The sequence below is a fragment of the Cottoperca gobio genome, chromosome 11, assembly GCF_900634415.1.
Source record: "Cottoperca gobio chromosome 11, fCotGob3.1, whole genome shotgun sequence".
NCBI lineage: Eukaryota > Metazoa > Chordata > Actinopteri > Perciformes > Bovichtidae > Cottoperca > Cottoperca gobio.
This window is the reverse complement of record NC_041365.1, coordinates 16116965-16234898: the sequence shown is the minus strand read 5'-3', so window position 1 is coordinate 16234898 and position 117934 is coordinate 16116965. Positions and strand designations below refer to the sequence as shown.

The following is a 117934-nucleotide window of genomic DNA, read 5'->3' as shown; positions in this document are numbered from 1 at the left end:
TTGTTCTTCATTAAAGAAAAGAGGTCAAGTTTACACAATCTACAACTCATGATTAACAAACGCCACCATTCCCCAGTCACATGATCATCACCTGCCAGCATGCATGCTCCTCATTCACCTCAGTCACCTGTCTGATAGCACTAGTCCTCTGCCAGATGAACTATTGTCCCACAGACTGCTGCAGACCTTGTTTGTTAACATTGACCATGTTCTGCTTCAAACAGATCCGTTTACTAAGGATTGTAATTCGATTTTTGTTTTTTGTTTTTTTTTACATTTAAATATACAGAGTCTAAAAATTACTGGAATCAATTTATAAAATATTCACCAAGGGTAGAAATAATACAGAGGACATGACCTCAGTGGTAGTGTTGTTTTACAGTCCAGTCGCATTGGAATAGAAACACACGAGGTGGGGGCTGCACAGCAAAAATCAGTCCCCCCGGAGGGGAATTAAAAAGCCTTGCTGAGACTCTTTACTACACGCAGCCAGATCACTGCATCATCACTGGCCGATCACATCAAAAGAAATGACACAGGACACAAGGGCGATGCCATTAGTGAGCGATTGTCCCCCAAACCAAAAAAAGATCAACAGGCATCATTGTCGGGTTGAATTACCTACAATGGTTGTTCTTTTCCTCCACCTTTCCCAACCCGCGGGAGACAACTCAAACTTCACTTTGAAAAACCGCTCGTTCTGTGATAAAACTCCCACAAGGTGAATATTTAATGCCACCAGATTTGTAGATTCTGCGTGTACGGTCGATGTTCACAATGCCTACATCCTCCAGTGCGACTTGTCCTTTTAATTGTTATTAAGCTTCATACTTCCTGTGCAAACAGCGGCCCTCTGTGGGCACCGGTGTGGGAAACACAGGATGAAGCACAGCCCCCCTTTGCCTCATTCCCAGATTCTTTAGCAACAAGTTGATATTCTTGAAAAATCCCCTATTTTTCCTTTCTGGCAAGGGAGTTAGAGATGAGAGGTTGTATTTTGCCACTCTCATGTCTGTTGGGAATTTGAAGCTACAACCACAGCCACTTAGCTTGCATGGAAGACTGGAACAGCTAGTCCTGTCTCTGTCTAAAGACAGGGGTGTCAAACTATCGGCGCGTGGGCCATGCGGCCGGGTACATTTTATTGGCCCGCAGCAAATTCTAAAAGTCTAATGGAATAAGGACCCGTATGACTTGCGCTTGAATGTTTTTGATTCTTAGTTCTAACACAGAAACACAGTTTTGAATCCCTTGTCATCTAACTTAAAACATCAGTGGTCAGAGTAAAGCTTGGGCTTAGATGTTTAACTGATTGCATGATGATAGAGCACAGATGCGAAGACACCGCAAGCTGTTCATTGTTTGCGGGGGATTTGACGATACTTTTGCGTATTCCGGATAGGTACGTTGGGTTTTAGGAGTCTACAAGGACACAACATAATTCAAGCACGAGGACTTTATCCACAGAGAATGTCAAGCTTTTCTGTGATGTCGATGCTGAACGGGACGTGCTCCACAGTTCTGATGTGTCGCTGGGACGTCGCGGCTCCTTGTTGCAGGGGTTTATTCCCTTGAGATCAGAAATCAATTTTGTTTTTGAAAGAGAAGGACCGACCTCTCATGAGTGAGAGACCCTCCATGTTTGGCAGACCTGTTTAGTTGATCTACTGTCATTATCTAACACGTAACACGAGCCGACCTGTGCGCATGAAAAGCATTTCTGTGTGAAGCTCCGTCCTCTTTGGACACAATTGATTAACGCACAACTTCATGTTGCGCCACTTTCCCCAACGCGTCCGAATCAAATGTGCTTTTCACAAGGCCAACTTTCTGAATAACAAGAGGAAATATGTGTCTGGATCACGTCCCTCTCATCTCATGTCAGTCTCATCACAGAATTCATCAGCCTTACAAAGATTTTTCTAATCGTGATTGAGAAAGAAATCGAGCTGATTAATGGCAGAAGAAGTTTAGAGTGGTCCTGAACTATAAAATTCTGATATATAATAATTTATAGGATAATTCCCTAAGAATCAACATCAGCTTCTCTCCCTCCCCGACTTCTACAGAGACTGGATGGACGCCCACCACAAAGAATGATGGGTCGTTCGGCCAATCAATGTCAGCAAACATGTCTGTTAACCAAAAGCAGATTGAGAACCAAAATGAGCGACAGATCTCTGTGATGTCCTTCATATCCAACCACCAAACTTCTCCTGACACTCAGACATCCGTACAGCCAAAGATCGAGCATCAATGCTCCACTGAGGCATCGCTGTTCACACTTATAGAGAGTTAATACATATATTACACAGTATTCATTTTAATAAGCTACAATTTTTCAATAATTCAGTCAATTAAAGTTGACAAACTTTTCTAACTAACGTTGTTGATGGTTAACAAGCCCAATACTTAATTATTTTGAACAAGCTTGAGATATATCCATCCCTTTAAGACTCCCATCATGAACACATATCGGTCTTCAAAAATATTGTTTTTACGAAGGAGACGTGTCAGATTATTTCTTAACTGTGAGTGTTTAATTTCCTGGTATCTTTATTAGCAATTAAACAGAGACCAATGTGTGCCTTTCTCACAATAACGAGAGATAAACTGATGAACTGATTCAAAAACAATATTTCAAACTAATGTACAGGCCTAGTTTCAGGAATGGGCATTATATTGAAGTCCAAACATTATAGCATCATTGTTAATCATAATTAAAAAAAAATTAAAACACAATTCAATAGTCACTACAAATAACTGCTTGTGTTAGACAACAAGTATTAGCACCTAAAACACTCCAAACTATTCCTCAACAGTTCCTCTTCATTTCCTTTCAATCAGCAGAAGTAGTAAAGAAAGCGAGAAAGAAGGAAATGACGAAATAGAGAGAGATTGACTAGATGTCTCAAACCTTCACAAGTCTGAAAGTTTATAGTTGTCATCAAAGCAACACTTTTAACAGAGTTCTAAAAGGTGACCTTTTAAAGACGAAAAGATTTTACATGACAAAACTCAAGATGTATCGTCTTCTTACAGTGAATCTGTAAAGTGATGCAGAGCGCGTCAGATAAATGTATAAAAGTAACAATATTTTCAGTTCATGTGGTATCAACCTAAACCAATCTCCAGACAACCTCCAGAAAGAAACTGTCCGTTGGTGAAGCCCCGAGAGAAAACAGGGAAGTTTTGATTAATCTTTGTTTTGTGGTTTCATTTCCAATTCAGGATGAACCTCAAACTATACTATATAATACCATGGGGTTGTATTTATATTTGGAAAGGTATTCATCTGAATTTCAAAACGTGAAACACACACTAAACCTAAGAGTACAGATAAACTAAGAAACGTTAAAATGGTGATTTTGTGAGTTTTAAACCTTTCACAATACAGTTTTTTTGGAAGTTGTGAATCGTCAAACTTAGAAACAAAATAATCTCCATTTCTTTACATGAATCCATCACAACCTTCTTAGTCTTTGCTCTTCTTTCATAATCAGGATGCTTCCTTGAGTTGCTGAGGCTGGACATGTTTGAACACCTTTTAAATGAGGTTGCAGTGCAAATCAGCAAGACAACGCCACTTTCAAAACTCGGCACATGCCCTCCTTACTGTAATTTATTCCCGTTAAAGAAATGTGGGGGGACGAGTGGCCAATTTGGCGAACAGAGCGTGGGGGCCGAGTCTTGTGGTCAATATAAAATCAAAAAAGCAGTTATTGACTTTGTGAGCCCTTTGCCGTTTGAGGGAAACCTGGAACGGGCCGATTTGTGGCGATCTCTCCTGATTGGAGGCGGCGAGAGGAAATGCAGTGTGACCCTAACAGGTAAGAGGAAGTGTTGATGGACTGAATTAAACAAGGGGGGGGGGGAGGGGGGCTGGGGGTGGTAGGTGGGTTGTGGGGCATGCACTTAATGTTTCCATTGACAATGACGGAAAAAGGCCCGACTATGGCATCACACACCACAACCACACACACCACACACACACACACAGAGTCTATACACTCTGCATGTTATTCACAGGAACATTCGTCGTAGCGCACGGGCGCACTTTCTCCATCATATTTAGGAAAACATCACAAACATTTGCTTTAAACTGAAGCTTGAAGTATGATGAAAGTGAAAGAGCCATCCAATGAAGAAACATTAACCAATTCTCTGTACAAAGTTTCCCAGAGCAGTTTTGATTAAGACTAAAAATTGAATCATCAGTCGCCTGGATTGAAAGAAAAAATAAAATAAGATTTAACATATTTCAGCTACTGTTGGACTCAGGGTACAAAAGCTTGTCGTTTCCACATTATGGCTTTAGTAAGCATTTTGAGGATGTTGGTTACTTCAAGAGGAAATATTTTACATGTATAGATGTAATAGCGGCAGCATGTCACTTTGTTAAAACTGAGGATCTGGATTTTTGACTGCACACCGAAAAAAAAACTGCAGCGTGAAAACAAAGAAGAGTAAATGGCAGGGAGTTGTTAATGGAAAAAACAAGCAGAGTGTCGGACTGAAGCACAAATAATGTTCAAATGAGGATTGTTCACTCAAAGTTTATGTATTTTGCAAAGAAGGCCCTCGAAGTGACAACAGAATAGCCACACAGTAAGAATCTTAAAACCAGCATGAGGAGTGCACAGGTGTCACACTACAAAGGTCAAAAACAAAGCATACACTTGACATAGAATCAAAATAACAGTTTGTGGAGGTGCAACGTCCTGTTGTGTGAATAGCTGAGAGATGTATCTTTGTTAGCACAAAGTCATTTATGATACCCCGGTTTTGGACTGTTGGGAGAAACGAAGTTGAATTCCGGAATCGTGATGCGCCTGCTGCCCGGTCCTGCTGGACACAGCGGGAACTTTTTGAACATTTTCGCTGGAATTATCCGAAACTTTCTCTTTTTTTCAGCACAACATTTTCTTGTCCAATGTTTGTATTTGTACCTATTGCTTTTCATTACTGTACACAGACATCTATTGCATTGCTGTCGTCCTGGGAGGGATCCCTCCTCAGTTGCTCTCCTGAGTTTCTTCCCATTTTTCCCCCTTTAATTATGGGATTTCTTTTAGGAAGTGTTTCCTTGTGCGATGAGAGGGTAAATAAGGAAGAGGGTGTTGTATCCTGTGACAGTCTTAAAGCACATGGAACAATGTATAAATTGTTGTGATATTGGGCTTATCAAATACAGTGATTTGTACATTTGATGATTTGAATTTAAAATCATTAATACATCACATGATATTCAATTAATCAGGAATAATGACGGGTTAAAGTAGCAGCCCAAGAATAGACTGTTCTAAAGCTTGTACCATTTTTGTCGGTCGAATAAAAACAGTATGAGCCGCAAAGTCTCCCTTAATGGTCTCCTTCCTTAACCACATACTACCTACTGCATAACTGTGTATGGACACATTTCCACTCATTTCCATTAAATATGTATTTCCATCCAGTAAAAATCATTGATTGATTGAGGTTGAATGGTTTGTTGAACCGGAACCCAACATGTTTTGAAAACAAAACGCATTCATTTCACTGTTATAACATGTCAAGCGATACACATGTGTACAATGTGAAGGACTGGACCTAACTCAAGGCAACAACAATTGTAATATCGCTCTCATTTGATAAAGTTTGTCTGTATTTAAGTTTTCATTATGATGACATATCTGAAGGTCCGTTTCATTTTGCAGAGTTAGGAGGCATTTCATTTCTCCTTTCTTTCTTCTTTTCTCTTGTCTGAGTTTACCATTGTTACGGTACCAGTAAGGTGGACCAAGTGGGCAGAACACTGACAAGAGGCAGGTGAAGTGAGGAGGTTAATTAACTGGAAGCAGAGAAGAGAGGATGTGAGAGGGAAGTTGGTGGTGGCAGAGGTTGGAGTAGGGATTCACAAACCAGAATGTAGTAATCAATCATAATTCCAGGGAGACAATTCCACAATTCTTGATACCCAACTTGATAACATTGGTACCACGGACTTCAACACTACGCTCCATATTATTGTGTAGAACAAAAAGCGAAAAAAATATTTGATACTGTCTCACAACTCCAGGCTGTTAGGGCAAGTGGTTCCCAAACTTTCTGGGCCAAGGTACACCAAAGACCAAGCCAAAATCTATACCAGCACACCTGTTATATCCGGCCAAAAATCCCTCTATCAACACAAAGTCACTGTTTATCACTCTGTCACGACTTTATGTTACTAGGCTAGCCTTGTAAACCAGATTTCTTTTTTAATGATTGTTTTATTTATATTTAGGCCAACCATATAAGAGCCTATTGTTTCTATATGTGAATAGTGTGTTGTAGGACAAAGTACCGAGTGAAATACAGATGTTTCCCTGCGCTGGGCGCCCCCCCCCCCTGAAATCAAGACGTTCTTTTTTGTTTTAGTATATATATATTAATAGTTCACAACTCCCTTTTCACATGAAAAGGGCGCTTTATTAAAATCAATTAAACGCTTATGTTATTTATCTCAGTTTATGTGCAACGTTTCAGTTTTGTTTGCGTATTTAACAATTCTCTCCTAACGACTACTGCTTGTGCACGGGGCGAGCAACCTTTCCGAACCCACACACACACCACACAACACACACCACACGCGTGCGTGCACACACACTTACAGTCAGAGTCAGTGGCGGAGAGAAAAGGTAAGGGAGAAATTTAAAAATCTACCCACGCAACGGACCTGATCGCCCAGGCAGCACCCCGCAGACGCACGTATTAGAGTAGAACCTGGGGGGAGGAGGGAAACATGAAGTAATAAAATCCATTCATAACTTCTGTACAGTTAAATGACAATAGGCCTAATTGTTTGCAGAAATCCCGCGGCACATGGGATTTGTTCTACGGCACACCTTTAGGAACCACCTGATTAGGGATGACACATTGTCCTTGATAGAGAAAGTGAAAGTGTTTTCTTGAAATAGAAATGGTACACCAAATAAAATCTCTCCACATGGTGATTTTCTGTCCTTTGGTGATGCAATAGGATGGCAGTTTAGAAGTATGTCTTTCAACAGAGACTTTAACTGCAACTACCCAACTATACCCAAAACTATACAAGATGAAGCCCACCAATTGCAAACCGCATCAATTCTCATTTCGTATCAATCAACACAAAAAAAGAATGCACTTTGCATGGGAGGTTCATTGGTGGGGGTCTGCCATAATATTAAATCATGAGTCAAGTCAAATCCATTTATTTATAATCATATCATGATAATCAGACCTTCACTTTTTCTCTCAGCTGTAATCATGTTGACCAGCGTGTGATGAAAGCATGTTTTGATCAGTAAGTCCACATTCATATCTGGATTGGGGAGGCACAGGCATGGGAGAGGGTCAGCATTTCTGCTAACAAAACGTCAGAACAACCTCCCTACCCACGCTTTGCTTCATCTATGAACAGGTTTACGTCGAGGTCCTTCACTCGTCAGGCCTTGATTAAGTTTGTAATGACACCTTTCTGGGAGTGAGCGGCCATTGGAGCGGGCAGAGCAGCAGATTTCTGACCTCAAATCAGAAATTTAAGCATTAACAAGAATTACAGATCAAAATTTTTTATTAAGTCCTTTCATCTAGCTTCTCTTTTTACGTGTGATTTTGTCAGTTGTTTATCTCGTTTCTTTAATTAACAGGATTTAAAGTGAACTTTGATCAATATCATTGAAACCATGTCCTTGTTGTCAAACCTCGGTAATCCCTCAAACTGTCAGTTGTATATGTCCACGGTAAAAACTTGACAGCAAAGTGGATTTTAGAAGCGGCCTGGAGCACACGCTGGGATCTCCAGCCAAAAATGCAAACGTGTGTAGGGTCTTGTTTTGAAATATTTTTTGTTACTTGTGCCAACCATCATAAGAATACAAAGTTGCCTTTAACAAGCCATAGCAGTTGTTTTATGGGGGGGTTATAAAGGTATAGGCCATATTCTGTCTCTTTTTTACTAATTTAATCGTATACATTATGGTAGCTACATCATAGATTTGAATTTCTGTAAGATACGTTTTTACACAGTTAATGTGAAATTACGGTTTGCACCTGTGTACAGAATTAAAGTTGTCTCCTTTCATTTCAAAAAGGTTTTTTCATATTTTGTGCCAAGTTTGAATGAAAGTCACTTTTTCAGATTTTCTTGTCTTCGTCTGACTTTGTATCTTAAGGTAAAATAAAGCCTCGCTCCTCTCAAAACACTGATTTAGTCATTGTTATGGTGTTAGTGACGGTATTACAAATAACCTGCAACCAATTGAAATGATACAGGTACGTGTAGTTTAGATTGTTTTTTGTTTTCCGTTTGTGTTCCCCTTGAAAATCAAATATCTTCCTAGAAAATCTACGACACCTTAAAAAAAAACTTGAAATTTGTTTGTAGTTTTCTCATTTATGTTAATTTTACTTTTCGTCAGTGCAAGATACCAAAATAAGACACCCAACCATCCCCCTGGGAAAACAAAAAACAAAAAAATTTTTTTCAGTACCATCTATATTTGAATTAATGACGTACTTTAACAGAAAGGGTGCCACTTAATCTTGGTTCACACTTTAGACAGTATGGGTTGTCTGGTTATAACAACAACAGCAAGTATACATATTGTTATCAGCCTAAAAAGGACTTGGCATTATGGAGGCGAAAGCCCTGGTTTCTCTTTCTGATTAGAGTGTGTTTGTGTGCGATCCGGTGAGTCTGAACAAATGAGTCATCAATTGCCCCCCCGACGGGATCAGAGCGATCTGTGGCAGGTGACCCCGGCTCCCCTCTTCACCTTTAGGTGTGATTGCTTTTAGAGCCTAAGTCTAGATTGAGGGCTTTTCCCATGAAGATTCACATCTGGTTTAATTTGTTTCAACAGTCGCTGATGCGGGTCAAGGCAATTACATAGTGTGCCTAATGGTTAGCAATCTGAAATTTAGACTCTGCATATAACCTATTTTAGTATTAGGAGCCACTGCTCCTAATACTAAAATAGGTTATATGCAGCTACTATACAGTGTCCGGGGAGCAGTGTGGGGGTCTGGTGCCCAGGAGGTGAACTGGCTCCTCTCCAGCTACCAGTCCACACTTTGTTCTTGGTCCGTTCAGGGACTTGAACCTACGACCTTCTAGTTCCCAAGCCAAGGTTTCCCCATGGACTGAGCTACTGCCTACTGAACTAACTATAAAGGCCGCTTTCTCAAAATGAGTTTTTTTCTCTTCAACATAGGGGCAATTGTTTGGTTTTGTATAGGTGCTGACAGTATTTCTGAATAATGGAGTGATATACAAAATTCCCTGTGGAAAAAAGTTTGAGTCTAATATTTCAACAAAATAAAACAAGAATTTTGAACCCGGCATTATCCAATGTTCAGATTTCTGTTACGGAAATGTATAATAAAATGAATAATTAATCAATTAATAAGATAATGCTTCATTTGTAAATTTAAACATAACATTTCATAAATGTTGTAGTATAAAAAAAGAGTTAGTTTTGGACTTGACTGACACTTATCCATTTCAATCAGTAGAAACTACAACCCCCACCTCCATCAGCAGATGACTGACAGCCGTGCTGCTACTCACCATAAACATCTGGTAAAAATGTCTCATCACACTAGAAACTGCAATGTTTTACCTTTTGTTGCTGAAACATGGTGGTTACAAAAGTGCAGAAAACATCTTTATGTTTACAATAGCTTTTGTAGTGCTAGCATGTTTTTTCTTTTAAGTTCAAAGAAAGGAATTAGATTTCACTTGTTAAAAGTCATTGGGCAATAATTCCTCTCTTCCCCATCTGAACCCTTGCATCTGTCCTTTTCTGTCTCTTGTTCCCCTCGCGGTACCCTCTCTGTCTCTATCTGAACACATGTACATGTTGTGTTTCTGCACTTTGAACAAGATCCTCTGGTCTCGTTCTCATACTTGATCTCGCTGGTCTCGTACAGATTGTGGCCCCGGGTAAAGGTTTCATGAGAGAGCAGCCGGGGCAGATCCACATTTTTTCAACATCTTAAAGACGCACATTATCCACAACACCTCGTAATGCTAAAGTTTTATAGAGATGGGAAAAGTCCTGATACCATTCCTTCTTCTTCTCTGATGCACTTCAGGAGAAGAGCTAGAAGAGGTGTGTGCGTGTGTGCGTGTGTGCGTGTGTGTGCGTGTGTGTGAGAATGAGATTATATGACAGAAAGCAGGAAAAGAACAGATTAAAGAGTCAAATTAAGGAACAAATATTAATTAATTAATTTGATGGCGCTAGATAAAAAGTTAAGTGGTTACATTCTAAAGGGTACATGAATATCTGTACCAAATATCTTGAAAAAATTAATTTAAAAGCTGTCGAGACGTTTGACTAAAAGCCGGAAATGTCAACCTCATCGTGCCGGTAGAGGGAAAGTAAGAGAATCACCAAAGTCATGAGGATTTAGACGTTTTGTTCTACAATATAAAATACGTCAGTAATATGTCAGTAAATACCCCACTCATGTGTCTTTAAAACCGTGGTTGCTAACAAGTGGCTAAATGAGATTAGTAAACGAGTCCGCTAGTGATGGTGACGTGAAGTCATGTGACCGTGGTGTAGTTCGTTTACAGCTTTTACTGCTGGCGATTGCATTTACTCTTCAAACATCAAAAAGGTGGCGTTAATATGTGGAGATTATCGCGCTGAACAAAACGTGTAAGTATCATGAACGTTTGTTTGCCACAGAGCTTATTTCCTGCAATATTTCTTGCTTTTTGTCGAGGGAACCAGTGTGATGCTAATTTCCGGGTCGGCCTATAAAAATATGTCTGCCCTGCACCACTCTATTGTAGGCTGAGGATAAACACTGTCGCTATAATGAGGTGATGCCACTGGTGGAAAGTTGAGAAAAACAAAGTGAGAGGAAGGCCATGAAATAGAAAGAAAAAACAGGGGCAGAGAAATAAGTTGTGTGTGTGTGTGTGTGTGTGTGTGAGCGCTCCCTGTTCCTGCCCCATCACTCAGGCCTTCTGGCAGCAGAACAAACCGAGCAGAGTTACTTTTTCGCGGGTGTTCCCCTCTTTCTCCTCTCCGCAGCCTTTTACTGTCACACAGGGATCAGAATGATGAGGACACGCAGAACATGCAGATGTTTGCAATAGGCTCTAATATGAACTCTCTCATACGGACGCACCTGGCTCTGATTTGTCTGAGATAGAGCATGTAGCGTGTGCACTTGACATCAGTTTTTTTATGTGTGCAGAAAGATACTTAAAGGAAAAAGAGAAGAGGAGGAGGAGGAGGAAGGGAGGGGGGAGGGGGGGGGGGGGTTTGTAAGTAAAAACAGAGGCAACTGTCGCTCACATGCCCGACACAGAATGATAATCAGGGCCCGGGCTGCTTTTGTACATGAGCAGCTTTGGTTTTGGGTGACAGCGCTGGTAGTGTTGTTTTACAGTCAGTCTGCAGTTGGAAATAGAAACCAGACGAGGTGGGCTGCACAGCCAAAATCAGTCCCCCCGGTAATTAAAAATGCCTGCTGAGAGCTCTTTACTACACGCAGCCAGATCACTGATCATCACTGGCCGATCACATCAAAAGGAAATGACACAGGACACAAGGCGAGCCATTAGTGAGTCGATTTCCCCAAAAAAGATCACAGGCAGTCATTGGTCGGTTGATTACCTACAGATTGTCTGTTCTTTCTCCACCTTTCCACCCGCAGGGAGACACACTCAAACTCACTTTGAAAAACCCTCTTTCTGTGATAAAACTCCACACAGGTGAAATATTTAATGCCACAATGATTTGATGATTGGATGCATCACCAAATCTCCCATATTTAGATTTTTTTATTTAAGCTTCATAACTTCTGTCAAACAGCGGCCTCTGTGGCCACAGGTGGGAACCACAGGATGAGAGCACAGTCCCTTTGCCTTCATTTCCCAAGATTCTTTTAGCAAAAGTTTGATATTCTTGGAAAATATCCATATTCGCTTTCTGGCAGGGAGTTAGATGAGAGGTTGGATTCCACTCTCATGTCTGTCTGGGAATTTGAAGCTACAACCAGCAGCCACTTAGCTTAGCATGAAGACTGGAAACAGCTAGCCTGTCTCTGTCTAAAGCAGGGGTGTCCAAACTACGGCGCGTGGGCCAACTGCGGCCCGGGGTCCATTTTTAATTGGCCCGCAGCAAATTCTAAAAGTCTAATGGAATAAGGCCCAGATAGAAACTTGCGCTTGAATGTTTTGTACTTCTTAGTTCTAACACAGAAACACAGTTTTGACTTGTCAGCTAACTTAAAACATCAAGTGTCAGATAAAGCTTGTGCTTTAGATGTTTACTGATTGCATGTGATGAGAGCACAGATGCGACAGACACCGCACAGCTGTTCATTTGTTTTGCGGGGATTTGAAGATAACTTTTGCGTTACGGAAGAGCTGCTTGGTCTTAGGAGTCTAAAGGACACAACATAATTCAAGCACGAGGACTTTACCACAGAGAATGTCAAGCTTTCCTGTGATGTCGATGCTGAATACGGGGACGTGCTCCACAGTTCTGATGTGCGCTGGCTGAGTCGCGGCTCCTTGCTGCAGCGGGTTTATTCCCTGAGATCAGAAATCAATCTGTTTTTGAAAGAGAAGGACCGACCTCTTCATGAGCTGAGAGACCCTCCATGTTTGGCAGACCTGTTTAGTTGATCTTACTGGTCATCTCAACACGGAACAAGAGCCGACTGTGCGCATGAAAGCATTCTGTGTGAAGCTCCGTCTCTTTGAGACACAACTACGCAACTTCAATGTTGCGCACTTCCCCACGCTGTCCGAAATCAAATGTGCTTTTCCAAAGGCCAAGCTTTCTGATAACAAGAGGAAATATGTGTCTGTGATCACGTCTCTCATCTCATGTCACGTCTCATCACAGAATTCAGTCAGCACTTCCAAGATTTTTCTATCGTTGAGAAAGAAATCGAGCTGATTAATGCAGAAGAAGTTTAAGAGGGTCTGCAACTATATAAACTTATATAATAATAATTATATAGGATAATTCCCTGAAGAATCAACATCAGCTTCTCTCCCTCCCCGACTTCTACCGGAGCTTGATGAGACGCCACGCACAAAGAATGATGAGTCTGTTCGGCTCATATATGTCAGCAAACATGTTCTGTTAACAAAAGCAGATTGAGAACCAAAATGAGCGACAGCATCTCTGTGATGTCCTTCATATCACAACCACCAAACTTCCTCCTGACCTGCAGCATCCTTCAGTCCAAAGCGCAGCATCACTGCTCCCACTGAGTGCAACGCTGTTCCCATTATAGGAGAGTTAAAACATATATTACACAGTATTCATGTTAATAAGCTACATTTTTCAATAAATTCAGTCAATTAAAGTTGACAACATTTTCTAACTAACGTTAGTTGATGTGTTAACAAGCCCAATAACTTATCTGTTTAACAAGCTTGAGATATATCCATCCCCTTTAAAGCTCACTCATGAACACATTATCTTGTCTTCAAAATATTTGTTTTTACGAAGGATTACGTGTCAGATTATTTCTTAACTGTGAGTGTTAATTTCCTGGTTACATTTTATTAGAATCAAACAGAAGACCAATGTGTGCCTCTTTCTCAACAATAACGAGGATGATACAACTGATGAACTGATTCAAAAACAATATTCAAACACTAATGTACAGGCACTAGTTCAAGGAATGGCATTTATATTGAAGTCCAAACATTATAGCATCATGTTAATCATAATTAAAAAAATAAAAATAAAATTCCAACTAGTCACTACAAATAAATGCTTGTGTTGAAGCAAACAAGTATTAGCACTAAAACACTCTCAAATATTCTCTCAAAGTTTCCTCCTTCATCCTTTCAGATCAGCAGAAGTAGTAAAGAAAGGCGAGAAAGGAAAAAGGACAGAAAGAGAGACAGATTGACTAGATTTTCTCAAACCTTCACAAAGTCTGAAAGTTTATAGTGTCATCAAAGCAACACTTTTACAGAGTTCCTGAAAAGGTGACCTTTTAAAGACAAAAGACTTTTACATGACAAAACCAAGATTGTATTCGTCCTTCTTACAGTGAATCTGTAAAGTGAATGCAGCCGTCAGATAAATGTAGTAAAAAGTACAATATTTCAGTTCATGTGGTATCAACTAAACCATCTCCATGACAACTGAGAAAACTGTCCGTTGGTGAAGGCCACGAGAGAAAACAGGAAGTTTTGATAATCTTTGTTTTTGTTGTTATTTCCAATGTCAGGAATGAACCTCAAACTATACTTATAATATCCTATAGGGGTGTATTTATATTTGGAAAAGGTATTTCATCTGATTTCAATAACGTGAACACACACGTAAACCTAAGAGTAAAGAATAAACATAAGAAACGTGTAAAAATGGTATTTTGTGATTTTTAAACCTTTCACAAATACATTTTTGGAAGTTGTGAATCGATTCAGAATCTTAGAAGAAAATAATCTCCATTCTTACATGAATCCATCACAACCTTCTTAGTCTTGCTCTTCTTCAGACATCAGGATGCTCTGAGTTGCTGAAGGCTGGACATTTTTGAACACCTTGTTAAATGAGTTGCAGGTGCAATCAGCAAGACAACGCCACTTTCAAACCTCGGCACAATGGCCCTCCTTACTGTAATTTATTCCCCTTAAAGAAATGTGGGGGCGAGTGGCATTTGGGCAGACAGAGAGTGGGGGCCGAGTCTTTGGGTCAATAAAAATCAAAAAAGCAGTTATTGACTTTGAAGCCCTTTGCCGTTTGAGGGAAACCTGAACCGGGCCGATTGTGGCGAGTCGCTCTGATTGAGGCCGGAGAGGAAATGCAGTGTGACACTAACAGGCTGAAGGAGGAAGTGTTGATGGACTGAATTAAACAAGGGGGGGGGGGGGGGGAGGGGGGCTGAGGGGGTGGTAGGTGGGTTTGTGGGGGCATGACATTAATGTTTTCCATTGACAAGACGGAAAAGCCCCGCTGCTATGCCACACACACACACACACACACACACACACACACACACACACAGAGTCATAAACTCATGCATTTATTCACAGGGAACATTCGCTCGGAGCCGGCAGCGGGGGCACTTTCCCATGCATACTTTAAGGAAAACATACACAAACATTTGCTTTAAACTGAAGCTTGAAGTCTGATTGAAAGGTGAAAGAGCCATCCAATGAACATTAACCAAACTGCTCTGGAACAGTTTCCCAGAGCAGTTTGATTTAAGACTAAAAATGAACATCAGTCGCCTGGATTGAAAGAAAATAATAAAGATTTAAACATATTTCAGGCTACTGTGACTCAGGGGTACAAAAGCTGTCTGTTTCCAATTATGGCTTTTAAGCAGTTTGAGGAAATGTGTGGTTACTTCAAGAGGAAATATTTTACATGTCATAGATGTAATAGAGGAGCATTGTACTTTGTATAAACTGCTGGATCTGGATTTTATCTGCACACAGAAAAAAAAACTGCAGCAGTGAAAACAAAGAAGGAGTAAATGTGCAGGGAGTGTTAATGGAAAAACAAGCAGATGCTGAACTGAAGCACAAATATGTTCAAATGAGGATTTTCACCTCAAAAGTTTATGTATTTTGCAAAGAAGGCCCCGAAGTGACACAGAATAGCTGCAACAGTAAGAATCTTAAAACCAGCACTGAGGAGTGCACAGGTCAAAGCTTCAAAAGGTCAAAACAAAGCATACACTTGCATAGAAATCACAATACAAGTTGTGGAGGTGCAACTACCTGTTGTGTAATAGCTGAGAGTATCTTTGATTAGCACAAAGTCATTTATGAATACACCGGTTTTGGACTGTTGGGAGAAACAAGAAGTCTGAATTCGGAATCGTGGCTGCGCCTGCTGCCCTGGTCCTGCTGGACACCGGGAAACCTTTTTGACATTTTCCTGGATTCATCCAAACTTTCTCTTTTTTCAGCACAACATAATTTCTGTCAAATGTTGTATTTGTACTATGTTGTTTATCCTGTACACACGACATCTATTGCACGTCTGTCCGTCCTGGGAGAGGGATCCCTCCTCAGTTGCTCTCCCTGAGGTTTCTTCCATTTTTCCCCCTTTAATTATGGGATTTCTTTTAGGAAGTGTTTCCTTGTGCGATGAGAGGGTCTAAGGACAGAGGGTGTTGTATCCTGTACAGTCTGTAAAGCACACTGAGACAAATGTATAATTTGTGATATTGGGCTATACAAATACAGTTGATTTGAATTTGATTTGATTTGAATTTAAATCATTAATACATCAAATGATTATTCAATTAATCAGGAAAATAATGACGGGATTAAAAGTAGCAGCCCAAGAATAGACTGTTCTAAAGCTCTGTTGACCATTTTTGATAAAAACCAGTATGAGCCGCAAAGTCTCCCTGTAGTCTCCTTCCCTTACCTACATACATACCTACTGCATAACTGTGTATGGACACATTTCCACTCATTTCCATTTAAATATGTAATTTCCATCCAGTAAAATCATTGATTGATTGAGGGTGATGGTTTCGTTGGACCGGACCACAAACATGGTTTTGAAACCCAAAACGCAATTCATTTCACTTTATTAACATGTAAGCAGATCACATGTGTTACAATGTGAAAGGACCTAGGCCTAAACTCAAGGCAACAACAATTGTAATAGCATTCATTTGATAAAGTTTTCTGTATTTTAAAGTTTCATTCATTTGGATGACATATGCTGAAGAGTCCGTTTCTCATTTTGCAGCAGTTAGGAGGCATTTCATTTCTCTTTTCTTTCTTCTTTCTCTTTTCTGAGTTTACCATTGTTACGGTACAGTAAGGTGGACCAAAGTGCAGAACACTGAAAAGAGGCAGGTGAAGTGAGGAAGGTTAATTAACTGGAAGCAGAGAAGGAAGATGGATGTGAGGGAAGTTGGTGGTGGCAGAGGTTGGAGTAGGGATGTCACAATACCAGACATGTAGTAATCAATACTAATTCCAGGGACAATTCCACAATTCTTGATACCCAACTTGATACCATGGGTACCACGTACTTCAACATACGCTCCATTATTATTGTGTAAGAACAAAAAGGGAAAAAAATATTTGATACTGTTCTCACAACCCAGGCTGTAGGGCAGTGGTTCCCAAACTTTCTGTGGCCAAGGTACACCAAAGACCAAGCCAAAATCTCCAGGCACACCTGTGTTCATATCCGGCCAAAATCCCCTCTATAACACAAAGTATCACTGTTATCACTCTGTCAACATTTATTTACTAGGCTAGCCTTGTAACAGATTTCTTTTTTTTAATGATTGTTTTATTTATATTTAGGCCAAAGCATATAAGACCTATTGTTTCTATATTGTGAAATAAGTGTGTAGGACAAAGTACCGATGAAGTACAGTGTTTCCCTGCGCTGCGCCCCCCCCCCCCCCCCTGAAATTCAAGACGTTTCTTTTTTTTATATATATATATATATATATTCACAACTCACTTTTCACATTGAACAGGTGCTCTTTTATTAAATCAATTAAACGCTTATGTTATTTATCTCAGTTATGTGCACGTTTCAGTTGCTTTGCGTATTTACATTCTCTCCTCTGCTCTGCTTCGTGAGGGGCGGAGCACCGCTTCCGAACCCACACACACACACACACACACACACACACGCGTGCGTGCACACACACTTACAGTCAGAGTCAGTGCGGAGGAAAGGTAAGGAGAGAACTTAAAAAATCTACGCCACGCACGGACCTGATCCAGCCCAGGCAGCACCCCGCAGAGCAGTATACCTAGGGGAAACACTGAAGTAAATAAAAATCATTCATAACCTTGTGTACAGTTAAATGCAATAGGCCTAATTGTTGCAAAATCCCGCGGCACACTGGGATTTGTCTCACGGCACACCATTTAGGAACCACTGATCTAGGGCATGACACACTGTCCTTTGATAGAGAAAGTGAAATGGTTTCTTGAATAGAAATGGTATCACAAATTAAAAAGTCTTCCTCACATGGTGATTCTGCTGGTCCTCTGGTGTGCAATAGGATGGCAGTTAGAAGTATGTCTTTCAACAGAGACTTAAACTGCAACTACCCAGACGTACCCAACAACTATACAGATGCAGCCCACCAATGCAACCGCTCAATTCTCATTTCTATCACATCAACCAGAAATGCACTTTGCATGGGAGGTTCATTGGTGAGGGGTCTGCCATAATATTAAATCATGAGTCAAGTCAAATCCATTTTATTTATATATCATAATCATGATAATCAGCCTTCCTCTCTTTCTCTCAGACTGTATCAGTGTGACCGCGGTGATGAAAGCATGTTTTGATCAGTAAGCCACATTTCATATCTGGATTTGGGAGGCACATGGCATGGGAGAGGTCAGCATTTCTGGGCATTAACAACAAGTCAGACAGACCTCCCACCACGCGTGCATTCATCTAATGAAGCAGGTTTACTCGAGGTCCTTCACTCTTCAGGCCTTGATAAGTTTGTCAATGACACATTTCTGGAGCGTGGAAGCGGCAGCAGCATTTCTGACCTCAAATCAGAAATTTAAGCATTAACAGAGAATTACAAGATCAAAATCTTTTTATTAAGTCTTTCATCTAGCTTCTCTTTTAAGTTGTGGATTTGTTCAGTGTTATTCTTTGCTTTAATTAACAGGATTAAAGTGAACTTTGATCAATATCATTTGAAACAATGTCTTGTTGTCAAACCTCGGTTAATCCCTCCAAACTGTCAGGTTGTATCATGTCCACCGAGTAAAAACTTGACCAAAGTGGATTTTAGAAGCGGCCTGGAGTCACACGCTTGAGGATCTGCAGCCAAAAATGCAACGTGTTAGGGTGTTTTGAAATATTCTTGTTACTGTGCCACCATAAAGAATAAAACGTTGCCCTTTAACAAGCAATAGCAGTTGTTTTAGTGGGGGGGTTATAAAGGTATAGGCCATATCTGTCTCTTTTTTACTTAATTAATTCTTATACATTACTGAGTAGCTCACATCATAGATTTAGAATTTCTGTAAAGATCTGTTTTTACACAGTTAAATGTGAAATTAAGTTTGCACCTGTGTACAGAATTAAAGTTGCTCACTTTCATTTCAAAAAGGTATTTTCTCATATTTGTGCCAAGTTTGAATGAAAGTCACTTTTTCAGATGTTTCTCTGACTTTTGTATCTTAAAGGTAAAATAAAAGCCTCGCTCCTCTGCAAAACACTGATTTAGTCATTGTATGGTGTTAGTCTGCGTATTACAAATACCTGCAAACCAATTTGAGAATGATACAGGGACGTGTATTTAGATTGTTTTTGTTTTCGTTTGTGTTCCCCTTGAAAATCAAATATCTTCCTAAAAATCTACGACACCTTAAAAAAAAACTTGAAATTTTGTTGTATTTTCTTAATTTTGTTAATAGTTTCAACTTTTCTCAGTGCAAGATACAAAATAAGACACCAAACATCTGAAAACACATTTTTTCATACACAATTCTTATATTTGAATAAATGACTGTACTTTTAAACAGAAAGGGTGCCACTTCAATCCTTGGTCACACTTTTACAGTATGGGTTGTCTGGTTATAACAACAACAGCAAGTAATTACAATATTGTTTATCCAGAAAAAGGACATTGAGCATTATGGAGGCGAAGCCCTGAGTTTTCTCTTTCTGATAGAGTGTGTTTGTGCGGCTCGGTGAGTCTGAACAAAATGATCATCATCGCCCCCCCGACTGGATCAGAGCGATCTGGTGGCAGTGACCCCGGCTCCCCTCTTTCACCTTTAGGTGTTGATTGCTTTTAGAGCCCTAAGTCTAGATTGAGGGCTTTTCCCATGAAGATTAGACGATCTGGTTTAAAGCTGTTTCAACAGGTCGCTTGTGAGGGGTCAAAGGTCAATTACATAGTAGTGCCTAATGGTAGCAAATAACGTCAATCACCTTAAACGGACCAACGGCAAGACTTGTGCCTGACTTTGGGCTGGAATGTGGAGAATCCAGGGGTTAAGCTGGTGGCATGGAGCGGCTGACCGGACATACACACACACACACACACACACACACACACACACACACACACACACGCACACACACTCACATACAGACGGTTCCTTCGGCTCTAAACTGGCCGAGCTCACTCACCATCACCTACCATGCTTTACAATTCAATCTTGCAGTGACCTCATTCAATCTGAAAAACAGCACACGTCCTATAACTGTGGAGATCATGTGATCAAGATAAACTGATCACCTCTGAGGAAGCAAAGAAAGGCCATAATGAAATCGATTTGTGTATCAAAAGTAAATGAATCTGCAACTATTTTAATTATCGATTTGAAATTGTTTTTATCACATATGAGAAGAAATTAAATATTTTTTGTGAAAATAGTTGCCACATTAATCAATAGTGAACAACAACCAATAATTGTAGTTTTATAAAGTAAGTAAGTATAAAAATTCCCCACACTGTCTTGAAAGTATTGCTAAACAGAATTGTTAGTGTCAGAAAGTTAAAAGAATTATACATAGTATCTCCCTCCCCCTGCCAATAATAATATAAAAAATAATAGTAATAATAAATACATTGTGTTTTGTGGTTTCATGAACTATAATAATAATACAATTATTATTATTATTAATAATAATAATAATAATAATAATAATAATAATAAAAATGTTAATAAAGATATGTCCACGAAATTAAAATTGCATAAATAATCACATCTTATATCTTCAATTAAATGCCTAATTGTGAAATGTAACGGAATACTTCATGTTGGACGTAGATTGCTACTAAATTTGTAGAGTAAATATTTTACATTGACAACCATGTATCTATATTTATGTGGTTTGAATTTCACTCTTTTTTTCTTTCTTTTCTTTTCACATTTAGTAATGTGTTTTTTTGTTCACTTGTAAGTCTGAAAATGTTGCTCCCTCTCTTTGCCTCCACACACCTCCTCCTCTTTGTCTTGCTCCTCTTCCTCCGTTTGTCTCCTGGGTTGCAACTGAGGTGAAACATTCGTCCCCGGCACGAAGAGCCTGAAGTCCTGTGAACGAGGACTGTGGGCACAAATGTCTGCCATTCACATGTGCAGTCCATGATTTGTTACGGCTGTCTCAGACCGACTCTGTAATTAATGACCTCGCCTGGGGCGCACAAACAAATGAGGAGGCTGTGTAACCATAACAACAGAGGTGACTCATACCCACAGCGAGCCCCTCACCTGGCCTGATGGGCTCGCTTTGCCAAATGTGTGTCAATGTTACAGAGCCAGTAACTCAGTGTGATGTCTTCATAATAGTTTTGTTTGGTTTTCATAGTGTGAACAAACTGAAATTCAATATTATAAATCTTATTATTCTAATCATAGGAGATGGTGCCCATTGATCAACCACAAACTGTAAATGAGCCATAGTTACATTCATTCATAAAAATCTGGAATTAAATGAGTAGTAAATGAGTAACCCTTTTCATCTGGCAATGTGTTGATGAAACATAAAGTCAAATGAATTCTAAATATCAATGGCTACACACATGCTGATATTTAGCAGGTTTAGTTTAGCATGCTAACACTTGCTAATCAGTACTTATGATGAGATAAGAAAGAACTTTATTTATCCTGAAGGAAATTATTTTGCTCAAAGATTAAACAATATAAGAATACAAAACAAAATAGAGTAACAAATATAAAATGTATTAGAAGTAATACTAATATCGAATGACAATAATAGTAAGATCAATTTAGTAAAATAAATTAGAAAAGTAATATTGTGCAAGATATAACACAAAGTACAGCTGAGGCTGATGGGAAAGTCATTCATTTTGCAGGTTTTTAGTCTTAAACCAAAGTATTGGACACATTTTAACCCACTGGCGGCATGAAATGTAATATCCAGGTTATTGGGAATCAAATGTCGTGCCAATCCATCGATTATCTGTCAAAATAATTCTGTCTGGTCCGTCCTTGCTGCTAGCATGGCAAAAACACAACCAAGACAACGTTTAACAAACTCCTGCAACTCACTAAAACTACTTTGTTTTGTTCTTCATTAAAGAAAAGAGGTCAAGTTTACACAATCTACAACTCATGATTAACAAACGCCACCATTCCCCAGTCACATGATCATCACCTGCCAGCATGCATGCTCCTCATTCACCTCAGTCACCTGTCTGATAGCACTAGTCCTCTGCCAGATGAACTATTGTCCCACAGACTGCTGCAGACCTTGTTTGTTAACATTGACCATGTTCTGCTTCAAACAGATCCGTTTACTAAGGATTGTAATTAGATTTTTGTTTTTTGTTTTTTTTTACATTTAAATATACAGAGTCTAAAAATTACTGGAATCAATTTATAAAATATTCACCAAGGGTAGAAATAATACAGAGGACATGACCTCAGCCTGGGCATAGGGGGCCCCCACACTAATTAATTTGCCCCATTGGCCTGGAACAGGTTAGTCTGACCATGTAGCCTACATCGTGGCTCCAGCCCTGGTTCAGAGAGTTCTTCAATTATGAATAATGTTTCTGTTTTCTTTCATTATTTACTAATTGTATCCATCCATCTGAAACCTGTTGTTGTTGTTTGCTTCAGAAATGTTTACAGGATAACTTTCCTATGATATAATAAGGATAAGGAATAATTCTCGTCCGATGCTGGTGCAAACATACGTACAGTATATCAGCACACAATGTGGCACAGTTCTCAGCGTCCCACACATTGTTTGTATCTGCAGGTTTTTGTTTCCATGCCTCCCTCGGCCTGAAAACTCTTCCACAGGGAACAGCACACTGCAATCAGGCCTGGTTTATGGCAGCCAATCTGCCATTCACTGAAGACTAAGATTGATGACGCCTGTCCTGAGTGACTGGTACTCAGAGCGAGATGCCGCCGTCCGACATCACCGCACACTCATAAACCTCAGTCCATCTGGTCGGAGACAAACAAGGAAATGTGTCCATAAATTCTTGACTTGCTTGAGACAATTTCAGTGTTGGGCAAGTGAGGAAGAAAACAACGTAGTGCTATGAATCTTGGAAACTACTGCACGTCCTCCTTCAGTCACGTTGCCCTTTTGACCCGCTGACCAGACTACTTACATTAACTAGACACAATGTATTCTCCCATGAATGCAGCGTTAACCACCACAGGCTCCCATTGACACTCAAACGGAAGTATTTTTATGACCTCCAGGCACCACTGAACAAGTTTAAAGCAGCTTAATTGCAGCGTTGACCTGATTGGCAGCTACATGAATGTGTCTTGGTGGGGAAGAGGCCACAGGCTGTTAACTGCAGAGAGGTGCTAAGAAGGAAAAAAGGTTAATGAGCTGAACGCAGCACTGCCAAGCCAGCTTTCAAGTTGGGATTCATTTCTTTATACAGACTAATAAATGTGTCTTATGAGAAAGGTACGGTGGCCCTGAGGTGCAGAACACACCAACATTGGCTGAAACACATTAACAAAATGGAAAACACAACATTTTCATAGATTTTCTTAAACACTAAAAATCATTGGGTCAACACAGCAATGGATTCATTTTACTGTCAGTGTTTGTTTTTATTTTATCGTTGGATTATTTACCTACTGTCCAAACTTTTGACTGGTACTGTATATCATAATATGAATATCTACTCTCTCCCTCTTTTATACTTACAAGTCAATATGTGAGTGTTAATAATGTGTATTCTTTGTAGTTTTGAATGTTTTAAATGTTTTGTACAACTAACAATACACTTTAAGGTAAAACTTTGGCATGTTGTGACTCTCACTGTGTCTAAATACTTCAAACTGGGTAAATAATCCAACATTAATATAAAAAATAACACTAACACAGGATCAAAACAAACCTTTGGTACCGGGTAAAGTTAATCAAGTATAGGGTCGGTGCTATATTAATCCAAAATGGGTCCATTTTCATCAAACTCCCAAACAGACCGACTATGGAGTGTGGACAGGTACTTTGGGAGGGACCAGTTCACTTCCTGAGCACTGCCGAGGTGCCCTTGAGCAAGGCACCGGACCCCCACACTGCTCCCCGGGCGCTGATAATATAAAAGCTGCCCCCTGCTTGGATGGTTTAAATGCGGAGTGTCAATTTCCCTGAGTGTGTGCAGTGCTGTGTACATGTGTGTGACCATTAAAATCCTCAATTTCCATTCAGTGAGTAGAACAATCAAGGTTTGGTCAGCAATACTATATGGAAGAATTCTGATTTGTCTTTGTCCATCACAAACAACAATCACCTTTGTACGGTTGCTGTGTTGTGTTTTCAGTGCTGTTAATCTTTTTTAAAATGAAATGTTGTTGTTCTCTTTTCTAATGTTGTTGTGTTCGCACCTAATCACGACTCATTAGCACGTTTGTATTTTCTTCAAAGACATTTTCAAAAAGATTTTATTCCGGAGTTTTAAAATACCATCTGTGACAAACATTGCAAACTTTACACAACCAAACCATGTATTTCAAATGCTCGCCTGGTACAGTAGTAACAGGAAATGAGGTAATGAGGGCCTCTCTGTGAGTGCACAGCATGCAGAGCGATGCACTGACCCGTGGCAACCCAGACAGGTCCACTGAACTTTAAAGGTGAATTGGATCAGGGCCCCTGCCCGGCCGCTCAGCCAAAAACCTCCTGATGAGGGCTTAGCGGCGGCAGTGAAAGCAACCTAATGAGTGAGGAGTAATCAACACTATTACCGGGCCTCACAGGCGCAACCAAGCTTCAGCCCAGCAGGCTGTAATGTCGTTTACAGGCTGATTCACTGTGAGAGTGACTAATCAGGAGAAAGGAATATTAGTGCATTTAATGGCTTTAGTACAGTGGAAAAAAAAAGCTTTGATTGATAAGCTGATGTGGACTATTCGCCTGGTCTGTAACCATCTGGGGCTCTACCTAAACTGATGACCTCACTTCATTTCACTGGCTGCAGTCTATCCTGCAACATGTCGCTGGCAATCAATGAGCAGTGCCAATACAGAGGCCAAGTCAAGAGCTAAACCTACGAGGTCGCTGTGAAGTAAGACACTAATCACGCATGTTACATGTGAAACGTTGTGAAACTGAAAAGAGTATTACAATAAAAAGTAAAATGATGTGATGCTTTTTCCCCATTCCCAGCGTAACACATATGATATTCTGTAGAAACAGACACTTTTTAAGTTTATGAACAGAATAACAGTTGTGTTGCAAAGGTGAAAGGACATTCTCATAGGAAGATAAAGATCTTCAAAAGCTGCAACAATAAAGCTGAATAAAAAATATAAAGCAAAAATTGATATGGTGAACTTGTTAGCACACAGCTTATTCCCACAACCAGAGCAACATTATCATTATATGTTTCATATAACTTGGAGTCTGATTATAAGTCTCCAGGCCTCCTGCACCAAACTGAGTTCAAAAGTTTAAACTCAGGCAGGATCTGTTGTCGGGACACTTTATGCAATTTACGGATTTATGGAGCCGTAATCCTTTGTGTGTAACTGATTTAATGAACAAAGTAAAAACAGAGGCTTGATCTTCTAATCCCTCAAATACTACAAGCTACTTGAAATACTGGTGTACGACATTTATTTCCCTTGATGTTAATCAGGACTGTAAATCCACAGATTTTAAGATTCTGATTTATCGATCTTTAGGAGCAGCAGAATAAAACAAAAGCAAACTGTTGGAGGAGGATCTGCAGTATATCAAACTGCATACTTTTAGATGGAATCTGTTAAGTGGTGTGTGTGTGTGTGTGTGTGTGTGTGTGTGTGTGTGTGTGTGTGTGTGTGTGTGTGTGTGTGTGTGTGTGTGTGTGTGTGTGTGAGTGTGCTGGATTCTCCGGTATGTGAAAGAGATTGAGTTTCATAAGGAGATCTGGTCGTTAATTCGTCTGTTTATCTCGATGCAGCGCTCTGGACTAACTTTGAGTGTAATAGATGATTCTCTCAGACACGTTTTATCTCTGCCGACTTCTTTTCTCCTCAGCTTCACCCCCCCGTCCTCCCCCTCCTCACACTCATCCTACTTGCCAAATACTTTCCAGTCAAAAAACACCCAATTCTGCTGGTTATCAGTCTTCTGCAGCATCACTCCCGTTTTCACCCTGGTGTCTCCTATTCAAAGTTTTACAGGTGCTTTTGAAACTGTTTTCATATTTACTTTTACTAAACAAGACATTACTTTGATTCAAGGCCTCACTTAGGATCAGGAGGAAGCGTTGATGCTCTGCAGCTGCTGCACATGTAATGGACCAAGAAGTGCCGTGCCAGGTCTGGTTTCAAACTGCACTGATGGTTTATGTTGGCCCCCGATCAGGATCCAGTTTCCCTCTCAAACCTTTTCACAGTGCATTGTTTTGACTTCTCCCTCGCTCAGCACGAATGGGTATTTGTCACAACGTGTTACAGTCGGGAAAACATTTATTTGGAAAATACTTTATGGTATTACAAGTTTTTCTGTAGTTTATGAGCGCTTCGCTGCAGCTTTAGTTACTTACAAGCTTAGACTGCCACCGTGTGGTAGAACCCAATAGTTCGGCTACACTTTTACAAACGCCTACAGGATGATGTGTTGCAAACATTTGCACATTATTTGAATACACTATATGGCTAAAAGAATAAGCAAACATACTTCTGTGTATCTTTGGTTTGGGGTCGTTTTTTGATACAGTCCAATTCAGGGAATACTAATGCAAAACATATTGATATGATATTTAGTGTGTTTCCAACTTTGTGGCAGTTTGACGGCTTTTTACATTTTCAATATAAGAATGCTCCTAAACACAAAGTGAGCTCCATAGAAATATGTTTTTTTCCCAGTTTGGTGTGGAACAACTTGACTGGCCTGAACTTAACTTTTAGGATGAACTGGAGCGGGAAAACTAAAAACTTTTACAATTTCACTGGCTCATGATTAGTTACTGTATGTCTGTTCCTGTCTGTATCATGTGATGTGGGTTCCTTACTGTCTTTAGGCGGTAGGTGAATGGTTAATGTACAAGCACATTGAGTTTACACATCGCCCTGCCTTTCTCTTGCCTTACAGCCCGACGTCAGAGTCCGACCTCACTAATGCTCTTGTGGCTGAATGGGATCAAATTCCTGCAGCCAGGTTCTCAAATCTTGTATTCAGCCGTCCCAGAAGAGAGGAGGTTGTTATAGCAGCAGATTAATGCCCATGTTTTAGAAAGACGTGTTCAACAATCACATGTGGGTGTAATATTTGTGTCCACATACTTTTGGCCATGTAGTGCACAGAACTCAATACTTTGTACTTAAATCCACGACAAACATTTACACATTATTTGATAACATACTAGTTATTACAGATATTACAGAACAAATTAGCTCAATATATATAAAAACATGCATATGTTACAGGTGCTTCTACATTCACACAACACCTAAACATACTTTAACTTCTCAGTTTGATTTCAGTGGTTTTGGTTAATCTCAGTGCACTCTAAAAGTTAAGTTGCAAAGACTTGAAACTTGCTTTAGATGCCTAATTCATCCCAGTGAACATTTTGTCGTGTTTGTTTTTGTAAAATGATATTTGTAATGTAGCTGAAAGCAGGGCCACTTCCAGGACGCTGGGACATGACACACTTCAGAGTGAGCTGAAACTTTTCAATGCAAAACATGAGCAAAAATCACACATTTTACTTTTCACAACATTCAAATGTGCTTCTCATTTGTCTCCAGGGTTTGATTTTTGGAGAAATAAAAGGCACACGTGTGATGTCTCTAACAGCCAACTATAAATGGCATCTGGCTGTCAGATGACCATCATATGCACCACTTAAGAGATTTCAAAACATTTTTAGATATTAGACATATGACAAATGTATCAACAGCATTTCACTGTTAACTTCTGCGCACAGTGAAGTGTAGTCATTCACATGCTGCTGAAACAATGTTTATATGTAATCTAGACTTTTTAATCAAGTTGATCCAGCTTTTAACCTAAATGTTCAGTTTAAACAGGTGTTCGGTCTCACAGTACATGTTTCCTTTCAGTGCAGTTGTGCAGCTTCAGTCCCACACTCTGGCTTCTGTACGCTGGAGTTACTATAAGGTGCCAATGTCATCGTAGTCATCCTCAGATGAACTGTGTTGGTCGGGGCTCACAGGGGAGTAGATGGGGCCGTCATCTTCATCATCTAATGAAGACGCAATAACAAAGATCAGCACGTTATAGACCTTAGTTATTTTTCCACAACTGTGACATTTACCTGATTTCTGCAGGTTCGTTGTTTGTCTGGGGTGAAGTTGAATTTTGCTGTAGACGGGCCTCGAAAGGTCAAAAGCAACAGGTGGCTGGCCCGGTGCTGGCTCTGTACCTTGTGGGAGCACAGGTAATAAAACTTAATCCGGATGTGAAGACCTTTTGAGACAGTTTCAGTCTTTCATATCTGTGTTTTTCTTAACCTTAAAATGCACACACCAATTTATTTAGTTTAGTTACATTACATTACAAAAAGTATTAAAAATCTAAACCCTCCCCAGCGATATAGTCTTCTTTTGTCTTTATTTTTTAAGAAAAGAGCTGCAACACCCTCCCCGGTATCTCAAAAATGATATGATTTGCCTCTCTGTTCCCCTCTGAAGCCATATTCCCACTTCTTCAGAATATTACCAAGGCCAAAATGCAAGTTTTCATCCATCCACTAGAGGTCCTCGGACTTTTCCTCCCCTCCCCATTAACCTGACTGCCACACCCATCCACACGTGTAGCAGCAAGTTAGCTTAGCTTAGCATATAGCCTAGCATATAGTGATAGATATGTAAACAGGGGGAGACAGCTGACTGTAGCTTTATATTTAGTGTACAAACATGAGAGTGGTATCGATCTGCTCATATAACTCTCAGCTAGAATGCAAATAAGCATTGAACTATATCTTTAATATTGTTACAGAAAATATATATACAAAACAGTTGTCTATACACATTAGAAAGAGTAAGAAGTGCCATCTTTCAGCAACTGTACACAATTTTGTAAACTCCAAAGATAACACAGTGATAAGATTTACAGTGAAAAGGGAAGCCGGCGAATGAATTCGACTGACCGGGAGAGACCGTGACGTAGCTGTTGTTTGCGTTTTCCCCAGAGGAGGTACTGGAGGTATCAAATGAGTCCACTGAGATCTTTGACAGTCTGCCATATTGAGCCTCTGCAGGGCCGCCATTACAGCTTGTAAAGACTCCCATCACTTCACGTGTGGGTTCAGCGGCTGGAAAATTTAAATCAAAATATAACATCTAAGACAAAGAATATCAACATTAACAATAATATAATGCAACAATGCATTTATCATGGTCTTTCTAAACAACAGGCCCATTTACAGATTGTACCAAATAAGATGTCACACTTGTTTTTTTACTACAATAAAAAGAACCCATTTAATTACAGGAATGATTTAATTAAATAATTACAAAATGGTTAAACATTGCTAAAAGGCTTCAGTGTCGATCAGCAGGTCATCCATATAAATGCCTAAATTGCCCGGCACCAACATTTGCAGGTGTTTGAGCGTACTACAGACAACAAGAATAAAATAGGTATGATGATAAGGAGCGATGGATTAATGTACTTATTTTAGTAAAAATGTACATTTTGTATAACGAGTACTACTGTATTTGCTGTGATTAAGTCTGTGTGAGACAATGATTGTGTGTCTTTTGTCTTTTTTGTTTTTCTTTGTTTGTGTGTGCTTGTGAATATTTGGATGTCATGTTTAGGTTGTTTATGAAAACCAAAATAAACCAATGTTAAAAGACTTCCTTGAATTATTGTTAAATAAAGGTTAGATTTAACTAAAACAGAAAGTCCCAGCTGTGAAACTGTCAACGCTCGTGCTTGTGGTAAATATTATCGTGTATTTTGAGATCTGCAAAGTGTAACATCTTGTTTCTGTGGCATCTTTGCAAACCTAACGGTGACTCACCTTCCTCAAACAGGCTGTCGAGACCTGAAGGCCTCATAAAAGGGTTCACGTCTGTTCTGTACCTCTGAGAATCTGGATACAAGACGATGCACACCAGGCATCTGTTTTAATCACAAACCATCCTGCAAACATTCACTGCAAGCAGCATTGATTTGCACAGACCGCACACACACACACACACACACACACACACACACACACACACACACACACCCACACACACAGTAGAGCAGCTTCAACCGCAAAATATGCAGCAACACAGCGAGAACATCTTGAGAGGCAAAGCCTGAGAAACACAAAGGAATAAATCCAAATGTAAATGTAAATAAAAGAAGGTAGCTCACTCCGAAAGGTTGATAAAGGGACAGCCGGGTCATTGCTTGGCTCATACTGCTCATAGTCTGTATCTACTGACATGCTGTCAACACTACTAAGCTGCGTCCAAAGATACCTGTGATTGGAGGGGACTTTTTGAGACAAACACACAGAAAATGAAACGGCGATGAGATGACTATATGCTTTGTAGATGTTGCAAACTTCTGCAACTTCCTCACCCTTCGCACATGTATATAAATACATATATTTGAAAGACAAAGCCGTGTAGGCATTCAAGGTATTCAATTCTGCTGACACATTCACTTTGATTCATTTATCATATTTTTGGAAATGTTCAGCCACTGACCTTCTGCCTGCAGTGGGTTGGACGTGACCTTGACGAGGTCGACAGCGTCTTGGTAGCTGTTGTGACGATGTTCAGAGAGAGGGCGTGTGCCGCTGCGAGTCTGCTGGAGCAAGTATGCTGCAGACACAATTACCAAGACAAAGTGAATGATCGTCTTATTTAACTCGTGCTGTATGTTTAACTGTCTCAAGTGTCGGCTGTCTAATAGAAGGAGTTTTGCTGTATCTTAAAAATGAGAGTCAGAGGTATGAATACTCTGAAGAGATGGAATTAAATATTTTGAGGACACGTGAAATGGAGACTTTGTTGATACGTACTCTGTTGTTGAGATTAAATATCCTCTCGACACGTTTTAAGGCTTAAAATACTGAATATTGGATACAGAAAAGTCCAATAACCTTGTTAAAAATTCTTTAAACACATCTAATGCTTTAAAAATACAGACTCTATAAATATGCAAAGTTACATTTTTTATTTGAGACGCAGCAATTCAGATGTGTCCTCTGTGGGTGACATGAATCTGGAAGCGTATTGAGGGAGAGTGAGACATAAATTATTTGTCTTGTACACACACACACACACACACACACACACACACACACACACACACACACACACACACACACACACACACAGGCACAGACACAGACACACACACACACACACAGCACAGACACAGACACACACACGCACACACACACACACACACACACACTTTAATTATTAATTATATAATGTATATAATGTAAATGTTCTGCATTATGTATTATTATTATTACTGTATTATTATTCTGAAAAGATTGACCCGATGTCCACTACAAGGCACATATATAAAATAAAAGATTTGAGAAACTAATCTTCATGCTGTTTCCAATTACTTCAATTATTTTAAAAATCGAACCTTTTTCTTCCGGGTCTCACGTGGAGACAATAGAGGGGTAAAATATAAAGACTTTATGAATTGAACCTGCTTCTCATTTACATTAATCATGAAGAACAGGAGGTATCTGAAACGGAAGCCACGTCACATTCAAAACCAGAATATGATTTCAGTGATTTCAGTAAACGGATTGTAAAATCACATGTAGAGGAACTAAAATCACAAATTGACTGTTGACAGTAGTGAGAATATAGCTCAGCCTGTGAGGAGAACCAACCGTGTCTTCTTCTGTAATAGCAGCACACCACCGAGCTAGTAATGAGAACCACGAGGAGCAGAAGAGCCAGAGTCATGGTGCTGAGACGCTCTGGAGACGGTAAGGAGAAGTCTTCAACCCGATGGACTGAGGTTGCAGCTTTACAGGTGGACAGAAAGAAAAGATTACATCATTCTCAGATTTTCTGCTGTGTCTCAGTGTTTATTTGAGTACTTTCCTGTGACTTTTCAAACAAACATACTGACACATATTCTGTTGTACTACTTTGCTCTTAAAAAAAAAACAAGGAATATTTAAAGCAACATTTATAAACATAATGTCCTATATAAGAGGGATTTACCAGTCGTCCAGCTGGTCATCATGGTGGCATTTGCTGTGGTGGTTGTGGTGGCTGCAATAAAGCCGAGGGAACCTGCAGGATAAAAAAAAAAGAGGTATTTTAAGTTCACAGTCTGGATGTGGGCTGACAAACACAGAGAAAATGTTATTCAGTTGTTTTATCTACATAAGCTGAGTTAAATTAGAATGATATGATTCTCTTATACTGAACAGCAAGAATACAGGGAGATTGAGTTTACAACACAATGTTTAAATGTTTCTAAAAACGTTTATTTTTTAAGAAGCTGTGAAGAAAACATGAAGAAAACTGTTCTCTGGCAATTATCTGATAGGGATATACATTTATTAAGGCAATTCAATAAAGTGTAGAAAGAAAAAGAAGCTCTTTCATCGTAGCAAAATTAAACGTAAAATAATTATTTAGGTTTAAAACACAAATACACATTATTTTACATCATATCTTTGGCCTTCCTTATAACATTTGTATTAGTTAGTTTTCAGTGGATAAAAATTGAGCACAGAATTCTGCGGCAAACAAAAGAAATGGTCTGTATAAATGCATGTTTATAGCATTTATGTATTTAATGTTTCAGCCAAACCTGGTGTTTTCACGAGTGCTGTGACGCCTATTTTACTGTGTCTAAGACAAGTCATCAGGTCTTGTTGCTCGATGCAAAACCAATTTAACCCTATCCTATATTGTTGTTGTTGGACATTACCAAACACAAACACTGTCACTCACCATTACAGATGACGCCAGATGCTTTTGAGGAAATGCACAGGTGTGGTGTGTTGACGTACTCCCTGCACCGCCACAGATTCTGCGTGTTTTCATTGCATTTATAGAACCACAGTGTCCCGTTGTTGTGGGCGAGAGGAGGAATAAACTGTGTGTATTTCTGTGGCTTGGTACCACACTGCAGCATGGCGCATACCATGGAGGCCAGGTTTTCATTCCAGCAGTTATCACACAGCGTACCCCAGCTGCCATTACGGTGCACCTCCACTTTACCAGAGCAGCGGTCCTGACCTCCAGTCAGTCTGACTGCTCTCATCTCTGGATACAGAAAATACAAAATGTGAAACTGTTACAGGAAAATAAATATGACGTTCTCTGCAGATGATTAATGTTGAGTAAATGATTCCCTAGAGGGCATTTTTGAACTAATGATATCACCATTACGGACCCTGAACTCAAGTCCTCAGTATTTCTTTGGGTATTTTAATCAACCTGAGGGTAGTTTACAATTTACAATTATAACCTACACAGGGTGGGTATTTTATGTGCAAATTACAATTATTTATTTTAGTACAATGCTACACACCATGTGTTTATTACAATTATGGTTGCAATTATCCAGCATGGATCACATCTAAGTGAAAGGTGTATGTCATATATGTACAAGGTGTACAGTGAATATATGTGTATATGTGTTTTTATATGGTTTCCTTAACACCTTATTCCTTGGCTCTTTTATGTTTAATTCCCATGAGCCTCATTTGTAGGCTATGTTAGTGCTAATTAGCATTAAATGTTAGCATTCTATCGAGCTATATCTGCTGAACGCTGATGCTAAGCCTCAGAGCTACTAGCATGGCTCTACTTGTGTTGTGCTTTGGACTCTTTTATAATTCTAAACCATAAACAAAATAATATGCCATAAAAAGATATTTCCATTCAAGGTCCACTCATAAACTTATTTCTGACTGGAGCTACCAGACCACTCCAGAAATCTAGTAAGTGCTTTTTTTTCAGATGGTTTTCTGTAACTGGACCTGAGCAAACGACCCCAGCATCCTCTTTGTGTCCACAGTCCAACTCGTCCTGTGCAGCCGGACAGGCCCACAGGTTCTCCTCTCTGCCGGTGCAGTTCAGCTCGTCCAGGTAGACAGATCCTCTGCCGGGGGGGAAGGAGCCGCCCTGTCCCGTCACACGTAGGGCGTAACCGCAGCCGAGCTGTGCGCACACCACGTCGGCATCCTGCAGGTCCCACTGGTCGTCACACACGGTGCCCCACCTCCCTTGTCTCCACAGCTCCACCCGTCCAGCACAGCGGCCTGAGCCTCCTGCCAGCCGCACAGCCTGACGGCCTGAGGAGGACATTAACATGCTTTAATAGTAATTGAACAATAGAAGGGATATAAAATGTAATTAATAACCAATGCAGGAATCAATAAAAAAAAAAAATAGGGCTGATTTCTGGATTATTTACTGGACAAAAGATGGTAATATTGAATTCAAAGTTGTGTCTTGGGACATCATGTCTTATCATCAGTAGTTCTTCACTTATTGTGTTTAAGTAAAACAATAGTGTAAACATACTCAAGTACTCAAATTAGGCCCACATAAGGATTAGCACCAAAATATAAGGTACCAAATATAAAAGTACTCATTATGCAGAATGGCCCATTTCATATTAATTATAATGATAATAATGTTTAATATTGATTTATTATAGAGATAATTAGAGATGCATTGATATGTAAGCATCACTAATGTTGCGGGTGGTAAAGTCGGGGCTAACTTTTGTATTTTTTATATACTGCTGGGTAGTTTAGTACAGAATAATAGCTCATAATTTATTAGTTGATTTATATTTTGTATTATTAATCTGAATTTGTAATTATGTCAAATGGAGTAAAAAAAACAATATTAAAGTAGAAGTATAAAGTAGCATAAAATGGAAATACTCGTATCTCAAAATTGTACTTAAGTACAGTACTTGAGTAAATGCACTTAGTTACTTTACACCATTGTTCTCTTGTTCAAAGAGCTGCCTGTCTGTTTGTTTTAGTAATAGACACTCTACATTGTGAAGTTTTCGAATTGTGTTTAGCTTTTTTTTTTAAAGAAGAAAGCATTTAGTTGCCTAATATATAAAGGTTATTTCTGTCAAAAAAGCTCAAAAATAGGGAACTAGAAATCTTTTTAAAGCTTAGATAACAGAATTCACAAGCAAATGTAACAATATAGTAAAAAAAAAATAAAAAGCGGATGTCTTTTCGTCACAATCCTTTAATCAGTATAGGACATATTGATAAAAACCTTACCACAAACAGCTTCAGCGATCACGGTGCAGTTACCCCCCACACTCTGTGAGCAGTTCTGCAAACGACCATCTCGGTACAAACAGTCGTGCAAGCACATGGCATTGGGAGGTGAGCTGGTTTTATTCACATGAAAGACGCTGTCACAGTCGAGATCCTGACACATCTGTTCCACCAGCTCATCTGTAGAGGCTGCTGCTAATGCAACCACATCGCTGCTCCTGTGTCCACGCTTCCTGAGCGTGAAGCTGCATTTACCAGCGAGTCTGTGAACGTAAGGGTCACCTGAGGAGCCACAGAAGCAGAAAGGTGGTGATTAATCCAGTAAAACTCAGAAGTATGTGTTGTTGTTCTCTTATTCTGGTCAGTTTCTCAATATCTTCAACGTCAAGTAGAAGTCATTTGTAATAAGTGTAGTTATTTCCCAAGAAAGCCACTCTATAGCTTTTATTAAACGTTACTCAAACAAGAGGAAGTGGGCTCTGTTGGGGACTACTTTTAGGCGCGGATTAACATTTGGAATTAATACGAACTAAACTAAAAATTAACAACGTTTTTATTTTCACTCGTAGTATATATCCATCCATCCATCCATCGTCTACCGCTTATCCGGGATCGGGTCGTGGGGGCAGCAGCTCCAGTAAGGAACCCCAATCTTCCCTTCTCCGGGCCACATCCTCCAGCTCCGACTGGGGGATCCTGAGGCGTTCCCAGGCCAGAGAGGAGATATAATCTCTCCACCGAGTCCTGGGTCTTCCCCGGGGTCTCCTCCCAGCTGGACGTGCCTGGAACACCTCCCTAGGGAGGCGCCCAGGTGGCATCCTTACTAGATGCCCGAACCACCTCAACTGGCTCCTTTCAACGTAAAGGAGCAGCGGCTCTACTCCGAGTCTCTCACGGATGGCTGAGCTTCTCACCCTATCTCTAAGGGAGACGCCAGCCACCCGTCTGAGAAAACCCATTTCGGCCGCTTGTACCCGTGATCTCGTTCTTTCGGTCATGACCCAGCCTTCATGACCATAGGTGAGGGTAGGAACGAAGATCGACCGGTAGATTGAGAGCTTTGCCTTCTGGCTCAGCTCTCTTTTCGTCACAACGGTGCGGTAAAGTGACTGTAATACCGCCCCCGCTGCTCCGATTCTCCGGCCAATCTCTCGCTCCATTGTCCCCTCACTCGCAAACAAGACCCCGAGGTACTTGAACTCCTTCACTTGGGGTAATGGCTCATTCCCTACCCGGAGTAGGCAATCCACTGGTTTCCTGCTGAGAGCCATGGCCTCAGATTTGGAGGTGCTGATCCTCATCCCAACCGCTGCACACTCGGCTGCGAACCGATCCAGTGACTGTTGAAGGTCACAGACCGATGATGCCATAAGGACCACATCATCTGCAAAGAGCAGCGATGAGATCCTCAGGTCACCGAACTGCAACCCCTCTCCTCCACGACTACGCCTCGATATCCTATCCATGAAAATCACGAACAGGATTGGTGATAAAGCGCAGCCCTGGCGGAGGCCAACATTCACGGGAAACGAGTCCGACTTACTGCCGAGTATCCGGACACAACTCTCGCTTTGGGCGTACAGGGATTGGATGGCCCTCAAAAGTGACCCCCTCACCCCATACTCCCGCAGCACCTCCCACAGTATCACCCGGGGGACCCGGTCATACGCCTTCTCCAGATCCACAAATCACATGTAGACCGGTTGGGCGTACTCCCAGGCCCCCTCCAGGATCCTTGCGAGAGTGAAGAGTTGGTCTGTTGTTCCACGACCAGGACGGAATCCGCATTGTTCCTCTTCAATCAGAGGTTCGACTACCGGCCGAACCCTCCTTTCCAGTACCTTGGAGTAGACTTTACCAGGGAGGCTGAGAAGTGTGATACCCCTGTATCCCCACAACTATTCTAATTTTTTGAGATAGGATTTTTGAATTTTCTTAAGCTGTATGCCATAATCAGCAATATTAAAATAATAAAAGGCTTGCAATATTTCAGTTGATTTGTAATGAATCCAGAATGTATGACATTTTTGTTTTTTTAATTGCATTACAGAAAATAAAGAACTTTATCACAATATTCTAATTTTCTGAGACAGTCCTGTATATATATATATATATATATATATATATATATATATATATATATGAATGTTTGTATTTACCTCTGTAGTATTTCCTTTGAAATGCATTGCTTTACTAAAATACAATACCATGTCAAATGTATGATTTTGATTACTTACATACATAAATAGCGACATTATATAATAAAATAGGAGACAAAACGTCTATCATTTCAATTTACAGACAATAATTTAACATTTAAAATGAAACCATTTAAAATTAGAAAATAAAAGCTTTTTATTGAACATATTTGGGGCCATTTCTATACATAACTATAAGGTTGTAATGAGGGACTGAACCTGGTGTTTTTAAACATACTGTTTAGCACTTTCTGTAAGTATTCATATAGCAACAATCTGTGAGAGAGATTTTCAAAATCAGTTTTTCAATTGAAATACATTTACTACATTTTCAGTGGTAAATACACAGGCCAGATTGACAGATCAACTCCCTGGTTGACGTCTGGCCAGGAACCTTTGTTGCATGTAGCAAACATACCTCTCCCCCTGTTGATCTCTCAACCTTTTCCAGTAACACTTACCTTGATATTTATTGTAATCTTTAAAATACCCATCTTATTTTAGTATTAGCATTATCATGTTTACTTTGGCAAATACAATTTTAATGAAGGCACATTTATTGGACTGACACAAAACTGCGTTACTGAGGGTGCAGTTGAGCACACACAGAAACAGAAGCAGCAAAGATAACTTGTATATCAGACCAGAGCCTGAGTGGGAGAATGCTTTGCTGTCTTACTGTTTGATTTGCACCTGCAAAGTGCAGCGAGTTGTGTTTGACACGCAGGTCACCCCACACCCCACATCCTGTGGCAACAAGAGCAAGGAAACCTGATGCTGGAGAGAAAGTAGTGTACACAATTCCAGTATAACTGTGTGTGTGTGTGTGTGTGTGTGTGTGTGTGTGTGTGTGTGTGAAAAAGGGTAAAAGAAAGAGAAGCATTGTCTTCCTGAATAATACATTAGCACTTTTGTAAAAATGTAACTTACTGTTGAATTCTTCTTGTATTTCGGCTCTTGTATTATTTCCCTCTGCTCTCACCTGGACATACGTTGGGTCTGTTCGAATGAAGATTCATTACTCTCACTGTCAGTAACAGTGTACAGCAGGGGTCGGGAACCTATGGCTCGCGAGCCATATATGGCTCTTTCGATAACGCGATATGGCTCGCAGACAATTTTGAGCTGACATTTTTTAACATGTTTAACAAGTAATAAATAATTATACTGTGTCATTTTAAAGTAAAACATTTAGCAGCGGATTTGTTTTTAGTTCTCCCCTCTCCTTTCCTCCGCTCTGTCTCAGACTGCACACACTTACACACACACACGTGTGTGTGTGTGTAAGTGTGTGTGTCTGCTCGCGAAACAGAGCAGAGGAGAAACTGCGCAAAGCAAGCAGTAGACCGGGGGTCAAACTCATTCACAGAGAGGGCCAACATTAAAAACTGGGACTACGTCGAGGGCCAAACACGGTCCACATGTATTGAACAGGGTACACATAAAGTGCAAAAAGATATGGAACATATTTAAGTCAACTGCAGACGGATTGCTGAGCAGTTCAATTAAAATATCTGAGCTGCAAAGTCGGCAAATGCTCTCAGTTGATCAGCAGAATGCTGTCGGGAACACAGCGGGGGAGATGTTTGTCAGTGTTTGGAAACACGTAGTGACCAAAGTTTCCTTCTGCATCAGAGTCTCCCACAGGCAGCTCGGCATCACACATGTCCGTGATCACACGGCCCTGAAGCTGCAGGTTTAACAGTGAGATGCTTCGTTATGTCGCACAAACAGTCCAGCTCACATCGTCCCAGAGATCTGTGCTGTGTTTCCCTTTGCTTTCCAAAAACTTTCATTTCATTCGCACATTTAGATTCTTCCTCAAATGTCTTTTCCCGTGGTTGTGCCATGCATTGATTTAATTACCAAAACTGGCGGGCCAGTTATGACAGACATATGATATTTTCTCGCGGGCCGGATATAATTGCCTTGAGTTTGACACCCGTGCAGTAGACACTGAAACGTGCACATAAATGAGATAAATAACGTAAGCGTTTAGTTTATTTAATAAAAGAGCTCCTGTTCAATGCAACACTGATACCTCTATTAGTACTCGGAGACGTGTTATATTAAAAAATGCACGCATAAAGTTGCATTCAAATTTATATGGCTCTCAAGGAAATACATTAAAAAAATATTTGGCTTTTATGGCTCTCCCAGCCAAAAAGGTTCCCGACCCCTGTTCTATGATATACCGTCACTGACAATACTTTCAACATCTTTCAGTTCTTTATGATTTTCATTTAAAATATAATAATGTACTTTATGTGCTGCTGGAGTTAACACATTTGGAAAATGGCGTTAAATATAGTTATAACTTTATAGGGCCAAAAAAAATGATCGTCTCATTAACAGTCGGTTTATAACTCACAGCTAAGCTAACAGTTTGTGAATAATTATTACATACATAGTTTATAAATGAATAAAACTGTAAACATTACCTTGACAAAGACAGCTCAGTTGGACAATTAAAATGCATTTCAGCAGCTTCATGTTGTTGACAGACAGGGGGAAACAGCTTCTATTGTTTCTGCTCAGACAGTGTAACTCACTGAGCCTGTCGGCAGTAAGTGTGTCTTCCTCTCTTGTTCCTCTTCTATATTTGATTGGCAGAACTTCTTATTCATCGCAGTGCATCATGAGAGGAAGTGAAGCCTGTGGCTTTATCACTGACACTTTAATATCAGGTGTCCAACCACATGCATGATGCTGAAACCTACTACATAAGCAGTATATTAATAATTTGACTTGTTGAAAATGTTATTGAATTTGTCTTTGGTATGGACATTACATTTAGACTTGTAGTTCTTGTGGACACTTTAGCAATGTATTGAATTAACAATATGTAGACTATATGTCGCAGAATGAAAACTCACCTATTTCGACTGCACCTCAACGAATGAGAAAAAAATATATTTAAAAGAAAATAATAATAATTCTGTTATTTGTATGTTGCACTTATATTGGTTTGGCTCAATTGTAGCTAATGGTTGAATTCATATTCTATTGTTTCTGTATGTTGCACTTGTGTTTGCTATTGTTCTGCAATAAGATGATTTCATCTGTTTGAAGCTAATGTACTTGCAAGATTCTTGCTGTTCAGAGTTGTATTCTCATGATTGTTTGCACTTAATGTAAGTCGCTTTGGACAAAAGCGTCAGCTAAATGAACTGTAATGTCATGTATGTAGTAACTGAAGGTCTAAAAGATTCATGAAATCAAGTCATGATGTCATAATTTATGTCATGTAATGCATTACAATGCTGTTTAATTGCTGCTGTTATATCGAGATTATAGTGCACTATTTATAGTTTTAAGTATAATAATTATAATAAGTAATGTATTATGTAATCAGATTAATAGGATAAAAGTAAAATAACTAGTTTGACTAAGCTACAAAGGGTCTCACGTAAAGTACATTATATACGGCATTGTATGTATGTATACTATATGTTTTGGATTTGCAACTTATTGCTATCTTAGTCTTTTTTTTGCACTGTTCCCACTTTGTATTAAAACTGCTATACAGCAATTTCCTTCGGGATAAATAAAGTGTTATCATATTTTAGTCTTGTGACATAAAACTACATTCAACCAGAGGGGGGCGACATTACTTAGTCTGTGGTGGTTTCTGTTTCAGCCAAGATGTTCAGTATTGTTTTGTTGTAAAACTGATTTGTTTATACTTGTTGTTGAATTCAAACGACAACATAAGAGACTGTAAATACTATATTATATATTATATACGATATTCTTACAATTAGGTAAAGTAATGTCTACTCGGATGCAATTTAATCTGCTGACGTTCTACAAGGTTCAGCTTTATTGTCACTATACGATACAGGATTTCACAATGAAAGGCAGATGTAACCTACCTACCTACCTACCTACCTACCTACCTACCTACCTACCTACCTACCTACCTACCTACCTACCTACCTACCTACCTACCTACCTACCTACCTACCTACCTACCTACCTACCTACCTACCTACCTACCTACCTACCTACCTACCTACCTACCTACCTACCTACCTAATCAGCTGTGTGTGTATTGCTCAGAACAAAGGCGCTGTTTCGCGGGCTTCCGGGAGGGCCGTAAATGAAGTTACCGTAATGAATCGATATATGATGTAAAGCGCAGAGTCTCAGCTTTCAGAAACCGTTGAAATCTTTCGATTGCGCAAACTATGACATAATTACGGTAATCCAAAGTTTTGCTTGCAATCGCCGACACATTCGGTGTTAAAGGGAAACAAATTTACAAAGCTTTACTCTGGAGGAGTGGATTGATCAGTGCCTATCTCCAGAGAAGAAAGCCCCTAAAAGAAAAGCCCCTACGTGAAGAGCAGGTAGACCAAGTAATCGATCAACGTTGTCTATGTTCGCTAGCTGTTAGTGTTGTTGCATAGCAACCACCTCACACTAGGTTTTGTGCAGAAGGCAACGGAGGGACTATTTTATTTTGAACATCATTATTTAATAATAAAAACTATTTAAATTGGAGTGTGTATTTTTCTTTCATATTGCCATACTTGGTAACCGTTTTATAAAAGCAATAGCTCACTTCAGACCGTGATATATGCTCATTATATCACAGTTAAGGGGGTTGAACCACGCCCCTTAACTGTGATATAATGAGCATATACCACAGCCTGTCGTGAGCTATTGCTTATATATATATATATATATATATATATATATATATATATATATATATATATATATATATATATATGTATATATATATATATATATATATATGTATATATATATATATGTATATATATATATATATGTATATATATATATGTTATGTATATATATATATATATATATATGTATATATATATATATATATATATATATATATATATATATATATATATATATATATATATATATATATGCAGCACGAGTGTGATCTGACAGTTCTGACAGCTGCCAGCTTTGTTTACATCCGGCTCCGAGAGCACGCGCTCAATTCAACTCGCTCTACTATTGGCTGTGCTGTTTCTGTAGCTCCGCTCACCAACTGTCGACCGGAAATTACAACTGACAGAAACAAAAAGCCAAGGAGGAAGTTATTGTAAGATTTATGTAATTTTCATAGCTTTATTATACCACCAAATGAACAATCTCCACTCGCAGCGTTAAGGAGGTGGAAACTAAAACAAAGAGAATACATTACCAAAATAATCGAAACACAATTACTGTAACTCGCCAATAAATGAAATGTTAACCTCCGGTGAAATGGTTTAGGGTTGGGAGTATTTATACACATGCGCAATGCCATCATTTGTTGGCGCCAGCGCCAAATAGAAACAAGTTTAATTTGGGCTCGGAACTGACTCGGGTAAACTGCAAGTATTAGTGCTCTTTAAGCAAGTCTCTTTAGCCAAGTAGTTTTACCTTTACAGTTTTGAGTAATTTACATGTAATTCATGAGCAGGTGTGTACTTAAAGCCGCAGTTTGTTTGTTATTCTGTTGGATAATTCTACGATAATTAATAATTAATAATGTTGTCGCGTATGAAGACGTTTGGTTCCAGAAAAATGTTTTCATCGGGTTTGGTTTTGTTGAGATTGCTGCAGCTGGTTGTTACTGTTTCCATCTGAGGGCTAACTTCCTGGTTTTGTTGTTGAACAAACTAACATTTCTTCTAATGTATATATTTACAGACAGAAGCGCTTATAACCATGTCTAGACGAAGGTAATTACCTCTTTTGTTGCTATATGAATTATTGTATCTTTATTAGTTGTTGCTCTGTTGTTAAATCTCCAGCTCCATGTTCAATTCAGTTTGATTTCTTTGCAGTGGTCACCTGCAGAAAATATCTGAAAATCCTCCAGGGCAGATGGGCAAAGTAACTAAGGTAAGAAACTATACATTGAAGAGGTTACAGTTTTGATTAGTGATTATTTTGATATAATCATTTTCTTGATGGTCTGACATAAAACTTCTAACTTTTCTTTTCAGCAAAACAGAAAAAAGATTCAGCCCCTGTCAAAGCTGCAGTGTGAGAAGGTATGCCTCTATCTCTCTATCTCTCTATCTCTCTATCTGTGTCTGTGTGTGTGTGTGTGTGTGTGTGTGTGTGTGTGTGTGTGTGTGTGTGTGTGTGTGTGTGTGTGTGTGTTGTGTTGTGTTGTGTGTCTTTTGTTGGGGCTTTATTTATGATATTCTTTTTATTGGTTTTACTCAAGTCAAGTCTGTTCAACTGTCAGAATTATACAAGAGCCCCATCGCCCCCCAAATTCCAACTCTGGTCATACATCAAACTGTATGGGGGGGGGGGGGGAAAGTAAAACCACAGAAATAAAAAAATGTGTCCCTTTCTTCAATAACAGAATCAGCACAACAGAAATATCCTGTTCTGTTTATAGCTCTTTGTATATAAACATGTTTCATTCAATTTTTTCTCATTGTTTTCAGAACCAGACGGTACTTGAAGGTGTCGCCAAGCCTTATGTTCTCATCAAAACTTCTGGGAAGGGAGTCGGAGGCGACTGTGATGCAGTTCTCGCTTCAACAAATTCCTTGGTTCAGCCGTCACCTCTGCCTCATCTTGGGTGGGTATCACTTATTTTTCAGCCGTGGTTTGACTCGTGCTGATATCCTCTGCCATATAGTCGTCCAAAATCCAAATATATACCATTTATTGTAATGTCAGACACCACAAGTCTTACTTTTGAGAGACTGGAAAAATCAAATGTTTTTCTTTACTTTAAAAATGATCAATAAAGTTGTCTAAGTTTCATATGATTGATTATTGACTAACTGTTGCTGCTCTATTTGTCTGCATGTTCCAGATCTCCTGAAGGTGTGTGGGTGAAGATGGTCTGCAGGGAGCAGAACTACAGATGCAGCAAGAGCTTCCTGCTGAAGCACCCCACAATACAACCCAGAATGAGGTCAATACTCCTCGACTGGTTAATGGAGGTGCGTCTTCAGCCACATCTCCCATTTATGTTGCTCATGCTTCATCTGGAGTAAATGGCTCTTTAAAAAAAACACACATGCTCCATAAAGTTACAGATAAACTGAAAAGCAGAGATGAATGTTTAACATTTAGGTCTTTCAGATTTTACAACTTGGTGTGTAAAATGGTAGCAGTTCAGCAGCGTAACATTTTAGGTCTATTTTAAATGTAGTGTTTTAGGTATTTGGCACAAGCATTGTTTATTTTCTTGTCTTCATTCAAAGTAAACATCAACGTACTAAAACATTGTTTTCTTAGCTTTTCCAGTAATGACCTTTTCAAAGGTTTAACTAAAAATAGAACAAATTTAAGAAATGTAAACGTGTAAATTTTAGATCTCACGTAAAAAAAAAAAAAAAAAAGTTAACCAACACTTTCTTTTGTCATTGGTTCCGCCAGGTGAGTGAGGCCTATAGTCTTCACCGGCAGACGTTCTACCTGGCGCAGGACTACTTCGACCGCTTCATGTTGACGCAGAACAACATTGAGAAAGGCATGCTGCAGCTCATCGGGATAACCTGTCTTTTTATAGCATCAAAGATGGAGGTAAGGAACAACACACAGCAGCCAGTTGAGAAATCTTTTCTTTCTTTTTTTACTAGTGTTTTAACAAGCTCATTGACCCTGAAGTATTTGGGTGATGGCAGCCGTGCACACACTTTTTATGATGTCTATGGCTGTGCTTGGTTTTTGAGTTACGGAGCTGTTTTCTTTCCTTGTAGGAACCCTGTCCTCCAAAGCTCTCACAGATGGCCTATGTGACTGCAGGGACCTACTATGAAGATGAGATCCTTCAGATGGAGCTAATCATTTTGAAGGTAATACTATAACTAGAATCGCCACATTTAGATTTTCACTGTTTTCATTATTAATCGATTGCTTTGATTTTTGCATAATTTTACTTTACCCATGTTATACAGGCACTGAAGTGGAACCTTTGTCCTGAAACCGCCGTCTCCTGGCTGAAGCTTTACTTCCAGATGGCATCGATGACCACCGACTCTGACCTGCTGGAGTCGCAGTTTCCACAGGAGGCTTACATACAAATGACTCGTGTAGGTGGTTGAATCTGATTCAAGTTATTTAAGCACACAGACTGACGCAAACCTGTCTCAGTTCAAACCTTCGGACACAGTCGACAACAAAAATGTCTGGGTTGTTTTTATTGGATTTAATTCTGATCAATTCTGGCAAATCTTTTTCTCATCTTTCAATATCCACTCTTATTATACTGGAGTAAACAAATGTGTCAGTATTTATGGTAATGATAGCTGGTTTTCTCTCCCAATTAAGAGATTAATAACTTCAGTTCAAGTCTGGGCCATGACTAATGCTGTTTCTGTTTTCTTTTCCAGCTTTTAGACTTGTGTATCCTCAACATAAACTCTCTGGACTTTGAGTACCGAGTGTTGGCTGCCTCAGTCCTCGGCCATTTCATTCAACAGGAAACTGCTGAGAAGATTTCAGGTAAGATTTGGGATTACTACGTTTACAGAAATGAAGATATAAGTGGAAAAGTTTTTGAGCCAGACAACGCATGTGTGATTTATTCAAGTCAGTTAAAATCTCAATATTTGATCTTGAACTGTGTGAAGTGTGAAGTGTAAAACCTTTCTGTCACATCAGTGATGTATTTTAGTATTTCATATGTTTTTTTGTGTTCCACCCATTGATGACGGCTACATTACAGCAACATGTTGTCTGAGCTGTGATGAGCCACAGCGAGGCTTCTCACTGCAGGATGTAAACATGTTGTCTGTGCTCAGGTCTATTGAAAGACTCCATCCAGCTGTGTGGTAACTGGATGGCCCCCTCTGTGGAGTGGGCGGGCTGGTGTGGCAGAGCGGCACTGAGGAATTTTGCCAAAATAAAGAGAGAAGACAGACACAACATCCAGACGCACATGGACTATATGGCCATACTGGTTTGTATTTTCTTAATCCGAGGATATTGTATTCCACCTCCTTAGGAACAAGAGCTAAATGTTAATAAAAAGTTTAAGTGGTGGTGATATTGTTCGGAATGTATTTATTTTGACATGATTTTAAATGGTTGAAAACTTGGGCTGCAACTAACGATTATTTTTATGATCAACCGCTAACATTTTTAATTGACATTATTTTGGCGGATGAAATGTCTGAAAATTGCCAATCATAACTTCCCAGAGTCCAGGTTTACATCTTCAAATCCAAATACATTTTAGTTTACTGTGATGACAAAGAATCAAATCTTCAAAATTAAGAAGCTGGTACTTGTGAAATTGTAGCAGAATATTTTGGGGTTTTTGACTGTTGGTCAGACGTGGGAGCTGGGGTGGATATTTTACCATTTTTCTTTATACACAAAAGGAAATGGTGTGCAGCTTTAAGCTTTTGAACATATACACCCATAACACAAGGGTTAATAATCTGCTTAGACGGATGTTTTTATTGAGCTGTATTATGTAACATTAAACCTCAAAGAAAACATAATATGTAATTAATTAAATATTACTTAATGCAACTTTATCAGGCCGTAGGGACTTGGCTTGGGAACCAGAGGGTTGGCGGTTCTGGTACTTTGAAACGTACTCTCACTGCTCCCCGGGCGCTGTATAGTCGCTGCCTACTGCTCCTAATACTAGAATGGGTTGATTGCTGAGTCTACATTTCACTGCGTGTGCTGTGTACATGAGTGTCCTTAAAACAGGATTCAAAATCTTCCATTTCTATTGGTTCCTGACTTTCAACCTGTCTTTCATTTTAGGAGGATGTCAGAGGTGAGCAGCCAGTTCCTCACTCCTCCCAACAGCACAGAGAAAACCTGCACACACGCACTGAAGCACAAGAGGAAGAAGAGGTGAACAAAGAGGACACGGGTTAAAGTCCCACGAAGACTTGAGTTGTGTACAGGAAGCGGCTCGTAGTTGACTGGAATACTGAGTCTGCATGAGTTTATTTCATGTCTGCTGATGTGAAATGTCACTGAATGAATTATGCAGGGTTGTGTTTTAAAGACTCTTAAATCTTGGCCAAAGCTTTTTTTTTTTTTTTGCTGTTTTTAGCAACTGGGTGCTTTTTTAAAGTAGAAGTGTCATTTCTAGGAAATTATGATCTTTTACTAAAAGTGATGTGCAATGGTTTTCTATTGTAGCATATTAAATATGTTCATAGTCAACAGATACAATCTTTAAAACACTGGTTCAGGGTCAGTTGATGTGAAATAGTTTTGTAAAATAGATGAACCAGTTTACAGCCGCTGCTTCACCTGTCGGCTAATCTGTAAACACCGATGTTCAGTGACTGCAGCGTTTCATGAACCGTGATGAAAGCTGTCAGAAAGCTCCAGCTGAATGAAAGACACACTCCTGATCTTTACATGCTGGTAAACAAGCCATTGTTTGTAACTCAGGGCCATGATGGTCAGTGAGTTGTTGAATGAATAATTTTTCCAAAGTGTACAAAATGAGCAACTGTATTTATTTTAGAAGTTTATCTTCTACCACAAAATAAAATATACATTCCCACCCCAAGAGTCTGACAGTGGTTCACATATGTCCTAGAAATACAGTTTGGCCATCGCCTGCAGGAATCTCTTCTTCCTCTTTTGTGCAGCCAGCTGCAGCACTTCCTCTGGGTTACTGGTGTTCAGCTCCGTCTGTCCGATCGCTTTTATCTGAGGAAAAGCAAAGTGTTAAGAGAAGAATGCAGCCTCTCAGCAAGTAGGGACCTAGATATGCAGGTCATTTGGCTTTTTTTTTTTTTTTTTTTATAAAGAGCTGAGTTTTAAAGACTCAGTTTGAAGCAATTTCAAATGTCATATGGTCAACTGTTTATAAAACTCCAAATTAATGCTCACTTGGTGCTATCATGTCACTGTTTATTAAACGCTAAACCGAAGGATTTTACAGTGAGAAGATTAAATAAACTTAAAAAAAGCGAACTATCTGAAATGCATTACAAAACGCAGTAACTTGATAGGTTTTTACCTCGTAAGTATAACTACACCATCTAGGAATAAAAGCAGGTTGCCAAATAAAGCCGATAACTGGTTAGAACTGCTTACCGCTATTTGTCTCTTCTCTGTCTCGCCCCGTTTGTGGTGAATGTCTGAACGCACGGTCAAGGAAGCACAACGTGAACAGACCTTGTAGTTAACAGCCGGTTTCTTTAGGAGTAAAAAACAAAAACACTTCTTTGCATGACTTGGTTTTTGCCAAAGGAGAATTAACTGCATATGATAAAAGGCAGTTCTGGTCTGTATTTGCCCTTTAATGAATCAACAGAAAAGGATACGTGTGAGGTATTCCAGGATGGTGACGTCCCAGATGTAGTCGTAGAACGAGTCCATGGCATCGTGACTGAGGAGACAAAAGAAGATGTAAGAGATATTTCACAATAGCGCTGTTGGTCATTACTGTGCATCTTTTTGTGCTGTACCTGTTCTGTTCTTGAAGAGCTTTAAATGCCGTCATGTAATCCACCTCTCTGAGAAACTGACAGAGAACAGCAACCTAAGAAAGGATGAGACAAGTTTAGCACAGAAATCTGGTGCTCAAACGATTTGCAGATTGTTTTTAAAAAATGACTGCAGCATGCGGGAAATAAATCGTTAACGTGACACTGAAGGTGTAATAAAACCTCACTGACATTTTTATAAACACTGCTGCAGGAAACGGTCTACTATTAAATCATTTTACCATCAGGAAGACATCAAGACCGCCCTGTTACTAGCAGCTGCAATCTTAAAAAAAAAAGGGCCGACTGAATTGACCTCTGACCTGTGTGTGGCAGTTCATCATAGAACAGCACTTGATCATCCTCTTCAGGACCTGCAAACAGAAGATTGGTTCATTTCACATCTCACGTTCGTTTCAATTCAATCTTTATTATACTTTGCTGATAGAACATGTTTGACGCTGTAGTAGTCGACCAGTTTTAAATTGCTACGGATTTGATCAAAAAATGTCAGTGAGAGAAAACGTACTATATATCTTTTTGTATTTCTTGTGAAAGTAGGTGTAAAGTTTCCTGTGTGATGTACCTGGTCAGTGTAGACGTCAGGGGGAACAGCTTTGGTGAAGAAGTCTGAGCACACGGCTCCGGCCTGGAGGTAAAGGTTCAGCGCAGCAGAGTATTGATTGGTCACTGCAACAGAGACACAAACAGGAAGTCAACACTGTGTGCTCTTATAATTACTTACAACTGTTGTAGCCAATTTAGCAGCCAGGTGTTTGCAGTGGTGTAATGTAACTAAGTACATTTACACAAGTACTGTACTTAAGGACAATATTGGAGGTACTTGTTCTTTACATTATCATTTTACTCCACCACGTTTATCTGACAACTTTAGTTAGTTACTTTTCATATTTAGATTATCAATACAAAAAAGGTTAAGATAAGACTTTATTTAAATTAGATCCCCATCTATTCTTAAACATCAAAGTGATGAACACATTAATGCATTGATAATTATAATCCAGTAACAAACAATTATTCTGAAATGGGCCATTCTGCATAATGTACTTCTACATCTGGCACTTAATGTATATTGTTCATTAATTAAGTATTAACACTGTTATATTTTGTAGTATACATGCTTGTCTTATAATTTAGCCATGTTTACATACATACATTTATATTCTAGAAAGGGATCAACTATAACGTAACCAGGTTTCCCCCGGGGATCAGTAAAGTATTTCTGATACTCATTTTGCTAATTTCATTTAAGTAAAATATCTGAATAGTTCTTCCAGTACGCGGTGTTCGTCTGTTGAAACAATCTCTACTAACTATAAAAAGAAAAGCTGACAACCTCAGTAATCCATGTCTGCTCCGACCTTCCTGATGTTGTGAGCTCCAAACAGCTTCATACAAAAACAAAACATTTTTGCTACTTTACTCCTATTTAACCCTCGTTTGCTTAAAACCATTAATCTCTTAAGGAACTTCAACTAAATCCACTGCTGAAATTTTTTTCTGGCTGCAGAAACAAAAAGGTTGCTTGTGCGTTTCTCACCAAAGTAGATATCGGCCTGTGTGATGAGCCACGACTGGTTATTAGGATTCAGGGTGAGGGCGTAGGACACCAGCTCTTTCACAGTCACAGCCACAGCTTCCACGTCTACCGCCTGTATGCTGGTCGACACACACAAACATCATCGTCACGGTACATGGCTTTGTTTGAGAAATCTTAATATTTAATTCAAAAGAAAATAAAGTTCTTACTTGAGAAGAGTAGACGGCCAGATGGTGAGGTGTTCGGCTGTCACTTCATTTACAATATCATCCTAAAAGACGCAAAACAGTTGGTTACCCAGGAGAGGATCAGATGAGCTGCTCGTGATAAGCAGTGCAGAGACTTGGTGGAAGGGTGTAGCATGTGCCGAGGAATGAACCATTAAACTGTTGCAGCCGAGACGCATCATGGGGCATGTACACGCATTATTTTTCTCATATGGAAACAGCCTTGGCGGAGCTCTGCACTCTCTGAAAGCCCTTCTAGTTTCCTCTTGCTCTGCTGTGTGGAAGTAGGATTATCTGAAGTCAACAATCCTACAGCTCAAAGTCGATACATACCCGCACTATGCTGTGGAGCCTCACAAACAGTGAGATGAGGGTCGTCAGCACCAGCGGCTCCTGTGAGAAACAAGATGACACTCATATTTGCATCAATGGCGATGAATGAACATATTCGCAGAGGGTTGTACTTACTCTGAGTTTCTTGAGGAAGGTGATGAATTTGCTCCTAAATGTGTTAGAGAATGAAAACATACCAGAGTGAGCGTTTATATACAGCGTAGAATCGTGCTGTGATTCTCTGCATGATTCTAAAATGTAAAGTGACAGATGGAATGTTTGCAGCGTACCGGTACAGGATGCCCATGGAGGACTCTCTGTGTTTAATGAGGCCCACTCTGCCGTCGTTGTTCCTCTTATGCTGGATGGTCATGCTGCAGATCTGCACCACCACATCCCACAGCTCCTTGGCTGTGCGCCGGCACTCTTTAGGACCTGGGAGCTCTTTGCACGTTGAGGCCAGGAGCTGACCGATCTATCGGACGGAAACAGAGGGGACAAATATAACAAGAGTCCTGAAAATCAGCAATCCTTTATTAGTCCCACAACGGGGAAATTTATCTTGTGACAGCAAAAGATCATATGAAGTAAAAAGGCAGTACACAATAATTAAATAGAATAAAAAAATAATATAAGTACCAAGTGGTTGATAGAAAATAAAGTGATAATTGCACAGCAGTGGTGGAACAGTCTGTTCTTGGTGTGGTGGTCTCCCTCTCTATCTGTCCATGTTGTTATGTTACTGTTCTGGAGAGAGCTGCTTGTTGGGCCAAACTCCGTCGAAGAGTGTTAACTTTATCCAAACGCACTCGTCCTTTCAGCTCGTGCAGTTTGACATGTTTTGTGTTTCACCGCAAGCGCGTCCGCACAAACTAGGCACACTAGCCTTTTACTTCCTCAAATAAATAATCGTTTGTTCATTCATTCATTCATTTCTCCTGGAAAGTGCGACATTCCGCATCCACCTTTCTCTGTTTTACACTCGGCATGCTGCGATCACTGATGTCAATGACCGTCTCATTTAATACTGAAGCTTTTTGACATGACGTGACCACGTGATGGCACGTTCCGCTTGTGTTGTGTTCAAGGGCCCTAACCTTGGCCAGGAAAAACAGTCAATCGGCCCGTCTATTGCTTTCTAGATTTTTTTGCGTGTGTTTATGAATTACCTCGAAGGCCGGACCAAATGGTCTCGCGGGCCGAATACGGCCCGGAGGCCAGAGGTTCCCCACCCCTGGCTTACACCATCCCAGACTATGGGATTAAATGGTAAATGGACTGCATTTATAAAGCGTTTTTCCAATCTTTGCGATCACTCAAAGCGCTGACACAACACATGTCAGCATTCACAAAGAGTCAGAGGTACCGTACATACAAAGTGCCACACACACACACACACGCACGTAGAACAACCTGGTATAGAACATTAAAGGACAACCTTTGACTCTAATATGTCAACAAAATTAAACAAGTTTTTTTAACCTGGCTTTATCCAATGTTCACATTTCTGTATGTAAACCAGAAGATAAAGCCTTGTTTGCATATTTAAACTCACAATTTCAATGCACAAAATTATTGTCTGAATGAAAGTAATCAACTGGAGAAGTTTCATCGTTATGTCCATTTGTTAAACTTTTATACCCTATTGACCTGTAGTGCCCCCCTTAAAGAGAAAGTAAGGGGGAAAACCAGAGTTCAAGATTTAACTGTAAACAAGTATATGTGCCTGTACGTTCAAAGTCATGGTCGTTTAGATATTATGTTGCTTATTATTGCAGCTGGCTAAGTTGCATCTGAACAATCAACTTTAGTGAACATCTTAAGATGTTAGTAACTCAGTGAGCTCATAACACCTGCACCATTACAGAGCATACAAGTCTTCCACAGTAGCCCAGTGAAGGTCAACAGTAACACAGAACTAAAGTAGCAGAAGACATCTTTAATTATTTCATAACCTCCAGAAATGTCATGGGCTTCAATGTAAGAGACAATGATAACGTCTGAGTCCAGGGCTATAATGAGGCAATAACAGACTTTTTACCTTGATGTACGGGTTGTTCATGACCAGAGACGGTGGCACCTGCAGAGTCAGGTAATCGTTCTCCCTCCAGTTCAACATGAAGGCCACACACTCCTCTCCGACCACCTGACGCAGAGGCAGATCTGGAGACAAGACACAGAATTTAGTGCGTCTGAAAAGGGTATGCTGATGTTATTTACACTGTTTTAGATTGGTACCAGACTCTTTAAAACTTTAGAAATAATCACATATTCCACTACAGTATTATACAGTGACCCAGTTGTGATGCTACTCACATATATAGGATATAATCTTAATATTAAAGTACATCCAAAAGTGTCTTGTATGTATTTATTTTGCCAGAAATTGTAACACAAATACCAGATGTGTAAACAGCAGGTAACAAGTCCACAGTGTTTCAATGCTCTCACCATGAATCCTCATCTCCAGGTATCCTCTGACCCTGCTGACCAGGTCGGGGGGCGGTCGCTCCTTGCTGCCCTCGGCAGCCATTGTCTCGTGCGCGCGGACCTCCAGCAGCAGCATCTCGTTCAGCATCACCTGCCTCAGCTTCGGGGAGAACTCGGTAACAAGCTCCAGGCAGGCTGAGAAGAGCTGCCGAGCATGAGCAAAGTCCTGAGGCGAGAGGGAACAAGGATTTTATTTTTCTACTTAACTGATTCTCACTGCTTGGAACTCTTATTGTAGTGAAGTGGATGTACATCTTGTTGATGTAACGGTTAAATATTTGTGGCAAGACATTAAGTATTCGTTACTGTTAATAAAGTTAGACAAGCGCCTTCCTTGTTTTGGATCCTGTCAATCCACAGTGCATCGAAACAGAGAGCTCAAAGTACGTAACATTTCTGAGCATCATGTTAGCACACCTTTATTTAGGGCTGCACAATATATCGGTCATTTTATTATCATCATTTTTTTTTTTTTGTTCCTCGTGTTCAGATCAACGTTCAATTATTTTAAGAATTTAAATAATTTCCTTTATTTTTTTTATTCAACAATCAATCAATATGTTGTATTTTAGCAGAACACTGGAAGCAGCAGGAAGGAAGAAGAATCTGTTCATTTATTGCGATTAATGTTTTTATTGTGATACTCAACATGGCAGAGTTTCCTCCCATCGTGCAGCTCTACCTTTATTGATATGCAGTGGAGTCCTTTGGCCATGAGGATGTAAACCAGGTCCTTTGTCAGGTTGTCTTTAATGCCGAGGATCACGTTTATGTAGTCTGGAGGAACTTCCCACTGTACAAACAAACAGAAAGTGCTATTTTAATTATTTCATTATATCTGAAAATCAATATTATATTTTCCACATTACATTCACATTTTGGCAATGCATCAAGTTAATCATGTTTATATTGGAAGTTACACTTAATTTAGAAAATACAGAATCTTGAATATCTTTGATTTCAGTACTTTCTCTTCCAGTATCAGTTTGTGACCTCTGACCTTACTGTTGACCCTCCAGAAGGGTCTCTCAGCCATGCCGTGGAGTTCAATGAGGATCTGTCTGATCCTGCGCGGCTCCAGTGAGAGGATGAGCTGCTGCTCCAGCTGCCCAATGTTCACACTAGCTGAAGCTGAAACAAAATGCATGAAGTCACAAGACTTAAGAGACTGAAACATTCCACAGAGAGTCGATAACCAGCAGTTTGACTAAACTGGATTTCACTGAATAGTTTGCACGAGACAATCTGAGCAATGTACCTGGAATGTCATAGAAGGAAGGCAGAGGTTTGGCGCTGAGGTTGATTGTGGCCGATCTCTTCCGCAGCTGCTCCACCAGGACCTTCCTGTCCTCCTCCTTCAACAGCTCCATGAAGAGCTTATGAGAGGACAGCACAAACAACAGAGGCAGCTCCTCTATGGTTTCACACAGAGTCCTGCAAGATAACAATGGTCTCATTAAAAAGATGCTTTAATCATTTACAGTTCTATGTAACATGAGTGCCATTTAATAAAGAGCTCATGTACATCAGTGTGTAATCATTTTATAAAGTGACCCTGACTCAGCGCTCACTCACTTTATGAAAGTGGCCATATTTCTTCCGGATGTCTCAGACGGACGGTCCTTGTCCAGCGAAAGTGTGCACACCTGCAGGACAAAGAGTATTTGATTCATATGTGCAGAAGCTTTACATTCATTTATACAACTCCTCAAACCTCAGCACAGATTATACCACTCAAGAACATTCATACAAATCTGTTGGTTTTCAGTATGAAAATATCATTTCTATCGTCATTACTTAATGTTCACCAACACATTTTTATAAAACTCTCACAAACATTGTTCTTTAATCAGAAAGGTTGGTGCCTCACTGCCACCAGTTGGGATAAGTACAACCTATTTGCATTGTTTAAAAGGTCATTTAACCTTTATTTATATCATATAATATCAGAGAGCGAAGGAGAGATGGATGCATAAATCAGACTTAAATCCTTTGTATGTTCTGAGGTTGTTATATTTATCAGTAGAAGCTCGAGGAGCTCCCAAGTATTCTGCAAGAATCTCACATGACACACGTATTTGAGACTTAAGAAGAGGAGAAAGTACCTCTAAAATGAAGTCCACCATCCTTTTACTGGGCTTGAGGAGGAGCTGATGGAAACGCACACTAAGCACTTCTCCTTCCAAAGCATCTCGGACTGCGTTGCAAACACACAGCTTGTAGCAAACCTCATCCAGGCTCGATTCCCTGCAGTGTTAAAGAAATGAGTTTTCTGCTGGACTGTCTGCACTATAAGATAAATTAATTAAGAAAATTCTCATTTCTGCATATTTTTTTCAGCAAAAACTGTTCTTTGTATGTTGCACTTATCTTGGTTTGGCTTATTTGTAGCTAATAGTTGAATTTGTATTCTATTGTTTCTGTATGTTGCACTTTTGTTTGGCTTATTTGAAGCTATTGTTCTGCACTTAAAGGATTTCACCTGTTTGAAGATGATGTACTTACAAGATTCTAGCTGTTCAGAGTTGTATCCTCATGACTGTTTGCACTTATTGTCGCTTTGGACAAAAGCGTCAGCTAAATGAACTGTAGTGTGATGTAATATCATATATCTCTAGGCTTGGTCACACTGCAAACTGTTGTGTTTGAATTAGTTCTGTTGCTGGATTGGATCGTGGTCTCACCCTTGTTGGACTTTGTACAGGAACTCCCTGAGAACAGATCGTCTGAAGTTATTGGGCAAACTGAGGCTCACGTTGTCTTTGATGAAGGCTTCGATGACCGCCTGCCAGAGAGACGAACACATGATATAAAGTGTTGTTTGACTTACAGTGCTGAACACCCTCCATCCAGTCATACATCTTTCTGTGGTACTACATGCCACATTACACATTACACATTGCGTATTTGTACAGAGCAAATCTTGAAGTCGACTGCAGCGTCTGCTCTGACCTGGTAGTTGTGTGCTCTGATCAGGCTGTTGATCTGATTGTAGGGGGTGTTCTGGGAGTCTGACGGGTCACAGTCTTCAGTCAAAGCTTTGCAGGCGTTCCAGTAGCCAGCCAGACGTTTCTCATCCAGATGAACATGGACAGTCGAGTCCAGCTGAAAAATATAGTTTAGAAAGGAATGACCGCTGGTGGCAAACTGCAGGACTAAAAGGACTTAAGAAGACCAATGTGGACATGGTTAGGTAAAGCACAAGTAAAGAGCTTTAAGAAGATAAGGAAGGTCTGACTTGTTTTCCTATTCTTAGATTGTATTTAAATTTGTTTCGCTTAGTATATTTATTATTTATCTTTCAAAAATGTTGTTACCTTGATTTGTTTTGAAGATTTGTCCTTTCTCTTTTTAGTTTACTTATTGTTGATGCGGTTCTCAATATACTGTATCTTTTATATTATTCTTTTCATATTTGTGAATGCACATGAATGTGGTTTGTGTAAATGTGAATGAGCATCGACTGAACGTATAATCTCTGGATCAATATCAAATATTTGAAACAACAAGTAATAAATGAGTATACGTACCTTTGTTAACAATTCCTTTGTCTGTCTGAAGTGATCACGGGCTTTCTCATAGGCTGTTTCGTCAGTGCAGCCTTGCTGGAAGAAAATCCCTCCCAAATCATAATGCACCTGAGACACCAAATACAAATTACACCAATTTTAAATGAAACACACTAGAAATTCAATTACGTTTGACTGAAACTGCATTTCGGACAAAGAATGTTTTACAAGCTTCTCATTGTTCTGACTCTCCAGTGGGTCAGATCAATAAAGTTAATCTAGTTGTATGTAATCTGGATGAATGCACTTTAAGACAACACTGTGCTGTCCACTAACCTGACAGTGCAGCTCATCGGCACTAATGCGAAGCCCTGCGGTGGAGCACTCTGTCTCTCCGTTGGCAGCAGCGTCAGCAGCCAGCAGATCCAGAGTCCTTAGGGTGTGAACGTAGAAGTCCTTCTTCAGCTGCAGAGCTCCTTCCAGGACACTGATGGAGTCGGTCGCCTGCTCTTTCAGCTGACGGCAGGAAGTTATACGAGAGGAAAGTCATTTAACCTAGACAATTTCTTAAACAGTAGACGGAGACGAAACAAGGATGTAATGAAATGTTCAAAATCAAAACCTATGACACACTGAAATGTGGAGAACATGATTCCATTTGTATTATTGAGTCATGTGTAAATAATATGCCCAGCCCAAGCAGGCTTAGTTACAAGACCCAATTATTTAGAAAAGGAACCAGAGTAGCATCACCCCTGCTTTTAAACGCTTTAAGGCAAGTAAATCTCTCTGAGTCCAAATCAAAAGCCTTTATAAAATAAAATAAAATAAAACGTACAAAAATAGATTGACTTTCTGCAATTCTTGTTCTGACAATAGTTTTTTTTTTGTTTTTTTTATCCTAAATCCGCTCTGCAAATATTCTACAATTTCCAAGTACTGGGTCAGCCTAACATTCAAAATACTAGAATGTAATTTATAGACTGAACTAAGAAGGCTGACTCCCTGTAATTCTGACGTATTCTCGGACCATTCTTCGGTGATTTCGGAATGGGTTTGATAATTAATTCGTACCATGCGGATAACTTGTTTATTAATACCAGCAATAGTTAGAGAAAGTATATTTCATGACATCGTTGGAGGATTATAACAACCAGCATGTGCACTCACCACAGTGAGGATGTTTTCAGTCATCTCCTTCTCCTGCTGCACAATACTTAACCTGCGAGAGACCGCAACACAACAACTCATCAGACTTTTAAATGTGTGAGATAAGCATGGGGCTTTTTATTTGTTCTTTAAAATGTTTGAACTTGTCCCAAATCAGAGGAAGGTAACAGGAAGGGAAGGAGCAGATTTTACATGTTCATCTGGTGAGGTCCCGGTTTGGTCTGTTTCTCTGGAAAGCTGCTCAGCACGATGGCTCTGATCGCCCTTTGAGAGAAAAGAATTGGACACTATTTTAAAAATTCTTCATTCTTTCCATTTACGCAGTTCCTTCCTTTCATCTACATTTACCTCTTTGGTAAATTGGTAAATTAATATATATTCAGATGCACTCACAAGTCCATTTCAAAGTTGTACTAGTTCACTGTGAGATCGGACAATAAACAATCGGAGCTGCCAGGCTGTGGGTGTTACTCACCAGCGGTTGTATATGATGACAGCCATGGCTGTAGTAGGAGGCAGAGTGGAGAGGTCCAGGTCCACATGTTTCACCCCCGGTGGCACTTTGCTCGCACACAGGAGCTCGTTCAGTAACATATTTAATACTGGAATGGTCAAACTGCAGGGGAAGAAGGATTAATAATTACATGATGCAAACATTTGTAGAACAATTATTAGAGGCATGTGAGACATTTTCAACTTATAATTCTGTATTTCTGTTAAGGCAATTAGGCTTCTACCCTTCCCAAATGTTAGAATATCACATTTGTATACATTTAAAAAAAAAAAGAAGGTAACAGAGAGCAACCTCAAATGTCAGACATTAAAAAAGTAACAAGAAGGATTTTCCTCAAAAACATTGTACAGAAAATAATTCCTTTCAATCTTCACTTATGACCCATTAGAAGTGTAACTGCATCTGCAGAGACCCTGCAGCCCTCTGCCTGGATTTTCACTTTTCTTTTAATTGTGTTGCGTTTAGGACGTTTCTGGGCGTCAACCTCTATGACACAGCAGCGACACAGCAGCAAAAAAGGCAAATACAGCGAGGTGAAACACCAATAACACCAAGCAGCCAAAGCTCGTTCTAAAACGAGAGTGCATCTTGGGTTGGCTTTCACACGTTGGTGAGCACCGTAACCCTCGTTCAGCCGGGGGGAGGGGGCCAACTATTTCTACTCATCCTCTACAAACCCTACTCATTGAGCATTTAAATAAAGCGAAGTCCCTTTCAAAATGACACATTTCTGCAACCCTAAAATCGGTTTCATACCCTCCAAATTGACTTAAATGCCAGAGACAAGCTTTAAAAAAAAAGCTCAGTATTTTAAAGAGCCTTTCACACGTACCCTTTCTCAAGAGCATCCAGATCCCACTTCATGTGGGCCGCTACCTTCAGTGCCAGCAGCTTCAGGGTGCGATTCCTGCGGTTGTCTGGTGGAGGCTGCACTTGGTTCTGCTCATTCACAGAGGGCTTGGACGCCTGCTCCAGGAACTGGATGATCAGCTGCACCGGTGTCGGATCTGTGGCCACACACACACACACACACACACACACACACACACACACACACACACACACACACACACACACACACACACACACACACACACACACACACACACACACACACACACACACACACACTGTTTTAATTAAATTCACCCACTTTTCAATAACTTGCTTCAAAAGCATCCCTCAAAATATATACCATTATGATTTTGACAACCAACAATAATTTATCAAATAAAAAAACTGTTTAGATGCACTAAAAATATGACAGTATGGGATCTTGTTGTTCATGTTTGGCCCGTTATCCACAGGAGTGGAAATATTCACCATAAAACAACAAAATGAATAGGACTGATATTGGCAAGATCCGATACGTATCATGATAGAAGGGTTACGAACACTATATTGCGATATATTGCAATACTGTAAGACGATATATTGCAATTTTTAATTCATTCACTGAGAAAATGCATATCTTTGCAAATTAAATAAGTATTGACTGAGATAAGTGTTTTTGAGAATGTATACAGTATCACAATATAGTATTCAAGGAGGAGGATCAGGATTAACTGAGCTATTCTTTAATTGTGGTTATTAAGTTGGTTTATTTGATTAAGAGACCACTACAAATCTACCTCAAGACATTGCATAATAACTGTTAGTCCTACATCACGCTGATCTGACCTGGGTACGACTTCTGCAGGTGATTCTCCAGCAGGCTGCCATCTAGCAGGAACTCAAACCAGGAGGTCTGAAGAGGTGTGCTGGGCCGACCGGTGGTCACAGCAGCCACCCGGTCCACTGTCTCCACACTCATCCTCCCCTGGTGAACAGGTGCACATTTTAAAATGAGTTTAATCTCTTAAGGCTTTACAGTGACCTACAGTGAGAGGATATTATGTGTGAATGGTGTTGTTGTGTGACTACATTAAAGCTCTACGTCAGTAAACATTAAAGTGAAATGAAGTGTCCTAGGACAAAATGAATTCATATTATATTAACACACAGAATATATTTGTGAAAACAAAACTATTTCACCACTGTTGACAAAAATAATTGTTCTATTTCCTCATTTAAAAACACATTTAGTGTATTTTCTGTGTGTGTGTATATATACACAATTGTATTAAAGTTGACAAAGTAAACAACCTCCCCGACGTAAACTATGTTACCCTGCTAGGTAACGTTAGCCGTGAAAGCAGCTAGTAAACTACTAATCAATGAGTTTAATTTTCTGTAGTGACAAGGGGAGGTTAAATCTGATCAACGTGTAGTACTGGGTGGGAGGAGTTTTCAACTTGTCCACGAGAAGAGAGGGAACACGACGGAACCCCTGTGGCTTTGGGCTGCCAGTGTATTCTAATCAAGCGCCCCTCTTCCAGCCATTCTCTGTTGTGTGCGGAGCTACCGTTGTTTTGTGCTAATATGCTAGACAGCTAGCTAAACTCTCCAGCTATGCCCAGACACAGAGGGACGGGTGAGCTTACCTTATAGGCCAAAAGGAACAAATAGAAAATATCTTAGCTAAATATAAACAAAAATCTCCAAAATAAAAGCTGCAACAGCTACATGGACTGTTTGGTTCTCACATAATATATTCTGCGCTTCGACATCTCGCCGCCGTTTCCGGTTCCGCTTCTTCGCCAGGGAGACACACAGTGCGCCATGTTTGCGCATATTTATGCTCCAAGAGGAGCGTAGGATAAATATTGTATCTCAGGCTCCCTCCAACAATGCTCATTAAATATGTAATAAAAAAATAAAACAAAATGAGAATCTAAGACATAAAATAAAAATAAAGTAATATAAATGTGTTGTAGACAGTAATTGCAAATGAATAAACCAAGTGTACAACAACAAGAATGTAGTAAATGTATACATACATACATACATACATACATACATACATACATACATACATACATACATACATACAAAAAAAATGTTTTCACTCCACTAAACTTATTTGACAGCTACATGTTACTTTGCAGATTCGGAATACTAATACAAAATATAAATCAACGAATACATTATGATATATTATTACAGGTGAAGCTACCCAGCAGTGTACAGAGAAATTAAAATTAGCACCTTTTAATTTTGGTACTTTAAGTATATTTCGATGCAGATACTTCTGTAATTTTAAAGTAAAAGATCTGAGTAATTCTTCCAATATAACGTTACATTCGGTCAGTGGAGGGAAGTGACTAAGTACATTTAATCATACTGTACTTAGGTAAAATGTTGAGGTATTTGTACTTTAACTTGAGTATTTATTATTTTCTGCCACCTTTCAGATGGAAATTGTGTCATTTTTACTTCTCTACATTGACACCTGAAATTGCTTTTAGTTATTTCATAAACTAAATTACTTTCAGGCAAAGACCCTTACTATATGTATTTTACCTTGTACACATGATGTAAATAAAATCTTTAAAATATGATCTTTAAAGGACTTCGGGGGCTCCATAGTAAATTTAAAAAAAGGAAACTGGATTTAATTGAATATGCAGTGCGAAAATAGAGATTGAAGGCCATGCACACCTACAGGGTCTTCTCACTTAGTCTGGCTGATTGCACCTCTGGTCAAATTGAGGTTGTGTGGAGCTGATAGGAATTACATGAGGTTACTGTATTTTTAGTACCTATAATAATGATGAAAGGTGTGGTATTTCCCACCCTAATAGTCTTAAGATATATAATCAGCTAAAATCTGCATGTGAGTTTAACTTTAAATTAAGGATGGCAGAGGAAAGTGGGAAAACATAAAAATTCTAATTTAGGAGAACAAAAATGCCTAAAATAAAAGCTTAAGAAGATTATGTAATGGAGAAGGGGGAAACAAACTATATAGTAAATATGCAAAGGGAAAATTAACTAATTCATAAAGTTGTATTTTCTCCTATTTGCATTTAAAGGGAAACTTCTGATTAAAATGACATTCAAGGCATATTAAGCATGATAAAAAAAGAAGTCCACACAAAATGACAGCACACTATAGAGATCAGCTTTGTACTCATCAACTCAGTTTTATTTTCCATAATTCAATAAAACCTAATATTCACCACATGGCCTTTTGCAGAGGGAAAGTTATTAGTGAGATTTTCAGGATAGCACCAGAAGGAAATTACAAACAAATAGTTCAGGTAAGAACCGGGGGAGGGGGAACGGTCAGTCTCAGGCGTAACTAAAGGTGTGATCCGTAAAGAGATGTCAGGCAGTTCACACATCTCAAAATAAGGCATCCAGATGAGAGAATGATGGAGACAGAACGACAGACATGAGTAGCTTCAGAACCAGCCTCCACTACACTTTAAGGCTGAAAGAAAGTTCACACACGCTGTTTCTATTGTCCTCGATTGTTCAATCAATATTCTGATACAAAACAGAGGGGCTCCGAAACAAAACCGCAGTTTAAATGAGAAAAGCAGCGCACATATGACACATTAAAACCAAGCAGTCTACCCACAAATATTCATCTTTCATTCATGGTGTTTGAAGCAACTCTACACTTCACATCTGATATCACAACTTCTTCATCTTCTAATGTCGCAAGTATGCTGCGGAAATTCAGATACATTCACCGGCTGATGTTGGACCCCAGGAATTATATTTATGAACTCTAAGGTGAACCTAGCTGGGTGTCTTCTTAAACAGCAGAGATCTGCTCACTCTCTCTTACACACTTCCCTTTCGCAGAGCCTAAAAAATCTCAGCAACCACACCTGCTCTCAGCTTCTGTACAAAGTGAACACACATATTAGCATCTCCCTTCATTAAATACATCACAGTAAAGCATGGCTTGTAAACTACAGTACAGTGATTAATATGGCATGTTTTCACTTCAACACGGCCATTTTATGTTGATTTTAATTGAACAATGTGTGGTTCAAAGCCAGGACAATGTGCTCAGTTGATCCCAGTTGGTTTGAATTTGCAGCTTCACCATCACCAGGATGTGGAAAGTACCAGTGATTAGACATTTTCCCAGAGTCCTCTGTGTTACATTGTGGACATGAAGTGAAACACTGGAGAAGGGCAGAGCCAGGCTCAGTGAAGTCTCAGCAGGGATGCGGGAGCTGCCATCAGTACTGAAAGGAGATGACGGAGTTCACTTTGTACACGTGGTACGAGCGGTTCCAGAAAACCCGAGTGAAGTAGTTTGTGTAGGGCGAGTAGTTCATCTTTATCTCTTGGCAGAATCTTCCGTGCTTGGAGAAAGAGTAAACCTCTCCTTTGTCATAAACGACCTGAATGAGACACGAGGATATGGGTTAATGAGAATGGCAATTATACACCGCTTTCTTAAAAACACGACAAACACGATCAAAACTTTCCTAGAGTGAGGATTCTTTAGCTTTTTTTTTTTTATAGCTTAGCTTTTGTAAAGCACTCTCAGAAGAACTCTCTTTCTTAAACCCCTCATTGTAATAAAATATGTAAAAATACAACAAATGCACTTAAGAGTTTAACATGTTGGGAAACACACTTATTCACTTTGTTGCCAAAAGTTAAACGAGAAGATCGATACCACCCTCATGTCTCAACGGTAAATATGAAGCCGCTAGAATAGCACTAAGACTGGAAACGTGTCCACCCCCCCCATACAACCACAACATGCTGTTTTTACAATTTGGTTTTTGTACAGATTAAACAAACGAGATACAACACTTATATTAGTGAGATTTAGAGGAGCTGATTTTGTGCTGTTGTACAGAGCCAGGCTAGCCGTTCCCACATTTCCCATCGTTATGCTAAGCTAACTGGCTGCCAAAGGTAGTTTCATACACTACACAGGCATGAGACTGGAATCAATTCTCTTATCTAACGCAAATTTCCAAATTATTACCTTAAACCGAGTCTGTCTTTGTGCTGTATCTTAGTTTTACAGTGAATGCTACCATGGTTGTAATTATACTGTATATAATGAACAAGAGCAACAAAGAAAGAGTTAGCACTTTGCTTCTGTGGATGAAAACCGCACAATTCAGATTTGAGTGTTTCTGCTGTTTTACGCTGATGGGCTGCGCAGTATTCTCCAAACTCTTTCTCTGATGGCAAATCATTCAAAACCTTCTTTGATAAACTTAAAAGTATGTTTTTCCCCCTCATGGCAACAACATGCATAATTGAAAACACACATTACTAGACGTACAGATGGGATTCTACAGCTGGAGGTAAACCAATAAGTGTGTAACTCACATGTCCGTTGGCGAGGTCGAGCAGGTCTTTGACCCGGCAGCCTTTATTAACACTAAGCTCGTTACAAATAGACTCCTCGATGATCACATAATTTGTCTTCTGAGAGGTCAGAATCTTGTAGATGTCCTCTGCAGATCTCATTGCATACACCTGGTAAGTCTACAAGGAGAGGAAATAATTGTAATTAAAAAAAATATATATATATATATATATATATATATACACACATACACACACACACACACACGTTTGCTAGTTAAACTCATCTATAGTAAGGAAAATCAAAATATATATTTAGTCTTTTGGAGCATTCTTCTGCTTTATTTAAAGACTGGGCTGTATAGCGATGACAGGAAATGAGGGGTGGGAGATGGAGAGCATGCAACAACACATTCATAATGGATTCCATCTGTTCCAGGAATCCCCTCTTTGTAACCAAAGGACTTGAGCTATCTAGATTAGTTTAAAACTGATAATATTTTATTTATAAGCGCACTTTTCATTTGCGTAAACAAAACTCAAAGTGCTACAGAGTAAAAACGATGAGCAAAATATACATTAAAAAAAAGAAATAGACAGACAAGACAACACTTTAAAATGGTTAAAGTCTAGCAAAATGCTCTGGGTTCAGGGAGAGCATTCCACAGGCTGGGAGCGGCAGAGTAGAAGGCGCAATCTCCCATGGTTTTGAGCTTGGTCCTGGGGGGAGCAGTTCTCTGAGGTAGGATGGAGCATTTCCGTGAATGCACTGATGGGTGTAAAGGGAGATTTTATAATTAATCCTGAGTGAGACCGGGAGCCAGTGCAGTGATTTGAGGATGGGTGTGATGTGTTCGTACTTTCGCACTCTCATCAGGATCCTAGCAGCGCTGTTCTGGATGTATTGCAGCTTCTGGATGTTTTTGCTAGGAATCCCGATGAGAAGTGCGTTGCAGTAGTCAAGTCTGGAGGAGACAAATGCATGGACAAGCTTTTCAGCATCTGACAGAGAGAGTGTGGGGCGGAGTTTGGCAATATTTTTGAGGTGGTAGAAGGAGTTCTTGCATGTTTGTCTGATGTGGGCCTCAAAGGTCAGGTGAGGATCCATTTTCACACTCAGATTGGTGAATTGTTGATGAGTGGAATGTTCTGGAGGAGGACTGGACCTGATGTGGGGTGCCAACTAGAATGACTTCGGTTTTAGTGCTGTTTAACTGGAGGAAATTGTGCTTCATCCATGCCTCTATCTCCTCCAGGCAGGTGGTTAATGTAGATGATGGCAGAGGTGCAGAGGGGGTTGGGTTAGTTCTGATGTAGAGTTGTGTGTCATCAGCATAGCAATGGAACGATATTCCATGCCGGTTGATGACACGACCAAGGGGGGACATGTAGATGGTGAAAAGAGTGGGGCCCAGGACAGATCCTTGAGGGACACCACAGGTGACAGTGTGTGTTTGTGATATTGACACTCCCAAGGTGACATGCTCAGTCCTCCCAGTGAGATATGAGGTGAACCAGTTTAGGGCCGAGTGAGAGAGTCCGATTGTGGAGTGAAGACGGTTGAGGAGGATGTTATGATCAATGGTATCAAATGCTGCAGTTAGATCAAGGAGGATGTGGAGAGATGGAGATCTGGCGTCAGCTGTCATCAGCAGATCGTTGGTGACCCTAACCAGGGCAGTTTCTGTACTGTGGCCAGGGCGAAAACCAGACTGGAATTTTTCAAAGAGGTTATTGAAGTTGAGATGGACCTGAATCTGTGGCAACTACTTTTTCCAGCACCTTGGATAGAAATTTCAGGTTGGAGATGGGTCTGTAGTTGGCAAGGACATCTTGGTCTAAGGTGGGTTTATTGAGGAGTGGTTTGATGACAGCAGATTTTTAAAGGGGATGGAACATGACCAGACTGGAGGGAGTGGTTTATCACTGTAGTGGTGAGGGGACCAGGGCTGTGGGAAAGGGGTCCAGGGCACAGGTGGAGGGTTTCATCTTTTTGATGATGGTCTCAACCTCTTGCTGCGAGATGTCAGTGAAGCGGCAAAAAGGCTGGGTAGGTCCGGGCTGGGGGTTGACAGTCGGGACTGGCAGAGCAGCGGAGTTGGAGAGGAGAGAGCGGATGGTATCTACTTTTTTTTTCTGAAAAATGCGATGAAATTGTCACACTGCTCCTCTGTGGTGTCTTGGTGCAAGGGAGTTTGAGGTTTGAGGAGATGATTTACTGTGGAAAAAAGTTGCTTGGAGTTGCCAGGGCTATTGTTGATGATGTTGGAGTAGAAAAGTGACCGTGTGACTCTGAGGGACTTTGCGTAGGCCTTTTGGTGGTCTCGCTATGCCTGTCTGTGAACAGTGAGTCCTGAAGCCTTGAGGCGCCGCTCGAGGACACGCCCCGCTGTCTTCATCTTCCGCAGCTCGCAGGTGTACCAGGGGGCTGAGCGTGACAATGTGACTGTTCTGGTTTTGACAGGGGCGTGGAGATCCAGGAGACTGCTCAGAGATTTGTCCACAGATTCATTGACTGATGTGAGATTTATAGCGGAGAGATGCTGGAGATCCGAGGTCATGGTGTAGTTGATGTTTTTCAGATTTCTGAAATGGATTTGACGTTTTGGTTTGGTTTAGGGAAGCTGGAGTGGCAGATCCATTGTGATGGCCTTGTGATCCGACACACCCAGATCGTAAACAGATAGATTACGGATGGGGGCAGAGTTTGTGATGACTAGGTCAAGTGTGTGTCCCCCAGTGTGTGTGGGGACATTAACATGTTGAATGAGGTTGAGGCAGTCCAGAAGGTGTAGGAACTCGGCTGCATAGTGACAGGAGGGGGTGTCAACGTGAATATTTATATCTCCAAGTATTATAATATTTCCAGAAGTAGTGCAGAGTATAGTTAGAAGGTCGTGCATCTCTGGGATGAAAGCTGAGTTGGGTTTTGGTGGTCGCTAGATGAGAAGTATTGTCAGGGTGAAGGGTGGTTTGCATTTAAATCCAAGGCATTCAAATGAGGATAGTACAGGCAGAGGCAAGGAGGACAGTTTCAGTTCTTTTCTGTCTTTTATTGCTAAACCGCCACCACGACAAGTACTGCAAGCCTTTTCTAGGTAGCTGTAGCCAGGGGGACAGACTTCATTTAGGGCAGAGTAAACCTCTGGCTGTTGCCACGTTTCAGTAAGGCACATAAAGTCTATTCCCTTGTCTATGATGTGGTCTTGTATGAAAAATGATTTGTTGGTTAGGGATTGTGCATTAAAAATTTCTATTTTGACTCTGGATGAAATGGTGGATTTCTGTAGGGTCTGGAGTAGACTGAAATCCACTCCGCTCAGTGTGTAGCGATCACACAGTGTTTCCCGTGCTATTAACACCGAGAGCGTCAGTCCTCTGATGACGCGGCAGACGTGCGACAGTGGTCCAGATGGAAGGAATGATCGACACAGGCGGGCCAGGCTGGTGGTAAACAAACTTTCTACGAGAGCCTCTGTGAGTGTAACGAGGTCTGCGTAGGAGTCCAAGTTGTTTGATGGCTGAGATGCACGTTGGAGTTGTGTAGTTGTTGAGACTCAGCAGTTGCGGGATGGAATACTTGGACATCCTGCCGGTTGCCACAGGTTTTAGTTTGGGGCTAGCCGTTAGCCATGGACAGAGATGGAGAACTGTTAGGCAAGGCAAGATGGTTATCCGTAGCATGGCAGAAGGAGATGAAGCAGGGAGAAGAAGTCTGTGTCCAAGCAGCAGTTTAGCTGACAAGCTAGTTGACGGCTAGCTGTGGAGGCAGCGGTCCTAGCCAACAAGTGCTAATCGCACCGGGACAGGTGAAGGGCTGTCCAGGGGATACCTCACAGTAGCGATGGTGAAGCAGTGGTCGACGTATTGTGGCCCACTGGTAACAGGAAGTTGACCGTAGGAGCTGACTAGCTCGTTGGAAGCCGACAGACTGCTAGCTAGCCAGCTAGCGTTAGTTGTCCGGGAGCTGTCGATAGCAGTGGAAAGTGCCAGCAACAGGTAGCAGCGGTTATCCAAACACGGTTTGTAATTCAGTTGAATCCAAGTAGAAATGCAGTCAGCAGAAGATATAAGTTAGATGTTTAAAGGTAACAACTAACATCTAACAACAACAACAACAACAACAACAACAGACTTAAACTAGAACTAGCAGAAGGAGAAGTCGCGTTTTTAAATAATTTTCCAGCACCAGGAGTCTCCTTTGTTTCTTGTTTGGAATAAATCTTTCATCTCACTCACATCTTCAGTCCTCCTCAGCAGGTTGATGTCTGAGTAAAGCGGTAAACTGGTGACAGCTAAACCTGAACACAACTTCACCGTTCCCAACAGCTGAGGGCTGCCTGCAAAGACAGTCGCCACTGGAGCCTGTGACCTGCAAGACAAGGAGACGGCGTTAGAGGCTACATTAAAGATTTGAAAATACCGAAAGATCTGAGGACTCACTTGATCCAGCTGATCAGCTCGATTGTATCTGGATCGTAAAACTCCTGCAGATCTGACAACTCTGCTAAGACACGAGGGCAGTACTGCAGACAGAAGAGAGAGAAGAGAGCCGTGTAGGAGGATGTTATGCGTCTTTAAATATCAGACAAAGAGCTTCAAAAGATAAAGAGCTGAAACTCACCTCTCTCCACAAACTGAAACCAATGATCGTAGGAACTGCTGTGCTCAGGATCAGAGACTGGAGAGCAAAAGCAACAATTAACACCCTATCATAATATTATAATACTTCATAGGTAGGAACACAATTCGGCAAGTTAAATATTAATCCATGCACTGTGTGTGTCACGCACTTCTTTATAACTGAAAGAGAACAATGTTTGCTGTTAAAAGTGAATAACAGAGGCCACACACCAGCACTACAGGGTGGATGGACCTGAGTTTGAGCCACTTAAACACAGTCATCCAGAGGTCGGGAGAACACACACCGAACGCTGTAAACATGCAGACGTACGGGGTCCATAGATATTTCATCCTGCATAAAAGAAGAACAGTCAATGCTTCATTTACTATAGAAACGTGTTAGAAATCCAAATTCTAAAGACACACTTTGATTAACTTACCCATCAAACAACAGAGCAAGGCCTCCAAAAAGCAACGTGTGAAAAACGTGATAGATGACCTCCGGCTGCTCTCCTATTCGTCCATCTTCAAGTCTGAGGTTGGTTTTCATTGGCTGGCCACTGTATAAGAGAAGAAGTGGAATCACTTTACTTTTATTCATTTTCTTTTTTGGTTTATTTAGGGACAAGTTGCAGAAGCAGTGTCCGATGTACTGTACCTCGCTAAATCTAATTTCCAACACTTGATGGAAATTGATAGTTCAAGTAATCATTTAAATTACACGTTGAGTTTTAAATCTTAAAGAACAGTGCACACAATGATCAAAAACAAGAACACCCGTCCATGACAACCAACCCAACACATTCAAACAGACAAATGAAGCAAACAAAGCATTTATAGCATCGATTCAGGAACACAAATAATGACTAGGCTGGTTGGTGTCATGATTACAGTTCTAGTTCTAACCAGTGCTTCACTGTCGTAGAAAACGTTTTAAAATCCTGCATCTGCTTTGAGCTGGCGGGTCGGGAATTTCAGAGGAAACTGTAGCTGGTCGATGTCCAGTGTTGATCACAGCTCAGTCAAATATAGTTAGAGAGACACCCATGAGTAATGTCATGCACTGTGTTTGGCACAAGTCTCTAACCTGAGTCTTCTGTAAATGGTCTGCAGGGTGGACAGCAAACAGACAGTGAGCACCAGTAAGTAGAAGGGAAGGACTGAGGCCTGCGTCAGTCGCAGAAATAAGTCCTGACCGGGTGTCTGGAAACTCTCTTGGCACAGGAGGAAGTTGGTGATAAAGTCACTGACATAGAACAAAAGAAAAATATTGCAATTAGATTAGATTATACAGACAGAAACCAACGTACCAACTGATGTGGATACACAAAAGATAATACACAACAGTACTAATGTGTATTAACCTGCATTGTAACATCTAACTTGAAATGCAACAGCTGTGACTCACGTAGTTGTGTTGAGCCCAAACTTTACTTCAAGGAATTTCAAAATGAAGTCACTATCACTTACAGGTATAAGTTTCTGTAAAAGAAAAACAAAGATGATTAACCAACAGTTATATTACAACATACAACTAATAACTACAAAGGAATGCTGACAACCCAATATAATGTGCTTAGTTTACCTTGACCAAATAACTGAAGGTGATCCCCGTGGTGAAGACGAGGTGGAAATGGAGGAAGAGCTTCATTACTCTGGCCAGAAGAGGCCCCATCTTCATCTTTTGCTGCAATAGAAATACAGGAAACATTGAGATTGCTTTACTCTACGTTCAAACACTGAAGGTGATCAACTTTCAATGATAACATACAGAATAAAATAGAAAATCCTCACATTTGAGGGGGAAACCAGGAGATGTTACGTTTTATTTTACTGAATAAACTTAGTGTAGAATAAGCTAAATGATTGTGAAAAGACACTTATTAATCTGTTACCAATGATGTCAGCACTAAAGTGCACTACTCTGGGGTTACAATGAAAGTTAAAGCAAACACCTGTAAGATATCATTTAACTGAGCTCTGACGTGAGGGAGCAGCTAACTCTACCTGGAAGTACCTCGCGAGCACTGAGCCAATCAGGAGGCTGAGCAGAGGCGAGCTGAGCAGGGTTGGGTTCTGAAACTGGAACAAGTAGGCGAGGAACAAAGAGCTGAGGTAAACCTTGTGAATGTCAGCCATCTTTACATCCCAGGTGGAGAGAAAGAGAGACAGCGAGAGAGAAGAGAAACAAGGGAAAAGCACAATGTCTTTGAGGACGATTATGGGCACAACGCAGGATCTAAAGATACTGAACAAACAGGTCATTTTTCAGTTACATTTGGAAACACACATTTGTTCTTTAATAATAGTAAGGCACAATTGTTTTTACACATTTTACGTTAATAAAGAACTGGCCAAAAGTATAGGTTTAATGCATTAATCAAAAGCTTGAACAAATACATTTTCTAAGTCCACAAAACACGTTGCTCTTAACTAGATCGAGCCCAAAAGAGAAAACAGTAGATTTCAGTCATTAGTTTATGGTTAAAGGAATAGTTTGACATTTTGGATACACTTATTTGCTTTCTAATGTCTGTGAGTTTAATATCAAGATATAGGCAGCAGCCAGTTAGCTAAGCTTAGCATAAAAAACAGTGGGAAGCAGTTGGCTCTGTCTGAAGGTAACAAAATCTGCCTATTGGCATCTCTAAAGCTCAGTCATTAACACGTTATATCTTTTTTTGCCTATTTGCACAAACACTAGTGTAATAGTGATAAATTGTGTTTTTTATGTGCGGGGACTATCTCTTAAACAGGTGCAGTGACTTCCTTACCTTACGTGGTGGCACCAGGTCAAAAGAGTCAAGCAAGAAAAGACAGAGGCCCTGGATGAAGAGCACGTAGTGGCTGTGCTCCCAGACCAGCAGGAAGGTGAAGGTGGTGGCACTCATGGTAAGATAGCAAAACATCTACAGAGAGAAATACTGTTCATCAGCGTGTGTAAATGCAGAGTTACATTTAACTTGGATTTAATAGAGGATTCTTTAATTGGTTTCATGAGAGGCTCACCTCAGTGGCAGAGCTGATGTTATTACTCAGGAATCCAGTCAAAGCCGCAACCTGGCAAGAGAAGTAAGGCAGAGCCCAGTTGTCCCGCAGAGGAATAGCATAGTCCACTTTGGTTGTATCTGGTCTGAGGAAGGAATGACCCACAGAAGAGTTGTAGAGTGGACAAGTCACCGTGAAAAAGAAAGAAAACGAGTGAACATGGGATCTGAAACAGGAGGGTATTATGCTTCACCGGTGAGCATTTTAATTTGTCTGATCAGCGGCTTAAGTGTCCCATTCTCCAGTCTGTTTAGTTATCAGAAAGTAAGGGACAAAATATAAAGAAAGGACAAATGATAAAGTCCACAAGAGGAAGGTAACTTTACTGTACTGATCAGACTTTTATAGGAGGAAGAAACATGATGAGGCATGCAGAGAAAGCGGGCAGCACAATTCTTCTCACCTGTTGATCACATACCAGGCCACAGCCAACATGCCAGCCACCCAGGTGCCACTCATCACCCAGCTACACACAAACAGGGCGGTGACGTAGACTGCCTGGAGCCCGAAAACTGCTCCAACGTAGAAGTAGATTGGCTCCACAAAATCCTGAAGGCAGAGACAGAAACATAAAGGCTTCATCACAGACGAGGAGCAATTATATGAGCAAGAACATTTAAAAAGAACTCTGCATACTGTTTGCTTCAAACGGCTGAATACATGGATGTCAATGTTAGAAATTCAATGTCAAATAAAGTTGTAAAATGAGGAGGCGTGCTAACTGATAAAAACTTAAGTAAGACTTACTAGCATAAAGTATTGCTTGTGTAATGTAGTCAGGTAATGTAATACAAAAGTTTGACTTCGCTCCACTTTGTTCTGGGATTGAATGATTTGTTGCATTATTAGGTGACAAGACTTTTTAACTAAATGGAAATTATAGTTGTTTTTTTTGCATTTGTAGTGTTAATTTGGGGCTTTCAGAGATGTTGTATCTGGTAAAATTATGCTTCTTGTCGTGTCACTTTTCCACAGAAACACGTCTTTCATATATTGTCACTACGCTTGTAGTCGTTAACTGTTGTCTGTCTGTTGTAAACACCTGTTTGGCAGTACTAGTTTAGTAGCTTTTTTTGGAGAAATAAAACGCATATACCTTCCATCACATATTACCATCTGACGAACAAATATGATACCAAAGTATTGTAGCAGAATCAATGTCTTTTTATTGCACTTTTCTTACTTCTACCTCACCTGGCTGCCTGTGACTCTGTATATGAAGCTTGTGATGAGCTCTGGATACAGAGAAAAATGCTCCACTGCATTGATGGTCTGACCTGAAACAGTCCTGTTATCTAGCGTCAGCTCATAAAACCCTAGAAACCACATAAGCACAGAGTTAATTGACAAGAAAAGATTGACATTTGTAGCCCTTTAATTCAAGTTAGTGTCCGTTCAGGTGTTGTATTTAGTTCATTATTTGTATTTCCTTTAGTAAAAAGCAGAAAGCATACCTCTTTCAAAGGACGGTACCGCCAGCATGTGCTTGTAGTAGTAATAATAAAGCCCACTGCCTCCCTGGAAGGTGATTTCACGCTCCAGCTCCTGCGACACATGTAGGTGAATTTTAGAATTTATGTGTTTAGCAGTGAAGTAGAAATTTAATGGAAGCAGAGTCACCCACCTGTCTAGTCGAAAACCAGAACTTCCTGTCATGATACGCAGACAGATATGCGGCATAAAGCATGCCGCAGGCAACTGCTGCTAGACATCCGAAGAACACCCTCACCAGGCGCTGCAAATAACCTGCTCAGGAGCAGAAATATAACAATGAACATCACGTATCACAATATAATTGTAAGTTATGATGAGTGCGTTAGACAGATTTGGTCTGTATTTTAAAAATCAGCCCTCAGTTTTACATTTTAAGTATCTTGCCACACCATCATCAAGGGTTTATTGAGTCACTGGAGAAGGGTTTCTTTTTTAAGATGCTACACCTCAGTATACAGGGCATTAACTTACATGCAGAAGAGCTCTTGGATCTCTTGACAGGTGACTCGGGTCTGTTTGATTCTTCCTCTTTATGTTGAGCATCCTCTTCTTTACCTCCCCCCTCATCTTTCTGCTGCTTGTCACCTCTACCAATGGACACCTCATCCTCCTCTGTGTTCACCGGCTCTTTAATATCTGCTCAGGTGTTTACAACAGACAGACAACAGTTAACGACTACAAGCGTTGTGACAATATATAAAAGCTCAGACGTGTTTCTGTGGAAAAGTGAACTGAAGTTAACCGGATGTTTTTGCACAGGAAGCTAACTGGTGCTTAGTTAGCGAACTGCTAAATTAGCTAAACTTACGTGTAGTCTGCAACACAGGCTCATTTTGGCGCTCGTCCTCTTCTTTATCTCCCCCCAAAGTGTCTGTTTTTCGACATTTTAACTCAGTCATGACGAGATTAAATTAATCCGAGAGCAGTTGTCTGATGTGTAGAGACAGCAGCATGCTAGCTAGCAGGCGGTTAGCTAACACAAGAGCCCTCAAAATCAACACTTCGCTTTGCAGTACACTAGGCAGGTGACGAGTTACAAGCTTCACCTTTCTGGATCAGATTGTTTTGTATGAAGTTGTAAAACAGATGCAGTGTTTGTGATATTAATTGTGTGAAGGACTCAGCACAGCTGCTGCAGGGTTGTGACAGCAGGACAGCGTATGTTGCGGATGGCTTCTTCTTTCCGGAAGACCAGACACAGTTTAGTGCATTGCTGCCTCCCACCGGTGTGAAAACGCCATTGACGTTTCCCCCCCCCCACTTTCATATTCGTTTATTATTCTTTTTTAACCGCAAGCCGTCATCGCCACGGAGGAGCAGGACACCCAGCCTTCAAAAAATAGCTCACTGAATGATGAGTGCACACAATCTTCATGCTGTCTCAACCTGGACACAACAGCGGTCATTGAACGCAACTCTTCTTCACTGCCATTCACATTGTCCAATTAATAATCAAAAGGAACCAGTGGACAATTAATAATAAATACATAAAAGACAATATAGTAACAGCTAAAACAGAAGACATTTAGTATGTGTAATATGTAAAAAAAGAAGAAGAAGAAAATAAGCATAAAAACAAACAATACAGGATTTTAAAAACCCTTTTTGGAGGGGTAGGGAACTTTAAAAAAAAAAAAAAGGATTATTACCTTTTACACAGGACACCCACTCACCAGGTGAACTACACTGATGCCATGTTCATCTTAGGTTTTTTGACAGTATTATAACACTTTTCTATGACATTTTAAGGCATATAATGATTTATTTTTAAAGGCATCCTTTATGACATGGTTATTTGTGACATAATATGATTTTTTAAAAGGTTTCATGACATACTGTATTATTAGTCCTATGGTATGAAAGGGAAGCCATAGTTTCTGAAACTATGGTCTATATCAGGGGTGGGGAACCTTTTTCCTATCAATGGCCATTTCAATTTTTACAACATCCTTCGAGGGCCATACTAATTATTGAACTCATAACCTCCCATTCATTTCACTTTTATTTTATGCTGTGCAACAAAGCACATTTTTTTTTTCCATGTATCTTTCTGTTTTATCAGAAATCAGAAATCCTTTATTAGTCTCACAACGGGGAAATTTACCTTGTTACAGCAAAATAACATATGAAGTAAAGTGGCAGTACACAATAATTAAATAGAATAAAAAATAATATAAGTACCAAGTGGTTGATAGAAAATTGCAAAGTGAATATTGCACATGGCAGTGATAATTGCACAGCAGTGGTGGAATAGTCTGTTCTTGGTGTGGTGGTCTACCTCTCTATCTGTCATGTTGTTATGTTACTCTCTGCAGAGAGCTGCTTGTTGGGCCAAACTCCGCTGAAGAGCGTTAACTTTATAAGGGACTCAGATCACGCAAGCGCATCCGCACAAACTAGGCACACTGGCCTTTTACTTCCACAAAGAAATAATCTTTCGTCCATTTCTCCTGGAAAGTGCGACATTCCGCATCCACCTTTCTCTTTTTTACACTCGCCATGCTGCGTTTGCTGATGTCAATGACAGTCTCGTTTAATATTGAAGTTTGACATGATGTGACCACGTGTTGTGTTCAAGGACCCTGACCTTGCCAGGAAAAACAGTTAGTCGCCCGTTTTATTCTATTGCTGTCTAGATTTTTTGGGTTTTTTTTTCTAGTTCATTTTTTGCGTGTGTTTATGAATTACCTCGAGGGCCAGATCAAATGGTCTCATTTCCCCACACCTTTTCTATAACACATACAACATTGATCACTTCATACACTCACCACAGTCTCCTCCAGGCCCTTCACGTCCGCTCTCTCTCTCTTCATTCAGAGGTCTGGACAGAAACACACATTTACACCAAGATTTAAACAATTTGTCTTACATCTGATGTCAATCAATAACTGTGCAGTTAGATGCCTACATGAGTTTCTGTAGCTTTGCATACTTCTCCTGCTCTTCGGCCTTCAGTTTGTCGTAGTACGACATGAGTCTCTCCTGCTTACTTTTTTAATATTTTAAAACATACTATACTATGACCTTTTTACAACATTTTCCATGACACTATATTATGAAATGATTAATGGCATACTATACTCTGAGTACGGGAAGAAGAAGACTTGGATGAAGTGCAGAAACTCGGTCGTCCTCAGTTTTGTTCTGGAAACTCTGCACTCATCTGGGGAGAAAAGAAGTGGTAGTTGATTACTAGTGGACTTTTTTCATGATTCTTCCACATGCTATAGTGTGACTTTTCTTTTTTTTATTTCAACATGCTATACTATGACTTTTATTAATGGTATTTTGGACATACTATACTATGACTTTTTTTCGACACGCTTACACCTAGTGTTAGCTGTAGTTCCCTGAAATGTGCTATTGTATTCAAATTTGTTATGGTGCCAAAGGTGCCATAAACTTTATTTTTCTTCTTTTCTGTGACTTACAGATGCCAAAAACTGGACAGACTTTTCAGTCTTGGTCATTTCTCCTGTCCCTGTGGTTTTTATTATTATTGTAAAGCACTGTCTGTGTCTCAGTTATTCATGTTCATTTAACCCACACTGGAGCTAGGGTTAGGGTAAAAATTAGAATTTGTGCATGTTTTTTTTTCCATTATCTTTTCATTGTGAGTTTAAAGCACACGTCCCTCCTCACCAGACACTTTCCGTATTTCCGAGGTCCCTTCATTGTTCTTTTACATCCATCCAGCAGATGCTCTGGGACTTTCCTTCCTTGCCCCATCACCTGACTGCCCCCGTTCATCTACGCACCTATACTCACTTCCCTCATCTGCTCTGCGGTTAACCTGGCCTTCCCCGCCATCTTCCTCATCATTTTCTCAAAAATAACTACATATACTTTCCACTTGCTTTGTTCTCTTATCAGGTCATCAAAGTTGCAATGTGGTTTTCTGTCATTTCGGGCCTCTGTTGCCTGTCCACCGGACCTACTGCCTAATTTGGACTCCTGCCTTTCTGCCAATACATCACTGATCTTATCCTGTCAGTCTGCTTAGTCTGCATTCAGGTCCTTCCCTTGTTGCCACTCTCCGGTGTGATCATTTTAGATCATTGTTTTGGTTTGAATCCCAAACTCCAGATTATTTCTGACCTTGGTTGAGACCAAAACAGAGCTATAAGAGTGAATACTGGACTTACATGCAGGTGACCATCATCAACTTGAATAAATGCCATAACTATTATATTATATATATTTATAGATCATATTATATATATATATGTATATATAATATTGTATATACAGTTTGTTACAATGCCTCCAAGTGGCCAAAAATATCAATGAATACAACTTTAAATAATCTGTATGAGCTCTGAGGTATGGATGATGCTGGCTGAGAAGAGCGCTTTGATAAAATACTTTGTGAACACAGAATTGATTTCAAAATGTTACAACTTGCACACGAGGCAAAGCATGTCCCGGCCCCTGCATATATAGCAGAGTTGTTGAGGCTCAATTCTAGCTGTCGGCTACTCCGATAATCTGATCAAGGCCTTACATCTGTTCTCTGTCTTAAGCAGCTGCTGAATACTCATTCTGTAGATTTTCCTTTTTACAAATACTCGCTGTTTGCCTTAAGTTTTGTATTTTGGTTGTGTGCTGTAATTGTTGTTGATGGATCGTGTGTGTGTGTGCGTGTGTGTATGTGTGTGTGTGTGTGTGTGCGCGTGTGTGCATGTGTGTGTGTGTGTGTGTGTGTGTGTGTGTGTGTGTGTGTGTGTGCGCGTGTGTGTGCGCGTGTGTGTGCGCGTGTGTGCATGTGTGTGTGTGTGTGTGTGTGTGTGTGTGTGTGTGTGTGTGTTTGAGTACTTGTACAAGATAGAGAATATCCCGGGGACAATCTCATTTATGTCTAGAACAACACTAGAGAAGTGTATTACAAGGATAGTAGACATGTATTCAAATTATTTGCAACATCTCAACACAGAACTAAATATAAAACAATGCATCTTTCATCAATTCAATTAGCTGTCTGTACATAACACAAATATCAAAGGCATATCAAGAGAACAAGTTTAAATCTTTAAAAAATGTAATGATATACAAGTTGTTATATTAGAATGTAATCAATGAACTATTGTTCCTGTAAAAATGTTTTATTTAATTTATTTATTTATTTAAATATTAAAAAAGTTGACCAATGACGGCTTTCAAAACGCTTTCGCTTGATTTTTTAATCAAATTTATTTTAGTTGAAAGAATATAACAACAGACTCATGCAGCTGCCTGTGCGGTGCAAGGGAGGACTGCATCACTGCTGCCTGTGAGGTGGAAGGGAGGACTGCATCACTGCTGCCTGTGAGGTGGATGGCTGCATCACTGCTGCCTGGGAGGTGAATGGCTGCATCACTGCTGTCTGCACTGGTGTCACACACAGCCTCTTGGCCTGTTGAGTGACATCTTCAGGTGCAGATGCAGACGCTGTAACAAAAAAACACACTGATCAGTCTTCAGTTGAACCCTTTGCTGCAGAGTCTCTGCCAATGTCCAATAGCATTCAAAAGGGTTTAGTTTAACAACATCTAACAATTCAACCTGTAAAATCAATGTCGTGTAAGTGATGTTATCTAGTCAGTGTGGTCACATCATCTTGTTTTCATCACACTTCACATGAAAACATCATCTTACCTTCAACTCCTGTGGATGCCTTTCTCCTCTCCCTCGCCCTCTTTTTGCCCTACACAAAAGAACAAAAACAAATGAGACTTTCCATCTAAAATCAGCTGGTAAAATGTCTGCAGTGTTTCATTAGCTCGAGTGGAGTGACGGAAACATGTATGAGTTGTACACTTACATAGTTTTCTCTGGCGGACCATTCAGGGTGTTGCTGGGCGTGGAGCCGTCTTAGCACACCAGCCTGGTTGTAATAATCGTCCTGCTCCTCATGCGTCATTGACGTCCACTGTGGACGGACAACAACACGATGTTAGCACTCACACACGCTGACACACAACAAGAACACAAGCATAAAAACAGATCAACAGACACGATGCTCAGAATCGGTTTGTTCTCTGGTTATGGGACAATAAAGAAAAAGCACAAATCACTGTGAAGATATGAAGATTTACAATTAGAAACTTTTTACAAGCTTTGATCGTGCCTCAAACATATAGAGAAAATACTTTTACCCTCTGTCCCAGGATTTTATTTACAGCTGCATTCCCTCTGCATTCAAAGCTTGGTCCAGTCACAACATATGGTCTCTGCTCCTCCATGAAGAGCATGAAGGCGTTTGGAGGCTTCTTTATGTAGGGCCGGTCACCCTCCTGCTGATTTACAAGCTTTCTCTTTCTACGGGAAAAACAGAGTAAGAGTTCATGTTATCACTGTGTAACAATTGTGAGGAAAGAAGTATGCATCTAATTTAACCCGTACTGTGTTATTAAAATCAATAGGCTGATTATCATAATATTCATATAGGAAAAAAAAAAAGAAGAAAAGTACATGTTGAGCAAAACTGTCCAAAATAAACTTACCTTGGTTTGTAGCTTTTCATTATAGGAGCAACCGGGAGAGGAGGAGCGAGATCCTTTTCTACGACCTCGTACACTGGCTCTCCATTCCTACACAGATAGAGAGACAGATACACACATTAGATAATAGAAGAGTATAGAGTATAGAGTAAGAGAATAGAGTGTGTGTGTGTGACGATACAAGAAGAAGCTCGATGATGTGTTTTTATTTACATTTGTGTGTGTTACTTACAGAATTCCAACAACACGGAGGTTCAGGCCTACAGGGAGATTCATCACTGGCCCAAAGATAGCCTGGAGACACAAACACACCGAAAAAGTGATGAGACAAGCTGCAATGGTTTCGTCCATCCACTAGGTGTCAGGATTCCTTCCTTTAAATTACAATGACTGAATGACATCTGTGGAGTAAAATCCCATCAGGAGAATCTCCAGCACACAGGGTGCTGTTGAGGGGTGTCTATTCATGTGAACATCAGAGGACCACAGGGCAAAAAACTAAACATGGCCTGTTAATGTATTCACTTTCACTGAATTTGACTTTATGAAAAAATACCCACTTTTTTAGATTTGTGCTCATTAAAATGTGTTTTTGGGATTCAAAGCTTCTAGACAAATAATCACTAACTATTCCAAACTTCATTGGTGAGAGATTAATGTTGCTCTTATAACTGCATGACAAATATTTCTTGGGATAACAGACGCTTGGCACTCGCTTGTATCAGAGTTATTTCATATCTGGTCACATTGCAAAGATAAAATCTTATCAAATGACTTGTATGATAATAAAATGTCTGTATTACCAACACACATTAAAGCAATTATTTGAGACTCATCACAAAGATTGGAAAGTCACCATCACCATGTGTGTCATATGCATAAAACTATATTCTTCTGTGTTTTCTAAATCTAGAAACATTTTAGGGTACAAATATTTAACTAATAGATATTACTTATTATAAACTTCCCCAGTTGATAACTTGTAAAGTGTAGTGAAATAAACTCCTAAATGACCCTGAACACAGCTGTTTGTGCCGCTACATGTGGGTTGTAACTCAGCTCAATCTTAACACGTACAAGCATCGTTTCAGCATGAAAAAGATATCTGATTTAAGGCTTTTTAACTTCATGCCAGAAGAGTGAATGGGACCTTTCTTCTGTTTTGAACCTAAATAAGTATTTTGAATGTTTTCTTTCCAATAGTGTGAAAGAATACATGTTATAGAAGCAAAATATCCCACACTCTCTTTACTGATCAGTAGTGTCTCGCCTTAACACTTGAATTATTACTTTAGAATCATGACTATTGATTGTATCGATCAGCAGCCTCACAGTGACCACATGGGAAGGGACAACTGAGTGAGCTTACCTGGGCATGTGTCTCTGCTTGTTGAGGGTGGGTGTTGAGGTCCAGCCCAGCAGGGACCGGAGCAGGAGCAGGAGCAGGAGCAGGAGCAGGAGGGTTAAATATGTTGTCAATCACAACATTTATATCAGCCAAGAGAGTGGAAAACAGCGCTGCTGAATTCATCTCTGCTATGTTTTGTTCCATATCTGTACACTGATCCATTTTGGTGGGAACAGGAACAGGAACAGGAACAGGAACAGGAACAGGAACAGGAACAGGAACAGAAACAGGAGCAGGAGCATTGAGAGCGTCTTCAATTACGAAGTTCATCTCATCAAAGGGATTGGGAAACAGTTGTCCTGAATCCATCTCCGCTATGATACGCTCTATATCAGCAGCGGGATCTATTTGGTGGAAGAGATGTTCTGAGTGATGAGTGTCACCAGACTCTTCCAGAAGAACGACTTTCGTTCTGGGCTTCAGTGAACTCCTGTCACACACTTGGAAGGTGGTTCAGAAACAATGTAATGTAAAGTAACAATATATATTATACTCGTTCAGGTATATATCATTATGTTTTAGTTATTATAACTTCACCTGGTCCAATTACAACATTAGATTGCTGCCTAAACATTAATGCAGCAATAGTAATACTCCAATATTATAATATATATAATAATATGATACTTTGGAAGGAGCCAATCTGCATGATGAGTGCTTTCACTTTTACCTTTCTGGACTTTAATTCAGTAAGATGTGAAGGCAGCTCAGACTTTTACGTGTAAAAGTATTTTTACATTGTGGCATTGGTATTTTTACTAAGTAAAAGCAGGTATTTTAAGTCTGTACTTGAGTACAATTTTGAGAGACTTGATTATTTCCATTTTCTGCTACTGTATATTTTAATTCCACGACATTTTGGAGGCCAAATCCTGTACTTTCTACTCCACTACATTTATTTAACTGCTCTAGTTACAAGTTACTTATATATACTATTAAGTATAAAGTAAGTATATGACCAGCTCCAACATTGAAATGCTGCAGTCAAGTTTACACATCATTATTAAATAGCATCTGACTGGTAGACTACTTCTACTTTGTATACTTTAAGTGCATTTTGCTGATACTTCTGTACTTATAAGTACTTAAGTTATATTACTACTTTTTTACACTTTAGAGAAAATATTAAGCTAACGTTAACTGTGTGTATGTTAGCTATTTATCTCAGCTAGCCTCAATTTTAAAAGTATTTATCTGTTAGTGCGTGTGTAAATATTACAGTTAATATCCGCTACACAATCAGCTGTTACTAATTACCTATTAGCTCGTGCGTTCACTGGTGGCACAGTTGGTTAACTTGACTTTAAAGTCTTCTTGTAGTTTAAGTTTTCACTTTATCTCGAGTTGTGTAGCTCTGGATATACAGTATGTCTTATTCAAAGGTTGTCTGCGCGCAGAATGATTCGTATTCTGCGTGTAGAATCAGTCAATGTGATGAACGTTCTAAAATATGCAGCAGCGGCATTATGACGTACGTTCATTCTAACGTTCTCTTCTCTTCTTATATTCTTTATCTTCATCCATAACCAGTTCACAGAGATCGCTGGTAACCAGTGGTGCGATGTAACTAAGTACATTTACTCAAGTAGGCCTACTGTACCCCTCAAATAAAGTCAGCCCTTCTGCATATTAGATCATCAGTTCGGACTCCCATTTCAGTTATCAATACTCGTTAGGAAAAGAAATGTTATATGAATCAAACACAACTTATTTAATATAACTCATAAGTCATAATATTTACAAACTTATTTTGACAATTTAAAGCCAACAAGGTCAAATTGTTCACATAGCATGTCACATAACAAAGCAAGAACATTTTCTGGGAAAAAACACAAGATATATGGAAATTGTATACACTTAAATCATACTTAAGTAAAAGTACAATAGTATTAGCATCAAAATAAACTTAAAAGTACCAAAAACAGAAGTAGTCTACGGATTATACAGAATGGATAATTTCACTGGAGTTTATTACTTTAATGCTGCAGCCTGTAAAGGTGGGGATCATTTTAATTACTTTATATACTGAACGGTAGCTTAATCTATAAATATACATTATCATTTATTAGTTTATTTAAACTGTGTATTAAGTCATACCATGTTTTATATTGTTAAATATTTTTTAGAGGGGTCACAACGATTGGTTAATACACCCCCATTAATCATATGTTATTCATCAAAGGCGTGACCAGGTCACAAACATGAAAAAGTAATGCTTCATTATTATTTTACAACACTTGGTGTACAACAGAATACATGTGCACTGTTCCTTTCAAGATTTACCGATGAAAAAGATTTTAATAAAAGCTCAGGAATCCTAATGAATGAGAAGCCTTAGTTGTTGCATGAGATACTGGTACAAATATTAATTATTGTACATTCCTAAAGTTCATGTAGTACTACATTAATTAATTGAGCTTTAGAATTACTTTGTACTTCTACTCGACTACATCCCAGAGGGAAATATTACAGCCTCATTTTTACACCACTACATTTATTTGACATGTTATGTACTAGTTACTTTGCAGATTCAGATTATTAATACACAATTGAAATAATAACTAATAAATGATAATGTATTTTTATAGATTAAGCTACCGTTCAGTATATAAAGTAATTCAAAAGATCCCCACCTTTACAGGTTGCAGCTTTAAAGTGATGAACACATTAATGCATGACTAATTATAATCCAGTTATATAATATATATGAAATGACCCATTCTTCATAATCTGTAGCCTACTTTTTTTGTTGGTACTTTAACCCTTTCATGCATGAATTATGACCCCCCTCAGTCAGGATTTTTTTACCAAGTGTTTTTATTGCTCTTTAGGCATAAAAAGAAAGATTTGAATTTTATTTTTAAAAGATATTTGTATATGTCCACTCAGGTGGAAAGCGTGTGTTTATGTGTTCAACTGAAGAAATAAGTATTTAATAAACAAATTAATAAAATTATATATAAAGATGTGAAAACTATAAAATGATATATGTATATAAAGAAAATGTGCATACATATCCAAAACACCATTTAGGAATAGAACACATGGAAAGAGCAGCCTACACACCACTGGCATAAAGTTAGACTGTCCGTTAGAGTCTCTGTTACAGTAACTGTTCTTATATTGAACTTTTAAGAACTGAGGGTAGTGTGACACTAATAACAAGATCCTTCATTGCAAAGCACGCAGGGCACAAAGCCACACACTGCATGCAATATATAAAGAAATGCAAAAACTTCAAATTGCATTATAATAACATAAATAAATGGAACTACAGCCAAAACAGTTCCTGCTGATGAAGTTTTTTCATCAACAACAGTAACAATATTGTAGTTGAAATATAGCCAGTGATGCATGACGTCCAATGTAGTGGACCGATGAATAATTGTAATTTCCTCCCAAATATAAAATCAATACTTTGACAATTTATGAATTATATGATTCCTTAGTTGTTACTTGATGTCACCAAATTCTTTATAACTGCAAGGGTCTCTTTCCATAGAAGGATTGACAAGGTATTGATGAGCGACTGCAAGTTTTTGGCTGTCTGTCTGCCATCTTGGTTTTGAGAAATGTATCTTGCACTTACAACAGCTTGTCACTGAGTAGCAGTGTATGGGATGATGCAATAGCCTTCACTTTAGTGGCTGATGTGCAACTATACCATCAGAACCCATGCACATACAAGAAAACAGCTTTTGAATAGCTATCCACTGTAGTGACCTCTATGCATGAAAGGGTTAAGTATATTTTGACATTAATACTTTTGTACTTTTATGATTATATGAGTATATATAATATATATATATACTATATATACTATATATATATATATATATATATATATATATATATATATATATATATATATATATATATATATAGTATATAGTATATAGTATGTAGTATATAGTATAGTATATATAGTATCATATAGTATGATTTCAAATCCAGCAGTCCAGCAGATGAAAGGAGTGAGCTGAGGCCTTCATGTACACAACATCCCCATAGTCCAAGAGCGGAAAACATGTGGCAGCTAGAAGCCGTTTTCTAGCACTGGTGGAGAAGCAGGCCTGGTTTCTAAAAAAGAAGCCCGGTTGTAATTCCAGTTTCCTTAAAATATTGTCAATATGGTGTTTAAAGCAGAGGTTGTCGTCAATAGTGATGCCTAAGTATCTGTAGGTGTAGGTTGTTCTAATGACAAATAACACATCAAAGTATTTTCAAAGAATTTGTTGAGTACAGAATAATGTAGGCTGATTTTGATCCTGTTAAAGGAGTTCTGTTTTCTCTTTCCTCCCTGCAATAGAGAGGTCAAAGGTCAGGAACTGGTTGGGACAGATTAAATGCACAATGAGTAGGTTTTTCAAAAACTAAAACAATGTATGGACTCAGTTTCAGACAGCACGGATATGTTGGATCTCAAAAAGGCGTTCGACACTGTAAATCATGATATCCTTCTGATCAAACTAAGGGCTCTGAGCTTTAACAATTCATCCATCAGGGAATCATTTTAGGTTCTCTTTTCTTCTGCTATGTCAATGACATGAAGTGAGTCTGCAGTTGTAGTTTAGTCTATAATGCTACACACGAAAAACATGACAGAACAGAACAAAAACAGTGGGCCTAGTAGTAGGCCCACTGTGAGGAGGAATGTAAACAAACAAAAATAATAATGAATTATCTGGGCAGATAATATGGCCCGCATCTTTAACATTAAAAAAATCGATACCAGGGAAACATTGTCCATCAACTGGGACGTAGCAGCAGGCATCATTAATGTATACACACAGTCCGCCTCCTCTCGTCTCACCGGAATCCCGCCTCTGTCCTGCGGTCATCCGTCAAGTGCAACAGCTTGATCCGGGATGCCTGAATCTTAATTTCCTGCAACCAGACATCGGCCAGGGTAGTGGAATAGCCTTATAGGTTCTAGCAGGGTTAGGTTAGCTGCCCTCTTGGATCTCTTCCCTTTCAATATCTGGAGAGTAAAAGTTCTCTCAATGGTCAATCCTCATTCTCATCAGCGGCTGCGGCTACTACACCCACACAGCACCGCTCGTGCGCCGCAGCCATCGTTCCTCACTAATCCCCCACCTCTTGTTATCTCTCCCCAGGGCCCAGCCTGCGTGTCTGGTCATCCAGTTGATAATTGCTTTATCGACAAACGATTTCGCGCACCCGCCTGCAGTACCTCGGGTCGCGCACCCCCTGTTGAAGACATATGCCCTAGAGCAGGGGTCACTAACAGGCTGACCGCGGTCCGAGTCTGGACCCAGACGCCGACCTATCCGGACCCGGATTTATAATCAATAAATTATTGAGGGATTTTCAATGTTCAATGTTTACGTTAAACATTTGTGCTTATGATATACCCGAACACTGTAAGACCTTACTTCTCGTGACTAGGAGAAGCGGCAAAGCTTTATGACAGCAGCCATTCGCTCTTTTCTTCTGTGCATCTTTTTGTTTGGCTTATTCTTGAGACTACTTCACTTGCGATAAGCAAAGCACCAATGTGAGAACATGCTTCACTTAATCCAGCCATACAATCACAGTGTGACGCTCTTCTCACTCACAAACCACGGCTTGAGCGGTGTATCTCGAGCTCTTTGAGAGTGATTTACACGAGCATGGACGAGCACCCTGTCATCTTTCAGTGGTTTGGTAAGAAGACTACCAACCCAGCCAGAAACAAAGACATTATAAGCATCTAAGCTCTTGTATGCCTTCATTTGTGCGTTGGTTACCCACAACGTTTGTAGCACAAGGTAGTTCACAATATCCGGATATTCAATCGGCGGTAATGAATCTAAATCCTCAATATAATCCGACGACTTTAGCGTGTACGGGTCACGGCCGCATATTTGGACTTTTTCCTCTGAATCTTGTCTTTGCAGAGGACTCCAGAGAGTCACAATACTTTGAAGAAGTCGGAGTTGTATTGTTGTTGTTGTTGTTGTTGTTCTCTTTAGACGCCATTGTTGATTTGTTTTCCAACCAACATGGCGTCGCACGCATACGTCACACAGTTTTGTCACGTGTGTGCACACTATCTATACAGACAGATGAGAGGCGAGTGACAAACGGAAAGCGATTAGACGAGTTAGCGATACAGGGAGAGAAGACGGAGAGACAGGTGAGCCACAGACAGGGAGAGAAGACGGAGAGACAGGTGAGCTACAGACAGGGAGAGAAGACGGAGAGACAGGTGAGCTACAGACAGGGAGAGAAGACGGAGAGACAGGTGAGCTACAGACAGGGAGACAATACCAGGGAGCAAGGTACTTAACCCTGTGTTGCTCCAGGGAGACTGTCCCTGTACTCAGTTCAATGTAAGTCGCTCTGGATAAGAGCTAAATTACCTGTAATGTAATGTAAAGACTTCCAGTCTGAGGTTTTGCAGTTTCCAGACCAGGTAGAGATGCAACTGGTAGGATTGATCTCTGTTGAACGTGGTGAGCTGTGCTCTTTTCAACCTGCGCAGAAACAGCCTTTTTCACCAGTGAGGAGGTTTGAAAGGACCAGGTCACTGTTTGCGAGTTGCACCCCCAAGAACTTTGTGCTGTCTGTAGTCTTCACTGCTGAGCCGTTGAGGAGGAGTGGTGTGTGACAGTGTCAACAATGATCTCTTTTGTTTTGTCAACATTCAGGATCAGGTTGTTGGTGTGACACCAGTCTGTCAGATGTTTCACCTCCTCCCTGTAGGCCAGTTCGTTGTTGTCCCTGATGAGTCCCACCACAGTTGTGTCGTCCGCGTACTTCAGGATGTGGTTCGTACTGAACCTGGCACAACAGTCGTGGGTCATCAGGGTGAACAGCAGTGGACTCAGAACGCAGCCCTGTGGGGAGCCGGTGCTCAGAGGTGCTGTTTCCAACACGCACATGCTGGGGTCTGTCGGTGAGGAAATCCAGCAGCCAGTTACACAGGGGGGTGTTGAGGCCGAGGGGGTCCCAGTTTGTTTACCAGATGCTGGGGGATGATTGTGTTGAATGCTGAGCTGAAATCCAGGAACAGCATTAGCACATGGGTGTTCTTCTCCTCCTGGTGGGCCAGGCTCAGGTGGAGTGCAGAGGAGATGGCGTCCTCTGTGGAGCGGATGGCGCCCCTAACATGCGAGGAAAACAGAAGGGGCTTGTTGGGCTCATGAAAAAAAGAGCAGAAATGCACAACTTTATCAGTTTCCACTGCATCATATATCAGGAGGCACTAGTATCAAAACTCAGAAATGATACATTCCAAAATGTGATGCAGACTGTTGTCCGTGTGGTAAATGTTATCGTCTCCAGAGCGCTGAACCACAGACAGTTCCGACAGTTCATTGAGGACTATGACACCAGAGTATGGTGATTTGGTGATGCACAGCGAGGTGAGATGGTTGTCCCCGCGGAAAAGTGCTTGAACGGTTTCTGAGCCTCCTCCCTGAGATTCACACTTTCCTGGACAACAAAGGAAAACGGGAGCCAGAGCTGGAAGACCCAAACTGGATCACACAGCTGGCCTTTCTGTCACCTGAACACTCTCAACTTGCAACTTCAAGGAAGAGATAAACTTCCAAACAACATGCTAAATGCAATCAGAGCATTTCAGAACAAAATGCTTTCGATAAGTACTCTCCTATCCTGTCGACCATTTGAATTAATTTCTTTGTTCCCCTCTGTACAGTCTTTATTTGTATTCATCTTGGAAAATACTCACGTGGTCATTTTTCAGGATGAATACACACTCTTAAAAAGGATGTGCCCGTTTAAAGTAAATATATATACAGTACCAGTCAAAAGTTTGGACACACGTTTGGACACCTTCTCGTTCACAATGAGAAGGTGTTTCCAAACTTTTGACTGGTACTGTATATATATTTACACAGTACAAGCTTGATTGACAATTTGACAAAGGAGCTGATATCCTACAACAGCCTCTGTACTGATCTGGTTTATAAAACATCCTTTTTAAGAGTGAGGGCATCACGGTGGCTCACAGGAAGTAAGTTGAGGGTGCAGTTTGTATCCTCTGCTCTCTCTCTGTGGAGTTTGCATGTTCTCCCCACATGATGTTTGGGTTTCCTCCCACATTCCCAAGACATGTAATAATAGTTGTTACATCTCTGTTGTCATTATTTATTATCAGAGGTAGGTTAAGAGTCAGAACTTTCTCTGGATCACACACACACACACACACACACACACACACACACACACACAAACCAAACCAGTCAACTGAAGTAGTTTGCCCCTGAAGAGAATATCAAGCGGTCATTTAGATTTAGACAAGACGTCTACATGATAAGAAGTGAATAGTTTGAATTAAAAAAAAGTTGAATTAAAGAATTATAAATAAAGTAGGCTACACTCATGATACAACCAACGTGATTTAGATGTGGCTCCAGCTTATCTGCATTGTTTTGTCTGTGTATTTTGTATCAATAGTTATATGACTATAAATAAAAGAAGAAAAACAAAGTGGAAACTAAATCTCACATTTTTATTTGAATCACACACAAAACATTAATTGTGAACATTGACTTTATAAAATGATTCTCTCCAGTCTTGGCTTTCACTTCCTGTATTAAACAATTCAGAAAGTAAGACAGCTTTTTCGTATACATTATTTCTGGCAGAATTTATCATTAAGGCCGACTTCAAATCGAGACCCCAGACCCCGTTTTGTGTCCCCCCCCCCTCCCCCATTTCTCAAACCAAAGTGACACCCTTGTCTTGCAATATGTGGTCTTGATTAAGTGTATTACTTTCTTATCTTCCTCTTTTTAAAACACTCGACGAGCAGTGTAGTAATGGAAAATGCTTTTAACACGCCGTTTTCTTAATTCTTTATTTTCTTAATTATGTGTGGCTGCGATCATTTTCCCCTTAGGAAGAAATGTAAAATCAACTTTGGGGGCATACCGATTCGGCTTACTTTAACGTAGACAAAGAAGTTTAAACGAATGCAAAATCAATATTCCCACTAGAATAAATAAATAAAGTAAACAAAACTATCAAATGTTCAATTCCCTCTTTTGTGTTTTATTTGAATGTTTGCATTCATTTCGAGGGTGACATTTTCTGGAAGGAACTTATCCTAACAATCGATAGTAGTCGATCAATAGAACATTTAAATAAAGTCACCTTAAGCTTTGGTAAATTCGACTATCATTTTGAAATTCTTTGACATTTTATAGACCAAACAATTAATTGAGAAATTAATTAATTTAGCTTTAACTAAGAAAAAAAAGAATCAAGTTGTAAATCACTAAAATAATTGGAAATTGAATATTCTTGGGTCTGGGGAAAAACAAGCAATTTGTAGACGTCACCTTAGTAGCCCCAATAAGTTGTGATGGCCATCGCTTTTTTTTCTTTCTTTTTGTAATAACTGATTACTAACGACAATAATTAGGTTTCAACCCTCGTCTTTTTGTTTGTAGATTGTAAGCTACAATGAAAGCCCAATTGGATAAGGTGTACAACTGATGCCAGGTTGTTTCAAGTTAAGAGCTGGATGGGGTGTGCAGACAACCCTGCAGATACTCCAAATTAAAAAAAGTTAAGAAGTACTTCTAAAAGAGTCAGATAAAAGAAAGACATTTGTGATTTTGGAAAGCATAAATAAAATTGACTTTACAATCTCACTGAAATTAAAATGACAGACAAGTATAGACAAGAAGAATTGTGGGTGTGTGACAAAGAGTCTTACTCATCTCATAAGAATTTTCATAATGAAAGAAGCAGTTTAATCCAACACAAAAGATGTTCACTGCTGCATGCTGAGTGTACAGTTAATATGAAAACTGAAGTATAACTTACTTTAATGAGCGTTAAATTATTTTCTTTTAAAAGTTAAAACCAGAGGTGAAAGCCAGTGTAAACAACAGGCACAAATAGTCAAATAACATTAAAGACTGCATAATATCTTTAAGAACCTACAAAATCTGTTCCCAAACTTAAAAATTGGAGTAAAAATACAAACACCTTAAATTAACATGTATGTACTCTATAAAACACACAGCTCAACTTAACATGAAAACTAACTGATCTATATTTGGAGGAGTCTCTCCGAGGGATGTACACTTTAGGAAGTCCTTAAAACATTGTAGCCACTAGGTGGTTTGAACTTCCCCGTCCAGAAGGTGAAAGGTAACAATAACAAAATAAAAATGCCATTTCTTTAACCACCGTTTCATCTGCTTATTCTTTTTCTGGGGATTCCTCGGAGCCCTCTGAGTCCTTCCTCGAAGTCTTTTCAGCAATCTGTGTTTCTGTTTTGGAGTGTGAGAATAATGTTACTCTTTGTTTTAAGGTTCTATAGCAGCAGAATTATGTTGAAATGACCTGTTTATGTAATCAGTACCTGTACTGGTTTTAAGCAGGGCTCCTGTGTCTCCAGCTTCTTCACCATCACACCTCTCAAGTATTATTCTCATGATTTTGGTCACTTGTGGGTGGTCAGCTGCTTTGACTAAAGGTTCATCGTCTGAACTGTTGCTCGACGACGCTGGAAAATATAAATAAATAAATGCATGGCTGATGAACAGAAAATGCCCCCAGACTAATTGGTAAAATAAAAAATGTACTCTTCACAATACTACATTACATTTTTTTTTTCTACTGTTGGTGTTATATGTATTTTCATTTCTGTCACCTCCACCAGCTCAAACTGGCCGGGTGGGAGTCTTTACCTGAATCAGGCTTCTTTTTGGGCTTTTTGAGAGTTGGTTTCTTCTTCTTCTTCTTCTTCTTCGGCGGAGAAGGCTTCGGTTTGTTTTTTGTCTGTTTTTGTGTGCTTTTCTTTCTCCCATATTTACTTGAGGGTTTATAATCTGAGCCGTCATCAGAGTGTCCTGAGTTGTTGTCTGACAACGCTAGAAAAGAAAAGAATGATACATAAATGCATGGCTGATGAGCAGAAAAAACCCAGATTGATAACACATTTTTAAGTCTTACATATTTGTTTAGCAAGTGAAGGATTTGTTTGTGAAACCACATTACCTGGCCTCTAGAAAACAGTCTTCCTGTCGGTATTATGATATATATTTTAATTTCTGTCAACTCTAATAGCTAAGAATGGCTCAGCTGGAGTTTTTACCTGAATCTTGCATATTTTTTGGCCTTTTGGGAGTTGTGTTTTTCTTCTTTGCAGGTGAAGCCTTCGGTTTGTTTTTTGTTTGTTTTCCAGGGCTTTTCTTTTTCCCAAGATTAACCGAGGATTCATAATCTGAGTTTTCATCAGAGAGCCCTGAGCTGTTGCGTGACGACTCTGAGAAACGATTAATAGAACATAAATGCATGACAGAGAATAGGAAACTGATTGACAATACTTTGTTTACTTAAATATTTGTTTATCGAGTGAAGGCTTTTGCTGAGAAACCACATTATCTCCACTGTTAGCGGTACGATATGCATTTTTAATTTTCTGTCACCTGTGTCGTCCTTCTTCTTCTTCTTTGCAGGTGAAGCCTTCGGTTTGTTTTTTGTTTGTTTTGTGCTTTTTTTTTCCCCAACATTAACTAAGGGTTCATCATCTGAACTGTTGCTGGACGACTCTGAATTTTCTTTAATGAAACATAAATGCATGACAGAGAATAGAAAAATGCTTTAGTAACATCCATCATTTTCTATTTATTTTATTCCTTTGAGTGTCTAAATGTCTCACTGTAACATGAACGTAACTGTGTGAAGCTAAACTGCCCTGAGCATTTTTATTGACTTATTTCCATGTTATCTGTAAAACAAATGTTTCGACCATGTCATGATTACTGCTACAGTACCTCGTCTCTTTCTTGACGCTCTGCCTGGTGAAGCAGTTGTCGTTTCAGTGGTTTTCTTCACTGGTTTCTTCTGCTTGGCAACAGGCTTTACCAAGGGCACATCATCATCATCCTCATCCTCATCAACATCATCATAATTATCTGAGCTGCTGTCTTTACGGGCCTTTGTGAACTTCTTCTTTGTTGCCAGTGATTCATCATCTGAGCTGTCACTGGAAGACTCTGCATACTTAACTAGAACAAACAAAACATTTATTTTTGGCAAAAGTGCTGAGTAAAGCATTTTAGATGATGTCCACATTTTAACACCTACTTTTTTTCCTTGCTACGTTCCTTGGGGTTCTGATAGTGCTTCTAGATGGAGTACGAGGTGACTTTCTCTGACGTTGGGGGTAAAGTTTCTTGCCAAGTTCACTCAAAGGCTTATCATCCGAAACATCATCGTCATCCAGTGGTTCTGTGTAAGAAATGGAAGTCAAGAATAACAGCAACTTTCTGTTGATGCTGCATGTGCACGTAGAGAACATTATCTTACCTTCCTTCTTTGAATGAACTGATTTTTTTGGAGGGACTGAGAGAGGCTTCTTTGCAGCTTTGGAAGACATTTTGGCCTTTCTTACGAGAGGCTCATTATCAGAGTCTTCATCGGTTTTCACCTCTGAAAGGGATACATATATCACAAAATGTAAAGCCATCCATTACAGACAAAACACACAGCTGAAATATGGTTGATGACATGATAATGTAACCACCTGCTTCCTTGTCATTTGTGCCATTAGATTTGAGTGGCGTGTTGTCTGTTTTCTCTGCTTTCTTTGCTGGTGAAGAGACTACTTTCTTTTTTTTCAAAGGCTCGTCATTTGAAGAGTCATCCGAAGCTGCAATACGAGAAGACATAAACATACAAAATGTAGTTTATTTTGCTTTTAAAAGGTCACATATCATTGGAAGTCTGTTTTATGTGTTGTCCTCACCACTTTTGTCCTTTTTTGAATTAGTGTCAGAGTCGTGTGTGCTTTCATGTGACTGCTTCTCCTCACTGTGTGGCTTTGCCTGGAACTTTGAGAGAGGTATGTCGTCATCAGAGCAGGAGCCGTGTTTTCCTGATCAGAAACACAATAGGATGAGTACCAGTAATTACATCTCAAGTTTGGTCTGGTGAAACGATCAAAAAAGTTCAAAAACAAATTTGGACGCAATACATTTTTTTTTTTCTTATTTGCATATGATGATTTAACTTTACTATGCAAGTAAGTATTTTCCAGTATTTGGAATAACAGTTGACTCATAAATGTTATGTGACTACACTTCAACAGATAACGGGAAACTAGGCATGTCCACAATTCAGTCATAACATGTATTTCATTTCATTGCCTACTTCATTTGAGTAGACGTAGTAATACAACACTATAAAAAATACTAGACGTTACAAGTCCTGTCAAAATTATATAGTGTAAGTAAAGAAGTTTTGTAATACACTTACAAAAACAGTTTTAGTAAAGTAAAATAATGTATTATTTAGAATGGCTTGTTAATGATATAATTATTAGATTACTACTGATGCATTAGCAAGTGAACAGCAGTTTTTGGGTTTTTTGCTAGTTGAATTAAGCACTTTTACAAACTGAGGGAAGTTTAATCTATGCATCATATTTTAGAAGCTGTTAATGTTTTTATGTATAATGATTATCTGCAAAGTCACAAGTAATTATAGATGAATATCAAGGAGAGAACGTTGTGAAGTATAGAGTAAAAGTGTGTATTCAAGAATAATAAAAGTACCATCAATTTGTACTTAGGTACAGTACTTGAACTACTTTCCACCACTGTTTATTACTAGTAGTACCACTACTACAGACTACTAAATTACATTACATTAGACTTGTATAGCGCTTTTCTTGTAACTCAAAGTTAATCTACTGACAAATGTCAAAAAACTGTTAGGGGGGGGGGGGGGGGGGGGCAGCTTTAAAAACGTGTGCTTTTCAAACAATTGATTAACTTTCCAGCTTTAGGATACAGGAACGTTAAAATAAAATTGGACTTGGGTACAGTAGGCTACTTAAACTACTTCCGACACTGTTTATTACTAACGTTAGGAAGTGCTAACAAACTCTCCGAAATACTATCAACGGAAGTTTGTTTGTTTTGCATCTTAACGGCTTTGAATGACAGCAGCAGTGACGTCAATGCAATATTTCGATATCGTAAGCTAACGTTAGCTTTTAGCTTCAACGCGGTCCAATGCATTGTCTGCCTCCTCAGCTATAAGTTAGCGTTAATTAAAAATATCGTTGTTAATCTAACTACCTGGAGAGTCGTGTGTCACACTACTGGGCACGTCAGCTGTGCTGCAGTCCATCTTGTTGCTCAGTATGAGTCAATTAATGCTCTTCATCCAAATCGCGCCAAACTGGTTGAACCAACGCTACTGTTGTTAGCTTCTTTCTGTTTAGAGTTAACGTTAGCTCAGTTAGCAGTGTGTTGGTTGTTGTCACCAGCTGTTACGTGTGCTAGTCTGCGATACTACAGCAACAGTCCATGTGCTATAGAGTGTCATTAAACACGTTTTAATATCTAGTTTCTCCAGTCATCGTTATAATACAGTCCAAGTAAAGGTTTGGTTTGTTTTTTTTCTGTATCGTTTTCGGAGAAAGGCGCAAAGGGGGCGAGTGTTGATGACGCTCGTTCTTCTTTTGGCTTTATAGACGGAATCGGAGTTTCGGGCTTCCGGTGGAATTGCAATGCATGCTGGGGTGGCAAGCCTAGAAAAGTGAGCACCAACTCTACAAGTGGCGCCATATTAGATTTCTTCTCTACGTGTTTACATTGTGTTTAGCTTACTCTTCAAGCGTGTTGTAAACAAACCTACTACTCTACAATGAGTTCTGAACTCCTTTCTTATGATGAGGTTCAGATGTGGAAAGTCGAAGCTTTGAAAGTATTTTGCCGCAAGCAGAAAGGTGTTTGCTGCATCAGAGATGGGCATTGAGGAGCAACCAACAGCTAACGAAAGAATTTCACAGAAAAAGAAAAGACTAAGCTTTTGGTTATGCCGAGTGGCGTTTCAGTGCCTGATCCCTTGACATTGCAGGATGGCTGGGTCAATGAAAACAACAGCATGACTTCTTGGCCGCCGATATACCTCAGCGATATAACATTATTGTTAATGTCTGACCACCCAGGGAACCATGTCGAGTTTCATAAACGAACTTTGAACGAATACAAAGAAGGCAAAGCATTTAGACTGTTTGACTCTGGCTGGTTGAAACAAATATCTTTCAATCCTCTCGCAGATTCTGAGTATTGCTTTTTGAAAGCAAAATGTACTCATTCAATGAAAACTTCCCATACGCCACATTCAGCATGGATCTGCGCAGTCAAGAAAACTGGCGATATCATAAGTGTTTATTGCAGTTGTGTTGCAGGGTAAGCTATTATAAATATATACCTAACTTGTGTTTGTTCATTATTATAAAACTCAATATATAGAAAGTACATTTGTGAATATATAAACCAAGTAGATAGACTACATATCCCAGGACGAGTTCAGGACCAGGGAATTCATTTGTTGGTTTTCCTTGCATGAAATGCTCACTGCATATCCGCGAAGATTTCTTGGGCTCCCAAGACTTCCCATTGTAATCCTGTCTCTTTACAGCTTTGGTCCATGCTAGCCTTCTATCATTGTTCTTTAGTGCTGTTGGAAATGGAAATAGTTCGAACAGCTTGCAGTCGCAATTTTTGCAATCGTGAAGCCCACAATGAGATTCTGCCCATTTATTTAGCTTTCTCCCACTGTTTGAACATCCTTTCACCACACAATGTCGGTGTCCAAATCCCATAACTAGAAGAGCGATGACTACACACTAAAAACTAGCCAAATACAATGTAAACACGCTTGAAGAATTAGCTAAACACGTAGAGAAGAAATCCAATATGGTGGCCCTTGTAGAGTTGGTGCTCACTTTTCTAGGCTTGCCACACCAGCATGCATTGCGATTCCACCGGAAGCCCGAAACTCCGATTCCGTCTGGCGCATACCGCCAAGTACAGTGGCGGAGTCTTGCTGCCTGAGGGGCAGGGCAGCCTGGATAGGCACCAGAGAGCGGTTTCATTCTTTCTTTTTTTTATTCAATAATGTACCCCCTCTAAAATATATTCTCAGCCAAGTACCCCCTGACCAGCACAAAACTGTTTTTGTGTGGAAAGAAATTCAATATATCTATATAAGGAGGCGCAATACAACTCTGCACCATCAGTGTCTGCAAACAGCAACCTTGTAACTGAAAAAACTGTCAAATGCTTAATTTTAAATGTTTAGAATCCATCACCATATTCATGTCACCAATTAAACCATTTTTTTTTTTTTTTACCAACAAGTCATTGATGTTTTGTGCTGAGATGTATGTATGTGGTGCGCTGACTTCATGCAATGGTTGGCTCATTTCTCCCCGCAAAAAAAAGTACAATGCATTGTGATTGCAGCACATTGAGACAGATCCCATCAAATCATATTCTTCCTGATTTTGACGGTATGTTGTTTGCTCTGTTTTCGCTTTCTTTTTCATTTCTTTCTCCAGTTTGAAAAACTGACCGCCCTGACGTGTGGCATCCGTTGCCACAGTAACCATTTGTTTTTGGTAGATCTTACATTTGAGAGGCAGGAGAACAATTGGCTGTTTTTCAACCGCAAGTAACAAGGTATGGTACTATACTTGTTTATTCTTTTTTGCTGTAATGTGTCTTTTTTGGGTATTGTTATAACGCTAGTGAGCAACAATACGTTTCTAATGTCCGTTTCAAAACTGCGGTCAAACTCGTCGTCACCCGCAGATCCGTGGTCAAACCAGCCAGCGGTTAAACTGAAGCACAAGTGATTTCGTCCGGTTCTCAAAATAGTTTACATTGATCATTGAGCATGTTATATGTTTCTTATAAATTAGCACAACCCACTATATTATGAGATACTTTATTCTTTTAATTTGGGATGCAACCCTGGCTCAAAAGTGCAGACAAACACCCATATGGTTGTTTACAAGAACATACTCACGAAAAAAAACAAGGAGGCCTATTTTACTATATGATATAGTAGTGTTGTACAATATAACATATAATCTTACAGTGGCAATCCCTTTTTTTTGGCAGATGTCACATTTTCAATGTTAAAAGATGGCCATATTACCTGGTCAGAGAATTCACCAGTGTTGCTGTTGTTTACATTTCCCCTGATGTGCATTTTTAAAAAGCACTAAAAGAATGCAACCCTGAGTTGTACAATTAAAATAAATGAATTTTGTACCTTGAACCTAGTGAGACTTTGCTTTCTAGTTGTATATCCATCTCATATCAATTAGGTTACGAAACAAACCCGTTTTTTAGTAATTACAATACTAGCATTAAATGAGAGCGCTCTTCATTATTACATTACAGTTAATTTAGCTGACGCTTTTGTCCAAATACAATAAGTTCAAACAATCAACTTGGGTAGGTTAAAGACCAGTCGGGCTGCTGCATTCTGGATGAGCTGTAGAGGTCGGATGGCTCATGTAGGCAGTCCAGGGAGGAGGGAGTTGCAGTAGTCAAGGTGTGAGATGACAAGAGCCTGAACAAGAACCTGCGTCGCCTTCTGGGTCAGTAGGGGACGTATCTTCCTGATGTTGTACAGAGTGTGTCTGCAGGAGCGGGTTGTTGCAGCGATGTTGGCACTGAAGGGTAGTCCAGTGTCACACCCAGATTCTTTGCAGTCACCACTGACCTCCATTATAGATTGAATAGATGGACAGAGATCCCATTGTCTGGAGATTACAAGGCTTTTTAGATGCCATTTTACAATGTTGAAAGCTTTTTGTTTTTAACAATACATTTGCACTTGATGTGTTTAAACGTTCCTTTTTCGTTTCGTTTTAACTTAAATGATCAGTGGGTATCCAGTAAAACCTGTATAGTATAAGCCTCCCTTTCCTTTCCATTTTATTCATCTATGTTCTCAGTGACGAACCAGAGAAAAAAAATGTCTGTCCCAGGACCGCAGTCCCCAGCAGGGTGTTGGACCCAATCTTGTGAGTATTGAGGTCATGCGGAATCACTCTGAGCTCCTCAGAGCAGAATGCACAAGGCTAATGCAGGAAACTGACAAAACATGCAAACACATGCAAAATGATGACAAGAAGCTACTAGGTAAGTAGGAGAATATAAATCAGCTAGTTTTTGTTTAACACTGAAGCATGATGTTGTAGAGACTACAGAGTGGACTGTCAATGTTTTCCCCCCTGCTGTCCAGACCAGCGGGTCAGAGACCTCCAGTTTCTGAAGAAGGAGCTGGAGCTGAAGTTGGGGGAGATTATTGTGGAGATTGATTTCCTCATAGCGTTGCAGAGCCGAGTGGTGAAAGCCCTGGGGGCCTGCAAAGAGCCTCTGAGAGTCACCATGGTCTGTCTGGAGGAGAGGTTAGGCTGAAAAGGATGGAAAGAAATGCACAATATTTAGCTACATTACATCTGACTCACATCTTACCTGTATTTTAGATTTGGGAGCTGTTGTTAGTTTTCAGTTAACATGAAGAGGATGAAAAAAAATTTAAGCAGCAGTTAGGATGAGCAGATGAGTAATGCTCTTTTTGCTCTGTGGCCTGCAGAATGAAGCGCCTCCCTTCTGATAGACTGCATGACGAGGTGGACAGTGAGCTGATGAGGGAGAGGGAGGTTATTGAGGGAGTGACTTCCCTTCTGCAGAATGCAGCAGAGCAGATCACTGAGCAGATAAGGTAAGAAAGAAGGACTAGGTATGATCCATACAGGGGATCTCAAAAGTATGCAGACTTTTTGGATCTTATAACATTTATTGTCTTGAAACCAAGGAAAACAAAACATGTTGTTTTGTGTTCCAGATTGGACCGATCTGCCAAGTACCACCTGGAGCAGGACCTGAAGGAGAAATATGAGGCTCAGTGCATCGACAACTTCTGTGCCTTAATGACCACCCATTCCATTAACAACCTAAACGGGTCCAAAAAAATTGTTCCGCAGAGGTGAAACACCATGTTCTTGTTTATTCGACAAAGACAGGAAAACAATATAATGTCTGTGAAAAGGCCGTTTCTAAGACCTTTTTAAAGTCTAGCTGTTCAGATGATTTGATACATTGCATTTTCTACCCAGATCTGAAAAAAAAGACATTTAGTTAGTTTTTCAGAGACATTTTTTAAACTTCTCCCTCTCTAAGCTTGACAGTGACTCCAAAGCAGTGGGAGAACATCTCAGACATCAACATGGCCAAAGCCGAGCAGCAGCAGACCAACTCTCGGTCCTTACGGGCCATGGTGGAGTCTCTCCTGGAGCAGACAGTCACTGACATGCAGAAGCAGGTCCAGGCCACAGCAGAAGCATTTCAGCTGAACGTCCAGGAGGTCAAGTCTGCCAAGAGCCAGATGGAGGATCAACTGGCCAAGGTAGGGAAGATGAGTATAGATGAGAAAGATAGAGAAATATGGGAAAGGAAACAAAGTCAGGCAGTGGGAGGCAGATGTTATAATAAAATTGAGAGAGAAAATCTGGTTTGATTTATCATGGCAGTATTGATTTTTATTAAATGGGGCAGTTCACACCAAATTCAAAATATATATTTTCCCTCTTACCTATAGTTCTATTTATCAATCTAGATAGTTTTGGTGTGAGTTGCAGAGTGTTGGTGACATGGGCCGTGAAGATGTCCGTCTTCTCTCCAATAGAATAGAAGTAGATGCACTCGGCTTGTGGTGCTCAAAACTTCAATGTCAAAAACATCAATGTCTCTTTGCAGAAATCATGACCCCGTTACTCACGATAATCCACAGACCTTGTGAACAGTTTCATGTAGGAACTATTTTCTTTGTACAAAACCACACTCGCCAATGAGTAAGCACAAGTTTCTCATTCATGAATAGATGCACACTTCCTTCTGCAAGGTGATACGGTTGGCAGGTGTAATTCGGTTCCTACAATGAAACCAGATCCTCTCTCTCTCTCTCACTTTTATTGTACCATATGCCTCCAAAACAATCTAGATTGATAAATAACAGTGGCCATCCTTTTATTAAGTATGGGCTGGTGGGTAATAATGTGATAAATTATTTGACAAGTTTGATTCATGGTAGCAATAGCTTGATATCATTTTTATATTAAGTGAAAACACTGGTTGACCCTGGTGTGACATCTTTATCCCCTCTAGATTTTGTCTGAGTTTGCCAGCGAGCAGAGGAACAGAGAGGATCTGCAAGTGGCCATCGCAGGGAGTAAGCATGTTCTGAGTTTGGCCCAGGCCCGGCTGGCTTTGCGACGCCAGAGGCCTGGGAAAGAGCAATGTCAGGATCCAGCACAGTCCCAGCTCCTCGCCGAGGTCCAGCAGCTCACCGCTAAGATCAACAAGTAAGGCGATAGATTTGTCTCAATATTCTTTGTGAACAGATCAAAACCCTCACAAAAGTATTTTACCAAATATAAAACAGATCTGCTAATACACAGACACATTTCACAAATAGAAAAATATGTGAATACATTACATTAATAAAATATGAAATCTTCCTAACATTTTCAACTTTTGAGCAGATATTTGTGTATCCAGCTTCTATTTGAGGATTGAAAAGGCATTTGTGGATCTCAATTATACACTTTCATTTGCATGTTATGCACACAGAGATTTGAAACAAACTTTCCACCAGGCTGTAACCAATACATCTAGAAATAAATACAACAAATGGGAATAATTAAAAAATAATAATAATGCAAATGCAATTTGAACAAAGTCATGATAACAGCATAATGAAGGTTTTCAAACAGGAGTAGTAGCAGGAGAAAAAGAAAACGTAATTATTATTACTTCAAAATGTACCTACCATGTTGTTAATGTGTGGTTTATGGATTACCTAGATGTCATGAAAAACAACAATTGCGTTCCTGTTTTCTACCGTGGTTCTCCCCATATTGGCTGATGGATTGTTTAGAGATATAACCATTTAGGACAAGTCATTATGTGGCATCTCTTTGTCTCTGCTCTCTCAGACTGCGTGAGGCAGCGGTCCAGTCAGAGGAGGAGCAGAGGGCTCTGGTTCGTTGCCAGCTGGAGCTGCAGGAGAACATTGAGGTGAAGGCCTGCTCGCTCTACATCGACGAGGTCATCTGCACCCAGCACAGGGAGCCCATCATCATACATAACTTCTAAGCCACAGCAAAGCTTTACTGTACATGTGCCTAGTATTTCATTATATAAAGTTCACTTCAAATGATATGTGTGAATCGATTTCTCTTTCATATGATATGAATAGGGGTTCAAATAGCCTTTTCTTCAGTTCATTCACTGTGAGACCTTGTGTTTCGTGCTATCTAACAAATTCTCACTAATGGTTACACTGCTCAGAGCTACTCATGAAAAGCTTACATTTGAGTGTATATACAAAACTCCTGAATATTTGTTTTATTTTAAGGGAACAAGAGCTGTATCAAATATCTCCATATTTCACTCAATGATTTGTAATGTAACCAGTTTCACCACTTAATTAAAATGGCTTGCATCAAACATCTTACTTCTTCTTAAAATTACAAATCACAAAGATAACACAATATACCTCAAATTACATAATGCCAATAACATTAGCCTAATTGACGATAGGTAAGATTCATCTAATATTTTCCTCTAAATGTATGCATCCTAAATGTATCCTCCTAAATACGTTACAAAATGCAAAAAGAAGAAAATTCAAGAGCTTTCACCTGGGAGATATGTCGCAAGAACTTGCTTCTGCAGTATGTTAATATATATCTGAAATAAATATATCTCAGATTTGGACATGTTGACTTTTTATGTTAATAGAAAACATTAGCTGAACCTGATCTATTTTTACATTTATTTTCTACTGTGAAAATTGCTTAATATGTTGAGGATTCAAAACATTTTGGTCATTTGTATCACAGTAGCTGTATTTGTATTTAACAAAGGAAACATTACAAAGTTTTAAAGTGTGTAAAGTTTACTTGGATACAGTTTTATATTCCAGCCACTTTCTGCAAGTAAAACTAAAGGAAGTTACTAAAAAGATAAATTTTACAAAAGGTAATTTTCTGTTGAACTAATTGATTGATTGCATGTTTCAGCTCTATTCATATCTTAAATCAAGTCTACCCATTAAAGTTAGCAATACTTTATTGATCCTCAGAGGGGGGGAGGGGGGAATAGGTTACGTTACCGTTTATCCTATTCCTATATAGAACAATTATAAGAAAGATAGAAACAAGCATGTAAAAGATGTGCATTATACAACAATACATATTGAAAAATAGAAATGTTTTTTAAAAGTATATATATTATATATCGATCCTAATAATGCTAATGAATTGGGATCAATGAATAAACATGTAAAAATACAAAAATAGTATAAATAAGATTAGTTGAAATGTACAGAATATTCGTCTACCGCTTATCCGGGGTTGGGTTGTGGGGGCAGCAGCTCCAATAAGGAACCCCAAACTTCCCTTCTCCGGGCAACATCCACCAGCTCCGACTGGGGGATTGCGAGGCGTTCCCAGGCCAGTGAGGAGATATTATAAACAAAAATATTATAAAACAATATAACATTTACAGTATATACAGATAAAGTTTGCTGCTGGACTTGGATGGGCTGCCACAATAAAGCCCCTGGTGTCTCCTGATGCATCATCTAAAATACATTATCGCCGGTGATAAAGCATATCTTCAATAATGATTGAAAATAAAAAAATTAAAGTATTATCTCTGGTTCCGTTCTCTGGGAACAAATGTTAAAGTAAGCCGTCAACTGTGCTTGATAACTTCAGAGAGTTGCTAGGCGTCGGGAGCGGCAAAATGTAGGGGCTTGAACAACTGGTGACGTACCAGGAAGTCCCCCGTAGACAGTACTGTCTCATTTCGTAGACCGTTCGGTTTAGCCTTCACGGTATACGGAGATCCTGGCCTCCAAAGACCGCGAAGGCTATGTCCTCCGAAGGCTGCAGCCCCTGAATTGAGACACAGCCATAATCTCTCCACTGAGTCCTGGGTCTTCCCCGGGGTCTCCTCCCGGCTGGACGTGCCTGGAACACCTCCCTAGGGAGGTGGCCGGGTGGCATCCTTATTAGATGCCCGAACCACCTCAACTGGCTCCTTTCAACGTAAAGGAGCAGCGGCTCTACTTAGTCTCTCACGGATGGCTGAACTTCTCACCCTATCTCTAAGGGAGACGCCAGCCACCCGCCTGAGAAAACCCATTTTGCCCGGTTGTACCTGCAATCTCGTTCTTTCGGTCATGACCCAGCCTTCATGATCATAGGTGAGTGTAGGAACAAAGATCGACCGGTAGATCGAGAGCTTTGCCTTCTGGCTCAGCTCTCTTTTCGTCACAACGGTGCGGTAAAGCGAATGCAATACCGCCCCCGCTACTCCGATTCTCCGGCCAATCTCTCGCTCCATCAAGCAAACAAGACCCCGAGGTACTTGAACTCCTTCACTTGGGGTAAGGGCTCATTCCCTACCCGGAGTAGGCAATCCACTGGTTTCCTGCTGAGAGCCATGGCCTCAGATTTTGAGGTGCTGATCCTCATCCCAACAGCTTCACACTCGGCTGCGAACCGATCCAGTGACTGCTGAAGGTCACAGACCGATGACGGCATCAGGACCACACCATCTACAAAGAGCAGCGATGAGATCCTCAGGCCACCGAACTGCAACCCCTCTCCTCCACGACTACGCCTCGATATCCTATCCATGAAAATCACAAACAGGATTGGATGGCCCTCAGAAGTGACCCCTTCCCTCCATACTCCCGCAGCACCTCCCACAGTATCACCCCGGGGACCCGGTCATACACCTTCTCCAGATCCACAAAACGCATATAGACCGGATGGACGTACTCCCCCCTTCAGGATCCTTGCAAGAGTGAAGAGTTGGTCCGTTGTTCCACAACCAAGACGCATTGTTCCTCTTCAATCAGAGGTTCGACTACCGGCCGAACCCTCCTTTCCAGCATCTTGAAGTAGACTTTACCAGGGAGGCTGAGACGTGTGATACCCCTGTAGTTGTCACACAATCTCTGGTCCCCCTTTTTGAATAGGGGAACCACCACCCCAGTCTGCCACCCCCTAGGCACTGTCCCAGACTTCCACGCAATGTTGACGAGGCGTGTCAACCAAGACAGCCCCTCAACACCTTAAAGCCTTCAGCATTTCTGGACGGATCTCATCAACCCCTGCAGCTTTGCCACTGTGGAGTTGTTTGACCTCCATCAGGGAAATTTACAATGGTCCCCCATCAGCTTCCAGCTCTGCCTCTACCATAGAGGGCATGTTAGTTGGATTCAGGAGTTCCTCAAAGTGCTTCTTCCACCGCCCGATAACCTTCTCAGTCAAAGTCAGCAGGGTCCCACCCTTGCTGTACACAGCTTGGATGGTTCCCCGCTTCCCCCTCCTGAGGTGCTGGACGGTTTTCCAGAAGCACCTTGGTGCCGACCGAAAGTCCTTCTCCAAACTCCTCCCACACCAGCTGCTTTGCCTCTACCATGGCAGCCAGTCGGTACCCTGTAACTCCCAGATAACATACTCCCAGATAACATAACCCCGAAGGACTCCTTCTTCAGTCGGATGGCTTCCCTGACCATCGGGGTCCACCGCGGTGTTCGAGGGTTACCGCCCCTTGACGTACCTAAGACCTTGAGACCACAGCTCCTCACTGCAGCTTCAGCAATAGAGGTTTTGAACATCTCCCACTCAGGTTCAATGCCCCCAACCTCCACAGGGATGTCTGAAAATACAGAATATTATGAATAAGAATATTACTTGAAATATACTAATAAGGAAATTCAAACAAGTAAGATAAAGAAGAAAACTAAAAGTTGGAGAAAATATGAAAACAAGCAGCAGCAACTACAACAGGCTACATGCTTATAATACCGGTGATTTGAGCAGGAACAATCGGAGCCAAATAATTATCCACAAGTGTAAGCGGTCAGTATGGCAGTTGATAGCTCAGTTTATTACACACATACAAGATAAATACTCAAGGACTGTAATGCTGGACAAACAGAACATGATCGTCTAGTGAACTGATCCAGACAGAGATATGAGGATCGAGATGTAGAGTTTCATTAATCAACATTAATCAAAAAAGTGAGGACATTGTTGTGTTGTTCCCCGACCCCAAACTTCATTGTTCAGAAACTAATAAAAGAGAAATAAGGAGTTATTTTTCCTCCTTCGGTTGGTTGTGTTCCAACCATTTTCAGTTCATTCTCAATCATTATTTTCTGCCAGGTAGTGTTGTCTTGATCACATCCCTGAGACAGAAAGGGGACAATCCTCTGATCATACTCATTATTCAACTTACCTAACACATGAACTATTCATTTATTTTTCTATATATCTAACCTTTCTCCAATTTGTACCAACAAATAATGCACATTCATGTAATCTGTATAAAACATTGGTAGGTACCTCAAAAGAAAACACTTTTAAATATCACTACAATATAATCTCTTGAAACTTGATCCTTGGAGATTACATTTGAATTTGTGACTGAGTGTTTACCAATGTTTAATGCAAGCCTAATCTCTCAAAATGAAATGTTCTGTCAATTTCCATCACCGAAGTGCTACGTACACCACTCATTAAACTCAAATGTATCATCCTGACCTCCAGCACAGCGGACCCAGGCAGAGCTGCACAGGGATTATCCTTATCATGCCTTTCTATTCATTTTGCAACGTTTTTCCTGCTGGATTTTTGATATAAATAAAAAGCACTTCTATTTTGTTAAATATGTAGAGCTTGGCCCTGAGAAGTTCTACTTGACCCCGCTGTTGAAAAGTGATGGTGTCTTGCTGATCAGACACATAGCAGTACAGTGAAATGTCATTCAAAGTGGAGCAATTCAGGTTGACGCAGTAGGAGTTGTTTAGCGGTCTGTTGCTCAGTGCAACCTGTGTGTCCATGCTGGTGTGTTTGAGTGCTCAGGGGCTGACAAAGTTTACATAGCAGCCATCTTGCTGGCCTCTCTGACCCCGCTCAGGTAGGCTCCCGTCACAGTCTGAGGGAAGTGTCTGTTGGTGGCCTGGTAACAAAAACCAAACACAATAAATCAATTTAAAACAAGAAACAAGATGACAATATTTGATAGCTAAAAAGTGACCAAATATCTGACATAAGTAACCCCACCTGCAGAAACCCAACCTTTAATTAACAGAGGTGCCCAGATCTGATAGGACTTTTTCTCAATTGTAATTCTGAAATGTCACAGCAGGAACAGCACAGGTGTTCATAATACATTTAATGATGGCTAAATCCCTTTTAACTGCTTTGATTTCAGGGTCCTGGTATTGTGCATGCCTGCTCTGTCACAGTGACATGGTTTACTAGGACACTTGAATAGAACATCATTAACGTTATTAGTAGTAGCTGCCAAGTCTGCTGTTGAAAGTGCAGTGGGGAAAACTCAAAAGGAATATTAACTCATCACCAATAATGTTGTCAAAAGCATATAAATCTCATTTCATCACAGACATCAACAGACTTTGAGAAAAATGTGATTTAAAAAAAGAAAGATAAAAGCAGCGTTACCTCTCCAGCAAAGAAGACTTTTCCCTGCACGTCTTCAGCGAGGATGTCATAGGCCTCCCCACTTCCCCCCGTCTTCACAAAGCTGTAGGACATCTGGGACCACATGTCTTTGCTCCAATGTGTGACAAAGAAATGCAGCGGCTCTGGGACTTCCTATCAAAGAATGACAGACAGTAAAGAACAACAGCAATGAGAACCCATACAAAAAAAAAAATACAAATAACTCCAATGAAAGGTTTAGGTTGTATTTGGGGTCAACAGAAAATGTGCTGCGTGAATTAGAAGAACTTTAAACCTTTTTATACAGCAGGAACTCTAGGTCTTAGTTCCTGACACATACAAAGTACTTTCTGATAGGCCAGGGACTATCAGGGTGGAGGCTTATGTCCCATTTTTAACCATTCAAACATCAGAGTAGTAAAGTAGTAAGTTAGAAACAACAAAGTGCTGTCCTTGTGTTGTTGCCCGCCTTTTCAAGTTTCTAAATGAATGTGAATAGGGACTTTTACCTCCTAAGATTAGTTACTGTGACTATATGGTTGAAAAAGGACTTTTCATGCCTCATCAATACTTTCACTGCAACACTCCAATAAATGTCAGTCCAAAGTGTCGGTCACGCTTTAGCAGAATGTGACACACTAAATGTGGCAGCATTACCTGCTCTTTGAAAAGTTCACGCAGGACCTTCATGCACTCATCCACCACCAGCTTGTCCTCCATGTCCCGGACAGCAGGGACAGGCATCACCAGTGATAACAGACATGAGGACAGCCTGCTTCCCCTACACACACACACACACACACACACACACACACACACACACACACAGTAATCAAGACATGAAGTCAAAATGTAAAATCAAGAAATGTTCCTTCCCTTTTTGTTCTCTATTTTACCGCACTTCTCTATCTTTAATTATTTTCATCTCTTCTGTATTCTTGTCATGATTACATTTAAATGCCTTTCTGTTCATCTGTTGTTGCAGTCTAACACCAGTAGTTCACACCTATTTTCCCTGGTAGCAAACATCATAGTCATCATTTCTGACAGGAGAGTTTATGATTATGAGACAGACACAATGTCATGACCCGATTATCATGGCCAGGCCAAAACAATTGACGATATTAACCCAATAATCATCAAAATATGCTTAAAACTCTAAACATGGCTCTGGAATCATTTGAGCTTACATTTTGTTAAGAAACTAAAACTTTTATCGCCTAACAGATAAGACATCTTTTTTAGTGAAAAGAACAAGCGAATCCAACAATCTGAAATAACGTGATCATAAGACATATAAAAGGTTAGACACATTTTAATTTTGTTTGATTTTTAAATCCGGCTTTACTTTTCACTTCTCTACCATTATAACGAGCTAGACAACTTTTTTAAGTCACTTCTGAGGATATTCACAATTATCCCAACAATGGATATTCACCACAACTTATTGTAAATATTTTTCCTCACAATCCACGATAAAACCCTAAATCGTCCTATCCATAGTTGAACGGTAAGATATTGTCTTGCTGTGTGGATGAGAAAAAACAAACCTGTGGCTCCATGTCATAGAAGACACTGAACATGCCTCTCTTGTCAGGGCCTGGTGGTATGTGACCAAAGTAGTCTGCCCCTTGGATTTTTTTGTCCCAGAATCTGTACGGGAACTGAAGAGCGATCTGGAAGAAGTTTTGAAATAACATTTTAGCATCTACAAAAAGGAAACTTTCTAATCAGCTGTTATTTTGCCTTAAAAATAAATGTTCTGAATACTTCGCCAACATTTGCCTGGTGTCCTGTACTTATCTCCAACCATGAATTACACAAACACATCAAAACAGATATTACCTTTTCTATGATGCCGGCTCCCAGACTGTGAATAGCTTTCAGTTTCCTGTCAGGAAGCGGAGGGTTGAACTTAATCAAGTTCTTCTGAAGTAAAGTCAACGGGACGGTTACAAGAACCTAAAAGAGTAACATTACACCACAATGATCAACAGGGAATTGTGGAAGCATTTGGCAGACTAAATTAAAATGTAATCTCCTAATGGTCTTTTCATTCCCCTTTATATGCATTAATTGGGTCAACATTTAAATTCAATGATGCAATTTGCATTTATATTTTCACTACTAGCATTCGCTGACAATATTTAAATGAAAATGGAAAACTTGACATTTAATTTTCAAAGACAAACAAAGACAAATGTTAATTCAAATTTGACAACACAAATGTTATTTTAAATATTGTAAGTTAATTTAGCATTTTTAGATGCATCATTTAAGTCACAATTAAAATGCATTTACATTTTTATTTCCATATACACCTTTATGCATATTCTCAGACAATGAATTGTCAAATTGTCTTTGCATATTCATTTTCAAAGACTAACCTGCATTATGGTGGACAATATATAAATGTTCATTCAAATTTGAAAATGGAAAAGCATTACGCCCAATTTCTAATTACATTTGAATGCTGTCGCCCCGTTTCACTGACTGAGACATGAAATGGGAAATGCAAAGTGCTTTTTGCATTTTCCAGTTCTAGCAACCCATCAGGTGTTCTCGAATGGTAGAATAAATACATCCACATTCTCTGCAATGAAACGTTTTCTAGGACAAAGTCTTGAAATGATGATAGAAATGATATATTGTATACATTTTATGACATTTATTAAGATATTTGTACCTTCTGTACTGTCCACTGAGACCCGTTGGAGGAGGTAACTTTGACAACATCACCTGAGTAATCAATGGCCTGAACCTGGAATTGAAAAAACTAAATGTACACCCGATTTGGATTTTGAACATTGGGATTTATCTCTGCAGTCTAAGAAAGGTCAAATTAGCAGCTGAAATTAAAAGATTGAATTACAAACCGGGCACTTTGTGCGGATGTCCAGGCCCTCGGCCAGCTTGTGGAGTAACGCAGAGTAGCCCTTGGTGAGTAAAGTGTGGTCCCCTGAGAACTGGGCAAAAAACTCATTGTGGTCCCAAGATCTTGCCGATACCTACAAATGAAAACAAATATACATTACATTACATTACAGGTAATTTATCCAACTTACATTGAAGTACAGGGGCAGTCTCCCTGGATTCTCCCTGGAGCAACTCAACCTTGCTCAGGGGTACAATGGTGGCAGCCTGGTATTGAACTCCCGACCATCTAGTGTTTTGTTTGACCACCACTAGACCACTAGGCCATCACCCTTACATTATATGTCAGAACATTCTCATCACCCTTGAAGACACAACATCAAAACCCACACAAACAAAATGTCACAAAATGTGCAGTATGCAGACTTGTCACCAGTGTTTATTTTCTGCAATATAAAAAAAAGAGAGGATTTTACAGTGAATCTAAAGAATGTAAATGTGTTTTAATCACAAGCAATGTTTTATCTCTGTGTTGTTGTCCTCGTATTGTATTTATTTCATTTTTTTTTTGTTATACTGATATGGACCGATATGTCTGAAATAAAGTTCAACCGAATCAGCTTGAATTCTCTGCATTAAAACATCAAATTTGGTGGCAAAGGACATTTCAGTTTCATACAACAAACTGAAAAATCTAGCAGTCATTTAGTGTTTGAGCTTTCCACACCTGGTCTAACGTGCTTCCACAGGCGTACTCCAGGTTGCTGAGATGAAACTGAAGCACTTTCTCCTCCAACTCACTGAACTGGATTCCAGACTCCTGAAGGAAGTTCTTCTTCACCTCCTGGACTTTTTCTGTAGAGATAAAATGCATAAAACTAAAAAAAAAGGTCAAATATCTCTAAACACAGATCAAATCAAGTTTCTAAATGTGTTTTATTTAGGAAATAGTTTCGCTAAATAGCACACTTTTTCTCTCAGCACTGCTTCCGTGTAACCTGCATTACACTACGTACTGCAACGTCATAGTCAGACTTCTGGAATTTATATGGGAATGCATTTGATAATCTGCAGGTTAGACCAAACATGACAATAGCTGCTGCAGAACAAGGACATTTTGTCAGAGGGTCATGCAAGACAAAAGAAAACATTTTCTAAAGCACTGGATTATTTTCTAGCCTTCTACAACAGTTATGTCATCATTTCAACCAAAATGGACTTTTCTTTATGTGGCTTTACTGAACATGTTCAGCACCTCTCAGCGGTGTGTCCTGGTTCTGAGACTTGTCCTTCCTCCATTCTGACACCACGTCCAGGATGGCGTTGAAGTGGAAGTCCATGCGCTTGTCGATGGCCGGGTCAGTAACCTGCCCCCCCTCCTGGAAGAGATCACACCGCTCTCCCAGCTTGTGCATCTTGATGCCCATCTGCAACAGAAGAGTGGAGAGTCCAATTGGAAGATCTTTCCGATTACAACAGACTTAAGATCAGGTTAAATGCACAGCAGACTTTTGAGCTCTTAAAAACATCGAACCTGTTCACACATCAGGGCGATGGGGTTGTTTACACAGCCATTGACAATTTGAGCTCCTCGGCCTACAGTGACGCCCAGAGAAGTATCATCCCACACACGACCTCCAATTCTATCCCTTGCCTCAAGCACCACCACCTGTAAACCAATGAAAATGAAGAGTGTAAAGGGACAGAACTGTAACGGTAAAACAGGAGGTCAGAGAAGATGTGCGACAGGAACTAAGGAGTTACCTGAGTGCCAAAGTTTCGCAGCTGCCGTGCAGCAGCCAGCCCCGAAGCCCCGGCACCGATGATGACAACATTCCTCTGCAAAAATAATTAAATATGTGGAGGCCCTGTAAGTCTTATCCAAATAAATGACAAAAAAAAACTGTTTTACATGAGATATGCGCTGTATTGTCATGATGAGGAAACTCACAGTGAAGTGTCTTTCAGGGAGCAGAGGCGGCTTCACTGCCAGCACACCAGTGTTGATGAGGCCCTTCCTGGTCATGAAGTGGAGCACCCGGTCCATCTCCTGCACGCAGCGCACCCGCACCAACCCTCGGACAATGATGTGCAGGGCACATTTCTTGCAAGTCAGCACCTCCTTAAGAAAAACAGGAAAAAATATATACATATATTCTAGGTCCAGGTAAGTTGAAAACATGCATTATTTGTAAGTCACCGTTGGTACCTTGCAATTGTTGTGCCAGGAGGCCAGAATGAGGTTACGCAAAGCCAAATACATGGTGGGATCCCGGGAAAATTCTGGAAACTCGTAAAGCTCATCTAGCTCCATCATATCTGGCCGTACGCACAGAGCCTTGCCACACTCATTAGGCTGGTAGAAGGGCTGGAAGTATGGACACAGGCCTGGAACTGAGGGAAACAATCATGTTTACTACGCCACAGTACTAAATGCTTTAGACTGATATCTCTAAATAGGAGCATAAACATTGGCAGCTGAAATATTCCATTCCCTCCAGTGATGGTTTCAATGTTTGACAAAAGGTTCAGTTTCAGCTTCGTCTCAGAGGAAATGTGGAATAACTGGATATCATTCACAGGTCTTGTGCAGGGATTTTGGGAAAAATATAAGAGAAGATTGAAATATAATGCTATCCCAATGGATCATGTGTTTTTTTACTTCAAGACTGGAAAGAAGTCTATACAATGAAATATATGACAGCAAAACTGCAAATGAAGATGGATATCATTTTGTACAAAGATGAACTCCAGTTATGTTGTACTTGACAGTCTGAATACTAGGATGTGGACAGGTGTACTTGGTAAATGAACAAAAGAAAAGCCCTCTGTTAAGGACTCTTTAACAGTGTTTCACATTATGTTACTTACATTGAAATCTAAATAAAGTTCAAATAAAATAAAAGATATCTCCATTCCTCTCACACCCACAGACTTACTTTGTGGCTGGACGGCTCTGCAGTGGTCTGCCCTCAGCTCAGACAGAGACATGTTGCTGGGAGAGCCTGACGGACTCATCCCCACACAGTCAGGGTAGTAGGCAGCGAGGAACGGGCTGGCAGGACTTTCTTTGAACAACGGCGGCAAAATCAACATTGAATGCCACCAGCTGTCCGTCACCTCGGCCACTCTCTGTGAGAAGGAAACAACGTGGGATTTAAGAGGATGCAAATCACCATAAGCAACTTCCATGTTTAAAGCAAGGCTGACAAAAACATTTCCTTTTGTGATAACTGCTATGATGCAAAAACAGATCTTATAAACATCCCCAGCTTACCAAGTCCTCCGGTTGGGAGCACTGGTCTGTTCCCTCACTCTGCAGGCAAAGACAGACAATCATCATCTTAAATCATTTTTTAAAAAGGTCACTTGTGAGTGGCTGGATGATTATTTTTCCATTTCCTGTTTACCTTAATGTTGTTGAACTTCATCCCACAGCGGTATGTTGCTGCTAGGGAAGCAGTGAGTTGGATCTCCTTGGTCAGCTGACGCCACTTCCTACAGTCTGGTTTAGTACATTGAACCTGGAGGGAACATATTACAATGAACATTACTGTATTTGTGATATGGAGCAGGTTCAACTGTTCAACAGGAACCAGGAAAGCTGCCTTTGCTTACCCAGAACGGTAGCTGCTGATCTGCCATGAAAGCTTTGAGACTGGGCTCACTTTTCCCATTACTGGTCCACACCTTCTTCCAAGAAGCAAAGATCTCATAGCCATCTTTGTGACTGCCAGTACAAAAAAAGTAAATTTTTGGTGCAACAGCATTTTAAATGTCACCATGCAAAAAATACTGAAACATGTTTGTTTATTAAAGGCACACTGAATAGGATTTGTCAGTAGCGGTTTGTAAACACAAAAAGAAACACAGGCAGAGGGCTGCAGGGTCTCTGCAGATGCAGACACCACCCCATACACTTCTAGTAGGTCATAAGCGATGATTGAGAGGGTATATTTTTGAGTCCATGACTTGTTTTATTAAGGCAAAATCCTACTCATTGTTCCTTTAATGTTATGAGAGTAGTTAGTTCCGTCAACATTACCTTCTGTAGTAGTGATCAAAACATTCGTTGCAAAAATGCTCACCACATGACAGATGATACCAGCGAGATGTGTATCCATTTTTAGCACATCTGAGAAGACACAGAACAAATCAGAACAATCTGAAAGAAGGAGTGATTGAGTTAAAGGGATAGTTTGGATGTTTTGAAGTGTTGTTATGAGGTACTTATCCATAGTCAGTGTTTTACTACAGTAGATGGCGGTCGGCACGCTCCCAGTCTGGAGAAACAGACAGGAGTACCACCACAGAGGCTACATCAGTTTAAGTTTACACTATATTTTGAATATTTGCAACGCTTTACCTTGCTGTCAGACAGCCCTTTCTGATGGGAAACTGAAGCCCTCATCTATGCTCTCTTCAAAGCCACCAGACTCTGTTGACAAAAACATTCTTTTTATCTCTCCCAACACAGGAGTTGCTGGTCTAACGCTGCCTCGATTGGTTAGGGTTAGTTCGAATGCACCAAAGTCACACAATAACAAAAACAAACTAACCAATCGAGGAAGCAGTAGACCAGCAACTCCCGTGTTCTGAGAGGTAAAATTATGTTTATTATTGTTTTTGTGATTAGAGTCTGGTGGCTTTAAAGAGAGCATAGCTAACTGCTTCAGCGCAAGGTAAAGCATTAAAAATATTCTTAATACAGCGTACACTTAAAAGGATATTGATTTTTTTAGGTGGCTAAAATACGTCCATCTACACTGACTATGGATGAGTACATCAAACACCAACACTTCAAAGCGCCCGAACTATAACTTTAAGATCTGATTTTTGATAATACCAAGAAACATGTTACCTGTCAGATGCACTTGCAAAACAAACTGGGTATGTGGCAGAGCATCCGGCCTTCTCACACTTTCTGTACTTCTTCTCGGACTGGTCGTCTTCCTCCTCTGTGTCTGTGGCTTTTCTTTTGCTCTAGAAGAGAGTGTGAAGAAATCCATGACAGAGCTCAACTGAACTTTAATTTTGTAACATGAGCTTTAACTTAAAATCAGAATCGAAAACCACTTCAAGATTCCTCGCTTCTTCGCTTGGGTTAAGTCCTAATGTGTTTATTCTCAAATATCAGTATCAACCTGAAAAACTCAGGATCAGACGGGCATAAACAAATGGTCAAAAGAAATGGGGACCAAGTAAGAACCATGAGAAATGGCTGTGTTCAGTAGGCAGACAGAAGTTGAACATGCATGCTGCAGTTTACCTGTCCAGGTGGAGGGTTGTTGGTGCGCTTCACCCGGACATTGATCTGCCTACCGGAGGAGCGCAGGGTCTGGCCGTCCCCCGGTGACTCCACGGAGGTCCTCTTCTTAGCTCGCCGAGCCCCAGAGGCATTCCCAGGATAGTCTAAACATAAGTGACCAAAATATATCTTTAACAGTGGAGATGGATAGATAGGATCATTTTTTGATATGTAGGCTATGAGGATCTTCATTGTCTGTCTTTAAATGCTTAGCAGAATATTTCATTGGGTGCATTAATGCATTCATTAATTACCCAGTTAATTTGATGCCCTTTTTAAAGCCATAAAGCTCTTTGAATTTGGAATTTGAACCTTTGCCTCTAAAGAAAGTTTTTATTTTTTTTATTAAAGCATTATTTTTTAAGGCTGCTTTTCATTGTTCAAAATTGAAATCATGTTGCTCTTGTTGCTTAGGTTTACTTTTATAATCATGAATTCATGTCATGACAATGATGGCATTCTTTTTGTTCATTATTTGTCATGCTTGTTTTCTATGATTTTTTGTATAAAGCACCCAATAATTGGTCAAATGCAATGACTTGTCAGGACCCTCCTGAAGATAGATGAATGAGTTTATACGACACAAAACAGCGATACACACAAGAATAAAGAATAAAACCACAGCAGTGAAGTGATAGTCTAGCCACCAGAACTAGCTGACACTATAAGAGTATATGCTAATAATGGAGGAAATGCGAATGTGAGGTGATTACAAAGTAATTAAATAGACAGTGCACGAATAATGATTACTATGGATTATATAACATACAAATGGAAGATAAATACACTAACACTTGCAGTGCAGTGCAGCTCAGCTCAAATGGGGCCTTTGTTGTGGCTGATAGGCTCTTTCTGACAGATAACATGATGTATTCTATTAACGAAACTAATAACAAAAAGATTAAAGCGAATGAAACACGAGATTAAATTGTAAGTGAACACACCACATTTTGCGACACATTAGCGAGCTCTTTAAACCAGAAAACAATGTCCGCCTGTCACATTTGTAGCATGTAGGCTACATGCTAAATGCTATGAACACTGACCTGCATCTGACAGCATGGCGGACTGCGGTGATTCTTTAACAATCCCGGTGATTTATTGACGTTTATATGAGTTTCTGAGACGGGTTTTTTAAATTGTTATATTTAGTGTCCCTTTTATTGTTGTGGGGGGAAATCAATGCGCTGTTGTTGCAAGAATACGACTTCCTGTTTTTGAAGAGGATATGGGCGTTTCGTTTTATGGGTTTTGAGCTCCACTGCTCGCCGTACCACACAGTATACGGTAACCATGGAAACAGCAGTAACGTGACGCTGTCAGACTCGGACAACATAAAAAGGAGTAGAGTAGGAAGGTATTTATATAATTTTATCGGAGTTTTGTTTCAAGAAAAAAATCTTCAGGTTCAGGTTAAGTTTCTGTTAACGTTAGCTCCTCGTTGTTATAAGCAACAACAAAACAACACCGAGGTTAGAGTAAACAGTTGACCTATTTAAGTTTAGAACGGACTTTTAACGTTAACCAACTGGAAAACCAAAAACTTCTGAAAGTAATTTCAGATGAACCGACAATGTTTAAAGTAAGAATTTGAAGCAAGAAGTTCAAT

The 117934-nt window shown here is 39.9% G+C and overlaps 9 protein-coding genes across 22 annotated transcripts in view; 3 read left to right on the top strand and 6 right to left on the bottom strand.

The window, feature by feature from the left end:
* Window positions 1-25442: 25442 nt before the first annotated feature.
* On the bottom strand, window positions 25443-39956 carry LOC115015300 (T-cell differentiation antigen CD6-like). 5 transcript variants are annotated; one of them, XM_029442457.1, is made up of 13 exons: window positions 39773-39944; window positions 38262-38330; window positions 35134-35415; window positions 33859-34173; window positions 32825-33139; window positions 32084-32155; window positions 31744-31881; window positions 30587-30703; window positions 30249-30371; window positions 29905-29976; window positions 29026-29190; window positions 28192-28293; window positions 25443-28119 (listed from the first exon to the last, which is right to left on the bottom strand). In XM_029442457.1, exons 1-13 carry the CDS (start codon window positions 39822-39824, stop codon window positions 28028-28030), a joined length of 1914 nt encoding a protein of 637 aa, XP_029298317.1. In that variant the 5' UTR covers window positions 39825-39944; the 3' UTR covers window positions 25443-28027. The 5 variants fall into 5 exon arrangements, with proteins under 5 accessions (XP_029298317.1, XP_029298316.1, XP_029298319.1 ...); XM_029442456.1 differs by having other exon boundaries at window positions 28192-28299; window positions 39773-39942; XM_029442459.1 differs by lacking the exons at window positions 25443-28119; window positions 28192-28293 and having other exon boundaries at window positions 29056-29190; window positions 29905-30005; window positions 39773-39954.
* Window positions 39957-42603: 2647 nt separating this feature from the next.
* LOC115016013 (G1/S-specific cyclin-E2-like) lies at window positions 42604-47828 on the top strand. Of its 5 annotated transcripts, none has more exons than XM_029443677.1 (12): window positions 42605-42687; window positions 43014-43045; window positions 43151-43208; window positions 43313-43360; window positions 43769-43905; window positions 44146-44275; window positions 44715-44861; window positions 45038-45133; window positions 45236-45370; window positions 45671-45782; window positions 46082-46239; window positions 47061-47828. In XM_029443677.1, the coding sequence occupies exons 2-12, from the start codon at window positions 43032-43034 to the stop codon at window positions 47175-47177; spliced, it is 1152 nt and encodes a 383-aa protein (XP_029299537.1). In that variant the 5' UTR covers window positions 42605-42687; window positions 43014-43031; the 3' UTR covers window positions 47178-47828. The 5 variants fall into 5 exon arrangements, with proteins under 5 accessions (XP_029299541.1, XP_029299537.1, XP_029299538.1 ...); XM_029443678.1 differs by having other exon boundaries at window positions 42642-42783; XM_029443679.1 differs by having other exon boundaries at window positions 42667-42694.
* On the bottom strand, window positions 47753-61218 carry ints8 (integrator complex subunit 8). Of its 2 annotated transcripts, none has more exons than XM_029443675.1 (28): window positions 61141-61218; window positions 60236-60374; window positions 59388-59562; window positions 58517-58657; window positions 58234-58305; window positions 58042-58093; window positions 57208-57387; window positions 56893-57000; window positions 56315-56467; window positions 56047-56147; window positions 55468-55609; window positions 54938-55008; window positions 54621-54796; window positions 54363-54493; window positions 54045-54155; window positions 53324-53528; window positions 52914-53035; window positions 51163-51347; window positions 51008-51041; window positions 50873-50932; window positions 50522-50583; window positions 50313-50431; window positions 49338-49441; window positions 49075-49125; window positions 48734-48807; window positions 48590-48654; window positions 48360-48403; window positions 47753-47969 (listed from the first exon to the last, which is right to left on the bottom strand). In XM_029443675.1, exons 1-28 carry the CDS (start codon window positions 61216-61218, stop codon window positions 47853-47855), a joined length of 3072 nt encoding a protein of 1023 aa, XP_029299535.1. In that variant the 3' UTR covers window positions 47753-47852. The 2 variants fall into 2 exon arrangements, with proteins under 2 accessions (XP_029299535.1, XP_029299536.1); XM_029443676.1 differs by having other exon boundaries at window positions 47853-47969; window positions 61039-61175.
* A 1342-nt stretch (window positions 61219-62560) lies between these two features.
* LOC115015996 (probable C-mannosyltransferase DPY19L4) lies at window positions 62561-75146 on the bottom strand. Its single transcript, XM_029443657.1, has 19 exons — window positions 74706-75146; window positions 74369-74533; window positions 74028-74149; window positions 73858-73948; window positions 73598-73719; window positions 72807-72952; window positions 72365-72488; window positions 72130-72264; window positions 71363-71494; window positions 70941-71042; window positions 70764-70837; window positions 70443-70601; window positions 69796-69915; window positions 69587-69707; window positions 69357-69413; window positions 69176-69258; window positions 68972-69104; window positions 64754-64912; window positions 62561-63801 (listed from the first exon to the last, which is right to left on the bottom strand). The coding sequence occupies exons 1-19, from the start codon at window positions 74794-74796 to the stop codon at window positions 63637-63639; spliced, it is 2301 nt and encodes a 766-aa protein (XP_029299517.1). The 5' UTR covers window positions 74797-75146; the 3' UTR covers window positions 62561-63636.
* A 4008-nt stretch (window positions 75147-79154) lies between these two features.
* On the bottom strand, window positions 79155-81907 carry LOC115016062 (transcription factor 7-like 1). The gene is made up of 7 exons (XM_029443726.1): window positions 81746-81907; window positions 80609-80670; window positions 80380-80466; window positions 80032-80194; window positions 79698-79805; window positions 79532-79580; window positions 79155-79324 (listed from the first exon to the last, which is right to left on the bottom strand). Exons 1-7 carry the CDS (start codon window positions 81905-81907, stop codon window positions 79155-79157), a joined length of 801 nt encoding a protein of 266 aa, XP_029299586.1.
* Window positions 81908-91485: 9578 nt separating this feature from the next.
* Window positions 91486-96250, bottom strand: LOC115016202 (nucleolar protein dao-5-like). 2 transcript variants are annotated; one of them, XM_029443891.1, is made up of 11 exons: window positions 95860-96250; window positions 94524-94652; window positions 94302-94427; window positions 94085-94207; window positions 93863-94006; window positions 93550-93783; window positions 93202-93324; window positions 92868-93038; window positions 92461-92643; window positions 92133-92276; window positions 91486-92040 (listed from the first exon to the last, which is right to left on the bottom strand). In XM_029443891.1, exons 1-11 carry the CDS (start codon window positions 95909-95911, stop codon window positions 91970-91972), a joined length of 1500 nt encoding a protein of 499 aa, XP_029299751.1. In that variant the 5' UTR covers window positions 95912-96250; the 3' UTR covers window positions 91486-91969. The 2 variants fall into 2 exon arrangements, with proteins under 2 accessions (XP_029299751.1, XP_029299750.1); XM_029443890.1 differs by having other exon boundaries at window positions 93202-93333; window positions 95860-96249.
* A 1239-nt stretch (window positions 96251-97489) lies between these two features.
* tekt1 (tektin 1) lies at window positions 97490-102811 on the top strand. 4 transcript variants are annotated; one of them, XM_029442510.1, is made up of 9 exons: window positions 97490-98084; window positions 98197-98253; window positions 99543-99729; window positions 99833-99998; window positions 100187-100315; window positions 100439-100579; window positions 100774-100999; window positions 101758-101954; window positions 102588-102811. In XM_029442510.1, exons 3-9 carry the CDS (start codon window positions 99627-99629, stop codon window positions 102745-102747), a joined length of 1122 nt encoding a protein of 373 aa, XP_029298370.1. In that variant the 5' UTR covers window positions 97490-98084; window positions 98197-98253; window positions 99543-99626; the 3' UTR covers window positions 102748-102811. The 4 variants fall into 4 exon arrangements, with proteins under 4 accessions (XP_029298370.1, XP_029298368.1, XP_029298369.1 ...); XM_029442509.1 differs by having other exon boundaries at window positions 98069-98084; window positions 98177-98253; XM_029442508.1 differs by having other exon boundaries at window positions 97490-98253.
* A 3718-nt stretch (window positions 102812-106529) lies between these two features.
* Window positions 106530-117387, bottom strand: kdm1b (lysine demethylase 1B). Its single transcript, XM_029443860.1, is given in 22 exon segments — window positions 106530-107637; window positions 108144-108296; window positions 108801-108881; window positions 108883-108924; window positions 109694-109819; window positions 109989-110105; window positions 110830-110904; window positions 111020-111151; window positions 111745-111872; window positions 112273-112444; window positions 112552-112686; window positions 112782-112856; window positions 112969-113139; window positions 113227-113411; window positions 113957-114149; window positions 114295-114333; window positions 114428-114541; window positions 114636-114747; window positions 115063-115152; window positions 115879-116000; window positions 116287-116429; window positions 117372-117387. Coding segments are annotated over 22 exon segments (2505 nt in total). The 3' UTR covers window positions 106530-107553.
* A 232-nt stretch (window positions 117388-117619) lies between these two features.
* Window positions 117620-117934, top strand: part of cfap69 (cilia and flagella associated protein 69) — a 17631-nt gene continuing 17316 nt past the window's right edge. The window contains 1 exon segment of the mRNA XM_029443856.1: window positions 117620-117934. This exon segment is cut by the window's right edge and continues 97 nt beyond it. The gene's annotated coding sequence lies outside the window, so the exon portion shown is untranslated.

Coding starts and splice junctions, on each gene's coding strand:
- LOC115015300 (XM_029442456.1), bottom strand. CDS start 39,824: ATGAAGCTGCTGAAATGCATTTTAATTGTCCAACTGAGCTGTCTTTGT. Junction 38,331..39,772: donor ACTGAGCTGTCTTTGTCAAG/GTAATGTTTACA, acceptor TCATTCGAACAG/ACCCAACGTATGTCCAGGTG. Junction 31,882..32,083: donor GATGACCAGCTGGACGACTG/GTAAATCCCTCT, acceptor CCACCTGTAAAG/CTGCAACCTCAGTCCATCGG.
- LOC115016013 (XM_029443677.1), top strand. Junction 43,209..43,312: donor AGATGGGCAAAGTAACTAAG/GTAAGAAACTAT, acceptor TTTTCTTTTCAG/CAAAACAGAAAAAAGATTCA. Junction 45,371..45,670: donor CTTACATACAAATGACTCGT/GTAGGTGGTTGA, acceptor TTTCTTTTCCAG/CTTTTAGACTTGTGTATCCT.
- ints8 (XM_029443675.1), bottom strand. CDS start 61,218: ATGGCGCACTGTGTGTCTCCCTGGCGAAGAAGCGGAACCGGAAACGGC. Junction 50,432..50,521: donor TGGCCGTCTACTCTTCTCAA/GTAAGAACTTTA, acceptor TGTGTCGACCAG/CATACAGGCGGTAGACGTGG. Junction 49,126..49,337: donor CTGACGTCTACACTGACCAG/GTACATCACACA, acceptor TTCTGTTTGCAG/GTCCTGAAGAGGATGATCAA.
- LOC115015996 (XM_029443657.1), bottom strand. CDS start 74,796: ATGACTGAGTTAAAATGTCGAAAAACAGACACTTTGGGGGGAGATAAA. Junction 72,953..73,597: donor ACAGAGTCACAGGCAGCCAG/GTGAGGTAGAAG, acceptor CTCTGCCTTCAG/GATTTTGTGGAGCCAATCTA. Junction 70,838..70,940: donor CCTTCAGTTATTTGGTCAAG/GTAAACTAAGCA, acceptor TTTCTTTTACAG/AAACTTATACCTGTAAGTGA.
- LOC115016062 (XM_029443726.1), bottom strand. CDS start 81,907: ATGAATTCAGCAGCGCTGTTTTCCACTCTCTTGGCTGATATAAATGTT. Junction 80,671..81,745: donor AAGCAGAGACACATGCCCAG/GTAAGCTCACTC, acceptor TTGTGTCTCCAG/GCTATCTTTGGGCCAGTGAT. Junction 80,195..80,379: donor ATGAAAAGCTACAAACCAAG/GTAAGTTTATTT, acceptor TTTTTCCCGTAG/AAAGAGAAAGCTTGTAAATC.
- LOC115016202 (XM_029443890.1), bottom strand. CDS start 95,911: ATGGACTGCAGCACAGCTGACGTGCCCAGTAGTGTGACACACGACTCT. Junction 94,428..94,523: donor TTCAAAAAAGGACAAAAGTG/GTGAGGACAACA, acceptor CTCGTATTGCAG/CTTCGGATGACTCTTCAAAT. Junction 92,644..92,867: donor AAAAAATATGCAAGATTCAG/GTAAAAACTCCA, acceptor TTTCTTTTCTAG/CGTTGTCAGACAACAACTCA.
- tekt1 (XM_029442510.1), top strand. CDS start 99,627: ATGCGGAATCACTCTGAGCTCCTCAGAGCAGAATGCACAAGGCTAATG. Junction 99,730..99,832: donor TGATGACAAGAAGCTACTAG/GTAAGTAGGAGA, acceptor CCTGCTGTCCAG/ACCAGCGGGTCAGAGACCTC. Junction 101,000..101,757: donor TGGAGGATCAACTGGCCAAG/GTAGGGAAGATG, acceptor TATCCCCTCTAG/ATTTTGTCTGAGTTTGCCAG.